The sequence below is a fragment of the Lytechinus pictus genome, chromosome 5 (genome assembly GCF_037042905.1).
Source record: "Lytechinus pictus isolate F3 Inbred chromosome 5, Lp3.0, whole genome shotgun sequence".
In the NCBI taxonomy this organism is placed as follows: domain Eukaryota; kingdom Metazoa; phylum Echinodermata; class Echinoidea; order Temnopleuroida; family Toxopneustidae; genus Lytechinus; species Lytechinus pictus.
The window spans coordinates 8,368,836-8,489,983 of NC_087249.1; the positions used below are offsets into that span (position 1 = coordinate 8,368,836).

The window sequence follows — 121,148 nt, forward strand, 5'->3', positions numbered from 1 at the left end:
GGGTTTTTCTTTATTTTTTTTCCTTTCTATTTTTTTTTTTGGGGGGGGGTTGCTTCCTTCAAAATTTACTTCAAAATCAATTATTTGATGTGATATCAGGTAGCCTATGACCTGAAAACACAATCTGATTGGTTGTTTGGGATATTCTCAATTTTCGACTCAAAATGCTTTACATCTCCTTGCTATTTTCCATAAATATTGGGCATTTGTCTAATTTCCTACAAAAGAACTCCGCCAGCCCCCCCCCCCCTCGGCTCCTGCCGGCTATTAGCTGAATAGAGGAGAATGCTTTCTGATTGATTTATTGTTGATTGATTAAATGATTTTCATTGAAACTATCTATCCTCACAGTCCAAGGACTGAATTGCAATGGTAACTATTAACATACAAGGTAAAAATCAATGATACAATAAATTAATGTTTGATTCAAGTAAAAAAAAATAAAAATTGGGGAGTGTTATGCCACCTGCTATGACAGGCAACGTGGGAATGATCTTATCTGTGTTTAAAAAAAAAAGAAACATTGAAAGGTGGTATGTAAATTCCAAATTAAGAAGGGAAATGAATATAGACATTTGTATTCGATTCCACCATGTGTATTTCACCAACAATCATTGTTTCCCACTCCAGAAAGGGCAGAAGAAAGGGAATCTACACACAGCTTGCACCACTGGCCAACAGATGGGGGAGGAGCTTGAGGGGCTCTTCCCCCCCCCCCCCCCCCAAAAAAAAAAAAAAAAAAAAAAAAAAATCACGACAAAGAAAAAAAAAGAGAAAAGAACGAGAGAAGGGTGAGTGAAATATGTTATTTTCTGAATATTATGTCAAGATCTATCACTTTTTGCTCGCTCGCTCGCTTCACTCTTCACATTGTTTTTTTTTGCAATATGCCATATCTAGCCACCTCAAAATGTTTGGCTTATTACGCAACTGGCATGCACCCCCACCAATATACGATGGCAATAAAATGACATGAGAATAAAAGAGGAATTACTGTCAGGTCTTCAGGAGTTCTGTTTTTCCTTTGCCTGATTTTCAATCTGGTTGAGCTCTCTTTGCTCGGTGATCATGTTGTTTTCCTCGGGTAAAAATAATAATTCCCCAAACGAGTAGTTCAGTAACCTTTAGTGAAGTCCTCAAGGATATACGGTATATGGTAGGCTCCATGCTTTCATCATACCCCTGTTTTCTTTCTGAGCAAATTAAAACCCAATCTTGTTCCATGCGCTTGGCGAAGAACCGCCATTCGACGCCCTCAGGTGGGCTACGCGACGCAAAATCAATTACAACGGTGCAATTAGATAGCCCGAATGTTGCAAGGATGTAAAATGGGATTAGGATGGAGATGCAGACGGTCTGTGAACTTTCGAAGTGGTATTATCCCCACACCCATCGCAGGGGCGGATCCAGTATTTTCAGGGGGGGGGGGCATTTTTGTACAGAACAAAAATGACAATGTCTTCAATATGAATCCATTTAATGGTGATTTAACACAAATTTGACGAGCAAAAAAAAAAAAAAGAACTGTGTATGCACGACATACTCCCTAAATATTTGTTAGGGCTCTCAAGGGGAGGGGGTACGCCGATTTGAGTGCACAAAATGATAGAGGGGAGGGATAGCTCTAGGGGCGGGACCCACTTTTTTCAAATATTCGGTGACAAGGAAAAAAATAAAAAGGGTTATCATTAAAAAGCTCTCCCCGATCTAACACATAAATAGCCCCTCCCCCCTTCTCTCTCTCTCTCCCCCTCTCTCCCCTCTCTCCCCCTCTCTCTCAGTGCCTGTGTGTGTCTCTCTCCCCTCTCTCTTTCTTTCTCTTTCTCTTTCCCCCTTTCAAATACACACCCTATTAATGCTCATGGTTTCTATGATTTTAGCGAGAGTACATATTCCGTTACGTAAGAGCATTGTTGCACAAGTCAAAGAAAGAAAGGTATCCCTTTACACATCTTCACGGAGAACGATTGCGTAAACAAATAATTTATAGCAACTATCACCAAGCCGTTTGGAAGGTTTATTGCCAATTCGTCTAATGCCAATTCTTCCAATTGCAACCTCGTCTACTATCATTTGGTCTACCATCAGTTCGTCCACTCACCACGTGGTCTACTTTCATTTAGTCTAATGCCATTCCTTCTAATAACCAGTTGGTCCAATAGCCATTTAGTCCATATAACATTTGGTCTAATTGGACTAAGTGTTAAATTGTGCAAAATGAATGACAATGAAATGGACATTAGACCATCTGGTTATGAGACGAAATGGTCATAGACGAAATGGTGATTAGACGAAGTGATGATTGCACCAAATGGTTAATGGACCAAATGGTTGGACGGAATGGCATTAGACTAAATGAAAGTAGACCATGTGGTGGGTGGACGAGTTGGCAGTATACGAATTGGCAATTTACCGTTTGGAATAGGGCGTCACTCAAATTAAATAACAACCCCACCCTCACCGTATAGGTTCAGTATTAGAAGAAAAGTTCCATGACATTAGCACCGGCGACAATTGCTCCGATGGAAAATCTGCAAACATAAAACCTAACCTCCAAAATTAAAACCCTAACCCTAATCTGAACTAAAAATTATATCAAAACCCTAACTCTACCCAATACCCTCTGAGCTAAAAACTTAAAAACCAAAACCGTCTGTTTCACTAGGCAGATCCAGGGGGGGGGGCACAGCCGGCCCGTCTCCCCCCTTGAGAGGCACAATCAAAACTTGTAATGTAAATATGTCGTTTTAACACAAGTGTGCCCCCCCCCCATTTTGAAAGCGAGGACCTTTTTTGGGGGGGGCTAGTCAAATGCCCCCCCCCCTGAAAATCCTGGATCCACCTCTGGTCTGCTTGAACGGTAAAATCATTCATCATTGCAAATTTTAATTGACATTCCCATTCTCTTATGAGGCTGATTTCAAAATCCAATATCGTATTCCGACAAAATACAGTTGATACCAAAAATATGATAGTGATCATAATGGACGGATGATCGATTTTTCGCATTTTACAAATGAAATCGATTTAGTAATATTCCTTATCTATAAATGTCTGACGTGAAATGAAATCAGGGCAACCCAGTTTTGAAATTAAACTGAAATTAAACTTCTAACGAGGAACTGCAATTGAAATGCTTCTGTTTGTATTCGCAGCTCTACACTGAGACTGGAGTTAGACCAGATTTTGTCCAGGTAGTTAACTTTCTGCTTTGACCGATGTTTAATTTAAACCCGACTTCAGAATGCGGGCCAGAGAGTGGAAATAAAAGCGTATTCTGTCAAAACATCTAGACTCATTCAAAAACTTTTGAATAAATACGTAGATCAAGAGATCAAGTAGGTGATAGGCTCCGCCCACTATTCATCCCTTCCTAATTTAAACCCGACTTCAGACTTCGGGCCAAAGAGTGCAAATGCAAATAAAAGCGTATTCTGTCAAAACATCTAGACTCATTCAAAAACTTTTGGATAAATACGTAGATCGATAAAGTAGGTAATAGACTCCGCCCCTTCCTCTCCCTTCCTAATCCCTCATCATTACCATAGCAACCAAGTCCAAGTTGGGTCTGCCATCGATCTACTCTAGATGTGGAAGCATCGGCCACACAGGCAAATCCTACTTCCATTGGTCCAATCGATATCATTCAAATATACATTGCTCTTTTATCCTCCATTCAAATATAGGAAAATGCTATACACAAGAATTCTTTATAACTATGTATGGACTTGTTAAAAAAAAATAATGAAATAATAATAACACTTTGATCTGTTTGGTGTGGGGGTGTTTGATGTAGCTGTGACTATATACATGAACTTGTACCATCACGTAAATTTCATATAAAATCAAAATCTTACAGAATCTTCTTTTTATTATCCAACCTGTTTTCCCAACAAACATACACAAAGTAAGTGCTTGATTTAAAATAATACAATTTTACCATGTACAGAGATGTATTAATGATGTTGGCGCAATCAATCTCAACTGCATTTGTTTTGTTTTGTTCTGTTTTTTGAGGGAAGGGGGATATGTTACTTTTTCAAGTTACCTTGGAAATAACAAATCATGAATAATCTTGCTCCTCTTGTTAGGAGTTGCAAATAAGACTTTAAACATCTGTGCACGTAATTTACGATGAGTCATTTAGGCCGGCCAATTAACTATCTGCGAAATACTTCGAAAGCCACGAATAAAATCACAAACTGATTAATTTGGGGTACAATATTATGAATATCGCCTAATAATAATGGCACCAATTATTTAAGACTTTGGTATTTAGGCCTATATCCCAGTATGGATATTTGACACTGGTGTAAAGATGGGGAGGGGGCTTTGGGTCAAGGATCCCCCATCAAAGTTTCACGATCGAGAAAGCAAGGAGAAAGTGAAAAATAAGGAATGGTATTAAGGTAAAAGGAAGGAATAATATATTAATTTCTAAAGATTATGCAAAAATATATCACAAAATCATAGTTTTAAAAGTAAAGATCTACCACAAAGTCATATTTCTTCACTCAATATTAAAATAAAATCCTTGCTCGCAGAATTATAACACATTGCCCAATACGTCAATCAGACCCCTTTACAAATTTTGATTCATAATTATGCCACTGATATTTGGCATTAATTTCATACCTTCGTGTATATACATGGCGTCTTTCGCTAGCCTTTTTTGAATTACCGTAGCCAAGATAAAGATTCTATTCAATGTTGATAATTGATATCTGAAATGAAGTTGTCGTTGTTGTTGTTGTTGGTAATTCCTAAAAACTTCTGTCATATAGACCTACATGTAATTCTTTTTGTTTTACATGGCGAAATATAGATACTGTGGATCACCACCATAATCACCATCATAATCAACATCACCACCATCACCACCATCACCACCACCACCATCATCATCATCATCATCATCGCCGTTATCATCATAATCAACATCACCATCATCATCGTCAACATCATCATCTTCGTCATCATCATTATCACCATCATCATCATCGTCATCATCATTTTAACCACCACCACCTGACGACGTAACGTCCCTACCACTGGATGGTTGGTTGATCCTTGGGGAATCACAGGTAGGGAATCTCAGCCAGTACATCGTCCGTGCGAAAAGATTAAGGAGTCTGTGGTTACCAACAACTTTGTGTCAATACGAGTACAATAGAAGCTTTAAGAAAGGTGTACATCTAGGCCTTCTTTTTGTGCTTCAAGGAGTTTTGCTGCTCAACATACAACCCATTCGAAGTTGGAGAAAAGATGTGTACCAAGCAGTACGTGTTCTACCGTTTTGAAGAATATGCTTCTGCTTGCTGAGGGTCATGGCATTGGTCTCTAATGTGCCATTATTGTGAATGATAAAACATATTTTGGTGGAGATTTGTAGCTGAAAACTTGGAATCTATTCGATGGGTACCAGAAATAATTCTATTCGTATCACCATCATTGGTTTGATGATCTTCTTGACTGTTATTTTCCTCCACACCACTTCTCATGACGTAACAGGTACGTGCGTTCAATAATACCCTCTTGAAAAATAATTTAAAAAAACAAATCACGGATTTGATCTCATTTAAAATAATTTACTATTATTACTTTAAGGATACGATTTTATCTGTGACTTTTTTAAAGGCTTAGAGACTATTAACCCTCATGAGTTCGTGTTCAGATTAAGTAAAGAATATAATCATGAGACATTTTCTTGTGAACTACGCGATGTATAATTTTATATCTATAGGTAAAATTTACGATAAAACCTTTTCTCAAATTTTCTAGAATTCGAATGTTATATTAATAGTCCAGTTAGGGTATATTAGTCACAAAAAATCAGTTTAGTTTGATTTAGTTCAAATTAAACCTGTTATCGTTTATGGTTAAGTTTTTTTTAATATCATCATAACTTTGAAAGTTTATATTTTTACGAGACTTGGGCAAACGGCTGATCACGCGTCATGATTTTGGTCGAGTTTCAGAAGAAGTTTAAATGAAAAAAACAAAATAATTCAAGTAAATAAATAAATTTTCAAATAAAATTTGACAGCATAATTCGAAAATTATGGCACAGATAATGAAAAGGTTAAGAGGAAGTCTGCTGATTAGCAAGAAGTCTGATCATCATATTACTCATATTCTGCCATTCTGGCGCAAGCCTCTTTTTGGACCCCCGACAAAAACGTCCCGTGTTCGCTCAAGCAAGAACAAAATTTATTTTTTAAAATTGAATTTCAAAGATAAGATTTCAGAGCATCTATTAACATCAAAATATAGATATCATGATTTGAAATAAATTTGATTATAGACTTTTCAAAACTGTCCCGTTTTTTTTTATACGCACTGTATATTTCATGAATATGGGAGAGGGATAGGTCTATTATATGTATTTGCTTGGTCTCATTGCGCGTATCGAATTTGCATGCAGAGACGACGCAGAATATACCAAAATCCATATTGCCCGAGTCGAGCGGGCAATATGAGTCTAGTTCATGGGCAATATATGTGGTATTTCTCTCTTGAAAGGCCAGTCAGTATTACAGAAATATATGTTTATTTTTTATTCCCTTATTTAGTTTGGCTTGAACTGTATCGAGGTTCACCAGGAGGTGGGCAGGATCAGATGACCATCAGCCAAGTTGAAAATGTGAGTATGCTTCTAGGTCCAAACAGTTCATTCAAAGAAGTCAAAAATATATGTATTCTTTTTAAATTATAGATGGATTGGTGAACGTGTGTTATAATTATGTTTGTATCAGACCCCCTAAATCAATGGTAAAAGAGTATTGGATGTTTGAACAATGAATTTTTACGTTTTAAGTATTTCTCATTTTAATTCATGTTCTATATGTTTATATGCTGTTATGTTATACGATTTTATGTTTCAACGTTGGTAGTTTTTATGCACGGACCTATCGAAAAGCTGCTTTTGCTGAATAGGGTCTTGTCGGGTTGAAAGAACGAAATGAAACGAAATTTATAGAAATGCAATTTGAGCTGATTATCCGAAAAACTTCGATGTGGGTTTAGCACTGGCGTAAATCCGTGTTGATGGGTGGGGGGGATGACTGAAATATTTTGGCATTTTTTTGCAATCATGTTTTTAGATATGCAAGGAATTGTCATTGATATGTCCACAGTGGCGTACCGTGGGTCACGGCATTGGGGGGGGGGGGGCACCAGCAAAATTTTTGAATGACTGAGTGAGTGACCTAATAGAGACATTTTAAGGACAATGTCATTAAACGGATATGTATCTCACTCATCAAATAATGCGAGCGCGAAGCGCGAGCTGAATTTTTTTATATTCACACCTAAAAAGGGACATTATAATCAAATTTGTGTAATCATGATGGGTACCTGTCTCGCTTAACAATGCGAGCACGAAGCGCGAGCTCAAAACTTAGATAATTCAGACCTGAATTGGGGCATTCTAAGTTTTCTTTGTAGGAATTAACCAGGACCATACGTATTTCATTAACCAAATGATGCGAGCGCGAAGCGCGAGCTGAAAATTTTTGATATTCAGATCAGAAGAAGGGACATTTTAAGGACTGATTTTAGGAATTCACGAAGAGCAGACATATCTCACCAATCCATGAAAAATGCGAACGTAATCACGGACAGGAAATGTTTCATATATACGAAGACCTTAACATGGGGCAATCACTTTTGAGTCATGAAAAAAAAGCATATGTCACTACATAAAACAATGATAACTCAAGTGCTAGGAAATATATTTGGTTTATATTGACTTGAAAACGGGATGTTTTGGTACAACAGGATTATATATCTCGTTAAACAGACAATGCGAGCACCAGGAACAATTGAGACGTAGGCCCTGGGCAAATTATGTTTTATAAAGTTATGATAAAAATGTTTCTTATGTAATGTAACTTAACATAATTATAATATAATATAACATTATAATGAATAATATTATCTTCTTTCCCACTACGTTTCTCTTCCTTTCTCCCTCTTTTCTCCTTTTCCCCCTTTCCCCGTTTTTTTTTTTTGGTCAGCCGATGGGGGGGGGGGATGTGCCCCCCATGTCCCCCGTAGTTACGCCACTGTATGTCCATATGGCAAATACTCCTCCAATATTATTATCTTTTTTACCCCATGATGGTTTAATGGTTTATTAGAGATTACATTAAATTTTTTTTGACATTCCATCTTAATCCCTTCCCAAAGACCCCAACATTGATGAATTGGAAGTATTTCGTTTGGAAATGGTGAACCGGCTCTTTATTTGCATTTTATGATTCAATAATATTATTTTATTTGTTAAGCGGTATTTTTGGAAGAATTTTCACCAATAAAACAATTATCTCTTGTGATTTTTTTTCATTTCTTTCGTAAAAAATGGGGGGGGGGGGATGTTTGTACAGGCCACCCCCCCCTCCTCGAAAAGTGGGGGGGATATATCCCCCCATCCCCCCCCCCCCCCCGGGATTTACGCCAGTGGGGTTTAGACGCTTGCTTCAGCATATTCAGCATGTTAATCTCGTGGCACTTTGCAGAAGTAGCCTCGATCAACAGTTTCAGACTGATTAATCCTTAGGCCTATTCTGAACTCGGGTTGGAAACTCTGGTCTAAAGTTGTGATTTTAACTATGGATAGCTAATTGTGACACATATCTTTAACAGTACGGGAATATACATGTAAGCTCATCTCTTACTCAAGGCGGTTTATAATAACTATCTGGGATTTACTGGGAATAATATCTGGATCTGTTTTCTTCCCCAATATGGCATGACGAAAGGGCACAGTGAACATAATTATGAAGCATAATTACAATGTTAACAAAACGTTGATATTTTCGGCTTCCCATAATCAGAGAACAGAGTCAGAACATTGCCAACGGTGAACATTCTCTACTCCCTCTGCAGCATCCCAACCAAAAGAGCCAAAATATTGACCTATTTATGATAATGTTCAACATTTGACAGGGAGTATCATATTACGTTGATGATGGGGGAGCCTCCAAGGAACTCTAACTTCGCCCCTCTTCCTAAACAACTCTGTGATCCTTCTGAGTTACAGATCGAAATCATATATAATTTTTGATTATTTTCTTTCCTTTTTGCAATTTGACGACGATCTGACGTGGTCCCAGGTTCAGCACAATCAAGAGCAGAGAAAAGAGCTTTTGAAGAAGGGTTGTGCTGCCTTGGGATACAGCCAACGCTTCGTCAACAAGAACCTTGATCGTGCTGCTCTGAGGAAGTTCTCTCGAGTCCACGTGATACCCGAGCTCAAAGTCATCTACTGCCCAATCCCCAAAGTGGCGTCGACATCCTGGCGACGACTTCTCCTGACTGCCGTCAACAAAGATTCATCTTCACCTCATAAAAAAAGCAAGCGAGTGTTTCCAAACCTGGCGTCCTTCCCTCCGATGGATGCAAGGAGGATCCTACGGACATATACATCGTTTCTTTTCGTTCGAAATCCATATGCCAGGATCCTGTCTGCGTACAAGGATAAAATTCTCACTGGTGGGAAATCGAAAGCGATGTTCCGATGGGAGGTCTCGAAGTGGTACAAACTTCACGACCCAAAGGAATTGGAACGCATGAATTCTTCGAAGCGCTTCACATTCAAGCAATTTGTCAACTACTATACAAAGTCAACAGTTAAAAATGCCCACTGGGAGGACATGATTGAGCTATGTCATCCTTGCATGATCAACTACGATTTCATTGGCCACCTTGAGACGCTCAAAGAGGACTCGGATTATCTGGTGAACCTACTGAACATAGGGATGTCCTTTCCAGAGGAGCACAGACAACATCAGACTAATAGCTCTCAAGGAGACACCCTTCAGACTTTCTATTCACAATTGGCTGGAGGGGAGTACAAAGATCTTTCATTCAGCAAGGGTCTTGCTAGAGATGCCCTTCTTTTTGGTTATGACACTCCTGACAGTATCAAACGCAGCTAACCAATTCTCAACAACAACGTGACATCGCTCTAGAGCATTTAATTACTTTGACAGATATTGCAGTTCTTGCATCTGATCATGCTGATTGGCCAAGTGCAACAGAACTCTTTATGACAATCATGACCATTATGACATCCTGTCTTTCATTTTGATCGCTTTAAAATATCATCCTATGATGAATATTCACTAGATCTGGGGCCTGTTGCAGAAAGTTGCGTTTAAACGTAAGTCAAAATATAAATCGTAACTCCCAAATGCGCGCTGTTGATTAGTTGAAAATCAAGATGCGCACGATTTTTAGAGTTGCGATTGATTGCAACTCTTTATGCAACGGGCCCCAGGGTCATCTGCGTAGTTCAAATTAAACCCAGTTGCTCTCATCTGTGGAAAGCCAACAGCATCGTCATCTAGGACGTTCACATTGTTCGTTAATAATTATGAGGAAGGCTATACATGCATAATCATGTTTGCCAGTTAAGACTTCCTCTTTTCGTTTGCAAAGGGACAGTGAGTACATGCACAAAGTTATGACTTCGAATGCTTTCCATAGTTTAGATCCATGGGATCTGACCAATGGCAACTCTTTGTGAAGCAGGGCTCTGGTTTTGATACTGGGTACTTCCAGGACCCTGTCTGACAACGAGTTGCGATGGAATTAAATCAGGTCTGGATTCAATTCAAACTCAAATTACGTTTACTAGGAACGGCAACTCCTCTCTCTTAATACTGTCTGTTCATTTTGATCAATCTCAATTTGAATTTGATTTGAATCTACCATAACACTTTGTACGACTAATTATTGTGAAGCGCTTTGAACAGTCGTAGATAGATAAAGCGCTATATAAATGCCATTTATTATTATTATTATCATGACGACATGGCCCAAATCACTTGCAGGAGTAGAAAAGACATAAAAGTAGCCCACATCCATGACATCAGTATGTTTCTTTCTATAGCATAGGCACAAATCAGTTGTATCTCGGCTGTTTAGCATGATATTTGCTACGGAGGTAATTGCTCCGATGGAAAATATGGTACGTTAAAACCTAACTTCCAAAACTATAATAAAACCCTAATCCTTATCTTTACGTTATTCTGAACGGAAAATAAATTACAATCCTAACTCTGAGATATCAAGACAGGAGTAAATGTCGTGTCACCCTTAACTCTTTGCACACTGAATTAATTTTGGGGATAATAATGACAATTGTTTCCATGTTATTTTCCTTAATTCAAGATTTCCATATTGCACCATTGATACTCACTATTATTGTTATAATATAGATGCTATTCAAGAACCTATACCTTTTATTAGCTTTTCTAATTTGAAGGTAGGGGAGAAAACTAAGTATTACGTTTGTTGAATTCAATTGTACGAATGTGCAAAATGGCAACATCAGCGCGCAGAGGGTAAAGCTCCCCTTTTGATAGGCTATTCGAAGAAGAAAACCCAATCACTGAGGAAGAGGAAGCTGCTCATTGATTTTGCCCGTGTTGGCATTGTTGTTCCTGAAAGAATTTTATAGCGAACTCAGTTTTTTTATGGAGAACAAAAGCTAGAGAGATGATGTTTTTACTGAGTCATTATAAGTGTACATTTTAAAGGGGAAATATGAAATTCATCTTTATACCAAAGGAGGCAATTGGGCAATAACTACACCATTTTAGTAATGTGTAATTCCGTGGGGATGAGGCTTATCCCGAAAGTCGTATAGTTTGATATTTTTCACTAATGCATTTTTTCTGCAATGTAATAATAGCGTATATGAACATCAACTTCGCAGACGCTTTTAGGAACGTTGAGAATCTATTGAAAATGCCCGTCAAATCACAACGGACAGATTAGAGGTCATTGTCGAAAGTTGGAGGACCGGGACAGCACATCGTCTTAAGATTCAGACCGAACGAAAAAATGCAAATATGTCGTTTGTCCACAGTCCAGGACGATACTGCTGTTTTGATTCACCGATTTTCGACAAAGGCTGCTTTGTTATGAAGGCTTATTATAATCACTCGGGTCGCGTTCGCGTTCGAAATCACTCGGGTCGCGTTCGTAATCACTCGGGTTTTTGATTTTTGGCGATTTTTTTTATTTCGATGCGATTTGATGTCTTCAATGGGACAAACACGCTGGGAAAATGAAATGAAATTGAAATTCTAGTTTCGTGTTAAGCCGGCAAGTGCCTTAAATAAAATGCACTCGCCTACTGCTGTTTTTATACGAGGACTCCGAGTCGGAACTTGCCATATCTGCCACATCGATATTACATCGTCATTCCCATGTGCGGACATGCATGCCTGCATGCAATGGCCCCAAGGCGGGACCCGGCCACGGTCGGACACGGCGTGCATCGGTAGCATGGAGCAAGGTAACGTGATCTACGCCGATATTTTATATCCGATTTTCCCTTCAAGGGGCATGATCGAAGATTGGCAGGTGATCGCCGATTGTGGTAAAATCGGGAGCCGATTTTAAAATCGGTTAATTAGAACAGGTACAATTACGATTTTAAAATTAATTTAAAATCGATTTCCAAAATCAATTTTAAGATCGATCTAAGATCAATTTTAAATCAGTTTTAGTATTAGTTTTTAAAAGCCCATTCACATTTTTACTGATGCTGACGAAAAGGTAGTTTGGTTGTCAGAGCATTATTTGTCCTGCGTCTAAATAACTATGTCCGATCGAGGGACCGTTTTAATTTCGGAAAGGTAGGAGAGACAGAGAGAGAGAAAGACTGATCCCCGTTCAGCTCAACGTATACGTTGTATGGAAGCAGGAGACCGTCAAAAACACGGATATACGTCGTGTCGTAATTCAATTTACTACACGACGTAAATAATTACGTAGTGTAGTAATTCGAATTACTACACGACGTAAATAATAACGTAGTGTAGTAATTCGAGTTACTACACGACGCAATTCTGAATTACTGCCCAACGATTTAATGTCATGACGTTAAATGAATTAGTGTCGCTACATCAAATAATTAAGGTCGTGTAGTAATTCAGATTACTACACGACGTAAATAATTACGTAGTGTAGTAATTCCAATTACTACACTACCTAAAGAATTACGTCGTGTAGTAAATAATTACTACACGACGTAATTCCGAATTACTGCTCAACGATTTAATGTCATGACGTTAAATCAACCAATGGGATCGTTCGTTATAAACCTATAAAGCAATGCCAGCGCGGGGGAACTTGAATGGCGGCCGATCGCGCTGGACTTATCGACCAATAGCGCCCGACCAATAAGGATTTTGAAGATAGTGAACTATAAACATAGAGATGTATACTAATTACTAGTCATAGAGACATCTCTATGTTACTAGTATACATCTCTATGACTATAAATCAATAGATTTTGTGTACCGTGTCTACAAAAGCACGAATTGAAATTGAAAGTAAGTTAAAAGATATCGGTATCAAGAGTAAACGATTATCTATTGAAGTTGGAACGAAAAAACTTAAAAACATCGATTAGCATTGGTAATGATTAATAATTATGTATTGGAAGATGTCTGACATTGTGTTTTATTGCAAGACTTAAGGGGAAGAAAATGATGTTTAATTTATGAGTTGTCAAGGTATGCATCAATTTGTAAAGACATCCGACTTCTATTTGTTATATGTATTTTATTTTGTATATGAATTGAAGTTGTAAAAAAAAAACTACTGAATACAACAAAAAAATAATAATGATAAGAATAAAAAAAAACTCATACTGATTGGTGGTTCCGGGAGCCGGATGAGGGGCGCGTACGGATGACAACAAAACAAAGACGGTGATTTTTCGGGTCTTTAAAAAAAAAATTATGCCCACAATTCAAAACCAGGATAAAAACACACAGACCATGACCCATAAGAGTAGTTAATGGTGTATGTGTTTGGGAGGGAGGGAAGGGGTGACGGACACAACTTTTGTTCTCTTCAGTGAGGATTTCTATTATTTTTTTTTGCTTTTTTGTTGTTGAAGAGGCTAGTTGTTTTTTGCAGGCGTAACCGTTATTCCAAATAATTATGGGCCACGGGGGGGGGGGGGGGTGGCAAACATGGTGTAAAAGACAAAATCTTTTAAAAATGCAAGAGAGCAAAAAAATGAAACTATATTATACAGGAACATCAGTCACTCAATTTTGTTGCATGCACAAGAGCGGAAAATGAAATGTGCCGTTTTTCGAAATGAAATATATTTTTTAAATTTGAGTGACTGATGTTCCTGTATAGTTTCATTTTTTTGCTCTCTTGCATTTTCAACAGATTTTGTCTTTTACACCATGTTTGCCACCCCCCTCCCCCCCCCCCCCCCATGGCCCATAATTATTTTGGACTAACGGTTACGCCTGCAAAAAACAACTAGCCTCCCCAACAAAAAAAAATTAATAGAAGTCCTCACTGAAGAGAACAAAAGTTGTGTCCGTCACCCCTTCCCTCCCTCCCAAACACATACACCATTAACTACTCCTATGGGTCATGGTCTGTGTGTTTTTATCCTGGTTTTGAATTGTGGGCATAATTTTTTTTGTTAAAGACCCGAAAAATCACCGTCTTTGTTTTGTTGTCATCCATACGCGCCCCTCATCCGGCTCCCGCAACCACCAATCAGTATGAGTTTTTTTATTCTTATCATTATTATTTTTTTGTTGTATTCAGTAGTTTTTTTTTACAACTTCAATTCATATACAAAATAAAATACATATAACAAATAGAAGTTGGATGTCTTTACAAATTGATGCATACCTTGACAACTCATAAATTAAACATCATTTTCTTCCCCTTAAGTCTTGCAATAAAACACAATGTCAGACATCTTCCAATACATAATTATTAATCATTACCAATGCTAATCGATGTTTATAAGTTTTTTCGTTCCAACTTCAATAGATAATCGTTTACTCTTGATACCGATATCTTTTAACTTACTTTCAATTTCAATTCGTGCTTTTGTAGACACGGTACACAAAATCTATTGATTTATAGTCATAGAGATGTATACTAGTAACATAGAGATGTCTCTATGACTAGTAATTAGTATACATCTCTATGTTTATAGTTCACTATCTTCAAAATCCTTATTGGTCGGGCGCTATTGGTCGATAAGTCCAGCGCGATCGGCCGGCATTCAAGTTCCCCCGCGCTGGCATTGCTTTATAGGTTTATAACGAACGATCCCATTGGTTGATTTAACGTAATGACATTGAATCGTTGAGCAGTAATTCGGAATTACGTCGTGTAGTAATTATTTACTACACGACGTAATTCTTTAGGTAGTGTAGTAATTCGAATTACTACACTACGTAATTATTTACGCCGTGTAGTAATTCGAATTACTACACGACCTTAATTATTTGATGTAGCGACACTAATTCATTTAACGTCATGACATTAAATCGTTGGGCAGTAATTCAGAATTGCGTCGTGTAGTAATTCGAATTACTACACTACGTAATTATTTACGTCGTGTAGTAATTCGAATTACTACACTACGTAATTATTTACGTCGTGTAGTAAATTGAATTACGACACGACGTATATCCGTGTTTTTGACGGTCTCCTGCTTCCATATACGTTTGGCACGCGAGCACAAAGAAGATCAATTAAGCACATCACCTAATGCAATGTTTCGAGAATTTAGGTAGGGAAATTTTTAAGTCTCCAGTTACTTAAAACATGATATGGCCATTTTATCTATAAAATAAGACAAATTTTATGAGAAATGGACAGTAATTAAGAGCAGAATTTTAAAACGCCTATCGGAAAGATCGTCCTCAAAGCTCATTACGTATTAGACAGCTGGCAGCCGTCTGTTTCGAGTTTTTTAACATTTTTATTTCTCCTCGTACACAGACGGCTCGCTATGGTGCAACCATCATTACGGGGTTAACAATGCAAAATCCCCCAGACGGCGCTCATCGATTTTTGTCTTTATTTCATAAAAATATATGAAAAGAACTGTATCAAATAAAGATTATTATTCCGTTTTGTCCTAAAATGCACCAAAAAAAGGGAAAATAAACTTAAAAGGGGAAACAACAGTAACTAATTGCTTCGGCTGTCGCGCAACTTCACTTCCCCGTTTTATTGGAACTTAATGCATAAACATATGGCCATTGAGTCCCTGTACAGATCGAGCTAGAACTTCCGTCTCTGTATTGGTGAGTGGAGCTAACGGAGTTCAGCGAAACAACGAACATTGCAGAGACCGAAGCTCTTGGTCTAATTACGTATATATGCATTAAACCACGGATGGCTGGCTATGCATACCGCTGAATTAAATACTTTTGGACGAGCTGCGGACTGACTGGCACTGTAACGTGGGATCTAACTCGGCTCGACTCACGTTACCTTGCTCCATGCTACCGATGCACGCCGTGTCCAACCGTGGCCGGGTTCCGCCTTGGGGCCATTGCATGCAGGCATGCATGTCCGCACATGGGAATGACGATGCAGGGGCCGCGGAAGCGGGGGGGGGGGCTGAGGGGGCTTCAGCCCCCCCACTTTTTTCCAAAACCGTGTACAAAAACGTAAAAATTACCATATGATTGTGATTTTTTGCATGGTCAGCCCCCCCCCCCCACTTTGAAAACCGTTCCGCGGCCCCTGCGATGTCATATCGATGTGGCAGATATGGCAAGTTCCGACTCGGAGTCCTCGTATAAAAATAGTAGAAGTCTGGATGTATTCTAGGATAGTTGAGCCACATGGCTGATTTGCTTGTTTGTTATGTTAAGCAGTAGGCGGGTGCATTTTATTTGAGGCACTTGTCAGCTTAACACGAAACTAGAATTTCAATTTCATTTCATTTTCCCAGCGTGTTTGTCCCATTGAAGACATCAAATCGCATCGAAATAAAAAAAAATCGCAAAAAATCCAAAACCCGAGTGATTACGAACGCGACCCGAGTGATTTCGAACGCGAACGCGACCCGAGTGATTATAATAAGCCGTTATGAAGGGCTTTTGACAAGAGATTATCAGCGTTATAGAAAACGTCTGCGAAGTGATTGCTAAAATGCCCCATTTAGTCAAGTGTTTGATTTTTATCCAGAGTTCTTTAGATGGTAGGCCTACAGATAGTGTGTTATCTGCCTGCATTGCAATTTATCATTACTTTCTGTTTGTAAATAAATGTAAATCTCAAGGAACTCAATCAGTACCTACTTTACTATCACACTTCTTCGTTGCCGTGAGGAATTAAATATCTTCTAATATTTTTTTTATTGTCAAGACCGTACGTGCAGTAGGGTCCCTGTCAAGACTAACGTTCTCGGTTCATGTTTTATTTTAGTGCAGTGCCTCAGACATGTCAAGTGCCTCTTGCATACTTATGTCCCAAGATAACCCTCTCTTTTAGTATTATCCACATTCTTTGTTTTATATTCAACTGATGATGGACTCTCTAGACGACAGTCGCCCTCATATGAGTGCTGACCCAACTTTGTGTGAGATTTTCAAGATAAGGTTGGGCGATTAATATGAAGAGAAAATTGAAATTTGGTATATACAATAGCATTGGCTTGGTGAATGTTTACCAAATCATATCTTATTTTTATTTGTTGCCTAACCTTCAATCACTATGTAACAATATAGAAAATGGATTGATGTTGTGTTTTTTTTACATTATGTGAAAGCCTTCGTTTTACGTTCATATATATATATATATATATATATATTTCTTTCAATATTTGATTGGTTTCCATTAATAAAAACTTCCAACGGTAAATATGCCATTATAGTCGCTACCACCATAGAAATCTTTATTGCTATTGGTTACTAAGAAATTATTTGTATGCAGTATATATCATTTCAAAAGTGCGATCTTTATTTTGCCCTCATTTTTGTTCAATTTTGCTCCCGCTTAAAACTTCTACATAACACAATAGTCTATTCAGGGATGCGTCGTAGGAAGAGAATATCATGTCCATGTTTGATATAATCCCATGCAATAAATTCGACGCAACGTTGTCGTTATTGAAGTAAATTTAAGCTGTTAAGATTGATCAGTAATATAACCAAGGCTACATGACATCGGAAATGCGGGAAAGACCCAGTGCATATATCACCTTGGTATTGGGCAGGTGCGCTGATGACGTTTCACGCACTTGACCATGAGCGAGCGAGTCATAATGGACGGACACGGCAACGAGTAGGCCCTATTCCATCTCTATAAACAGCCATCGATTTTCCATTTTTAATTAATCGATACAGCTTCAATTCAGACTATTAAGGTACCAACACAAAAGGCACGATCTATCAATTGCATACAACACGCTTGGTCAAGATCGCTATATTACAGTGAAAGGATGGACGAAATGGTTGCCATGGATACCCCAATAAATAAAGAGGTCAAGTGTGTGGCCTAATTATATAGGTTCAATTTAATGAGGAGTAATTGTTTTCGTCCATGTATGGGGGCAAATTATTAGGAATATTTTAATCACTGATTCTTCTATCCTAGATATTTAAATACCTCCCTATACGGGGTGGGCTGTCTCGGAAGAATAACGCGGGGAAATAATTACTTCATATTGTTATCATTACTATCATCTTTCGGCTTTTTTTTATTTCACTGTAATTTGTTCCAAAATATGATATTTCAAAATTTTATTTGCTATTTTCCCTTTTATCAAACGTTGAAGTTTAAATATAACACAATTTGAGGTAGGCCTATACATACTGATTGATCAGATCAGTGTGGTAGAGTCCATGATAACAGAATAACGCCACGAGCAGGTGATACAACATCCGGCAATTGAAATCCTATTTAACTTTGTGTGTATCCCAGGAAAGTGCATGTCTCTATTTTGGATTTACATTGGATATAAATTTTCAGATTTTACCAGGAAAATCTATTTTGATCGGGTGCCCAATCGAATGAATTACATGCCTTATATATAAATATATATATATATATATATATATATATACATATATATATATATATATATATATATATATATATATTATGTATATATATATATATATATATATATATATATATATATATATATATATATATATATATATATAATGTATATATATATATATATATATAATGTATATATATATATATATATTTTGTATATATATATATATATATATTATATATATATATATATATACATATATATATATATATATATATATATATATATATATGATAGATGGATGGATGGATATATGGTTGGATGGATGGATAGATAGATGAATAACAAATAGATAAATAAACAAATGAATAATGAAATAAAGAAATATTATAGATAATAAAAAAGAAAATCTAAAACAAAACTGTTAACAAATATATAGAATTTAACATTTTGTCGTCTTCTGATATGCATGAAATTAAAATGATTCCTTTTCTTGACAAATAATTCCCTTTTAACTGGTGAATGGAATTTCCTTTTTTGAGAGGTGATTTTCATTTACCATGCAATTTTGACTGGATTGGTGTACGGATAAAATTAAAAAGTGTAGACCAGTTCGTAGGCTCGTAGCCCCCCCCCAAAAAAAAATAAAAAATAAAAAAAATAAATAAATAAATAAAATTAAAAAAAATCTAAGATGTAATTTTAGAGAGCCTATGTAGGCTATGTGATAAGGCCCCCAAAATAATAATTGTCTGAATTTATGCATAATCAATTCCTAGGAACAAAGTAACGAATGTGCTTTCGAAACCTGTTATCAAGTAAGTACAAGTTATCTTCCAAACTTTCTTTCTGGATCCATTACAATAGCTCCCATCGTCACCCTCTCCCCACCTATCTCCCTCTCTCTTCTTTAGGTTCTGTATGATCTTTACTCTCAAACCTCTTCTTGAATATTTACCAGTCCTAAATTTTTCTCTCCATCATGAATTTAGATTTCAAACTTTATTCATTTATCCTTTCCCCCCAAAAAATTGGCCTAAATATTCACTCTACTTTTTTTCACATCCAGGCTATGTAGAATGCCCTTTTTTTCTCATGCACTTTCTGGTTCGTTATGGATTTTGCATTTTCAAGTTCAGTAATCCCTAATCTCTTCTCACCTCAAATATTTGTTGAACCTTACCTCACCTGCCTATAAATTGAGCTCAATCCCATCCATGGCTCTGTCATTCTTCATCATTATCCTCATCATGACCACAGTCATCATCATCCTCTTCCTCCTCATCATCATCAATCATCACCACCACCACAATCATTCTCTTCTTCCTCATCATAATCACCATCATCATCATCCTCCTCTTCCTCATCATCACCACCGTCATCATCCTCTTCCTCATCATAATCACCATCATCATCAGCACCATTATCATCATCACCATCATCATAATCATCATCATCACACCACCACCATCATCATCGTCATCAACATCATCATCATCACCGTCATTATCACCATCATCTATGCATCTTCTTTTTGACTCTCTTGTTTTCATTTCTCACTTCTCTTTCTTTCTTTATATCTTCCCCATCTCTCGACTCCTCTTCCTCCATTCTTCTCCCTTCCTCTGTACTGCTCTTCCTCTTATGCAACTAATTTCCTCTGTTTCTCACTTCCCACTCTCTCTCACTTCTTCCCCTTTTTCTGTTTTTTGTGCAAAGAAGATCACCAACTAAAGAGCCTTTCCCACATGGCCATGGGAAGCAGACGTGCTGAAGTACCCGCAAGATTTTCCTTGGGGTGTACTGCATGTATTATTCTCCATAGGCAGCACCCCCTGGAACTCTTGTACATGTAGATGTGGGAAATTGGAGAAATGAAAGCAAGATGATTTACATCTTGTAGTGAAACCCCCTTTTTTTTTTGCTTGTCAATTTTTGTTTTGTTTTTGCTCATCCAATTTCTCGGGAACAAAATGACCTGCATTTTGCAGTGAAACCCTTATTTTTTTTGCTTGTCAAATTTACATAAGCATCCCCTGTAAAAACAATGTTCCCATGGCTCTGCTTTCACAATTGGTTGTGACTATTTTGAGTGCAAAATATATTGACTGTAACAATCCTTGTCATAAACAGCCAAACAACCAATTGCAAGAGCCCATTTATACCTCTGATAAAGATTGAACTTCATTAATGTATGTGCAAATTAACAAACCTAATTTTTCAACAAAAAAATCACTTCAGCAAAAGAATGGAACAAACTTTCAATTATTAAAATTTGTGTTTTATAACTGCAATAATATTTTTTTATGTATTGTACCTCTTATGTCAAAAAAATTGTCAGGTAGTACACTTTAGTCAAACATGAAATATGTTATCAAATCAAAATATAATCAACAAAATCATTTTCATTTTTTGAAATTCACTCTTTTAAAATTAAAGGAGATGAAATACATTATTTTTTAAATGAAAGCATACCTAGAATGTTGCAAAGTGCATTGTTATTGAGATATTTATTGTGAATAAATTATTTAAAACAGGTAAATTTTCTTTGTGACAAAAGAATATATTTCTCATAAACCATGTAGTTCTAAAATTAGATTTATTTTTAGTTGTTTGATGATTCTCATATCCTAAAACTAGGTGATGTGGGGTTTTGGTGCTGGTGTTGGAAGCACGATTTAGATTGCCTTTCTCAACTCAAACACCCAATCTGAGCTTTAAAAAATGGTCAAAATCACATTCCGATACCTCCAGACCAAATGAGACTCATCCTAAAACCATTGCTTTTCATATTGGTGCTGTGCTGGTGTAAAATTGGCCAGACACTAACACCGAAAGGTCAACACCGAACTCTAAATCACCAATTGTCTGGTTAGACCCATAATGAGATACATTGACCCTTTACACCTTCATCCTGATGAAGAAAGAAATTATAGCTAAAAGCCATGGCACCAATAACTCACATAGTCATATAAAATACCATTTCCTTCCCAGCCATCAACACAATACATGAAATCCCATCATTTATTCTTGCTCAATGTTCGCTGTTTTTCGGCATGTTCGACGATCTTCTCTTCCACGCGCAGCCCCTTTCGTCTGCGAACGCCGATCATGTACTTCTTGGCCTGGTTCTCGTAGTCGGCTTTCTCTCCGAAGTGAAGGAGCTCTTCCTCGGTCGATGGCTCCCAGTATGGATCACTCGGTACCACCTGTCAGTGAGGTCACAGAAAGGTCAAAGGTTATATGTGAATTGTATGTAGGGTTCAGTCATTCAAGTACTTTATTTTAACCATGACATGGATGTCACAAACTCAACTTCAGAAAACACTTTTTTTTTCATTGAATTGAATTTTTTTTTTACAGATTTTTTTTTTTCCTTTTCACCATTCCTGCTATTTTGGCACAGCACAGCACTTTTACTACACACACAACTTTTTATTGCTTATTTCTGAGAACAGGTACAATGGTTTCTCTACTGTTCCCCCATCCTAGGACAGTGGACCGGAACATGGAAACAAATTTATGGTTTGATTTTTTAGGACAAAATTCAGGCTTTCCAGGTCCATTTGCTTTGTCTTCGGATAAACAACTATAAAAGCGCACCCACACACATACTCAAGGATTGAATGTGGTTTGACAAATGTTACATACATTCAGTAATAATCTCTGTTAAAAATACAAATGAATGAATAAGCTCATGACAGTGCATAATGATAACGTTTGAGTAGTTTTTCACTCTTTAGGAATGTGCTTCGTGTCCGAGCTTGAAGTGGTAATGCTAGGGGAAATAAGTTTTGGCTTCAAAAATGCTGCAAAATGTTTCATTTGTCTTTGTAAAGAAAAAAAATCAATTCACAAATGACATTGACAATTACGATTAGAAACTTGGGATTATGGGTGGAAATATCTCAATAAAATACAAATTCACAGGATTATAAATATGTCAAGGCTATTTTCTTCTATGAATCGTATTTTGGGTAAACAATGAAAATTCTTTTCCTTTTGTCCAATAATGACCCACATGGAGGTCATAACATAACCTACCTCCCAATGGCTGAAGAACAGTTGTGGACTTGCTAGACCACTAGTCTTTTTCCGAATGTCCTCTGCAAAGCCAAAGCTCTCTGCGACGGGAAGCACTGCCACAATCTCAAAGACATCAGAACCCTCTCTCATCTCCTCTTGCAGGATGCGACCATTTCGCTTGGACAACACACCGTACATCCGACCTGTCCAAAGAACAACATTTTGAGTCTTGAATAAACTTCTGACATCAAGCAGAGACAGAAAGTAGTATTATTCTTTCTTCTGAAAATGTCATGACAATTATTCAATTAATTTGATAATCATTATAAAACAACATGGAATTGTTAAGAGATACAGTGGTGCTAGAAAGTTAGTGAACCCCACCAGAAAATGTACTCCTTCATGCTGAGTGTTGAATGGAGACAACAACACAATGTTCGGCGAGACCAGAGAAAGAACCTTTATTGAATGTAAGATTTTTTATCACCTGACTTCGCAATTGAATATCGAAAACATGGCAGAACTTGAACACTTGAAATATGTTCATTTCTGGTTGGGTTCACAAACTTTTTAGCACCACTGTATAATTGCCATAGATTTGTTGCTGTAGATGGTGGTGAAGTGAGTTAAGTATAGGAATAATGTTAAAGTGTGTTTCACTGAATTATCTTTTCTTGATTTCACAGGAGACTACTGGTGATTGAATGAAGCAAAGTTATTAATTTCACAAAACATGAAATGACTTAGCATTAGAGGTAGACTGTGGGATGGTCGCGAAAATTGTGACTTTCCGTGGGGCAGCAAATGCAACCACGGTTCTTGGACATGATAATATGTAAAATATTATGTGTGAATACATGCAACATGTTGCCTTCGCTAAATTCTGCTCCTGAACTCAAAATTAAAATAATATGCGAAATCGTACCATTGATTCGACTGGAAATTCCGCCATTCACCCCTAGTGTTAAGGACTTTCGCGAACGCGCGTATGCGTGTACAATGCATGTAACCTCGTTCGCGTTTATTTTTTTTTTATTCGCTGTATATGCTATACGTTATATATAGAATCTACGATGTCGTCGTCTTCGTCGTGTTTTGACAGTGAAAATGACGTTTTACCACCAGCAAATATATGCTACATGCATGTCTTACCCAAGGAGAGAGGGTTAGAAATCTAGATCTCGACCTATACAAAAATCATCAAAGTTTGCACTGCTTCACTTTTGCAGAGAATGAAATGCAAGAGTGACAAAGAGAACAATTTTTGGCATGGACAAAGATCGCTGTCACAAAGATCATCATCTTCGAAATCATCCTCTGTATCTTTTTCACCTTCGATCGCTTGACTGCTGGTGATACAAACGATGTTTTACCTGGCTCTGGGCAAGATGTAACGTTGATCCAATCGAATCTTGCTGGCCGGGCTCCTGGGCCAGGCCGCGCTGCAAGTCAATCGCAAAATGCTCTGGCTGATCAGTCTCTGCTGCACGAATAAGCTATTTTCATTCCGAAGTCCCAGGTAGTCTACACCAGCGAATGCAGCAAAGGCTTAAATTTGTTCCAGCTCTTTACTTGAAAGAAATTTACTGGCCCTCTCTCCTTGGGTAAGACGTGCATGTAGCATATATTTGCTGGTGGTAAAACGTCATTTTCGCTGTCAAAACACGACGAAGACGACGACATCTTTTCCGCCATCGTAGATTATATTTATAACGTATAGCATATACGGTACAGCGAATAAAAAATAAATAAACGCAATCAAGGTTACATGCATTGTACACGCTTGCCGCGTTCGCGGAAGTCCTTAACACACGGGGTGAATGGCGGAATTTCCAGTCGAATCAATGGTACGATTTCGCATATTATTATTTTAATTTTGAGTTCAGGAGCAGAATTTAGCGATGGCAACATGTTGCATGTATTCACACATAATATTTTACATATTATCATGTCCAAGAACCGTGGTTGCATTTGCTGCCCCACGGAATTTAAAAACTAGAGACATTTTCCTTGCCCATCCCATAGTCTAAGGGGAAGTCCAATCTGACATCAAGTTGGTTTTCACAAAAGTAGAATAATCATGGAAGCATATTCATGATGAGGCAAAAATTATTTTTATTTTGTCATGCCCTGTGCAGCTCCCTTCATATTTCAAGAAATGTGAAATCCATAAAGTTCAATTTTTTTCCAGAAAATCAAAGAATCATTATGCCAATACAATCAATATATATAGTCAGACAAATGATATCATACATGCTTCTGTGAAAATATATATTCCACAAATACAAACAATTGAAATTTTGCACCCTAAGGAAATAGAATTACATAACATTTCAGAGAGAGCTGCTTGCATATGAACAAAAATCCATACAAACTAGCCAAAATTCTCATTTTTAATAATGATAATATGCAACTTTTAAAGAGCGCTTTGAAATACAATGTTTCTAAGCATTGCATATTATCACATCGGTTGAAGCATGGCTACCCTATCAAGGGAACAAGCATTCGCAGAATTTCTTTCTACCGGGCACCCATTTACTCCACATGTGTGGAGAGTGGCAAATGCAATTAACGCCTTGCCAAAGGACGCAGGTGATGTGGTGGGATTCAAACCCCGGACCTTGTAGTTCAAAGTCCGGAGACTTATCCTCAACACAACACAACACAACACCTTTCTGCTTCTATCAAGGGTGGGTTTGCCTTACCTAGCACCTCGGCTGTAGCTTGGATGTCACACTTGTACATGGCTGCCATCAGTCTCTGGGGCTGCGTCTGGAAGGCTACGCGACATCCTTCCTTGATGGTGGAGATCACCTGCCCCGAGAGAGGGCCATATACCACCTGTTGATGCGGCTGGTGGTAGGGGTGCAAACCCCGGGTGGGGCTATGTGGTAAGGGGGAGCCAAACGGGGGTGGAGAGCCTAGAGGTGGAGATGAGAGGATCGGCGATGAGAGAGGTGAGTGGATTGTCAAGGATCCGATCTTTGGACCTCGGGGGCTGTTCATATTTTCTGTAGAAATCCCTTGGGGTATGGATATAGTTCTAGGCTGGGAGGTCACTTTACTACTTATATTGCACTGCGTCATGTTGCCGTCATCAAAATGAGATTCTGTTATTCTGTCTTTCTCTGTGGTGTCACACTCCCTATGTTCTAAGGACACTACATCGACGTCAGATTTCTTAGGAGTCCGAAGATTTGTGTTGTCTGCGAGACCTTTGCTCATCAAGGTCTTGTCCATTTCCCATTTCTCCATAACAAAACACACTCCCATCATGGGTTCCTCACAGATCGGCCCCGCAAGGGTCGCCAGCTGGAAACCGCTCACAATGCTGTTATCGAACTCCCGCAGGACACCTTCCTCCTGAATGCCACCCTCTTCCAAGCAGTCCCACATGGACAACCTCCTGTAGTCTTCGATCTTGTTCACCAGAATGTTTGGACCGCATCGGCGTGGTCCAAACGCCCATATCCCATCCAGGCACCCCCTCCACTTCTTCCCAGCTGCATTGAAAGCTTCCTCCAGTTTTGATCTGAGATCCTGCAAACTAGCTATGACTGTGGGAGACAGACCTATGCTTCCTGCTTGATCATTCGCCTTCCCTGATAAAAATGATGAAACATAATGATCCAGTAACCTGATCAACTCCGTGCTCTCCTCTAGTAAACTTGTCACCGCTTCTGGAAGAGGGACCGCCCTGATACGAAAGGTGCATGCATCATTGGAGGTCTTGATCTCCACCAGACCATTCTTCAATATCCTGAGGTCGTCATCGTCGATGCCCATGGAACGCACCTCTCTATGTACCTGGTTTATGTCGTCTATGACCTCGTTCACCATGTCAATCTTGGGACGCGGGATGATGGTCTCACGGAATGGAATGATCGGAGGGGAAACATCAATCTCTACTTTGGCAAACCTAAAAAATAAGACAAGTATATAAAAAGATTCTCATTTCATTAACATTATCACGTCACGTCCACCCAATCAGCAAGTGTAATTAAATGAATAAAGAAAACTTAAACAAGCATAAATTTAATTTTCTTAATTGTTTAATTTCAACAATTGAAAGTTTCACCTCCAAAATGCACATTAGTCAATTAGCTCACACACATACTATTCTTTTGGTATTTTATTATGAAATACAGTTCTTGATTGATTCACAATAAGTTACAGAAATTCCAAATGTTCACAGAGGAATCAAACTATTAACAAGGGAAATAACAAATTATTTCATGTAATTTTACACAATAAAATACCAAAGAAAAATTACAAACCTCCTGTGATGTGCATATCACAGTTTTATGAAAACAGACCAAACTTTGAAAAAGTATAACTTTCTTAAACTTTATCTGATTTTTATGTAATAATATTCTGCATCATGTTTTTCTGATTTATCAAAATTTAAACTCCACTTGTTGAAGGAGTAGTCATGCATTAACTCATAGGTCCGTATTCTGCAGTCGGTTTAACTTAGACCATGGCCTAACTCTGTACTTAAAGTATGGTATGTCAAAATTTCATCAACATTGTATGTTTCTTATATTCACTGTTCTCTTTCATTGTGCAACAATGGCAAAGAAAACTCTATCAGTTATTATTCTCAGACAGGTTACTAAGGACCTGAGTGAGATTTGAGCTGATAAAGTGTACAGGTGTTGTGGCTCAGTGGATACGTTTCCAGACTTTGAACCACAAGGTTCGGGGTTCAAATCCAACCGCAGTACTCGCGTCCTTTGGCAAGGTGTGTATCTACATTTGCCACTCCCCACCAGGTGTAGTAGATGGGTACCCAGTAGGAAGGAATTCCTTGAATGCTCGAGCGCCCGATCAGGGTAGCCGTGCTTAAGCCGGGGTAATACTATGCAGCACCTTGAAACATTTGTATCAAGAGCTATATAAATGTTGCAAATTATTCTTACTATAAGAGTAAGATATGAGCTGATAAATCAAACCTGAACTATCAAAGATTTATCTCACCTTTAGTTATCCATAGTTAAACCACAACTTTAGACCAGAGTTTGACTTAAACCGGATTTCAGAATACGGACCAAAAGAGTTGTGTGTAAGTTTACCAACGGCGTTTTGAAACACCACCCTTGGGACCATTTCATCAACCTTTGTCATACCACAGATCTGACAACTTTCCTTGATTTTTATTGGCCGAGTAGTGCAGTTCCTATGGTAACCATCAGATAAAACATTTGACAAGTCCTTCATGAACCCTGTCTGCAGGTAACAGCCATACTTCCAACCAATCGCTTGATTAGGGTTCCCTTCAGCCATCTTATAAAAGACAATCAAGTTCAGAATCCTGAACCTACCTCTTTCTGAGGTCATCCAAGCATCTCTCTAGATGGACTTCACCGGCGGCCACTATAACATGTTCCCCAGTCTCCTGTACATACACCTCCACGCACGGATCAGCTTGGTTCAACAGCTTCATGCCTTTCATCAATGCCTGCATATCAGCTGAAGAAACAAATAAAACAAATACACAGTTTAATAGGTAAAATGAATATAGAATTAATCATTTACAAAAAACACCATTCATATGATGATAACATACTATGTTCATTGACCCTAAATGACCTTGATCGTATGACCAAACACTTGTGCAAGACGATCAGTGATACTTGATTACACCTCAGTCCAAATTTCATGAACTTAATCTATAAACTTTCAAAGTTATGATGGCAATTCAACATATACCCTTAACACGGCCAAAGTTAATTGACCTTGGTCATGTGACCTCAAACTCTGGCAGGATGTTCAGTAATACTTGATAACCATTATGTCCAAGTTTCATGAACTTCCTAATTTATGATGACATAGTGATCTACTGCGTAACTATGAGACATTCGAAGAGCATTACAGGGCTCGTCAGGATGAAATTACACAAGAGAGGGTGAAATATGAACCTCATAATTAATCTGTGGCTCAAGCAGAACAGCTTTTACAGAAAGAACCTGATCTCCAAGACAACTGGGATGAAATTACTCCAACTAATGAACATCTTGATACTGACAATAACGATGAATATGCCGGTCCGGTCAAACTCCAGCACAAGAACAGTATGACATCTCACAGGATCTCTGCTTGGCTGTTACTACAGATGACATGAACCTCCGTCATGAGCTGCCTGATGAACAGTACCGTGCTCACCTCCGATCTCTTAACCAGGAGCAGATACAGTGCCTGTACAGCATCATCCACCAATCAAAGACATCGACCCAGCCAGTCTATCACTTTCTCAGTGGAGGAGCAGGAGTTGGGAAAAGCTATGTCGTAGAAGCTCTATACTAAATGGCCATCAGATACTACAACAGGAGAGCTGGTGAAGACTTCACCTCATCAAGAGTACTGCTCATGGCTCCTACAGGCAAAGCAGCATACCATATCTCCATGGCAATACGATATGTTCCACATTGACAATTCCTGCAAACCAGAAGTTGGAATAAGATAAACTGAATTCCAGCACACTGAACACCTTGCAAAACCAAATTGGAGAAGTGAAACTGATCATCTTGGATGAAGTTTCCATGGTTGACTTCAGGGCGTTCAATTTCATAAACCAGAGACTCATGGACATCAAGAAATCTGGAGAGTACTTTGGAGGTGTCTCCCTAGTAGTGGTTAGGGATTTCTATCAGCTGAAGCCAGTCAAAGACTCGAAAATCTTTGTCAATCCAGACAAAGGTTACGACCCCCTTGCAACAACACTGTTCTAAGAACTGTTCTCCATGACAGAACTGAAGCAGATCATTAGGCAAAAGGAAAACAAGAAGTTTGCTAAATTGCTGAACAGACTGAGGGAGGGAAACCAGACCTCAGAAGACATTGCCACTTTGGAGTCCAGGAACATTAATCCAGGTGATGACCAGTGTCCACATCACGCCACTCATCACCAATGCCAGGGTGGACGCCCATAATAACAAGGTGTTCAGCAATGCTCAAACTACAAAGCTGAATGTAGAAGCTAAAGATCGTTTCATGGGAACCCACAGTCCAGAAGTCAAGGAGAAAATTCTCACATCATTCCCAAAGAATACTCAAAGTGCTCATCGGCTATTACATGTCATTATAAAAAATTTGCGTAAGCCTTTTCTAAGAACTGACAATAAATGTCAACAAGGGATTTGCTCACTAATAGAGGTACTTGTCAACTAATGATGGTTGCTACAACTGACAAGGGACCTAATCCAAAGGCTTCAGGCATTCTCTGGGTCCAATTCCTGGACAACAAAACTGGCGTTCAGACAAGAACAGAGAACAAACATCTTTATTCCCATAATATTCAACATAGACGCCAATATTGCCAGTCATGTGACCCTATTCTGCTTGATTCAAGGGTGAAGCGACGGTCCAGCTTTTCAGTTTCCACTCCAACCAGCAGCTGCTAAAACAGTTCACAGATCACAGGGTGACACTGTAGGTGAACTTGTGGTTGATCTATTGACAGAAAGAAAAGTCCACCATATTCATTATGTAGCTCTCAGTCGAGTGAAATATCTTGATGGCCTCCACATCCTCAATCTTCAGCCAGACAAGATCAGCATCGATCCACTGATTCGTATAGAGATGGAGCGTTTGCGAGCGAAGGCTCTGCCATGGTCAATCCAATTCCTCACCAACATCAAGGATAAATTCAAGACCGGGGCTTGAAAAGCTTTGTTGAAATGCACCATTTGTGCAATCTGAATTTGAGAAATATGTTTTTGCATGAGAAAAATAAAAACCTGTTGTGAAAGGCATTTGCAAGGTGATAAGTCAGGGGAATTAGAAAACTTCAAGGTATAGATCTAATAAGTTTAAAAACACTGGACACGCTCAACTTGGCCATAGCTATGGCACTCCAAATTAAAGGGGAAAAATGGAACATACATGAGATGACCAATGTGTCTGGTGTATTGCCATTCCAGATCATCAATGATCTTGCGTTTACACGAAGATCCTACTTAGAATTACCATAAAAAGCAGCATTTAAACCTATTTGTTCTATTCTTAAATATATTTTCTTACATAAATGTTTGGGTTCCACTGCTACTCTGACAATGGGTGGAGCTGCAAAGGTCATGTCTGTGAATGCCGGACAGGCAAGGCTGCTCGAAATGGTTGCTGACTTCAGCACTATCTCATCTAAGCCACCAATACCTAGGTAGGAATGAAAAAAGCAATCAATTTAAAGAGTATATCTATGAGGAATAATATTATGGAAGTTGAATTGAGATTATACATTGGACAGAAACTTTAAAAAAAACTTAAATACAAACCTACCAATAACTAAAATATTTGATATATTACTTTAAACAGTTCCTTGCCATAAAGTGACATAATCAATGTCAACATTTGCAGACAAGTATTTCAACCACTTTTATTTTTATTTTTTATTTATTTGGTCAGTCATACTTTCAGTCATGAAACATCACAATGTCCAGGCTATGTTCACCCTAGCAGCAAGTTGATTTGAATAATTACAGGAAATAAAATAAGCAAACCCTGAAAAAAAAACTTGGAGTACTAACACACTGTTTTCACATTCTTAATATTTTATTTCAAATCATCTTCAGGATTTTATAATCTTTTATTTCATACAATGATCTGGATATGATTTGAAATAAAAGATTAATAAAAAATTAATTTGACATGAACAGTTAAAAAAAACTGAACAGTTGAAAACACTGCATGAATCTACTAATGAATCTATTATTTTCTTCTTTATATAATATCAGATGATAGTGGACGTCAAACAGTGCATTTTTTTAATGTTAATGATAAAGTAATAGTTCTATGTTTCACTTAGCTTCCCACCCGGTAAAGGGTCTGCAATTGACATGATATATCAATGAGAGAGATAACAGTGTCACACATTCATTAAGTATTTTCCTTTTTGCATACAGGGTACCCTTCACAGCAATTGTTAACAAAAAATAACAGATATCAAATGTTCTAAAATTTGCACTTGTTGATGATAGGAAATACAGAATAAGGACAAGAACAGCTTACCTAATATGTTACCAGCAGGGACTTTCTCAAGGAGTTCTAATTCTCTACCCATCAGAAGATATAGACTGTCAACTGTAAACTCAGCTATGTATCGACTGCACTCCATGTTGGGTGACAAACTACCTCTATTTTCTGATATCTGAGACAAAAGCAATAATCATGTATTCAAATATTAAGTGGTGTCAAATTTTTGTTTTCACTAACAAAGGTCTTATTGGACAAACGGAAGATTTTTATTAAATGTAACTTTTTTAAAGCTTATTACGCATGACATGAATCAAAGATTACTTCGTTTTCAAAAACACATTTTCGATGTCAATTAAAATTGGATGGAATTGGAATTTCTTATAATGCAAATGTATATCGAGAATAGAACAGAACTGAGTCAATTTCTGATAATTTTGGCGACTTCTAGACTTAATGCTTACAAAGCATTATTTCAAAATCCCAGTGAGCGTGGTGCTTCTACAACCTATTCTCCAATCACTTTTGAAGAAATGTTGATCAAATAAAGAAGGCAAATAGATAAGACTTACCTCAGCCAAGGCCTTTTGAGGATCATGCCTAGGTCCAAGAACAAAGAGTTTCTGTCCTTTGTGAATGGTCCCACTGAAGACTCGCCCAAATGCAAGGAATGTCTCTCCAGACTTCTTTTCCTCCTCGGCTTCTGGTTCCACTGTCAAGTCTGTTGATTCTACCATATCTAATTAAAAAAAAACATTAAAAAAATGAATGAATGGCTAATTTGGAGTGATAATGATATTTGCCCTTTTTTGGGGTGGGGGTCTGATCTTCATGATGTAAGATAAATAGAAAAAATATAATTGTTTCTTGTGTTTGTCACAATGGCACCTTTTTCTTCTTTCATGATATCGAATTTGTTAATCTGCTAACAATTCAGTAATAATGTTTTTTTATACAAACAATAAAATGGAGGTAAAAAATTTGCACTGTCCAGGGATGCCCATATAATTTCTTAGTTTTAAAACAAAAGCAAAATTTTTTTTTTCTTGTCAAAATATAATCTACTGTAAAAATGTGAGGTCGAATCTACAAGGTTTTGTCACCAAAGCTTGGTGACATACGTATGTACTTGCCTGTAGCTGATGTTTCTTCCTGAGAAGTCAACATGTCTCTTTCTTTTCCTCCCCCACCACCACCTCCTCCTCCTTTGTCCTGCTCTGCTGCTGCTGCTGCAGCTCTTCTCTCAGCATGCCTCTTTCTTGCTTCCTCTCTCCTTTGTTGTATCTCAGCACAAGTCAACGGTCTGTAAATTCAAATCGGTGACACAACATTTTCTCCTGCAAAATTTGGTCCGGTCTTAATATCTCAGAGGGCATAGGGTTAGAGTTAAGATTGTAATGAGAGTTTTTGGTTCAGAATAATGTAAAAACAATGATTAGGGTTTTGGAGGTTAGATTTTAGGTTTGGCTTAACGTGCAGATTTTGTATCGGAGCAATTGTCGCCGGAGCAAATGTCATAGAACCGTCAAATCAATCATAATAAAAATAAGATCATCAGGCAACCTTCTTTTTTTAAAGTCCAATCATAACTTAATGAATGAGGTGAGAAATCTCAGCTTGCAGTAACTTTGTACACAAAATCACATTTTTGGGATGTTTTCAGTATGATAGGCATATATAAAATTAAATGAAATCTGATTATTGAAAAAATATTCTAAAATATTCACCAGACTTGAAAGTTAAAGTCAGTGATCAACACAACCAGACAATTTGCACAATGGAATGTTTAAATTTATGCATAGATTTACAAACTGGAGTATGAGGTGTCATTTTGCTAAATCATTTTCCACTGCACAAGATAACACTAGTACCTTGTATAATATTATTATACAAGGTACTAAAAAATGCCCCCCCCCCCCCCATTATTGTAATAAATAAGTTGAGTAGTAACAGGCACTCTTCTTTATATCAATCACAAAAACCTTTGCGGACAACTTTTGCCTCTATATTCCAGTCATTTCTTAGGCATGTGCAGCAGCTGACTGCTATTAAGTGAAGTAAGAATGTGACAACTGAATTTGCACTAAAATTCTCCTGTTAATAATGTCCAATACGTACCTTTGTCTGTTCTGTGGTAGCATACTCCGATCAACAGCTACCATTTTGGAGATGTAAACAATGACTGGGGCATCTGAATCAGAGGTAGACATCTGGAAAGCTGTAGGGAATATTAACAAAATATATATATGTTTACAGTGCGTCCCAGAAGAAAAGGTAAGTGGGATTGCAAGATATTTTTTTCTTCATATTCCATGCACATCATAAGATTCAGTTATTCTTCTTTATTTTGACACCTAACATAAGAAAAACATTTCCCACATTGATGAGCAAGAGGTATTTTAGATTTTAAAGGCAAAACCAGGTTGTGCAAGAAAATCAACAACAATGGTTAATGATACAATGACTGCGCTTATTCAAGGAATGACCGATTAACATTTCGTTTGTATTCTTTGTAAAGTTCCTTTCACCAATCTCTAAATAAGAGTAGATTCAGATTCACACAATAGTTCCAGCTCAAATCGTTTCGGATATGCCTCAGTATCTATTATCTGTATTCTGCCATCTATGAAAGTTTGCTTTTGGTCTCAAATTAAAGTAGAGATTGAAAATCTTCTTATACTCTAAGTGTCAAATTCGAAATCAAAACATATTTAATGATTGTGATTTCTATCTCTGAAAACTGGTTCTTTTTTGTCGGACGCACTGTATATGTATATTAATGAAAAAAAACTCCTGGACTGCTACATGGTGATCAGATGACGATGATTACACACAAAATAAAATTACATAAATATACACTCCTATGGATAATTTACAAACAAATATCTTGAAGGTCAATAATGAGAATTATTATCTATACATAGTGTTTTAACGATGCATCAAATTTGCATATTTTGGCCTGCATCAATTGCCTGTTCAATACGAGAGCATATTGAACAAAGTACCAAAATCCGACGAATATCCCATAGGCTACTGTCCAAAACTTACAATTAAATACAAGCCAGACCATATTGAACAGTCTAATGTGCATGGACGAAAAATACGACACGTACAACAATGAAACTTGATGATGTCATAATAAACTACATGTAAGTCGCATTTCTATGATCAAATTTGATCTTATGAAGGCCATATTAACCGATTGTGGTATTCAGTGACACGACTTGCTCCATCAAAAATTTCCCTCTTTCCTGGGGTGGGGGGTAAATACTAATATTGTATGGCTTTATTTCATGGAATACCAGAAACATTCCAATTGTTAGGGCCAATATTCCACTCAAAAGAATATTGACCCTAACCCTTGGAATAGTTCTGGTATTCCATTCTGAGCCATCTAATTTAATATTATTACATTTATATACCAAACCCTACCTTGTTTGAGTTGTTGAGATTCTGGATGAAGCGAGTCAAACCTTTGCCCACTGCTGCACATGAGTTTCTCTATTCTCTCTTCATTCACATTAGTGGGACTAGGCAGCTTACCACAAACCATGGCTTACAGTATCATCAAGGTCAAGGAGAATGTGACAAGTCATTAAGCATTAAATCATTCTGACAATGAAATATTTATAATATGATAATAATATGTCAATTTATATAGTGCAGTTACAATGCGCATATACTCAACTGCACTTTGATACTTGGTATTATATTATTACCCCGGCTGTAGCTGAGCCGCCATATTAATAGGCGCTAAAAGCCTTCAAAGAATAAATCCTACCGGGTACCCATACACCTCACCTGGGTCGAGTGCAGCACAATGTGGATAAATTTCTTGCGGAGGGAAATTACGCCATGGCTGGGATTGATGATTTCAAGACAGTAAACAAGATTTTCATTCTTTGTACATAAAGACTACTTTTTCATAATAATTTTCATATTTTTTTTTCTTATTCTGAACTGATTTTATCATTTTCTTATATATACATTGCATGTCTTATCCCTTTGGAGACTAAGCCTGTGTATATGCTGACTGGGGTCTATGGAAAACATGTGTTGCAGCAAAATCAGTCTCCAACGGATTAAGTACCCTATCAATCATCAAATAATAATGAATGTGAGACTTATTTCATAAAGGATACACAGAACAGCTTTCGACAGTGGCAGCCATTGCGTGCAGATCGCCTTTAGACAGATCCTGGTATCGTTGTGTCGAAGGTCACGGGGAGCAAGCTTCAATCCAAGAGATTTGACAATCTTTTCCATCTTCTCTTTATCTCTACAACAATATCACACATTATACAACTCCCAATAATGTTCTGTAATCTGATTGGTCCAAATCGGATCACATGATATTCAGCAAATTGCACTATTGCATCCAAAATGCACTATCCTGCACTCTTGACGTCATACCAAAAGTACAATCCTGCACTCTAACGTCAGAGTGCAGGATAGTGCCAGGTCTGGAATTATCTAAAATTTATAGCATATAGCATTTAGTAACATGGGGGAGGGGGTGGTTGTATAAAACAATGCACGCATTCTTGTGCATAGAGGATCTTAATAATAAACTGTGCTCGAATCGCTAAATGGATATACCGCACTCGGTCCTGCGGACCTTGGTACGGTATATCCATTGGCTTTTCTCGCACATCGTTCATTATTTGATCCTGCATGCACGCGCTTATGTGCATTATTTGTATAATGATGATAACCTCATTATGACATCCTCTTATTTGACAAACAAAAATTATCGCAAATAGATATAATTATCATACTATCAGAGCTGCCAACATTGGGATGATAGAATCCAGTAGATTTCGCGGAGGTATGATTTTGTGAGGGAGCGGCGGAACGTTGTCCCACGGATGGGAGTTTTGGGTAGCAAAACACATTAAGAAACAACATTTGATAGTAACCGACAGCTGTCTAAACCATCAAAAAAAATTCCGATAGATGAAATGCACATTAGAGAGAATTCATGAATTGTCATTGACTAAATATACACTTCAGGCAAAACAGTAGATTTTTAAATAATTCATAAAAGAATGCATTCAACATGAAAATACCTTTAATTGGCCAGAGGGGGAAGGGGCTGCAGTAGTGGTAAACATGGTAAATGAGCTTTATGTGGACTGTTTAAAGTCTCTGAGGGATTCCTGTGAAAACTGTCACACAGTCCCATTCTGCTTGAAAAGTATCTTTATACTTCGACAAGTATTTTGTCGTCTTGGTCTTGGATGACTCCATCTCCATGATCTCCATGGTCACTGGCGATGCGATTGTAGTGTGGATAAATCGGGACGGGGCTAGACAGCTGGCAGCCGTCTGTTTCGAGGAGTTTTTAAACATTTTTTTATTTTTTTTATTTCTCCTCGTACACAGACGGCTCGCTAGCGTGCAGCCACCATTAGGGGACTTGCAATGCAAAATCCCCCCGTCGGGGCTCTTCAATTTTTGTCTTTAATGAATAAAATTTTTGAAAATTAACGCGACCAAAATGCAAATTAATATTCCCTCTTGGCATTAATTGCCAAAAAACAGAGAAAAATCAAGTTAAAAGGAACAAAAACAGTGACTTACCTCGGCTGTCGCGCAAATTCACTTCCCCGTTTTATCCGCTCTTAAGTACATAAACATATGGCCAGTGAGTCCCCTGTACAGATCGCGCTAGAACTTCGGTCTCTGTATTTGGCGAGTGAAGCCAACGGAGTTCAGCTGAACGACCAACATAACAGAGACTGAAGCTTTTGGTCTAGGACGGGGCGTGCTTCGCACAGCTCAGCCAGCCACTGAGCCAGCGCCAGGCTAGCTCACTCACGAAAGAGAAAATGTTCGAATCCGATCAACCCAAGTGAAAGTAGGCGAAAAAATCTCCACTTTGCTTCTAATTTTTCAGAATTGTCAATAAAATTATTCCTGAAACTGGAAGTCGAGGTGTAAAAGTAATCCACTTGTTAATCCCATCATTGAACCACAGTTTCAGCTCGAATAAGGCGCAAGCAAGCTTACGAAAAATGCCTCGCAGTGCTCGTGAACTTTCCTTCTCGGAGCTTCCTGGCGCAGCGCGGCCGGCTGGAGCCCCGGCCGCCGGGGCGCATCGGGGGCCATGTGCATAGAGTACCGCTGAAGAGTTTTCATCATACATTGCAGAACCCGGAAATAAAATGGCTTGTTAGACTACTTTACCAGTCGTTCAGTAAAATTATCTTCATTTACATGGGAAATCAATGTACGATTATACAAAAACTGGTAGAAGTTACTGGGTAAAATGAAAATGTGATAAGGAGGTTCCACGTGGGTGTTAGGGAATTGAACATGCTAGACTCGTTAAACAGTCGTTTGTATGAATTTTACAATTTAACAGCTAAAAATCCTGATTATCCGGGAGATTTTGGCATGGGGTCGGGAGAACGGGAGATTGGATCGCAATCCAGTATTCTCCCGCAGGATCCGGGAGACTTGGAAGCTCTGTACTATTCAGGTGATATTTGAAGACCACTTGACAGGATTATCAGTCCATTTTTTAAGCTAAATATCATAGATAATAATAATAATAATACCAACATGCTTATATAGCGCTCATCACTGCCAAATGCATCCATGTGAGCTCAGTTGGATATTATTACTCTGGCTTTAGCCCCGCAGCATTTTACAGCACGGTGGCACTTCAAGGAATAAATTCCTGCCAGGTACCCATTTACCTCACCTGGGTTGAGCGCAGCACAATGTGGATAAATTTCTTGCCGAAGGAAATTACACTATGGCTGGGATTCTAGCCCATGACTCTGTTTCTAAGTCAGAAGACTGACCCACTGGGCCACAACGTTCCATGATTGAATGGGAGTGTCATGGTCTGGTGTTATTTTTTTTCAATCAAGCACTCATGGGTTCCAACCCTTGTCATGGAGTTATTTCTTTGATTTATTTTCAATTGGTCTAATGCCAATTTGTCCAATTACCAATTCATCTACTATCATTTGGTCTACCATCAGTTCGTCCACTATCCACATGGTCTAATTGCCATTTCGTCTAATAACAAGTTGGTCCAACAGCCAATTAGTCCATACATATTAGGTATAATTGTATTAAATGTTGATTGGGCAAAATGAATGAAAATGAAATGGATATTAGGCCAACTGGTAATGAGACAAAATGGTCATAGACGACCAAATGGTTATTGAACCAAATGATTGCTAGACAAAATGTTGATAGAAGGACTGGTATTGGACAAAATGAAGGTAGACCATGTGATGAGTGGACGAGTTGGCAATTACCATCTCTTTCATCAAGAAGATGATCCACATTGTGCTGCACTCAACCCAGGTGAGGTAAATGGGGACCTGGGCCTGGCAGGAATCTATTCCTTAAAATGTAAATAATGGTGCTGCATTATTGTTGAGTGCTTAGAGACTTCTGATAACATAAGTGGGTTTATTTATCATAAAGTGACAAGTTCACAAATGATGGTCATCTTTTTTAACTTTCTTTCAATTCTGTAAACTTATTTCAACATCATAAAACACAAACAAAAAACACCCCTAAAACAACACCCTGTATTTCTATTTTTACTTAAATGTATCAACATGTAACATACAAAAAAGTACAGGGACCATATTCTTCACAGGATACTTACTGTATTTCTTTGTATGATTTTGCATACTTACTTCCTGACAATGACTGTGTCATAAAGCGACCATATGTTCTCCAATACAAATTGCACAAATAGAGGCTTCTTGGCTTTAGCCTGGATGGGTGAATAAAGATAGAGGGATTGACAGACAGATGAGGATGGGAGGGAGGGATGGGTGGGTGGAGAGAATGAATGAGACAGAAAAAGGAGGTATGGACAAAAGGAAGAAGCAAAACAGAATCAAATTAACGATAAATGAAGTTGTAGTAAATGCTGCTTTCATGAGAAAGTCTGCACATTCAAGTTAAATTGTCACTATATCATCATAGATCTAGATCTGGTACCTCAACACAAAGCCAACTCCATGACATCATAAAATCTAAGCTGAAAAACAATCAACCTGAAGTGAAGATCGCCAACACAGATAAGCACATTTGGGACAAAGCGTTATCACTGCTTGGAAAATGACCAGACAGATAGCTGGAACCTCGTGATTATTTTGCTAATTTCTCAACAATTACATAATTTCTTGTAGAATCCTTTGGCACATATTTTTAATTCAAACATACAGACACTTGGGTGGTCAATCTATTGGATTCTGTAAAAACTCATCTTGAAATCTTTACACCACCTGGCAATTAGCTTAAAGGAACTTCGTCTATGATTCTAAAACCAAATTATCTTCCTAGCTACTCTTGTAATCTTTAAATTACATACCTATGCTTTTTAGACTAGTGGTATATGTCAAGATATTTAGCATAGAAAAATTCATGTCTCAGTAGTGCACAACCAAACTATTATTTCTGTACTAAATTTCTTCTGGTTGGCATAGCTCTCCAAGTGACGCAGACAAGGGGGATTGTGCAGACTTGGGGGAACTTGCCATACCAGAAAAAAGCAAACTGCTCATAAAACAATTATAAAATATTTTTTCATTTGGGAGATGATTTTTTTTTATTAGGGAAGCTTCCAAACTCTGAAGTGAATGATAATGTAAAGATATCTAGTAAAGACATTACACAAAGGCAGCCCATGTGAGCAATTGCATTATAAACAATGAAAAAAAAATCATGAATATATTTTTTCCCCCAAAACTAATAAAATAGATACCTGAGCTCCTTTCATGATCCTCTTTGACTTCGTGTGGAGGTAAAAATCTCCCCAGAGAGTCTTACGAAGAACGTCTGCCCTCACACCGAGTTTGCTGGCATACATTTCTGCAAAGTGGTTGATACTGGAGGAAAAGAAAGATATAGAACATTAAACTATACAGTTATCTCTCCCAAACATGCTTGATGTAAATGTATGCTATCAACCTCTGACACATTAAACATATGAAATCATATTTGCCAATTTATATAAGCTTGAGAATTTGGGATTTTAGTTCTTAAACTGTATCCTCATACTGTAAAACATCAATGAATGTACATACATTCATGTCCCTCCTACATGTACATCGGGGAGGGGGGGGGGTTTCACAACTTTCCAGTTGCATGCTGAATAAAAAGCATTACCACATTGGTCAAATCAAGAGCACACGCACTACTGCTTATTAATCAATAAGATTGCGCATTACATATATTACATGTGCGCGTCAGAACTAAAAATGATTTTCTTTAAGTCATACTTAACTTTGTGTGAAACACCTCCAAGTCTTTGGTCAAGGGATCAGAGGTTAGGGCTGATGACCGTTCTAACAATTTTTTTTTTCAGTAGTGCTTTAAACGCACAATAATTATGTCACTTTCTCGCCCAATATCCCCCCCTCCCTCTCTTGTATCACTGATAAATATAAATAGGTATTATGGGATGGATGAAGAGAAACACCAAATAATTTATTATGGGATATCAGGGTTGGGGTTTGGACCATTGTGCAGGGGGGGGGGGGGGAGAAAAGAAGATTCCGGGTCATGTGCTAGGTAGCAACCTCTAAAGCTAGGGTTACACTGGAACCAAATCAGCAGCGAATTCATCAAAATACACGTATTCAGGTGGTTTTGGGAGTATTCTGTTCTCCTTTCGCACATGCGATTAAATTTGGGAGGGATACAAGAATATTTGAATCCACCAAAACTATCTGAATCAGGCCGTATTTGGGCAGAATCAGTCTGAATTTATTCGGGAGAATTTGGTTTTGGTGTAACCTGGCCTTAAAGGACAAGTCCACCCCAACAAAAAGTTGATTTGAATAAATAGAGAAAAATGACCTTTAATAATGCAAATCATCTCCATACCTGAAACCCCATCCGTCCAATGCACTTGCAAAGACGACATTTCCTTGATCCGGTGAGAAATATATATGAGAGTCATCGGTGTCCTCCAAACCATCGCTCCAATCATACACCTGCTCTTCTACATCCTTACTCTCCCCAACACTCACTTTTTCTTTAGTCTGAATGGGGTCTTCACTTTTCTGAAACATGAGAGACAAATGACCATTATTAAAAGTAAAAGTAAAATGATGTAGTTGCACAGCAAACAATTATCTCATTATAAAGTCTCTAAAATAATGGTTGATTGTCACTCTATTATCAAAGGTCCAGATCTGGTACATTGACATAAACTTATCTTTGTGAAATCATGAAATCTTAGGTGAAAACTGACAAAACTTGTGATCACTAATACAGAAAAGCATTTATGTGAGACAGTGTATTAACATTGCTTGGAAAAACACCCAACAATTGATGGAATTCTTTAGTTTATTATGCTCATTTCTCAGCAATTACACATTTTCTCCAATAGCCATTTGGCACATATTTTTTACTTATACATACAAACACTTCGGTGGTCATTTCGTTGGATTCTGTTTGAACTCACTTTGAGATTGTTACCACAACTGCCACTTATCTTAAATTTCAATAAAAATTTAAATCACATTTCCTCTATTTTAAACATAATAAAGGCTATCATTTCTACAGAACTAAAAGCATAAACCCTTTGTTCTTTTCTATAGGATAATGAGATTCAATTACACTAATGAACAAAAATATTGTTCTTTAGCCACATGGGGTATATCCTGATAGCAGAGTGAGATAATATAGGAGTGCCTTGAGCATCTAACAAGGGTGGATACGTGCACTATATAAATCCTATATTATTATCACTATTATATCATATAAAAATATTTGTCTTGTACATTACAATCAATCTGATAATCACCACAACAATCATAAAACAACCAGACTATTATTGTGAAATGAAATTTGTCTATTGAAACAGGAAAATGTAAAATGTTATCATAATCATCAAATATGCCAAACAAATAGAATTTGCTCTAAATTGCATCTGGTTACTATAAACCGAGAAGCAGAGAGATTGTTGCAAGAAACTGATCTGCAATCTATTACAAATTTGTAGCTGACTGGCTGATATTGAATATTACTTTTACAGGACCACATTGCACAAAAGTTACTCTTATGGTAACTGTGCTATCCAATGGTAACTTTCAGGGATTCCTTGAGTTTGATTGACTGTTTAGCATTGTTGCCATGGTAGTTACCATTGGATGTCAAAGTTACCATAATAGTAACTTCTATGCAACAGGTCCCAGCAAATCAAGTCGACCTTTTGGTAACCAAAAACAGACCATCAAATCAACTTCAAATCCACAATTGAGTGAATCAATTTATGACCTAAATCTGACTTGCATAGAACTGCAGCACAGGTACAGAGGCATAATGCCTATAAATAAAACCATTACAGAAGCGGCATGGTCAAAGTGAACACCTACGCTTGAAGCTTTCTCCAGGACATGTGAAGCGTAGAGGTTTCCTACGACAGCATTGACTTGCTCCAGGACCTGCTGAAGATGAAGATGTGCTTCCATCGGTGTGTACTTGAGCTCACTGATCAACCGATCTATCTTGTTCAGCACCAGGCAAGGTTTGATGTGCTCCAGCCAGGCCTGCCTTAAGACGACATGAGTCTGAAGGGGTGATAATACCAAGGCATTGGTGAATTGTATCTCGACGATTGCAAAATTTACTAGAAATATTGTGGTCGCCGTTGCCACACAGCAGAATTGCACCAACAGCTTACTGTGAAATATCTGCCATAGCGACTCCCATAAAAATTGCTTATCATGTGACAGTTTTGTGATGGTAGGGTAGGGCTGGATATGGATCCCTAAGTCCTGTCTTCATACTTGGTGGGCGGGACAATAAAAACACAGCTTATAAAGAGAAAAATATATCCACCAATATGGTGGGTGTTAAAGGCCCTCAAAATGAACAACACTAACTAAACTTACAAAAATATACAAGATACAATTATAATATTTGTAATCATAATTAAAGTAGAATACATGTATACACAATCTCTGATTTCTTTGATTTACATTAAAAAAAACAACAAGCTATATATTATTATTAAGCATTCAATGAAAGATCAACAATAAATGATAATGTGGTCTGCAACTATATGCTAAGCTCATGAGGTTAAAATAAATAAACTGGAAAATCTCTAATCTTCAAAATCCTAAACAGGCGATCAGACACCTTTGTGTACGTATGGTAACTGCAGTCAAACCTGTGTTATCGGCCACATGATAGCAGTCACCTGCCTACAGTAACCACCAAATCTGATTCCCATGGAGGCAGATTGTGTGTATAAGAACCTGTCTATAGCAGCCACCTGTCTATTGTGACCACTAAAACTGACTCCCATGAAGGATTGTGCGTGTAAGAACCTGTCTATAGCAGCCACCTGTCTATTGTGACCACCAAATCTGATTCCCATGGAGGCAGATTGTGTGTATAAGAACATGTCTATAGCAGCCACCTGTCTATTGTGACCACTAAAACTGAATCCCATGAAGGCAGATTGTGTGTATAAGAACCTGTCTATAGCAGCCACCTGTCTATTGTGACCACCAAATCTGATTCCCATGGAGGCAGATTGTGCGTTTAAGAACCTGTCTATAGCAGCCACCTGTCTATTATGAACACTAAAACTGACTCCCATGGAGGCAGACTGTGTTTGTAAGAAGTTGTGTGTAGCAGCCACCTAATTTGTGTGCTTCCCATGGGTGGCCACTATAGACAGGTTTCACTGTAAATATAAACTCTACTTTTTAATTCTATGCAAAGCTGCAAATGAGTATACACAGGTCCAACTGGCCAAGAGGCTCCCAATTATCATTTACGAATCACCAATCTTTAAAAAAAAGAGACATAGAAAACGGACCTGTGGGCAGACGCCTTCTACGACATCGATGACTACTAGGGCTCCCTCGCACAGCCTGACAGCAGTAGAAACTTCACTGGAAAAATCCACATGCCCCGGGGAGTCGATCAGATTCACCAGATACTCCTCTTCTGTGGATGAAATAAGAAAATTCAACACTGACCTCATTGATAATGGAATAACAACAACAGCAATATGGATTTCTAAGACACTATGGCCCGTATTCTGAAGTCGAGTTTGAATTAAACCCAGGTTTAAAGTTGTGGTTTAAGCATGGATAGCCAATTGTTACATAATTATAAATCACTAACAGTAGAGATATATATATACATATTTCAGCTCATTTGGCCCTAAAATCATTCATAATTGTCTAGGAAGTATAAATAGATGATTGTATTCACCATCGATGAATCAGGAAAGAGCACAGTAAACATAAGAACAGGGTCGGAATTACACGGGGGCGACGGGCGAATTTGCCCCCATGACAGCCCAAATCGCCCCTAAAAATTCTCAAAACACAATGCTTTGGGGCGACTATTTATTTCAGAATCGCCCCAATAAAATACCATCGACAATGTAAAAAATACTTCACATAATTACGTTCTCTGGCGGCGGAACAAGTGCATCTTTTATATCGCCCTTGCCAGCTTTAAGTTGAACGGTCGATGCAATATCCGAACCTTCCGTAACACCGGAAGCTTCGCGATAGTAAATAAACGCGCAATGCAATATGGGATGCGGAGTACGCATAGTCTTTAGCACGGGGTTTTTAGAATTGTTGACGCACTTGCCGCATGGCTTATGTACATGTACACGTGCACGATTAGACTGCACAGCTGGTAACGAGACCACGTACATCGTACGGTATATTATGTGTACTAGGCATGCACAGAAGTATGCAATCAGCTGGTGATTGTGACAGCGCTGATTATCGACATCGTCGAGTCGGAGTGCGAGATGGATAAGTTTCTAATTCGAGTTCAACCTGGCTCTGCCAAACGGCCAGAGCCAGAAGCCTCTCCAAATCGAGATACTGTTGAGAAGGATAAGCCAAAAAAGAAACAGTACTGTACAGAGACAATCGACAATAAAGTCTTGGACTTGGGGCCTCGATTGGCTGGAATCTGAAGTGTGTGAAGCTGAAGACGACAGCGTACCTACGGGGGGGGGGGGGGGCAGGGGGCAGTCTGCCCCCCCTGACGAGTCACAACCCATGCACTTTTTTTGGGGGGGGTACAAAATCCTATATTTGTGGTTGAAGACTTTTTTTTTGCTTGTCACATTATTGGGCGGACGAATTTGCCCCCCTGTGAAAAATCCTAGGTACGCCACTGCTCTGGTGGGATCACTGTTGTTTATTGTAAGGCCTGTAGCCTACAGTAATTACAGATAAACATGTTCTGAGCCTCTAGGCATCACATTGAGTCTCGGAATGTCAAAAGGTAATTGCTGATATAATGCGATAAAAAAAGTAGCCCCATGAATTAGAAAATAGCCCCAAGATATTCAGTGGTAGCCCCAATGTAAAAAAAAAAGTAGCCCCTAAAAAAAAAAATTAATTCCTACCCTGCATAAGAAACATACAACTTTGGACACTTTTGGCTTCCCATAATATGAGCAGAGAGTTAGACCATGGTCTAAGATAAACCATAATAAGCAAGCTATTAAAAATTACAACAATATTGGCCATGATGTACAATTAGGTGGTGAAAAGACCTATCATGGTTTTATGAATATGGGCCCTTGACTCTATAGTCTGTAGACCCTTGGTTTTTGCAATTTCCCAAAGTGCATAATGCAGAGTCTGAAGTGGCGAGACTAGATTCACTATGTACGGTGGCTGGCTCTGACACAGAGAGAGAGAGAGAGACTTCGGAGTCTAGTCTTCACTCTAGACATGGTTTTAGTTAAACTGTCAAATATGAGTCTGTGCCTGCAGACTACCTTGACTCACTGACAGAGGCACATATGTGAGGAAAACAAATAGGCAAAACTAAAAGCAAAGTAATGTAATTTTCAAATATATGTAACAAGCAATCTTATTAACTAATACGCAGTAGTATGCATCCTCTTCACATGATTTGATCAATGCAGTGATACCTCTGCCACACACAACTTGGGATTTTAATGCGAATTTAAGCCACACTTTACAATTTTTAAAACACCCAAATGATCGAATGGCAAGAGCAAGAAGTGCTATTTATTGCCTGCCATTATGTAGTTACACTCAATCTTAATATTTTGTGAAACAGCCCTCCTGGATATAATGTTTGCAAGCATGGAACAAACCTGCAGGCAAAAGAATAACTTCATTTTCTGGGCCTTCTTTTCACAATCTACTGGCTAAACCTGCTACAACATTGGATAAGCTTTAACATTTCAGAGAATGTGGACTTTCCAGTGTTTTTTTTTTTCATTTTCCAGGGCTCTTTCAGCATTTTGGGGGGCGAAATCACCTCTAGCCCCGATGTAACTTTTTCCATCGTACCTGGAGTATTGCTATAGAGAAGGGAGATGGCGCTGGATTTCATGGTGATGCCTCGTAGCTGTTCATCTTCGCGGCTGTCCATGTACCTCAGCTTGCCGGCCATACGGGTGGATATGATCCCATTACTGGAGATGAGAGCATCTGCCAAGGTAGTTTTACCTGAACAGAAAAAAAAAATCGAATAGAGTATTCAAGCTTGATAATATTCTGTTTAAAGGTAAAAGAATGTTGTTGCAGCAAGCAATTTTTTTCATGAGAAAGTCTTTAAAATCAAGGTTGATTGTCACAGTATTATCATAGATCTAGATCTGGTATTTTAACGTAATCTTTACTTTGTGATATCATGAAATCTTAGCTGTTATTATACTAGTTATCACAACATTTCAAAACTTAACCTTGGACAAGATTTCAATGTTGACAATGTCGTCGGTAAAGCAGCACCTATAGTCTTACTCTGCAATGCAGAGCTGGGCATGTCAATGATACTGCATTTCTTTGAACATACAGCTTTAATATTCATGCGGCTTACCATGATCAACATGTGCTAAGATACAAATGTTTCTGATCTTGTCAACATCACTCTGCAATTGGGCAAGTTTCTGAATGGAGACAGATCTCATGATTCTTTGTCGCTATTAGCTGTAGAAGGAAAAAAAAAAGAAATGTTTGAGGTTAACATGAAGTCCATCCCAACAAGAAATTAATTTGAATTAGAGAACATTAAACAAGCAGTGTACAGAAAATTGATTATAAATGAAACATGAAAGTTATGACATTTTGAATCAACACTCGATATCACAAATCTGCTTCACACAGCATTTGGTCAGGCTTGGTGGCAACATACCAGTTAGGCCCTTACCCCCAAGTAAAAAAAAATAGAGTTTATTTGACATAACCAAAATGACCTGCATAAACCTTGCAGATTTAATTTTCATAATGATTTGAATAAAAGACAATTTGCTGACAAACCCAAGTTGGTAAATGGCACAACAATAGAACATCATCTCATGAGTAAAGGTGGCTTACGTCTAACTCACCATTGATCACCACTTTACTTGCTTATCATACAGAGTCTAGTTGGAAGATGATGTCATCAAGATGGTCACTTATGACTACCGTCAGTTTTTAGTGAAGTGGGAATGATCACCAACTTTCCTGAATAACGTAGGAGCGCGGAAGGAAAACCCGGCCTGAACACGGACTGCAAGGTTTAGCAAAAAATAAATTTCTGAGTCATGGACCCACCCGGAACTCAGACAACACTGCCACTGCAGCTTTTGCACCTGGCAATTTTTGTCTGAATTTTTTCCCAAGTATTGATCCTTAACCTGATTTTCAACCACATCGAGCATCAGGAACACCTTTATTTTGGCTTCAACCTTGATGCCATCGTTCAAATTCTCAGATGCCTACACTCATCTCCGCTGAATACTACACGGCTAGTTTTGATATGGGCTGAAGTTAAAAGTCCTGCCCACCCGTTTGCATAATTTTGGTTGCGTACTTCAGTCCATATTGGAATTTACAGCAAAAGCAGAAGCCACGAAACCTGACCATGCTGACTGAGAATTTAAATGTTTCCAATTCAATTCAGTAGGATACAAGGAATGAATCTGAGTATGAGAGTCTTTAATACTTTAGCATGATTTAGTGAACTGGTTTATTACCGGTGCACAAGTGCCCTATTGAGGTGGGTCAGGGGGGGGGGGAAATTATTGTCATCAAAGCTGTGTTAAAAACAATGTAAAATTTGGGAAAGAGCAATTGCAATGATAGTCTGTTAGCATGGTTAGACCTAACCCAATCATCTAACATGGGTACCTTCGAGGTTGGGGTAGCAAAAACACCCAAAAATTAAAGAAAAAAATGAAGTCATGCACCCACCTCAATTCTATGGATGAAGGCCTAACCGACAGCAGAATCCTGACATCGAGGCAGTAGCCAGTCCCTCAAAAAAGAGGGGCAAAGGCCGCGTTCGTTCACTCGCTTTCAAAATTGCAAACAAAACTGGCCAATTGATTTACCGATGGCGTATGTGCAAAGAAAACAGATTTTGAAGAAAAATAAATAGACTCAGCCAAATTCGCACATGCGCCCTTGGTATATCGATCGGCCACTTTTTTTTGCAATTTTTAAAGCGAGTGAACGAACGCGGCCTTTTCCCCCTTTTTTTAGGGTCTGGTGCTGGCTACTGCCTCCATGTCAGGTCTCAGTATTCTGCTGTCAGTTAGACCGTCATCCATAGAATTGAGGTGGGTGCATGATTTCTCTTTTTTTCTTTAATTTTGGGTGTTTCTGGTACCCCAACCTCGAAGGTACCAGTACCCATTTTAGAATGCTACCTGTGGCAGCCTACTGTTTGACATGGTTACCTTCTGGGCTCCAGCCTGCGAAGGCGCGGGCCTCTGGCTTAGCTTAGCTCTCTCTGGGTTAATTAGATTAACATTACTTAGGCCCACTTGCTCACTGCAACCTTCCTGCATGTGGGGAATCTACAGGTAGATGTAGGACTATGGTATGCCAATGCATTACACAGCACACATTTTAAAACATCATTTAAATATCACTTTTGGGAACAAAAACACTAATATTGATACAGTTGCAATTTATTTTTCATTGGTAACTTGGGAATAATTTTTTTATTCACCAAAGTGCTCAAAAACTTGAATTTTTTGCATATTTTTGTGTATGCCTCTATTGGTGGAAAGTAATATGGCAAGAAAATTGTCTTTTTCAATCTATATTTTTAATTTAGAGAAAATTAAAAGAATCAAATTTACTTAAAGGTCAAGTCCACCCCGGAAAAATGTTGATTTGAATAAATAGAAAAAAAAACTAGCATAACGCTGAAAATTTCATCAAAATCGGATGTAAAATTAGAAAGTTATGGTATTTTAAAATTTCGTTTATTTTTCACAAAACAGTGATATGCACAGCTTAGTGGCATGCAAATGTGAGAGTTGGTGGTGTCCCTCACTCACTATTTCCTTTGTTTCTTATTGTTTGAATTATACAATATTTCATTTTTCACAGATTTGACAATAAGGACCAACTTGACTGAACCATGTAGTATTAAATAATGCTAATTCCACATGTTCCTAAGGGAGGAATTAATTGTTGTTTCACTTGACACTGAGGAGAAAATCAGAATATTTCATATTTTGATATAATAAAATACAAAAGAAATAGTGAGTGGATGATGTCATCAGTCTCCTCATTTTGCATACCGACCAGGATGTGCATACAACTGTTTTGTGAAATTAAGCGAAACTTTAAAATGTCATAACTTTCTTATTTTACATTCGAGTTTGATGAAATTTACAGTGTTATGCTTGTTGGATTTTTCTCTGTTTATTCAAATCAACTTTTTGTTGGGGTGAACTTGTCCTTTAAGAAACATTGCCAACCTTATTTTGCCTCACATGGACTGATGGAGGAGTAACAGAGAACAAGGTTATATCATAACCAGACTTATGACGGTGTTGAGAAACGAGCCCCAAAGTTCTAACTCGATCTGTACAGGGACTCATTGGCCATATGTTTAAGTATTAAGTTCAGATAAACCAGGGAAGTGGAAGTTGCACGACAGCCGAAGTAAGTCACTGTTTTTTTTCCCGTTAAGTTAATTTTTTTCCTGTTTTGGTGCATTTCAGGCCAAAACGGAATAATAATTATTATTTGGTCCAGCTCTTTTTATAAATTTTTATGAAATAATGACAAAAATCGATAAGCCCCGTCAGCGTATTTTGCATTGTTAACCCCTTAATGGCGGCTGCACGATCACGAGCTGTCTGTGTACGAGTAGACCAAAAGCTTCGGTCTGTTATATTGCTGTTACGCTGAACTCCGTTAGCTCCACTCACCAATTACAGAGACCGTAGTTCTAACTCGATGTGTACAGGGACTCAATGGCCATATTGTTATGTGTAAAATGGGATAAACCAGGGAGTGGGAGTTGCGCAACAGCCGAAGTAAGTCACTTTTTTTCTTTCTTTTAAGTTTATTTTTCCCCGTTTTGGTGCATTTCAGGCCAAAACAGAATAATAACCTTCATTTTAGTCCATTTCTTTTTTGTATTTTTATGAAATAAAGACAAAAATCGATGAGCCCCGTCGGGGGAATTTTGAATTGTTAACCCCCTAATGGCGGCTGCACGATAGCGAGCCGTCTGTGTATGAGAAACAAAAAAATTTTAAAATGTTAAAAAAACTCCTCGAAACAGACGGCTGCCAGCTGTCTAGTGTACGACTACGAGAAATACAAAATGTTGATACTAGGGTGTCTGAAGCCACACTGAAAAGTGTCAGCATAAAACAGGCTGATTTAGGGGAAAATATGGCACATTTTTTCGGGAAATTCAGGCTGCTAGAAAAATGTGATCTGAATTGATTATTAACTTGTGTTTGGCATGTATGGAAAGAGAAAATTCAGGGGCTTCTTTTGACAGTAAGGACAAGTTTATATGATCATTTTAAATAAGGATTTAGAGATAAATTGCAAACCCTTATTTGTGTGTGTGTTGAGATTGCCATTTCCCCATGCGTTTTCTATGGGAAAATGAAATGTCTGTTTTGCACAATTTTTTTTCACTTTGTCGCAATTTTTCATTGTGATCTGGTTTCCAAATCTTTATAAAAATCATACCATCAGAAAGAGCATAAAAAATCCTATTGGACTCTTTATGGACAAGTTTTTAGCATTAATGATAAATTTATAACAGCTCTCGGAAGCTAAAAATTTGGAATTGTGTGTGTCCATTTCTTAACTACACAGTCTATGGGAGTATGGCAGAGAAATGCTGAAAATTGACCTAATTTAATTCTTCTATTTTGCAGCCAATAATTTGATTTTTTTTCCAAAAATGTTACATTTCTGTCAGTCTGAAGGTCATTTCTCTTCAAATTCACAAAGAAAATGTGATATTTTCTTGAAATAAGAAAAATATTTTTAATTAATAGTAGCCTAATACTCGAAAAAGAAGGCAGTATCTTTCAATTCAAAGAGCAAGAAAAATAATAAAAATATTGGCTATTATTAGTCTTGAGGACTCCATGATGATGTCTTTTAAAACAAATTTGACATATACTTCTCCATCATGGAGTCTTGAATCCCTTCCCATACATGCATAAGAGAATCTTGTAAACACAGATGGATTTCCCCAGGAAATCCATCTTTTTTATTAAAAATCACGAAAATTAGCAGGATTTTATTATTCTCTACACCTTCCTACGCCTAATGCATAAGAAGGTTTAAAAAAATATTGAATAAAAATACGTAAAAATAAAGGTTTCTTACCAGACCGATGTCGTGTAGATCCTTCGCTCCACATGTACACAGCGCAAATACAATGGCGACGACCCTTGAACCGCTTATGTATGACGTACATGTACGTAGGTAAACACAGAGAGAAATAGTGCACATGCGTAGCTTATTGTGCTAGTACAAGATTCCCGGCCGACGTCGTGCAGAGGTCAAACATTCTTATGATAATGACGAGTTTAGCGCTCCTAATCTTGTACGTGCACAATAAGCTATGCATGCGCACTATTTCTCTCTGTGTTTACCTACGTACATGTACGTCATACATAAGCGGTTCAAGGGTCGTCGCCATTGTATTTGCGCTGTGTACATGTGGAGCGAAGGATCTACACGACATCGGTCTGGTAAGAAACCTTTATTTTTACGTATTTTTATTCAATATTTTTTTAAACCTTCTTATGCATTAGGCGTAGGAAGGTGTAGAGAATAATAAAATCCTGCTAATTTTCGTGATTTTTAATAAAAAAGATGGATTTCCTGGGGAAATCCATCTGTGTTTACAAGATTCTCTTATGCATGTATGGGAAGGGATTCAAGACTCCATGATGGAGAAGTATATCATGTCAAATTTGTTTTAAAAGACATCATCATGGAGTCCTCAAGACTAGGTTATTATCATGATGTAAATATGATTTTTGAACAAAAGCCAAGCAACAACAACATCCATTCAATTTTAGCTCTGACGGCTCCTCAGCTCAGCTCAGCTTCGTCATGGGAAGCTAGGGCCTAGGGCTAGGCGGTAGATAGACAGGAATAACCGTCGTTTCTGGGGATTTATTCAACAATTTCTGACATTTTACTGTAATCCCCATTTACCGACGGTAGGGTGTACGTGTGGGCTCGCATGTGTTCTCATTCCCTAGACAGGAATAACCGTCGTTTCTGGGGATTTATTCAACAATTTCTGACATTTTACTATAATCCCCATTAACCGACGGTAGGGTATACGTGTGGGCTCGCATTTGTTCTCATTCCCACCCTTTTGTCAATTCACAGTCCAAAGTTTGATGTAATTTTACACATCGAATTTACAATCTAAGGATGTATAACCAACAAACTTTTAAAACTGGATATTTTGTTAACAAAATACTTTAAACGATATAGATGAAAAGGCATGAAAAATTATACTTTACCGATGTTTAATTGGGTTGAACACGATAAAAAAGGTCAATATGGCAGCCAAACTATGAAATATTTACAAACGAACGGAGAGGGCGTCAACAATCACGAATGTGATATCGATATTGCTTTCGATATTATACGATCTGCTCCTTATTTGAATTCATGAAAAGGATACGTACACTCTACCTCGGTAATCATATAACGCGAGCGCGTAGCGCTTGCTGGTTTTTAAAGATAAAATTATCATCACTATTATTTACTATTATTATATAATTATCATTATCGCTAAAATCATTGTGGTTTTTAAATATTATCGTTGTAAGTATTAATATTTGTAGTAGTAATATTTCATTATCATCGTTATTATGATTATTATTATTTCATTATTATCATCATCATCATCATTGTCATTATTTTCATTATATATATTATCACTATGGTTAAGAGATAAAAGAATAATATTTTTCAGATAAATGTTATAGTAAACTGGTCGGGTTGATAAAATTTCTTGTTTGAAATTGAATTCCCAATTGGTCATGACCAGTTCCAGTCATTCTCTGATGATGTCGAGTACCAGTGGCGTACCGTGGGTCACGGCATGGGGGGGGGGGGCACCAGCAAAAATTTTGAGTCATTTACTGGGCTGGCGAAGCGCGCTCAATTGCCAGGTACTGACGTAATAGAAGCATTTTAAGGACTGTTTCATTAAACAGATATGTATCTCACTGATTAAATAATGCGAGCGCGAAGCGCGAGCTGAGATTTTTGAAATTCAGACCTGAAGAGGGGCATTCTTAGGCTTGTTTGTAAAAATTCACTAAGGCCATACGTATTTCACTTACTAAATTATGCGAGCGCGAAGCGCGAGCTGAAAATTTCTGATAGAGTTTTCAGACCAGTAAAGGGAAAATTTTAAGGACTGTTTTCAGGAATTCATGAAGAGCAGACATATCTCACCAGTCCATTGATGCGAACGTAAGCACTAACTGGGAATATTCTATATTCAGACTTTAAAAAAGGGGCAGTTTCTTTTAAGTAGTCATGAGTGAGAAGCATGTCACTACATAAAACAATAACTCGAAGTGCAAGGAAATACATGTATATGGTGTATATTGACTTGAAAACGGAATTTTTTAGTACAACATGATTATATATTTCATCAAACAGAAATTACGAGCACCAGGAATGATGAACACAATGTCATAGGCCCTTAGCAAAATATGTTTCATAATTAGAGTTATGAAAAAAATATTTATGTAATATAATATATTATAATATAATATATATATATATATATATATATATATATATATAACTTAATATAATAGAATATGCACTAGTTTCTTCTTCCTCTACTACGCCTCTCCTTTTTTTCTCCTTCTTTTTCTACTTTTCCCCCTTCTTTTTTTTGGCCAGCCGATGGGGGGGGGGGGGGGGCACGTGCCCCCCATGCCCCCCCGTAGTTACGCCACTGTTGAGCACGTGTTTTACCTCACTTTCATACACTTTCTTTCCCTTCGTTTTTTTCAATCCGCGGCAGCTTTGTCGTGTTATTGACTTTTTTCTTGTTCCTTTTCTTCATATTCTGATTTTCAAATTCAACCTTTGTCTCTATATACCTTCATTTCGTATCTCTTTTTGTCGATTTCTCTCATTGTCCACCATTCTTGTCCATGCCACTGAGTCTCCTGCTAAAGACATGTTAAGGCCTATACTTTCTCGCATGTTCTAATTCTTTCTTTCTTTATTGTTGTCATTTTCCTTTGCTTTTTCACCTTTCCCATTCCTCCCACCCCGGCCTCTTTCCTCGTTTTCTTTTCTTCATTTTACCTTTTTCTCTTTTCGCCCTTTTCTCGGTGAAATCCGCCAGGGCCGGGGCAGCTCCCCCCCCCCCCCCCCCCCCCCGGCGCCTGTTACGCCAGGAAGACCAAATGAACAGCCGATAAGACCAATAGGGACTACCAGTAAGACCAATTGAGTTCACTCAGTTGGATACCAACCACTAAGCCAAAACATCAGTAACAGACTCCAGTATAATTAAGACCAGTTTAAAATCCCAGTTACTATAGGCCTATTCAATACCAATGACTGGAGCAGTATTATTTGTAACTAGAACAGTATTACCAGACCGATAAACCAATACTCCAATTTCCAGAGTTACTGGTCCAACTGGTCAAGTTGATTTTTTTTTCTTGTGGTTAATTTGATTTTCTATTTTTATCATTTGACAGATTATTGTCTTATCTCTTCATTTTGGGCTCGGTAAAATGTAGTTTAATGTGTCTATGGACAATCAAGTCTCGAAATGTGTGATTTAAAGAGAAACTTACCCGCCGTTTTTCTGGCTGTGTTTGTGTCGTCACATCTTTTTTTTGAAGGGGTGTCTGTGCTTGTGGGCTTGTCAGTCGTCTTCGTTTCTTTCGAAGAAATGGCGAAGCATAGCTGGTCACCTTCACCTTCCTCCCCAAGTAAACATTGATTCTACTAATTTTCTTTAATTTTGATTTATTATTTTTGATCGGGTGTCACTTTAATTCCTAATGATTCGACAGCGTCAGCAGTGGTGTAATCACGGTGATCCATTTTTGCATTCAAAGTTCTTCTTTTATTAGGATGATTAGTCAAATTACGGTCACAATTACAACACCAGTAGTCAGACATAATTACTAAAATGAATTAATGAATCAAATAAAATTACCACCAGCAATCAGCACACCTACATGGCAATATACTTTTTTTTAAAGATGTTTTATTGTTTTTCTCTCAAATCAAATTTCATACAATGCAGTTAACAAAGTAACAATTGTAAATAATAATTCAAATAAATTTCTTAAACTAGTATACATTATGCACATCATGAAATAATATTCTCAGACTGCATCGTACCACTACCAGATGAGTTTAACAAACAAATATCAGAGAAAAAACTTATAAAAGTATATGCGTTGCACCTGCCCCCCCCCCTTCCCTCCACAAACCCCCACACTTCACACCCTCAAACATTTTTCGTACACCCTTGCATATGATGCCGCGTTCCGTCTGAAATAAGAAAACACCATAATGAACGAACATAATCTCGTGAGCTCTGTCGCCTCTATACTCTTGTAAGGAAATGTTCCCATTTCCTTATATGGTTTGATAATTTACCCCTTGTTACTGCTAAAATTTTCTCTTCACGTTCATTTTCTAATATCTTCTCTCTAATTTCGTTGGGACTTGGTGGTCTTTTAGTCCTGCTGTAAACAAAGATCAGATATTTTATTAAAAGAATAATGTGATTAATTATTTGTTCCTTCCCTATATTAGCATGCTTAACACCAATTTGTATATCCACCCACCTGGCATTTTTTATTTCATACATATTGAATAAGTTACCGCAATCTATCCATAAGTCTCTCGTCTTTTCACATGAGAAAAACAGATGCTCGTAAGTTTCTTCAGTATTCCCACAAAATGAACATTCACTATCTGAGAAAATTTTGAATAAATGTAAATATTTCTTCGTGTATATTAACTCATAAAGCATTTTAAATTGAAACTCTCTAAGCCTACTGCTTAGAGTACATTTTCTGGGTCTTGAAAATATAGCACATATATCTTTTTCGGAGAAATTATATGTCTTATATTATCAAACGCATACGATTTTTCCAATTTAATACTTAAAAGTGCCTTGTATATTTTATTAGATGTCACGTTTGGTAAACTGTTAATCTTACCATTAAATATAAATTCTAGATTTAGACCAGTGTCTTCACAATTGTCTTTTTTCTTCAATAGGTGTTTCCATGTTGCTGGAATATTTTCAAAAACTTTATAAACTTTATCTATTTCATTTCCATCTAAACCCATTTTCAGAAAGTCTCTTTGCTTCCACCATATAAATAATTTTTTTTATTTTACTTAGAATCTATTTGTAATTAACATTTTCCTGAATTTCTACATCTAATGATAAAGTTATTCCTAATATTTTGATAGTTTCAACTAATTTACCAAATGGAACTTTAATATCTTTTGTAGAAAGAGGACCCAACGCTAATATAAATGTGTTTTCTTTATTCATTTTTAAGCCTGAAATCTTAGCAAAATCTCCAAATATTTTTCCGATTCTATCAATAGATTGGGAGTCCCTCACAAAAAGTGTCATATCATCCGCATAGAGCGCTTGTTTGACTTCTACATTACCAAAGCTGATTCCGTGGATGGATTTATCTTTACGAATGGTATTAGAAAGGACCTCGATACAAAGTATAAACAAATAAGGAGAGAGGGGATCCCCATGTCTCACACCTCTTTCAACACTAAAGTATCCTGTCGATATACCCCCATTAAATACGCAACTCAGGGCATTTTTGTATAATGTTTTGATCCAGCTGCAAAATGAGGACCCGAAGCCAAAATAACGTAAAACGTTTTGCAAAAAGATGTGCGAGACCGAATCAAACGCTTTTTCAAAATCTATTGCCATTAAGAAACCAGGTGCATTATTTTGTTGTGTGTAGTAAATCATATCGTCAATCAATCTTTTTTTTTTTTTTTTTTTTTTTTTTAAACAAGTGCACACCTAGTTACCAATAATGCATATAGCATTTACATTTATTTGAAAGCAGGATAAAAGAGCATTGAAGATTAAATGCTTTGCTGACGGGCATAGGTGCCGCGGCCGGGGATCGTACCCGGGACTTTTTCATGTATAGCCAGGCGCCTTAGACCACTCGGCCACGGCACCTCCTAAATCTAATTGATCTAATACGATACGATACACTACACGAAGATAAACGATACTAGTTATAATCGCGATAAATCGAGACATGAAAAAGTTAATAACGATAATGACATCATTCAAGATGGCAACTTGCAAGAAAAACCGTCAGGTCAGGTGAAAATGTCTTAGATGACAGATTTCTCAATCATCCAGAGGATTTTTTTCAATAACTCCGGCCCAAGGTATGCAATTACTTAAGTTATTTATATTACCCTGATAATGGAAACCATGAAAATGTCAATTTTGCCTAAAAAACAGTTTTAAATCGCGATCTATAAAACGCTAGTTCACTATACGTTGGCTGTAGGTAGGGGCCCCCCTCCTCTTCAGTCTATGTATGGTGAGTGGAGCCAACGCAGTTCAGCGGAACAACCAAAATACAGAGACTGAAGCTTTTGGTCTACTCATTCCCTCCCTTTTGTCAATTCACAGTCCAAAGTTTGATGTAATTTTACACATCGAATTTACAATCTAAGGATGTATAAACAACAAACTTTTAAAACTTGATATTTCAATGTTTAAATACTTTAAACGATATAGATGAAAAAGGCATGAAAAATATACTTTACCGATGTTTAATTGGGTTGAACACGATAAAAATGGTCAAAATGGCAGCCAAACTATAAAATATTTACAAACGAACGTCAACAATCACGAATGTGATATCGATATTGCTTTCGGTATTATACGATCTGCTCCATATGCGAACGAAACCGAAGATAAACGATACTAGTTATACTAGTACTAGTACTAGTTATAATCGCGATATATCGATTCGAGACATTAAGTTAATAACGATAATGACGTCATTCAAGATGGCAACTTGCAAGAAAAACCGTCAGGTCAGGTGAAAATGTCTTAGATGACAGATTTCTCAATCATCCAGAGGATTTTTTTCAATAACTCCGGCCCAAGGTATGCAATTACTTAAGTTATTTATATTTCCCTGATAATGGAAACCATGGCATGAAACTTTCAATTTTGCTTAAAGTTAAAAAACAGTTTTAAATCGCGATCTATAAAACGCTAGTTCACTATACGTTGGCTGTAGGTACGGGGCCCCATCCCCTTCAGTCTATGTATGGTGAGTGGAGCCAACGTAGTTCAGCGGAACAACCAAAATACAGAGACTGAAGCTTTTGGTCTAGGCGGTAGAGTGCGGCTTCGCGCTCGCCCAGCCCCAGCTCCTACCGATTCCCGGCCCGGCGCCGTCCGGCCACTCTCTCCCATAGCACTGTGTGCTGCGCCTACGGTTTGCATGCACGTCTTGGATTTGCAACTACTTGGTCCGTTTGTTGGAATAAAAGTACAGTACCTGTATACAAAACTAATCAAATCATAATGTATTCTCACCTATTTCAGTTCAGTTTGCAGTACTAGGTAGGAAAATTATAACGTCATTACAAGAGAAATACCAGAAAATTGGAGTTAAAAACAGAATTCAGCTCATACATTAAGTCATTATGATTACCCAATGTGGTGAAATATGTGGTGCCTATGAGGAGACAAACAAAAAGGGAAAAAATTCATTGAGAGTCCACAGGCGATGGAATTGGAAAATACCCATAAGACATGTCTTACACTCTAATGAAAAAGACACACTACTTAACAATGATTTTGAGCTGTTTCTGATGAAAATAACCCCCTAACCCTGTTACCCCCTATAAAATAAAAAAATGCTTGAAATATGACTCCCTAGTTAAAGGGGAAGTTCACCCTGAAAAAAAAGTTTGTTGTAAAAATAGCAGAAAGAAAAAACGATAAAAAATATTGGTGAAGGTTTGAGAACAAAGTTTTGGATTTGTGACGGTATAAACGAGCAGCTGCCCAATACGTTATGTAATATAAACTGCATAAATTTAAATTTTTGATGGTTCGTGATGATTTATTTTTGTTTTCTTTTCAGGAACGGGTGTGAAATGATTTGTCTATTGATATAATGAAGGTACAGCTAGTAAAAGCCATTTTCAATTTTCTGAGTAAATGACATTTCATTGATTTGTTACCATATGATATGTATTGAAGCTGCTCGCATATGACGTCACAAATCAAATAATTAAAATTCTAATAACTTTTTTATTCTTTGATGAATTTTTCTCAAACTTTCGGCAATTTTTTAAATCATTTTGTCTGCTATTTTTACAATAAACTTTTTGTCAGGGTGAAATCCCCCTTTAACATGTAATGAAACTACATAGCCACAGGCCTATATAACAATTCAGGATACATTTTGCAACTGACATCTTTATTGAACTGAGACATATGAAAAAAAGCATATTAACAACCACAAAAGGCAAATAGGTATTATTTTTTTATTATATTTAGCATCATTATATGGAAAATTCATCCGCTTGATGCGTTAATGAATCGTGTTGAAAAGTACCCCCATAACAAGTAACGCGTAGATGCGTGGTTGTGTTTCATTCAGACCATCCGAAAGACGTGAAAAGGCTCAAACTCGAACCTCTGCATCAACTTGAATTTGAAACTTCCTAAATTCAACGCAGAGTTGAATGCGTGTATTACGTGTCTGCATTAATGTATAAAAATCAGAAGCGGATCTAGAGGGGGGGTTGGGGGGGTTGCAACCCCCCCAAAAAAAAAAATCCGGGGACCATTTTTTAAAAATCTTATCTTTTTTTTAAACTTGTAATTTTATTTTATTCTATTTCTATGTATTTATTTCATTTATTATTATTATTATTATTATTATTATTATTGAAAACGCCATTTTCACACACGTATTTTCAAAATTTTTCCCTACTGTGGGAGGGGGGACACCCCCCTCCCACACCCTCCCCCCTCGCTCGCTCCGCTCGCTTGGACTCGGTCGCTACGCTCCCTCGCATACCACCCCAACCCCCCCCCTTTATAAAAAGCTGGATCCGCCCCTGAAAATAATATAGGATTTGTATAGCGCACGTATCCACCTTGCTAGGTGCTCAAGGCGCTTCTATATTTCCCCGGCTAAACTAGTCTACCGATTCTGGTGCGCACAGCTTTTTGAGGAATTACTTCCTGCCAGTACCCAGTTACCTCACCTGGGTCGAGTGCAGCACAGTGTGGATAGATTTCTTGCTGAAGGAAAACACGCCATGGCTAGGATTCGAACCCACGACCCTCGAGCTGTTTGAAAGGCAAGAGTCAGAATCACTAGACCACGACGCGCCCACGACAATGTATATAAGAGCGCCCCCCTCCCTCCCTCCCGATCACACCTTGTGAAAAATCTACGACCCCTTTCCAGGCCTTTCCTCGCCTTTCTCTACTTTATGACCCCCTCTCTTAGTCTCCCACCCCCACTCCCCCTCTCTCTCTCTCTCTTTAATCTTTAATTTATTGATTTATTCTAAGAGTACATTCCTCAAAACTCACGATATTAAGTCAGCTCATCGTTCAGAATGAGGAACGTATATTGATGTTATTGTAATTTTTGTAAATATGACTTATATTGATTTTATTCAGGGCCGTAGTCTTTCGTGAGGGGCGTCCTTTTTCAAGCCTTTGTGCTTATGACTGTCCTCTCCCATGCAATGATTGTTTATTGTTATTTACCGTGTAATATTGTCAATATATTTTATGTTGTATGATTATTTTTTGCATGGAAATAAAGAATCAATCAATTAATAAATAAATTGTTTCCCTTAAAGGGGGGGGGGGGGTGAACCGTGTGTGATCTGTCATTGACTGTGTGTTATAAATACATAGTCTTAAAATATACGTTTTCAGATATCTAGCTACTAATACTACAGAGAATAAATTGACCTATAATTGTATTTGTATAGAGAAACTAAAATATTTTGAGAGGAAAAGTAATTGTTTTGCTACATGGTAACATTATTATTGCGGTATAAATTATTGAGTAGTTAATAAGCATGTTGTCATTCAAGAAGAGGGTCTATATTACTAGACTAAAGAAGCATTATGGGTCAGAAAACTGGCCAGGTATGAGTAGTTGAGGACTCGAGATGGCGCTATTGGTTCGTAGCTGCTTTAAAGGGATGCTCCAGGCTGAAAATAATATGATTTGAACAAATAAAGCAAAGTCAGACAAACAACACTGAAATAACAAAGTTATGGCATTTTAAAGATGTGCATTATTCCGAGGAACAGTTCTAGGCATGTCTTCATGAATATTCAATGAGCAAACTGATGATGTCATATCCCCCCTGTTTCTTTTGTATTTTGTTATAGTTAGGTTTGTTCAAATTTTTACCTTCAAGAAAAAAAACTTGGAATGACTACTAAAAAATGAAACAATTATGATTTCATGTAATAACATAAGAAAAGGGAAAGTGGGGATGCGACATCATCAGCCCACCGATCATGACGATGTGTATATAAGTGTTTTCATAATTTATTGCTAAATTTTAAAATTCAATAAGTTCCCTATTTGTTATCCGATTTTGACAAAAATTTTCAGCATTTTGCTTTGTGAAATTTTATTCTATTTATTTAGATATAAAGAGATTGGGTATCTTTAATTTAATACGGCTGATTTTACGCTCGTATGCTTCAAACATAAATACATCATCAATAAATCAAATATAATCCCCAAGTACTTGTTTTGTTGTTGTTTGAACATCTGGCTCTCAGTTTCCCTTTAAAAAAATCCGGGTATCCGTTTGTTTCTTTATACCTTACTTTCAAGAAAATAGACAAAGTAGAGTATACATCTAGATTCATGTATTAAAATCACAATCAAATGATTTATTTCCATTCAGAGAAAGTGACTCTCTCTTTCTCTTTCCATGTCTCCTTCATTCTCTCTACCTCTCATTCCCCTCTCTCTCCCTCTCTCTTCTTCATCTATCCCATCCTACATCTCCTTCTCTCTCTCTCTCCATTTTTATTTTTCCTTCGTCCCCGTTAACCCTTGTGGTGCCAGGTTAAACTGGCAAAGGTAAAAATGGCAGCGGTCAAAATGGCAGAGGTAATAATGGCAGAGGTAAAAAATGGCAGAGGTAATAATGGCAGAGGTCAAATTGGCAGATGTAAAAATGGCAAAGGTAAAAATGGTAGATATCGCAGAGGTAAAAATGGCAGAGGTAAATATAGTGCACCATTTTCAACACTGACAATCATACATTCAAACATAGTGATCGTAAACGTGGAATGGGAGGGGTATCGCTTTTTATATTCAAAATGATTTACATATCAAAATAATACATGATATTCTACTTGAAGGTATATAATTTTTATTCATAGAAATTATTGATGATAGCATTAACAAATACATTAGTCGGTGTAGTCTATAGACCACTAATGACACCACTCACATATTTTTCGATAAATTGGAATCCTGTCTTGAAACAATATCACACGAAAACAAGGATTTTTTATCTCATGGGTGTGTGTGTGTGTATTTGAGTTTTGTCAGACGTGTATCAATCAGATATGATTATTTACGTCTGGACCGACCTTTAACGTCACCATCCGAAAGACGTAACCAGAGCTCGAACCTCTGCATCAATTTGTAAATTCCCCCACATAGCTTGGATTACAGGCGCACGCCACAATGCCCAGTTAGGGTGATTTTAACATAGATATATCACTGCCTTACTCTCCTCTGGGCCAAAAGTTAATTAATTTGTTTTCATCATTTTCCTTTCAACCTCTCATAAATAAATCAACGTGGATAACAAGTACACCACACACAATAATAGACAATATATTTTGCAATGCAATAATAACAACAGCAACGGAATAATTTACTACGACATTTCTGACCATCTACCAATCTTTTAGATATGCCGAGATATCAAACATTTACATAAACATCAAAATAAAGTATAAAAGTCACACGGCGAAAACAAACTAAACATAACATAGAGTGTCTTAAAACTGACTTGAGTGCAGGGAAGATGCTTTTAGAGAAGATAATGTTAACAGATCATATGATATATTTCAAAATAAACTTCAATAATATGACAAAGAATATACCTCTGACTAGAATCAAGCCAAGTAAAAAGAAGAATAAACAACCATGAATCACCCAAGGTATAATTAGAACAATATTCACTCGTAATCGATTATATAAGATATCGCTTAAAAATCTCCCACTCAAGAGCATGAAAACAAATCCAAAATAATATCGTAATAGATTAACATCAATAATCCGTTTAGCTCGTAAATCGTATTTTTCTAACAAAATAGAAAACAACAAAGATGATAACAAAGCATTGTGGAACACAGTTAATGAAATGTTAGGTAAAAAACACATGATCTTAATAATGTTGGTTTTCTTCTACACGGGCATAAAACGCAAAATCCTTCTAAAATTGCTAATGCATTCAATTTTTTTTTCACCAATGTTGGCCCTAACATTGCATTTAAATAGTAACTAATGCCAACGACTTTACACAATATTTATATAACCCGGGATATAACAATACCGAACATTCCTTATTTTTTAATTCCTCCAATATTGATTAAATTTTTCGATTTATGAAATAGTTCGATCATTTAAACCTACTAAATCTAGTGGTCATGACGGTATCAGTGTACATTTAAACAAATAATTCATTATGTGGTTTTTCCCCTTTCACATATTTTCAATTGATCTGTCACAAATGGAATTTTCCCGGATCAACTTAAAATTGCAAAAAATAATTCCCATATACAAAAAAATACCCTTGCCAAATTGCGAACTGCCGCCCTATTTCATTTTTACCAAGCATATCCAAAACACCTGAAAAACAATTTACAAGCGACTATATTCTTTTATGGACACAAATAAACTATAAATTCCCAATCAATACGGTTTTAGGACAAATCACTCAACTGACTTTGTAATTATACAATTGAATGAATGAAGTACATTTATTTCTAACGATAAAAGCATCAATACATTTTAAGGACTGTACTTGAATAGAACAATGGAGGTAGCAACTCAGAAAGTACAGCTTGTGATGAGTGCACCGTGACATAAACAATAGATACATAGTACATGAACAAAAAACTTATCTAAACAGAGTACAATATAAAACAAGGGGAAAAACAAATGGGGGAGGGGGGACAGGGCAACTTTAAATAAATTACTAGCATATCATTTGAAGCAGAAAATAAATCGTCAAACCAATCATCCCACAACTAAACTATAAAGCAAATAACAGAATTTAGGACCAGATGTAAGTTTTTTCTTAAAGTTATTCAAAGTTGAAAAAAAAAACAGATTCACTTAAAAAAAAGAGCACACTGTCGGGGTTTTCATTGATCTGTCGAAAGCATTCGATACCATCGATCATCATCATGTGGAAGCACCGTGGTGTAGCGGTTCTGACTCTCGCCTTGTAATCAGAGGGTCGTGTGTTCGAATCCCACCATGGCCTAGCGTCCTTTGGCAAGGCGTCAATCCACAATTTGCCACTCTCCACCCAGGTGTTAAATGGGTACCCGGTAGGATGCAAAAGCCTATGTAGTATGCCTAGCAATTGAGTCTTGGAACTCTTGTTGGAATGCTCCCCAGGGAGTGGAGAAGGTGCATACATTGTATGCGGGCATGCAAGGATCCGATGACCGGGGTAATAATATATCTGTAAAGCGCTTAGAGACGTCGTTCCGATGTGTTAAGCGCTATATAAATGCGGAATATTATTATTATTATCATATACCATTGTATAAATTAATATGTTTTTTTAATATAAATAAAAAGATTTGGAATCAGAGGTATTGTTTTATCATGGTTTAATAATTATTTATCCAACATACGTCAATCATCCCAAGTTCGTACCGTTAAGTGTGGAGTACCACAGGGCTACATATTCGGCCCTTTGTTATTCTTAATTCATATGAATGATATAATCAATGCTTCACCCTTACTTATATATGTTCTCTTCGCAGATGATACCAATATATTCTTTCCACACAATAAGTTTGACATGCAGTAATGAATTAAATAAATTGTCCATGTGGTTTAAATCAAATAAACTCTCCTTAAACATTAACAAAACAAATTTCATGTACTTTAAAGACATCAATTCTAAACATTTATTCTGTGGTTCCATTAATATTGATAACATCAATCTTGCTAAAAAACAAGAAACAAAATTCTTAGGTGTATTAATTGACTCTAATTTAACTTGGAATGGCCACATTCGTTATGTTAGCACGCTAGTTGCCAGAGGTATTGGCATACTATTTAAACTGAAATATTGTCTTTCTAAAAAGATCACTATTTATACTGTACAATTCTTTTATTTTGTCACATATATCATATTGCAATATATTGTGGGGTAATAGCAACAAACGAAAATAGACTCAATTCTACGACTCCAAAAGAAAGCACTCCGCTTTTTTTTTTAGCACATACTGATCCTATTTTTTGAAACCTTAAAGCATTAATATACAGGCGTCCATTCCTCCGTTTAGTCACTTGCGCCTATATACAAATACCCATTTGGTATGCATCTTCTTTGTGAAAACTGGCCCATATTGCTGTTGTCTGTCAGAAAATCGCTAAGAAATAATGGGATTTGATTTTTTTAAAGAAAACTATTCTATATTTTTTATAGGATAGTTTTGTTTTTTCATGGGGGGGGGGGTGTCCAAATATCCTGAAGAAAGGGACTTCAATTTTTTCTCAATTTTTGGCACAAAATAACAGACCTTAATACAGTATTTTTATGAACTTTGTATCATTAGACCCAATTCGTTTTCAATTCCTGAGCTCCATATATTATATATAAAAAAAGCTAGACAGAATCATTTTTTCTCAGAAATACTGCAGAACACTTTCAACATGAGGACCGTCATTAGAAGGCAGGCTACCAGGCTCATCCCTCCTAGTGTCCAATAAACAACCTTCACGCTTCCTGAAGCATCTTGAACGTAACCTACCACATTAGATAGAAACAAAAAAAGGAAGAGAAAAAAAAAACGTCAAGACTCTTCAAATCCATAGAGAAGATATCCAAGTTAGACAAAATCACATGCACAAAATATTATGTTTTTTATGACAAAGAGAAAACGAAACCGTTCATCTCTACTTGACTCTCTCTCCCATGAGACGAAAACATTACTTTTTTCCATCGGTATATAAAAAAAAATTGTTGTACTATACCTGCACCTAAACCAGAAAGAAGAAGTCCAAGACCAATTGATAAGTCGGTGAGCGTTGACCCATCAGCAAAATATTCTTGGTTGACAACGACATCGATGACGCCTTCGCATGTAACAATGACACCATTGACCCCGATACCAACGACGAACGACATCACCAGGAGGTAAACGAAAGATGGTGACAGCGTCATAATGAAAACTCCAACGGTCAGCCAGCAACACGAGACGAAGAATAGGAAGACGCAGTACTGGGGTCTATATCTCAGCACGACAGTCAGGAAAGCACTGGAAACACCGCAGCCGATGGTGGAAGCGAAAGGGAGGATGTTCGCAGTTCGGTGCTCGAGCCCCTGCGAGATGCCATAAGTCACTTCAAAAAGATCACATCCTCCGATAACAAAGAAGAGTATTCCAACACTCGGAATAAGAGTGCAAGAAACGATTGGATTCAAAACTAGAAAGTCAAAGTGGATGATGTCCTTGATCAATCTGATGAAATATGACTCGTTGACTTCCGTCAGATCCGACGCACTCTGTAAGGAAATGTTCAGATGGTCTTCACTAATATCCCCATTTAAGGACTTTCTTGCTGACTTACAGTTCTCGATGATGTTGTGATTGTGATAGAGGTGATGCTTTTCAATAGTGCAGGTTTCATTGGGCACACAAACTCCCACATCACTATCATTATCCCCCTCAGTACTCATAATTTCGCAGATGGTGCAGTCATTACTCTTAAATTCACTAGGTATGCAGTTTCCCTCTGACATACTGTTCTGCCCATCTGGGCGACTGTTCATAGAGTCCTCTCTGGATTTTGGAGTTCTTCTTTCTGGAAAGGCTTTCTGTTGTTTGGATAATAACGGGGTTGTGTCCTTGGGGAATCCATCTTTTCCAGTAGTGGTATTAGGCCTATCTTCGCGACCACTGGTATCAGTCAGCACAGACGACTTCCGCTGATCTTTGGGCACTATGAGTGCATACCCAGCAGGTAACATGTTCAGGTATATCCCGCCCAGGATTAGGAGGGCTCCACCCACACCATATGCCATCAGACTCAGTGATATCATGAGAGGGATAAGCAGGCTACCAAGGATTCCGCCAAAGAAGGTGGAGATGCTGATGAAAGTAAAGTTTGTTGGGAAGTATCGATGCAACAGTGTTGGGGCTTGGCGATGCAAGACCGATGCGCAGATTGCTGCAGATGGAAGAAAGGGAATTAGAATGCCAAAATTGACATAAATATTGAAAGTATGACATGTGATAGGGAGAAAGATATTGAGAGGATTGAAAATACTGGAATGGGTTTGGAAGAAAATAATAGTAAAGAAGGAGACATGAGAGAGTGGTAGAGAGGTAGGGTAGATAATAAACATGATAAACAAGTCCTAGTCAGTGTTGTCACATTCGAGACCTTGATTTTTTTTTCTGGGGGAGGGGTAGTTGGGTGGGAGTAAGCAATCTGATAGTGATTCTTTTTCTCCTTTCCTTCTTTATTTCTTTTTTCTAACTTTTCTTTTCTATCTTCCTTCCTTTCCCTTTTTTCCTCATGTATTTTTGGGTGACGTATAGAAGAGTGTGGTAAAAATGGTTATTGGTTCATATCTTTCAAAGGGACAGGATTCTAGGGATAGAATTTGTATCCTTATCCCCGAGATCATCTCCCTAGTTAACTAGCATTAAAGCAAATGAAATATTCCGCTTCATAATCAAGGAGTATACTGGGTTACATTCCTGTAAACATGGCTCTGGGAAGCGAGGGTGCTGATGCACCCACGTCATTTACCAGGGGGTGCTGCGTGTGTTTTTCAATAGGCATTCCCTGGAAATCTGGTAGGTATGCTAAATAGCAGAAATGACCTACACCTTTTAGTGAAAACTTTTTTCTCTCCTTTTTTGCTTGCCAAATTTAAACCAACACCTTCTGTTAAAAATATGTCCTTAGGGCCCTGCTTATAAATCGGTAATTCTCATTCAACCTGTTAGAAGTACACTGTTATAATATTTCTCCTTTAAAAAAATTAAAAGGTCCTTCTTTTTTAACTATCATGTTTTGTTAATTGCGGACAATTTCCTGTAGCATCTTACTTTTAATAAATATTAATTGCCTGTAAAATCTTCTGTTGGTTACACTCTAAGAATAATGAGTAAAATTTTACCCAATTATGGGTAGAAAGGGAACATGCATGTTTGTAAGTATCTTTTTTACCCCCTATTGGGCAAAATGCATGTTTTAAGGCTAAATTTCACAATAAAATACGTAAAATTTACAAAATATTTTGTATCTTTTTTACCCAACCAACATACATTTTCCCACTTTACTCAATATTGGGTAAATTTTTTTTTTAGAGTGTAACAATATAGCCTTCCTTTAATTTTCTATATCTTTATCCTTCAAGTTCACCTTCAATGATTCACCCACAGGTTGCTCTTCATAGAGAATTATGTAGTATGCAATGCAGAGAAACAAATGGGAAATACAGATATATGACCGTAATCGGATAACCCATATTTCTTTATCATTCTTATTTATTCGTCACTCGTATATCAATATCGTTTTCTTGCACAGGTGTTATTAATGAAGATAATGATGCGCTGTGGTCTGAAGCTCCGTAGCTCTGTATATTCATGACGGTGACGATTTGCATATTAAGTTTTTAATAGGAACTGGTGGGTGTTTCATAAAGCTGTTCGTAAGATACGAAGACTTTACTCACGACTGGTGATCCTTTCTTGTGCTATCTGATATCCCTATGTAATTGAGTTATGACCCAAGTACAGGTTCCAGTCGTGCGTAAAGTCGTTCGTAACCTTACGAACAGCTTTATGAAACACCCACCAGGGGATAAGAGCGTATCAGTGGCTTACAGATGAGGGTGCTTGGGGTGCTTGCCCCCCCCAAAAAAAAAAAAAAAAAAAAAAAAAAAATCACGACCAAGGAAAAATAGAAAAAAGGAAAAAGAGAAGGATGAAATATTTTTTTTTTAATAACATGTCAAAATATATGAAAAATTGATTTTTTCAATCAAAATATCGAAATTTTTGCTCGCTCGCTCATAAATTTTGCCCGATACGCCATATCTGGCCCCACCAAAATTCTTTGGCTCATTACGCCTCTAAAGCATATTATAGGACATTCGGTAATTTTGAATTAGATTAAGAAAGTAACAAATTTAGTTGCAGTAAAAATTAGTAAATATGTGAACATTTTCATCTTATTCTCAATAAGCTTCCAATATTCATTGTCATGCAACTTCACAAGATTACCAAATTGGTACTGGAAAAAAATAGACAATAAGTTCCAAGAAAATCTTCAGACCGTCACGCCACTCTTAGGAATGTGCACTCTTATAAGAACACAAATTCAATCTTTGAGATTTCAACTCCGAAACAAATAGACATTCCAGTTTGAGTGAAGAAGAGTAAAATATTCAAAATTGTCACTCACCAGCCTAACACGTATTATATTCGGCCCGGGGGGGGGGGGCACTTCCATTGACGAGTGGATACCATGCGCGACCATGGGGTCTCGAAAAGCACCCTAAACAAGTATTTTCCATATTCTGAAAATGCACCCCTTTACACTTATTGGTGTGTGAAACCCTACCCTTAACAAGTATTGGAAACAAAACGATATCCTTGGCAAGTATTCCCTGAATTGAACCCCTGAACATGTACAACGATATTTTAATTGTTATATGTCACGGACGTTGGTTTTACCTTTACCTACAAATGCATTGGGTTTAGTACGGCCCCACCTCCCACACCGCGCGCAAATCGCCACGTAGTGTTGACTGTTGGGGCAAAAAGTACATCCTTTGTAAAACATTTTAGCCTTTATCCTTTATACCCTCGCAAATTTGACCCTAAACACATAGCTATCCTAGCGAAATAGATACCCTTTTTCATTATTTAACGTGCCCTATCTTGAAAAAGACATCCCTTTTACGTGGTTTTTTTTTTTTGGTCGCGCATGGTATCCACTCGTCAATGTAAGTGCCCCCCGGGATATTCGGGCATGAAAAGAGAAGTGATAAAAGTATATATAAAGAAGATAGGAAATTCATTTTAAAAAATCACTCAGTTTGGACTCATTATTCTTTTTGTCATTGTTGCCGTTGTTGAGAATGGATCTGAGACAGGGAGTAGAGGGAGAGAGGGAGGGGAAGCGAGGACAGAGGATTCATATAATTATGTTAATTAAACATGTAGATCTATTTACCTCAGTGGCGTAACGAGCCAAATAAATTGAGGGGGCTAGATTTGGCGTATCGCGTAAAATTTAAAACAAGTTGAAAACGAGTGAAGCGAGCGAGCAAAAATATCGTCATTTTTACTACAATAAATCAAATTTTGTGATAGATTTTGACATAATATTCGGAAAAAATAAAATCATATTTTACCCTTATCACTTTCACTTTCTTTCCTTTTCTATTTTTTTTTTTTTTTGTATGTCAAGAACGCCAGTGCTTTATTTACCTGATGAAGTTGAAAGGGCCCCAAACACGAAGATGTTTTGGGTAAATGCAGTACCTATCATTGTCAGTCCAGTAAGCAAACCACAAATTGTAGTCAGAGCCCTTTGGTTTGCACACCGAGTCAGCAGAACCTTAGCAAGAGGTGCTGTAAAACAAAAATCCACAAAAATATTTCATAATTAGCACATTGTTCGACATGCAATAATTCAATTCTTTTAAAACAATCAAATATACCATCTGTTATAAATCAAACAGTCTCATCTTTGGAGATCGAGGAAGGGGGGAATTGGCTACATCGGTAGAATCTCTTCTCGGGCACCATTTTCTCCCAATCCCCCCCCCCCCCATTCTCTCCCTCCCTCCTTCTTTCCCCCTCCCTCGCTCTGTACACCGTGTTGTACAAATAAAGAGTAAGGGGTGCGATCGCCCATTATCTCTTGCCTTATAAAATTTATATCTCTAAATATCTATGTTTCTTGAAATTACGTCAAACCATGGACTCTACAGAGAAAATTTTTACTGGTCAAGTGACACAATGTGAGTTACAATTTTTTCCCTAGGTGACCCTCTTTATGATGAATATGAGTCATATTACTCAAAAAATGAGTCAAATTACATTTAATTTATCTTGAAGTGTCCCATAACACATTTTTATTTGAAATGACACAGAAAATTTGTGATGTACACAGCGGGGGCCTCGGTACGGGGGGGGGGGGGCACTTTTTTCCAAAACAATGTGCAAAAACGTAAAAATTGCCATCTAATTGTGACTTTTTGCATGGTCAGCTCCTCCACCTTTGGCTCACCCCCCCCCCTCCCCTTCAAAACCGTTTCGCGGCCCCTGCCCATTGTGATTTTTGTAAGTGTGTCGTGTCTTACAGTCATATGACACAGTGGCTGTTTGATACGTCACGGGACTCACTTATTATATAAATGTGTGTCATTAATGACTTAAATTAATGTGTCATTTGACCCTAACTTAGTTTACAGGGGTGGGGGGTCACCTGCGGACTAGCTCATAAGTCATTTGACCTACAAAAGTTTTGTGTGGACAACAGGTTGATTAGGAATTGTTTCTCATCAACACCTGATTAATATGTGCATGTTGGTGAGAACATTTATATTGCACTCCAATACACTAACAATGTAATTGCGAATCATTACATAAATTATGTCGCATTCTACTCGCTGCTTGGAGTGTGATTACAGAAAAAGTATCATTATTTAAATTAAACCCAAATAAGGGGCAGCAAAAGCAATTTTATGACAATAACAAAGTGCTATATGAAATTAATTATTACTTACAGTGACGATGCATGGTAGGCATTCGTCGGACTTATCCTCACTTTTAAAATGCCATTCTCTAATGTTGCATATATATATATATAAATATATATATATATTATATATATATATATATACACACACACACCTGTTAATAAATTCCTTGCATTTAGTTTAAAAGAGCCAATGTTGTTTCTCTTTTACTTCACTTCGGCTGATAATATTGACAATTTCATATTTTACGCTATCACTGCAAAAACATAAATTTCACGATAACTTTCAGCAAGTTTTCTTTTGCACATGTATATTTCTGCAACATACTAGTACTGAAGGTGCTTTTTAGTGGCGAGCTTGCGACGGCCGTGATGCAATCAAAGCAATGATCATCTTTCTTAGGGTCCATTGGTAACCGGCCGACATTCATACGCTTACCTGTTAAATACCACAGGGACACATGCAATGAAAGCAGAAGTCCTGTCATAGCGCTAGAAGATTGAAGATGTTCTTTCAAGGCCGGCATCAACATACCCAGAGAAATCTCAGCCCCTTCTTCAATCACTTTAAGACAAAAGCGAGACGTGTAAACAACGTATCGCAAAGTTTTATCGTTAGAAATCATCATTTTGGCGGAAAATCAGTTCGCCCTGGAGAAAGTGGATCGTTTGATAAATATGTGTGAGTGAGATGAAAAATCCGAAATGGGAATTGCTTGATTGTAATTTCATACCTCGGATAGTATTTCTTGATGGCACTCGATAATTCCTGCGTTCCCTGATTATGATTGATATGTCTACATATTATTTATGTGTATGTTGCATTATGTTACACTAATTATCTACAATAAAACTTGTAATTATCGTTTAGATGAAATTTCAAAATGACCTTGCTATTTGATGATGTGAATGATTCTCATGTTGTGAAACTGTTTACAACCATCTGTGATGGACATGCACCATTAGTAGAAAAATTAAAAGGAAAAAAAAAAAGATTCATAAACAAAAACATGGCTTACAAAGGAAATCAAGAAGTCAATAAAAACTAAGCACAAGATGTATGCAAATGTAGTAAAGTCGAGATTTAGCTCCGAGATACATGCAAAATACAAAAAGTATAGAAATGTGTTGATTTCTCGATTACGAACTGCAAGGAAACTTTACTGTGGTGAGCTCTTAAAAGGTGATTCTTCTAAATCCTGGGATACAATTAACGATGTCGTCGGTTCAAAAGGGCAAACGAATAGGTAAAGGGTTGAAAAGTTGATATGTAGCCCAATAAGGATAATCTTCAACAAATGTATGAAACACCAAAGCAAATTGTTGAAGTCTTCAATGGCTTCTTTGTAAACGTGGAAAATATTTTTATTCACATTTTCTCCAATCGGCCGCCAAAATCAAATTTTTCAATTTTTCATATTTTTAGTATTTTAGGGTTTGTACTATCTTTAACTCTTGCAAAAAAGATAAGGTATTTCATGACGTCTGAATAAAACATGCGAGCGCGAAATGAGAGCTCATTTTTTTATAATTAGACCTGAAAATTGAATATTCTGGGCAGTTTTGTATTTATGAACAAGATGCGTATCTAAAGCCCCTTTCACAATTGACCAACGACCATTTGCGACCTTTTGGTCGTGCGACTGGCTGCAACAGGCATCAATTGCTAGTCATCTCATAAGATCGCACAGAGGCTTTCACAGTTGCAACAACTGTCGTACAACAAAAACAACCAGTAGAACCCGTTGCACGAGTAAGTCGCTTATGCTCCTATTGTGCTCGTGCGATCACATGCGAGTGTTGCACGACTGATTGCATAGTCGTGAGAGTCGACTTTAAACAATGCGATTGCTCGTACGTTTGAATGAAACCAGTGCGAGTGTTCGTGTGATTGATGTGAGGTATAGACCAATTCGAACTCATAGCAATGTAATAGCAGCCATAGCTTTAATTTCGTGGAGTTTATATTACACTTTTTCTAATATATTCTGCCCTCTCTTTTATTTATTCTTAACTCCTATTTTATAACACCGAGGAACAGACGCATACATGCGAATGCAACGGTAGTGCAATGTTGTAAGCCGTATTGTGATCGGTCTTATGGCCTATATATTATCGCACCCAGTCGCAAGATTGGTCTCTGTATTACCTTATGTTTATATCCATTGTTGCCTGAAAAGGAATCAAACAAAGAGCAACCCAAAGGTCATCTCGAAAACCTAACAGACCTTTCCAGCTGACAAGAGCCTTACATTCTTCAACTTTAAAGTTTAAAAAAGAGCAATATATATTCAGAAAATATTGATTGTGATTGGCCTTCATTAAGGAATTTTCAGAACCCAAATCAGGAATTCAGTTTGTTTGCTTTTTTCAAGAAAGGACAGTTTAAGGAGTTTACTATGATTGGGTAAATCGCATCTGGGCCGTGATGTCTTCTAAGATCATTTTCGGGTTTGATAAATGAAAGTCAGAGGAGTGAAGTGTAGGACATGAATAAATGTCGCTATTGAAAGTAAAAATGTTTTAAAAGGATGTAGTATTAGCATTGGTGTACATAAAAATGGCAGTTTGGAAAGTAAGAATATGGTTTATTTTCAATGTTTAAAGTTCAGAAAAATATATAAAAAAATGAAAATCCATATTTCATTGTTCGAAATAGACATCAGAAATGAAATACAACTGTACTCCGAAAATTGGTTTTTTTCTCCCAATTGATCGTGAGCCCTGCAGCGCCAGATCGACGATGCTCTTTCCCTTTAATCGTTGAACGCCAAACAGGTTAGCAGCAAATCCCATCTTTTAACGTCTTTTGGTCTGACGCGGCCGGGGTTTGAACCCCGATCTCCCGTTTGTGAGACGGACGCTCTACCAACTGAGCCAACACACCGTTGGATCAGTATGAGCTCAATATTGCGGGTGAGAGCATATACGGAGTGTTTTATTTTAGAGCACAAAATTGAATCTATTTTCATTTTAATGCTTTTGTCCCACAATATATTGCAATATGAAATGTGTGATCAAATAATAGAATTATACAACATGAATAGTGATCTTTGGGAAGGACAATCTTTCAGTTTATATGATATACTAATACCTCGGGCAACTAGTGTCCTAAAATTTTGAATATGACTGTTCCAAGTTAATTTATAGTCGATTAATACCCCTAAAAATTGTATCTTGTTTTTCAACGAGACGTATGTCATTAATGTTAATTTGATTTTAATCACATAGACAATTTATTAAATTCGTGATGGAGTTTTGTTACAAGCATGTCTAAGTTTTTGTGTGAATAAGATACATTAGTATCATCTGCGAAGAAAAACATATTAAAAGTAAAGTTGATGCATTTATTACATCACTCATATAATTAAAAAAAATAACAAAGGGCCTAAGATGGAGCCCTGTGGTACTCCACACTTAACAGTATAAACTTGGGGCGATTGACGTCTGTTGGATAAATAATCATTTAACCATGATAAAAACAATACCTCTGAATCCTCCGAGTCGTTAGTTTACACATTAGAATATGGTGATCCATAGTATCGAATGCCTTTGATAGAAAAAAAAACAATGGTGTGCTTTTTTGGGGAAAGAGAATATATTATTTAGTCGTGTAACAGTAAGATTGCATTGTTTATACGACGCCCCGGCTAATATGTCCGCGTGCACAAATGGACTACTCAGAATATATGCTGCACACGGTGATTGTCATTCGACACCATATCATTTCCAATACAATGAGATTTTGAACTCACTAGGTATGGATTCATGGTCGAAAACTTCTGAGTTGCGCTGTGACTTACTGAGATTCATACTTTATTATGATAATCCTCAATGCAAGTCGACTCATGATATTGTGATATGAAAGAAGCTTTGTTTGTTTAACAAGCTCCAACGAGCATCAGTGACAAAAACTGATAATTTCTTACTGGTTGCTAAACCAACCAAACAAAAAAGAATTGTAGCATATTCTTTGAACTCTATTACACATTGCGTCCCACAAAAAGAAAACCAGTATTCCGAGATTGATTTCACAATATTGTTACATAGGCCTATGTTTTTATCATAAATTTCTAATTTCTATGTATTGATGTAATTTGGTCTCACTTTTATGATACATTTTACGTCTATAATGATTTGTATAATTCAATGATATGATATTTATAGAGATTCTTTACCGATAGTTATTCGGTTATTATTTTATTATTATTATTGCTGTTGTTATTATTATCATTATTATTATTATCATTATTACTTTATATGAATATATTTTCGTTTCGGAGATGAATGATAGAAACTTGACAAAGAATACAAAATGTATGCTAATGAGCCAACAATCGAATAAGCAAGGTCCGGTCGTCGTATCGTTAACCAATCTTGTCAAATTTTTCTGCGCAACCTGATTTTGACATTAAAAGTTTCAAACTCGTCTTGCCTATTGTTGCGTGAGGTGTTCGTCTCATATCATTTATCAAAATATGAAGGAATAACCGAATTGTGTGATGGTGTCAACTAAATATATTCACCTGCCTTTAACTAAAAAAAAAAACCAAGGGAATGACGGTTTCCCTTTTTTCTGGGGCGCACTGTACATTAAAAGTTAGATATTGGTGTCGGCCTACATCAAGTACGCTTCCTGTAGTTATTCATTTTAGAAAACGAGTAAGATAAGCAATTATTTCAAAATGGATTGGAACCTAAAAATGTGGGGAAAAGTTATATTTGCATCAAGATTTTGTCTTAAAATCATGGAAGAAGGAATGGTCATCTCTTTTGGCATTCTGCTGCCGGAATTAACCGAATATCTTGAATCGTCAAGCGCAGTGACTGGACTTTTGATATCACTTTATATATCTACATGGTATCTCGGAGGTAAGGATAGTTCATAAAAAGGCATTCGATTATTGTTATCGATATTTTCTATAATACTTGTAGGTATATATATTTTACAATTGAAATAAAAAAGATAGAGAATAATTTACCTGCTCTATACGTATATGCCAAAAACCGTGAGTTACTTTAAGGTGAGAGGTAAAAAAATGCAACGGTAAACATGTAAGATGAGGTAGAATTTGAAAGGGGTAAAGATCGCTTCTCTCTTTCAGTCTAAAAATGGCAAAGGTAAAATAAGGGTAAAATTTTGGCTTTAACTTATTTGCTTTACTCTTTTATTGCCAATGTACTCGATCCCTCCTGGTGGCGGTCCACTCGATTGTCATAGGTTTTGCAATTAATATGGTTCGCTCTTCAGTAATAATCTTGGGTATTTTCTAATTCTTTTCACGGACGGACATTCTTAACCATGTTAACACTAGGTTTCAAACAACTAAAGGCTAAAAGGTTTTTGATAAAGAGGTACATGTATTCACTCGTAAAGTTCGATATTTTTTCTTTTCTTTCTCTAATCGGGTCTGAAGAAGCTAATTAAGATTGGAAATTCGTTATACAAATTCTATGTACTTTGTTAATATCAAATTTCTCGAACAGACGTGATAGATAAAGGCATAAATAACTTATGTTGAATTTCGATGAAAAGACCTTCTTTTAAATCTTATCGTTTCCGTGAATCCTGCTCTTAAATGATCACGCGTCTATCAATCTATCTTTAAATTGAAGGTTGTTAAAGGTCAAATCAACCCTTGGAAAATGTTGATTTGACTAAATAGAGAAAAATCAAACAAACAGAACGCTGAAAATTTCATCAAGATCGGATGTAAAATGAAAAAGTTATGGCATTTTGAAGTTTCGCTAATTTTTCACAAAACAGTGATATGCACAACTCAGTGACATGCAAATGGGTCAGTCGATGATGTCCATCACTCTCTTTTTTTTTTGGTTTTTTATTGTTTGAATTATACATTATTTCATTTTTTTTACATATTCGACAATAAGGACCAACTTGACTGAACCATATAGTATTCCACAATGCTAATTCCACATGTTCAGGGAGGAACTAATCGTTGTTTCCCTTGATAATGAGGAGAAAATTAGAATAGTTCATATATCATATAATAAAATACAAAAGAAATAGTGAGTGGATGATGTCATCGGTCTCCTCATTTGCATACCAACCAGGATGTGCATACGACTGTTTTGTGAAATTAAGCGAAACTTTAAAATGTCATAACTTTCTTATTTTACATTCGATTTTGATGAAATTTTCAGCATAATGCTTGTCCGATTTTTCTCTATTGATTCCAATCAACATTTTTCTGAGGTGGGCTTGATCGATCGGATCAATCGCCTTCATTTGTCAAACGGTGCCGACATGTTTCTATGCCTTCTACATAATGATTTCACCTTTTATGCTTTTCCAGCTCCTCTATCACAGTTGCTCTTGGACCATTGCAACCGACCAAGATTGTTGACTACGCTGTGTGGGTTAGTGGCTGGTATCACCTTCATGGGCACAGCGTTCACGGACAATGTCGTTCTTTTCGGGTTCCTCTTGTTATTGTCCGGTAACACAATTAATTTCAAATTTTATTTTATCGCTCTTTATTTCTAAACCTTTATCGGGCGCGTATCCAGTAGGCCAAGAGCATTAGGTGTAACATGGAAATTTTTGTTAACAAGCTGATTTTTTCAGGATAGGTCCAGAAATATGTCTAGAATAACATAGTAAAAGTCCTCAATATATCCTCCCTGAGGGTTTTCCGTAATCCAAGATGGCGTCCAAAATGGCCGCCATTCACAGAAAATTGACATAACCCACTCGTCATCCACCCTAGACATCCAATTTTGGGGCATATTTCATGGTTTAAAGGCGTAAAAAGAGTTAGAGTGAACATAAGCAGACCAGTATACCTACAATTCCAAGATGGCGTCTAAAATGGCCGCTAAAGCCTGAAAATCCACAATTTATCGATTACTAATGTTAGTATCTTTAATTTTGTTTTTATTCAGTGGTGTTAAGGGTCAAGTAGTACATTTGGACAAGTTACAAGGACAGTCAGTGGTCAAGTATGTCCAAAAAATCCAAGATTGCTTCCAAAAATGGGGTCTTAAATTGTTGCTATTACTTACAAATGGACATAGTTCATTATTTTTATTTCTGCCTGGGATATATGATTTTGGTGTCAAAACGATTGTCTAAAGGGTCAAATAATATATTATGAAAGTTCAAAGGACAGTCAGTGGTCCTGCATGTCCAAAAATCCAAAATGGCTTTCAAAAATGGAGTCTAAATTGACTGTTGTTACTGAAAATGGACATACTTCATTAAAAATCTACCTGAGAGATTTGATTGTGGTGTCTATACTGTGGTTTAAAGGGTCAAATAATACATTAGGAAAAGTTAAAAGGACAGTCAGTGGTCAAGTATGTCCAAGAATCGAAGACGGCTTCTAAAAATGGAGTTTAAAATGGCTGTTTCTACATACTAATGGACATTGTTCATTTAATATCTGCCTGGCAGATATGATTTTGGTGTGAAAACCATGATTTATAGAGCCAAATAATATATTGCCACAAGTTACAAGGACAGCCAATGGTCCAGTATGTCCAAAAATCCAAGATGGCTTCCAAATATAAAATCTTAATTGACTGCTGTGACTGAAAAAAAAAAGACAAATTATTAAAAATCCACCTGAGAGATATAATTGTGGTGTCTATACTATGTTTTCAAGGGTCAAATAATATTTTTTGACTGTTAACAATGATATGCAGTTGTCCATTTTGCCTAAAAATCCCAGATGGCTTCCAAAATGGCGTCTTAATAACTCCCATCACTTGAAAATAGTGTTAATTCATACAATATCCACCTGTGATGAATAATTGCGGTATCAACGCTTAAATGCATTGGGGAAAACTGATCCTATGACTTATGGTTTCAGGAGCAGGTAACAGCAGGCATTTTAAAATAATTTTACCCTCATGGATTTTTGGCTCGGTGTAAAAATGGCAGAGGTAAAAATGGCAGAAGTAAAAATGGCAGAGGTAAAAATGGCAGAGGTAAAAATGGCAGAGGTAATAATGGCAGAGGTAGTAATGGCAGAGGTAAAAATGGCAGAGGTAATAATGGCAGAGGTAAAAATGGCAGAGGTAATAATGGCAGAGGTAAAATGGCAGGGGTTATAATGGGAGAGGTAAAAATGACAGCTCTAGGTAAAATATGGCCAGTCTTAAAACCCCATGCAATGAATTGTCAAAAAGCCCCCGCATGTACATACATTAAATAAGTGCATGTCACGGTTAGGCATTTCATCATCATTATGTCTTCATCGGCCTAACAATGCTATTTACGAATTCGTTGCAGGTGTACCGTGAACGCTTTTTAAAAAGAAATCAAACGACAGATATTTTTTCATTCAATTTATCAAGAGCAAAATGAAACTGCACTATTCTCATTCATCATTTTATAACATTCCTTTTTGTCTGGCTGGTGTTTTTTTATATCTAAAGTTTTGCCAGGTTTACCGATGCAAAAAGGAGGAAGAGTAGACATAAGAGAGGTGGAGAGACAGAGAGGGTTAGGGGGCGGGGAAAAACATATAGAACATAGCGGGGAAAGCTTAGACGTTGAAATTGTCAAGAATGATTGTGGTTAAATATTATGTCAGAGGTAAAAATGGCAGAGGTAAAAATGGCAGAGGTAATAATGGCAGAGGTAATAATGGCAGAGGTAATAATGGCAGAGGTAATAATGGCAGAGGTAATAATGGCAGAGGTAATAATGGCAGAGGTAAAATGGCAGGGGTTATAATGGGAGAGGTAAAAATGACAGCTCTAGGTAAAATATGGCCAGTCTTAAACCCCCATGCAATGAATTGTCAAAAAGCCCCCGCATGTACATACATTAAATAAGTGCATGTCACGGTTAGGCATTTCATCATCATTATGTCTCCATCGGCCTAACAATGCTATTTACGAATTCGTTGCAGGTGTACCGTGAACGCTTTTTAAAAAGAAATCAAACGACAGATATTTTTTCATTCAATTTATCAAGAGCAAAATGAAACTGCACTATTCTCATTCATCATTTTATAACATTCCTTTTTGTCTGGCTGGTTTTTTTTATATCTAAAGTTTTGCCAGGTTTACCGATGCAAAAAGGAGGAATAGTAGACCTAAGAGAGGTGGAGAGACAGAGAGGGTTAGGGGGCGGGGAAAGCTTAGACGTTGAAATTGTCAAGAATGATTGTGGTTAAATATTATGTCCTTATTTGTAATGTCGTCTGTACTATTCACTTTAAATAATTGAATGACAATAAGCATGCGTTCCCAGGCTTGGCACTGAATATAATATGAAACTGATATTATTAAAATCAATAATAATCTTGCTTTGACTGGTAAACCAATTTGGGGTCGATCGAGGGGGACCGTCTGGTTCAGATTCTTTGCATAAAAGAAGACCCTGAAACTTTACTACTGCATCCAATATGATATAAACGCCTTGATGGTCATAACCCTTGGAAGCGGAAGTACTGTTGGGTATTTTGTACAACATAAGCAGTACCCTCTTGGTAATTAGCTTGGTATGCTAAAATGTAGAGATTTGATACAAATCTCTGTTATTTTTCAAACAGAAGAAAAAACATTGTTTATTATTTAATTGTTTTTATGTTTGTTGTAATTCTTTTTGACCTAAAAGAACTTCATTTAGTTGAAATATTTTTTTGTTTCATTTTCCCCCTTAACCAAATCCCCTTTTATTTTGGAGTGAAAACTTTTTTTCTCGGCTTCTTAACAAACCAGCACCCCATTTTCACTAACTTTTCAAAAGTAAGTGGTGCTCACTCAAGCGGAAATATTTTTCGACAGTTATATCGTCATTTGCTTAAATGGATCTGTACCAATGTAAAAATGTGGAAAAATCTTCAGGATTTTACATGCAGGGGCTTTTTGACAATTCATTGCATGGGGGTTTTAAATAAGACTGGCCATATTTTACCTAAAGCTGTCATTTTTACCTCTCCCATTATAACCCCTGCGATTTTACCTCTGCCATTATTACCTCTGCCATTATTACCTCTGCCATTTTACCTCTGCCATTTTTACCTCTGCCATTTTTACCTCTGCCATTTTTACCTCTGCAAGTTTTACCTCTGCCATTTTACCACTGCCATTATTACCTCTGCCATTTTTACCTCTGCCATTTTTACCTCTGCCATTTTAACCTCTGCCATTTTTACCTCTGCCATTATTACTTCTGCCATTTTTACTTCTGCCTTTTTTACCTCTGCCATTTTCACCTCTGCTATTTTTACCTTTGCCATTTTTACCTGGCACCGGATTTTTGCACATAATGAAAAGCTGAACATCCTTGTTACTTGTCCTATTTTTGCCAATTCACTTCTCACAGGTGGATATGAAGTATGACCGTTTTTAAGTGATGAGAGTTACACGCCATTTTGGAAGCCCTCTTGGATTTTAATGCAAAATGGACAATTGCATATCATTGTGAATGGTCCCAAAATATTATTTGACACCTGAAACTATAGACACCAAAATACTAGTAATATCTCTCACGCGGATGTAAAATATAATAATATCTCTTTGTAAGTAAGAGCAGCCACTTTAGACTCCATTTTTGGCAGCCATCTTTGATTTGTGGACATACTGGACCACTGAGTGTCCTTTTATCTTCTCGTAATGTATTATTTGACCCTTTAAACCATGGTTTAGACACCAAAATCATATCTCTCGGGTGGATTCTTAATGAAGTATGTCAATTTTTCAGTAGCAGCAGTCAATTTAGACTCCGTTTTTGGAAGCCATCTTGGATTTTAGGACATACTGGACCACTGGCGGCCCTTTTTACATGTCCTGGTGTATTATTTGACCCTTTAAACCATAGTTTAGACAGCACAATCGTATCTCTCGGGTGGATTTTTAATGAAGTATGTAAATTTTTCAGTAACAGTAATCAATTTAGACTCCATTTTTTGGATGCCATCTTGGATTTTTTTGACAAACCTGCATGACCTCTGCATGTAATTTTAACCTGTCCTTATGTATTATCTGACCCTTTAAACCATGGTTGAGACACCAAAATATTATCTACCAGGCAGATAATAGATGAAATATATCAATTTTAGACTCCATTTTACAAGCCGTCTTTGATTTTTATGTCAATTTTTCAGGAACAGCAGTCAATTTAGACTTCATTTTTGGACGTCGTCTTGGATTTTTGGACATACTGGTCCACTGAGTGTCTTTTAGACCTGTCCTAATGTATTATTTGACCCTTCAAACCATGGTTAGACACCACAATCGTATATCCAGCTGGCAGATATTAAATTAACTATGTCCATTTGTAAGTAATAGAAGCCATTTTAGACCCTATTTTTGGAAGCAATCTTGGATTTTTGGACATACTTGACAACTGACTGTCCTTGTCACTTGTCCAAATGTACTACTTGACCATTAAAACCATTGAATAGAAACATAATTAAAGATACTAAGCAATAAATGAATTGTGGATTTTTAGGCTTTGGCGGCCATTTTAGACGGCCGATTTTAGCGGCCGATTCTGCATCGGCTTTTGGTCCTGAACCAAAAGCCGATCAAGTGTAAACACGGTAATAGTGACTCAATTATGCTTGTGCATGGGCCCATACATTGCTTTGTCATAGTTGGTGCTCGATACGCTATTGTGCCCTCATACATACACAAACCCTGACACACACACGCACACAGTGCCGTAAATGGCGAAGCGCGATTTGATTTTTTTTTTCAGATTGAAAATTCTAAGCACTTATAAGCATTGTAATGATAGACAGATTTAGTCCGGGAGCAAAACCTCATAGGAGCCCTATTTAAGGAGTTCGTACAACCCACACCACAGACAAGGTTTTACACCATAGGGGGGGGGGGTATTATGGACCCTCTAGATTACTGCTAGGTATAGTCTCAAATTGTGGTATCACTTCTAATTACAGTCGAATTTAAAAGCGATGTAAAATAGCAAAAAAATGAAAAAATCAATAACCTTTAAGGGTGAGGTGAAATGTAAGTTGACATATCTCCGCTTGTATATGCCATAAATACGTCATTCATGTATCATAATGTTGTTGGGCGATTCCATGCTAGAAAAATCAGCCATTTTCACAACATTTTTCAAGCTGCTGTCCAAACGAACGAAGAACTTCAATTTTCTTTGTGGTAATATTAAAGTACTACTGGGTAGACATGCAAAAAACTGACAACCAACAAAAACATGTTGTCCATAGGTGATTTAGAGCTTAAAATGTTGCGTGTCGTACGGGACATTTCTGCGTCCCGTACGACACACAACATATTCATCTATAATGCACCCATAATCAATTTTTTGTGTGTGTTGGTTATTAGTTTTTCACATGACTACCCACTATAGCTTTATCATTGACAAAAAAAATAATGATTTATTGCTCAAGCATTTGGCTAGGTAACTAGAAATTGCTGTCAAAATGTCCCGTACGACACGTATGGAATGGCCCTGCTGGGTGACAGCTCTAACGTTACAGTAACATTTAAAAGTGAAATTTAGATATCGAACCTTCAAAATAAGAATACACTCATGGCCAATATCCACTTCCATCTCAAGTAGATAAGAAAAAATTGATACGATAAAGTTATTTTGTGTTGTTAAACATGAGGCGCTCTATATAACTACGGTGGGACTAAATATGCGTTTCTCATAACAAAATGAAGATTTTAACCCCAACATTTCAGATATGTTTTAACTACCATATATGGGCTACTTTTCACATTCTTGTAGTGCCTTTAGTTTGAGATCAAACGCTACGTGAATCAATTAGCATTTCTTGTTCACTGGGAATATAATATGATCCCAACCATAATCCATTTTCTTTCTTCAAACCCATTTTTTTTCTTCTAAATTTCTTTAAATTGTAAATTATTTTATATGGTTCATTGGCCGAAAGGCCACCCCCTGGGGGCTGCCAAAGTCACCCCATCCTTTTCCGAGAGAGGTGCTGGCAACCTTCTCGCTCAGGGGGGCTGCCAAAGTCACCCAGCCATTTTCAGTATTTTGTCTATTTATGTAAAAATCTGCCATTTTGGGGGCCCCATTGAGGCAAAAAGAACATTTCTGCTATGTAGTAAAGCCACGTTTTTGTCATGAAATCACTTGGGGACAAAATAGTAGGCTTTTCTCTATCAACTGCAAGTGCTTGGACATCGAAGCCTTTATCACACAGAGGGGCTGCCGAAGTTACACACCCATTTTCCGTATTTTGCCCACCGGCGTAACAGGGGTCGGTGGCCAGGGGGGGGGGGGCAAGAGCAAAAATTTTCCCGGTCATATCATGGCATGAACAGGCGTAATGGTGTAATGAAGCGACGATTTTTAGACGGCCTGATATTGCGTGTCGGGCAGAATTTATCTTTTAAAAAAAAGTTGCGAGCGAGCGAAGCAAGCGAGCAAAAATTTTGACATTTTTAGTACAAAAATCAAATTTTGTGATAGATTTTGACATGATATCCAAAGAATAATATATTTCATTCTTCTCTCTTTCCATTCCTTTTTGTGGTCTGTACCCCCACTGTGAACAGGATTCTTTGCGGCAGTAGCGTGAAGAGTACAAAAAACAAGGTGCACAGTATGGCGCATGTGCTAAAAAGCTGCTTAATATAAGTCCCGAGCGAGCGAAGCGACCGAGAAAAAAAAATCACCATTTCATGAGAATCTAACTTTGAGATATTTTTTGACATTATATTCAGTGAATAAAATCATATCCTTCACTCTTCCTTTGCTTTTCTTTCCTCCATTTTTTGCTCTTGGTTGTAAAACTTTTGGGGCCATGGCCCAACCCTTCCATACTCATATACGGGAGTGCAATGCGGTTGGGGTCTTGATATCAAAGCCATTTAAACCTCGCAGATCAAATCGCGGGTATGTACAGAATATAGCTTTAACACAACAAATTTATTCAACCCAGTTGCGTAATCAACCAAATATTTTGAGGGGGCAAAACAAAGCAATGTGGGAAAATTTGTAACAAGTCGTCAGCGAGCAAAGCGAGCTGCAAAAAAGTGCCTATTGAAATTAAATTCTAATTATGTGATATATTTTTCCATTATATTCAGCAAATAACACATGTCATCGTTTCCATTAATTTCATTATACGTTGTCTCCTATAATTATCTCCTCTTGGGTGTGGTACCAAGACCCCCGCGCCTATATGCCAGTGATTGAACGTAAAGTTTAATGTAGGAAGGGTCCCTACAGGGGGGGGGCGTAATAGAGCCATTTTAATGTTATAGATGAAGAGCCCCTACTGCGTGGGGTCTGGGGCAAAGCCCCGGTAGCTTATTTGCATAAAATTTAGCAAGCTTATAGCACAATGTTGTATACTGTCCATCTTTCTTCCCGCTCTTTACTTTCAATCCTCGGCAGCCCGGTCGTGTTATTAAGTTTTTTTCTTGTCCCATTTCTTTGTTTTCCAATTTATCTTTTGACTAATTCCATTCTACCTTCGCTTCCCGCTATTGTTTGCCACTTTGTCATCTTTTGATTTATTTCCCATTATGCTACTGCATTACATAGGCCTATTTCGGAATGATTTGTTCTTTCTCAAATGTTCTTATTTCGTTCCCTTTCCCCGCTTAATTCCTTCCTTTTTCATTAAAAGAAAATATATTTTCTTCGTTTTCTTTTCACTTTTCCCTTTCCTTTTCCCCTTTCCTTCCTCTTTCCCTTTCTTTCTCCCTCCTTTTCTCTTTTTCCCGTTTTTTTATTTTCCCGGTGAAATCCGCCAGGGGGGACAGCTTGCCCCACCTGCCCCCCCCCCCGCCTGTTACGCCACTGATTTTGCCTATTTATGGGAAAATCTGCCATTTTGGAGCCCCAATGCAGGCAAAAAGCTGTTTCCGCTGTAAACCAACCCACTTAAATCGTCTTAAAATTATTGAGAGACAAAAGAGTACTTATTTCTCTATCATTTGCATATAAAGAAAGTGCTAGGAAATCAAAGCCTACCCCCCTCAGGGGCCTGCCGAAGTTACCCACCCCTTTTCCGTATTTTGCCTATTTATGGAAACATTTTGGAGCCCCTGTTGAGGCCAAAAAGCTATTTCTGTTGTAAAGCAAGCCACCTAAATCGTCTTAAGACTACTTGGAGATGAAAGAGTAAATTGTAAATTATTTTATATGGTTCATTGGCCGAAAGGCCACCCCCTGGGGGCTGCCAAAGTCACCCCATCCTTTTCCGAGACTACTTGGAGATGAAAGAGTAGTCTTCTTTATATCAGCTACTATAAGGAAGTGCTAGGAAATTGGAGCCTACTCCCTCAGGGGGCTGCCGAAATTACTCACCCCTTTTCCGTATTTTGCCTTTATATTTATGGGAAAATCTGCCATTTTGGAGCCCCTACTGAGGCAAAAAGCTGTTTCCGCTATAAAGCAAACCACCTAAATCGTCTTAAAACTACTTGGAGATAAAAGAGTAGTTATTTCTCTTTTAGCTACATTTAAAAAAGTGCTAGGAAATCGAGGTCGTTCCCCTCTGGGGCCTGCCAAAGTTACCCACCCCTTTTTCGTATTTTGCCTATTAATGGGAAAATCTGCTATTTTTTGCCAGTGAGGCAAAAAGCTGCTTCCGCTGTTTCCGATACAGCAAAAATGTCATTTTGCTCCAATGAGGATGCCAAAAGACGATATTTCCAAATACATGTCAAGTACAAAAAAGGGTGAGGTAACTTTTAACAGAGTCCTGTAAAAATGAGCTAAAATATGTCAGGATAAAATTTTGAGCAATTATCTCCTAAATAATATGCAGGAGATCAATAAATATAAAAAGCTGCTTCACTAAAATATGCGTTAAATCTACTCCTAGGTCATTTGCATCATAAGTTCATGCCCTTCTTTATTCTACTTAATTGCTTGCTCGCCTCTCTATGCTCTTTTCTACTCCTCTCTTCTCTTCCTTTCCCTTCTCTTAGCCCTTTCTCTTTTAATTGTTGTTTACTCATGGTTCTAAATGTTATTACGCATTCTTCCATGTATTATTTATCTACTGTATTTTACATTCATTGTTTTCTCTACTATATTAATGATATTATTGATGTGTATATTATACATAATGGATTAAATGTCAATTGGAATAAAATAGATGTTTAATTGAATGGAAATGAAGTTAAATAATACAACAAAAAACTGCGACATTGCTTCAATTTTGTTCATTTCAAATGAATGGGAATACTGTGTATAGTAACATTCATCTGAGAATTGAACTTGATCATTAGAATTTGCAATGTAAACTTTGTTTGAAAATTATCAAGAGATAGAGATTCTCACTTCGAAATGTTTGTCGTATCACTGGGCCTATCATCCAGTATCATTTTGATACTTGATATTTAGGTGGCGGAGATCATCTTACTTATGGGAAGGGGGGATTTGATATAAACAAATACTATGAGGGGGGCAAAACGACTTGAAATTATTTACATTTTATGATGTTCAGTAATGAATACTGCTGTAAAAAATGGGAGGGGGGATTGGGGCCGTTGACCCCTAAACAAATTTCAAGATAAAAAAATGAAGTTAGAAGAAAGAAAAGGAAAGGAAAATGAGGATATATTATATTTTCTGGATAATATGTCAATGTCATAATATGTCAACAAACATATTGGTGTATTAAAAACGTATTTTTTGGCTCAATCGCTTCGGTCGCGCACAGTTACTTAGACATTTTGCACCATACTTCATGTCTGGCCCCATCAATTTGATTTTTGAGAGCGGGGTCCTACGCCAGTGGTAATGATTTTGGTTTGGATCAGATTATAACGCCAGTAAAAAGTAATCCTAATTGATTTAAGCAGCGTTGGATCCCAAACTAACGGCACTACAAAATTGTAAATAGTAGACCGCAAGCTAGTTAGAACATAATCTGAAAATGTTTAAAAATCTTCATTTTGCTATGAATAACGTATATTTAATCCAAGTATAGTTAAATACAGCGCCACATATTTAAACACAAAAATCAAATTATCGTCTCAATTTTTTAATATCTACTTGAGATGGAAATGGACACTGGCCATCAGTGTATTCCTATTTTGAAGGTCACCCAGCAACAGTTTGATACATGAATGACGTATTTATGACATATACAAACGGAGATATGGCAAGTTACATTTCACCCTTCCCTTAAAAGTTATTGATTTTTTTTCATTTTTGCTATTTACATTGATGTTTAAATTCAACGGTATTAAATAAAAAGTGATACCACAATTTGAGACTACTACCTACCTAGCAGTGATCTAAAGGGTCAATACTAACTTCCTATGGTATTAAACCTTTTCTGTGGTGTGGGTTGTACGAACTCATTCCCGACCTTTCGTTGGAGAACGCGAACGCTTATTTGCGACGGTAGTTGATTTTGGAAGAGACTTTGGGCCCGTCGTAATGGTCGTAAAACTCTAATGCAAATTGTGTGACATGAGATTTTTTTTCGTTTCGCATCTGGAACAGAAACATTCAATTTGCGTTTCGGGTGCAAAATTCTGTTTGCTACTATGGTAAAAGCGATTTATCCGATCTAGGACGACTTTCCAAAGCCACATTTGGTTCCTCCCAGAGCTAGAGAGGCCGCCCGGGGGGCCACTTCCATTGAATAGTGGATACCAGGCGCGACCACGCGTAAAAAGGGAAAGAGTGGGCAAGTACGTTACGTATAGGCCTATGTAACGTAATAAGGGTGTCAAAAACGATGTTTAAAATACTGAAAAGGAGGATATGTTTTCAATACTTGTAGGGTTTCACAAGCTAAATATTTGTTAAGAGATGCATTTTCATAATCTGGAAAAGCCTTGCTTCCCTTGTTTAGGGTGCTTTTCGAAACCGCATGGTCGTGCCTGGTATTCACTCATCAGTAGGTGGTTTCAGACCGCCTCGAAGTTCGCCAGTTCCAGGTATTCTCTGATCGGGAAATTTACCCCGATCAGAAAATACCAGGTATTTTGGCGGTCTGAAAGCAAACTACGCGTAATATCCCCGAAAGAAAATACCCGATAAATAGTAGGTACTTGGCGAAATTACGAGAACTTTCGCGGGGATTTTTCCAAGGTCGTGGGTATTTTGGCGGTCTGAAAGCAAATTACGGGAACTTTTAGCCCAGCGTGTCGTTGGGTGCGGCGCCGTGCATGGGTTGCTGCTGGGCTAGTGATTTTGAATTTCGCGCCTTGCTGCTTATCAGACCATACTGCGCATGCTCGTAACTTCAGGAACTTATCCCGAAGGGTATGTTTCAGGGCGGTGTGAATGCAGGAATAATTAATGGGTATTTTTCAGCCTAAAAAAGTTCTCGTAATTTAACGGGGATTCTTGTGATCGAGGCGGTTTGAAACCACCTAATGGAAGTGGTCCCCCGGGAATTCGAATCTAATCCCCATTTCTGGGGAAAGTAAACATAATACCCATTACATTGTGTGCTAGAGGCATATCGTTTGTGTAGGAGTAAACAAAAGAAAAAAACCCGCAATTTCGGCTGGTACGTGTTCAGACCAAGGTAACTCCTTGTTCAGACGTATACATGCTGTGTACATAATCAACGCATGCGAAATGCTTTCTGCTGGAGAGATGATTTGACCCATGGAATCAATTGCCAGAGATCCACCAATAATCCACATTAAATGCAATATCGATTCGATGGACTGTAATGATCTATATAATTTCTAAGCCTTAATTCAGTAACTTTTTCCTCACTCAATATGTACTCGATTTGTTTGAAAAACCTCTTTCTTATCCATCTCATAATCTATTGTAGGTCCTGCATTTCGAATATCTCCAGCCATCAGTCGTAATGTACATGCATGTATGGTGCGGGTGTCGCGGGAAAGAATATTGCGCACGAAAAGCAGATCTGTAGGGCCTGTAATCCCCCTGTAACACAAAGCTTAGCATTGATTGTAGAGCAGTTTTCTACGTTTGATTCTATTGACTATAATGTACAATCAATCTTAAAAATCAAGTGTATGATTAAGCGTTAACTTTTGTGTTAAGAGACCCTAATATTAGCGTCCGTGAGGTTTGCGAAAGGTCCCAATTTTCACAGGTCCTTGCTCACGGACTAGAATCACAAACTTTTCGATAAGTAAATGTCAATATCAAATCGCGTCTTGCTTGTTTATAATTCATCTGTGTACTGAAAGTAATATTAATGATGACCATCATTTGATCATCGAATGATTCGGGCTGCTTGATTTTAGTTCAGCAGGATTAGTTCACAACCTTCACAACCGATAAGTGGAATTATTAGAAGATCGATCTTAGCACTGCCGCCGCGCAACACCTAACCACCCTGAGTGATGCTTGCATGGGAGCCGGCTGTGGGCGCGCGCAGTCTATTCAGGAACCGGCTAGCCGATGACGAGTCAATTTTACTTAATTTAGAGCTAAGCCTTCTTGATTGTGTCCAGATCATGGAGATGGGTCAATTAGGACTTGATTCCCAACAATTTTCGTTCAAACTTTAATATGGAAGGGATATAAAACAAATATACCGAGCGTTTATTTCGAAAGTCTAGTGGAAATATTTTATCCGCGGTTGGTCCGGCAATGTTAATAGTAATTGCCAAACCAACCTCGGATGAAAAAATATTTCCACTATTATACTTTCTCAAACCCAGTATATTTGTAAATACTATATACACACAATATATTTCTGTCACACATATCGCTTAAATATTATTATAAGTGAATGTTGATGGTAAAGATGTATATAGGAAAATTGAACTTTTGAATGATTCTAAATTCTCAAGCGAATTATGTACAGGACTATGACCATTTCCTTTTTTATCCCGTAAACTTTGTCATAATGATTTTTAAATAATTCTCATTGAAGGGGTTCTAACTCAATTAAAAACTTGTTTTTAGAGGAAAAAGAAAAATCAGACAAATTGATAGGTGAAAGTTTGAACAATGTCGGACAAAATGATGAATTAAAATGGCTAAAATGTCAATGCTTTTTCAAAATTTTTACTTCAAATTTTATTTTTCTTTCATGAGGAGACATAAAACAATATACTACCTGGGCTAAATTTAGATTAATGCCCTAGGGGAATGTGTACTTAGAAAAAAAAAATCCCTGATAATTATGTAAATGGCATATGGGAAATTTGTCATTGCCCTTTGTAATCAACTTACCCAGTTGCCAATTTGAAATCTACATTGACTTAGGGATCTCAATTTTAAAATAGCCATAATTTTTCTATTGTTTGTTCGATTTCTTTCTAACCTTCTACATTCTGTTTTATTGTTTTTTTCTCCTTGATTACCCTATTAATTCTTAGTATATTAAAGGAGAAATATATATTTTAAAGAACATGAAGAATGTTGATAAAATTAAATATGTCACTTCAATAACAATACCGTTAAATATCGTTCAGTTGCAATTCTGTATATCGAAATGACTGTATCGATTCAATGTATCTTTATTCCTTTGGTAGGTCTCTGCTCATCTGTTTTGAATCGACAAGCCGCCCTGCTGCTGCATCAACATTTTCCCGATAACTTTACTTTCATCAGCATTTTAACTTTTTTTGGAACAATCCTCGGCGGTACGTTATTTCCCCAAATGGTCTTTCTCAGTTTGATGGCATATGGTGTAAGGGGCTCTCTGCTCATTCTTGGGGGGTTGCTGATGAATTTGTTACCGATCGGATATGCTCTCAAAGTCAGTACAAAGCAAGAAGAAATTACCGACGATGACAGCAATGATGAATCTTTACCATTAATCTCTAGACCTAAAGAAACTGTAGAGAATATCAATGCTAGTGGTAGCAATGGAAATGCCACGAACGCCCTTGGTGAAATACGGGCACCAAAAGTGGACAGTTCAAAGAAATCACCAGATAAAGAAGGATACTTCCTAAATAGCTCCCAAAGACATACTCCATCGGATCATCTGGAAAGGAAGAACAGTGACAGATTAAGAGAGGCCGAAAATCAACCAAGCCAAGTGTGCTGTGATGACACTGATGAAACAAGGAAAGAAACTAAAGATAAGAATGGTAGGATTTGGAAGATGCTCAGTCGATTAAAAGAAGTCATGCACATGGATTTCTTCAATGAACACCCCCTCTTGTCCTGCACACTCATTCCTAGCGTTGGAATCTTTAATTGCGTGATACTAGGGTGGGATCTTTTCGAGGTTACCTACGGGATCTCACGAGGTATAGACCGTAGAACAGTTAAATTCATTCCCATCGCTTCCTTTGCAGGATGTGCATTCTCGCACATTTTGCTCATCTTTATCTTCCAACGCAAACCTCAGTACAACATCCTCGTTTTCTTCTCGTCCTGCTGTTTAGCAACCTTGGGGTTCTTTCTGATGAACCTTTCCTCTTTGCTATGGTACATTCTGATGGTGTCATTCGTGATGGGTGTTGGAACGAATGGTGTTATAAATACAAGTGAGGGCGTCATTGCCTTCGTTGTCGAAAATAGAAGCTTTGCCCACGGATCGTCACTAATAGACCTCTTCACTGGATTGGGATTGATCACGGCTGGCTTAGTTGCAGGTTTGTCCAGATATAACAAGATTTATCCCCCACATAGATCATATTAATCCCACGGATGAATCCTAAACAATAAATGGTTCGTGATTCGTATTAATTAGTTAGGCACCGATTCGGCATAATGATTGTTGAAAACCTGTGTAGAACTGTAAACTTATTTCGTAATTCCTTGTACTCACAAAGAATAAAATCCGTAAAACAAGTTAGCTTGTGAGAAAGCAGAAAAAAGTATTGTATGTATTGACCTCATCGACAGGCCTCCCCCTCGTTCCCAGAAGGGAATTACTCCTGCAGTTGCATAAATACTCACTTCATCGTTTATTGTCTCAAATCACCATTAAAAAAATCTACTTCATGGATATTATAGTGTATCATTTTCTTTTTCTTCATAAATGACAGGTTACATTAAGGATGTTTCTGGTAGCATGGTGACTCTCTATTGGTCTCTTGGAGGAATGAACCTGGTTGCCAGTCTCTTAACGCTGGTAATGGTGTGCAAGGTGTCGAGAGCTCTTGCATGCTGTCAACAATAACCGATGACTACACTGTAAAACATTGGGTAAAATTTTAACCAGCACGAGGGTCCAACCAATATGGGGCAGTATTTTACCCAATGCGGGAAGCATATTGTCCAGTAACGTTAAAAAATAAAGCAGCAATTACTTTAGCATTGGCAAAATTTTCATCACACTGGATGAATAAAAAGAAATTCCAATGTTGGTTGGACACATAATTAACCTCATGAAGCAATTTTACCCAATATTTTTTAGAGTGTAACCAACTACTGATCTATAGAGACAGAAATTTATATTAGTACAGTTCAATCATTACATATTCGACTCAACGGTTTAGGACCAAGACCAGAGCTAGATTTTGATATGAAAACTATAATTAGCAACATACTCTCTAAAAAGAGTTTACCTAATATTGGGTAAATGGGAACATTTATGTTTGCTGGGTTAAATGAGAGTAAATACTTTGCAAACTTTACGCAATGTTGCGTTGAATTTTACCCCTTAAACTTGCATTTTGCCCAATATTGGGGCAAACATTACACAGCAAACACATTATTAAAACAATGGTCATATCACATGTTCAGGGAGAAATAGAAGATTGTTTCACATGAAGAAATTAGAAAATTAGAATATCTCATATTTCATTTAATAAAATAGAAAATATATTTTGAGTGGGTGACGTCATAAGTCCTCTTTTTGGCATACAGACCAGGATGTGCATACAGTGCCTTATAAACTGTAAATCACCCCTTCACTTTGATTATGATGGCATCAATGATTAGAGGTGAAGCGGACCGTGGGCCCGTTTCATAATGAGTTACAAACGTTGTAACTACCATGGTTACCTTGATTTTGATTGGCTGCTGAGCCATGTTGCCATGGTAGTTGCCATAATGGCAAAGTTACAACAGTTATAACTCTTTATGAAACAGGCCCTTGAACTAGTACTAGTTTTTGTCTCACCTGCATAGCAGAGTGAGACTATAGGCGCCGCTTTTCCGACGGCGGCGGCGGCGTCAACACCAAATCTTAACCTGAGGTTAAGTTTTTGAAATGACAGCATAACTTAGAAAGTATATGGACCTAGTTCATGAAACTTGGCCATAAGGTTAATCAAGTATTACTGAACATCCTGCCTGAGTTTCATGTCACATGACCAAGGTCAAAGGTCATTTAGGGTCAATGAACTTAGACCATGTTGGGGGAATCAACATCAAAATCTTAACCTAAGGTTAAGTTTTTGAAATGTCATCATAAATTAGAAAATATATGGACCTAGTTCATGAAACTTATACATAAGGTTAATCAAGTATCACTGAACATCCTGCATGAGTTTCACGACACATGACCAAGGTCAAAGGTCATTTAGGGTCAATGAACTTTGGCCGAATTGGGGGTATCTGTTGAATTACCATCATAACTTTGAAAGTTTATGGATCTGATTCATGAAACTTGGACATAATAGTAATCAAGTATTACTGAACATCCTGTGCAAGTTTCAGGTCACATGATCAAGGTCAAAGGTTATTTAGGGTCAATGAACTTTGGCCAAATTGGGGTATTTGTTGAATTACAGCCATAAATTTGAAAGTGTGTTGGTCTAGTTCATAAAACTTGGACATAAGAGTAATCAAGTATCACTGAACATCCTGTGCGAGTTTCAGGTCACATGATCAAGGTCAAAGGTCATGTAAGGTCAAAGAACTTTGGCCACGTTGGGGGTATTTGTTGAATTGCCATCATATCTCTATAAGTGTATTGGTCTAATTCATAAAACGTGGAAATGCGAGTAACCAAGTATCACTGAACATCTTGTGCGAGTTATAGTAGTTTTCAAAATCAGCACTGCTGCTATATTGAATCGCGTGATGCAGGTGAGACGGCCAGAGGCATTCCACTTGTTTATTTGTTATATACACCATTCACAGTTCTAGTTCCCCTATACCTTGTGAGTAAAAAAAAAAAAAAAAAAAAAAACCCTGACACCTCACAAATTCCCAATTTAAGGAAAGAGTATGTCATGAATACATAACTGTTATATTGCCTGAAAGAGTATGTTCTCCCAAATGAGTTAATTTCATTGAAAAGGGATTCGCAAATATGTTTGCTAACTCATGTAGGATTATGTCATCCTTGGCATCTGGATTTTTAAACTTTTTTTAGAGTGTAAAAAAACATGAAGATCATGAATATCTAAGCATAATGATCACATGTATAATAAAAATATAACTTCCAATGAAAAATCACGCCTCAGGAAATATTTAAAAAATAATTTTGATTTCAATATATAGAGAAAAAAATATTATTTGGCTGTTACATAGGATAGCAAGAGCGCCACCATTCACAGGGATGTCGTTAAATCCAATTGAACATCCAAACCTGGGATTGTTTCTGAAACATGTGTATTGATCACATTATGAATGATTTATTCAAATCTAAAATAAACGGCATGTTTCTTTAGCTATCCAAGAACTTCAGATTGATGACGTTTCCTTCAATGAACGGGCTCATTAAATTCGACTTTCAAGTCTATTATCAAGCCAAAATATTTCAAGTGCTATTCTGAGCTGCTGATAATTCCTTAATGAACAACTATTACGCTAAAACGAAGTGATTGATAAAGGCAGAAGAGTACTTGGTATTTATTGCTGCAAACATCAGTCTTTATGATTATGTTTGCTGGAAAACAAGTGTGCTGGACTTTTTATTTGAGAGGGAAACGATCTGACATGAGAGGTTTCCTTTCCAGGTCAAAATCCTTGAATTGTTGAAGTATGGAGGGAATCCTGATATCCCGAATTACTGTTTGAAAGATTGCTAATTCATAATGATCATTGATGTTTTGAAAACACGGTATGTCTTTTAAGCAATATTGCTGGAAAAAGATTAAGCAACATTAGATATTGCAAAGTGTAATATAACATAGATAACTGTGTCTCCGGGAGATCGAGCGGAAATCATGTTATTCATTTCGTTCAATTAAACAAACTAGTCATGACTACTCACAGACAGTAGAGTAATCATTGATTTTTGTGTCATTTTGATTTTTTCTCTCGTCATATCTCATCAGTAAGCTAAAGTAGATGCATTTGTATAGAAACTCACACATAGAACATAAATACGTTCTGATGGTGGTATACAGGTAGCTAGTACGCTCAATAAAAGAAAGATTCGTGTTTTTTGTTACACAAAATGCGGAAGACATATGACCCACAATTCAAGGAATCTACGCTCCCTTTAAGCTTTCAGATCGTCTTTTTACCTTCAACATTAAAACAAACGGTCAAAGAAATGGACACGTCTTCAAAAGGGGAATATATTCTAATGTCAAAGTGTCCTCAACTAAAATGCTTGTTTTCGTTCGACAAGGAGCACGTGCGCGTTCGTGCGTGCTTCTGTGCGCCGCGTGTTAATTGATATGCAGGAAGTCCTCTTGGCGGCTGACATTTGCAAGTAACTTTCACTTTGCTTGACGTTAGCTAGGGATTCAACATGCCCTCTCAGTCCTTGTAATTTATAATTCTTTTTTTTTTCTTTTAATCAACTATCTTTTGCCAAAAGTGGACTTTTCATTTTAGAGACGATCAGGAATTCTAAACGGGTGTGCTATTCTGTATATCTTGCCAAGCAAAAAAAAAAGATTCCTGGATTACCACGACTTTTGGAGATTCCTACTGGATCATGATTTTGACTAATTATTGACTTGTGATAAACCATGCAACAAACGAGTCGACGGAATTGAACCCTCAACACTGGATCCTCTAATTGGAGTATAATAATCAAACATCCACTGGCTCTTCTCAACGATGGCATCCTGCTGGAATCTTTGTTTCGTGACTGTGATTTTAATGGTGACCCAGTGGAAACTTAGCCTTGGTGGAATTTTCAGACATGGTCCATCAGATACTGTTCTTGTCCAGGGAAAGACAGCGGTCTTAAGGTGTGCTGTCAAAACCCAGGGGAGCGAGGTGGTCTACTGGTTCCACGTTGATTCTGGACAATATATCAGCTACGATGAAAACATATATTCTTTCGTTATGGAGGATCGTTACTCCATCATTGGAAACCACAAGAAAGGTGAATATTACTTGACGATACGAAATGCTCGGAAATCAGACAAGGGGGAATACCGATGTGTGTATGGGAATCAGTTCGCATCAGCACGCATGGTGGTTTTGGTGCCACCGAATGATGGATCTCCTGCTTGTGAGGCTCTTCCTGCAGCCGATTCTACCAGCATAGGTAATGTTGCCCAGCTTTCCTGCACGTCTCAAGGTGGTGATCCTCCAGCTGAACTGTCCTGGTACCGACAAGACAAGTTGATAGCCGGACCCGCAGTGCACGCGAACTCCATCCAGAGACTAGTAAAGAAAGAGGACAACGGTGTCATTTTCACCTGCTCTGCGACAACACCAGCTCTGACCTATCCGCGAACCTGCAGCGTGATGATCCTCAAGAATCCACCAATGGTCACAGTAACACCACCTGAAGTCAACATCAAACATGGACAAACCGCTCAGTTCAGCTGCCAAGGTATCGCCGAAACCAATGTAACCGGTTACCGATGGTTCGTCAATTATGTTGTTGTTGGGAGCAAGGTGTCTTCTCCCCGTTATACACTCGACCCAACTAATACCACACTGACAATTCACAATGTACAAGCCTGGGAAAATGGTGTTATCGTGTCCTGTGAAGCTAACATCCAGTCCGGGTTGAAGGGTAGGGGAAGCGCCAATCTTGGTGTAAAACTGCCGCCAAATTTCAGAACCGAATCACCTCCCACATCTGATAGTGGAAACAACGGTAACGGGACGGGGTTATCCCCGAAAGGTCTTCATCCTCAACCCTTCATAACCACCAACATTGCTGCCATAGCCGGTGCCTCTGCAGGAGCTCTTGTGCTGCTCATAGTTGTTTCAACTCTTGCTGCGTGTTGTGCCAAAGGAAAGAGTCATAAATACCCTGCAGGTAAAAACATGCCTGGATCATTGAGGTATAAAACTTCCCAACAGGTACTCATTGAAGAGGATTTCCCCATCTATGCTAAACCTATGAAGGTAAAACGTAACTGCGAGGTGACGGACTCAAGTCGACCAAACAGCATCTCCACAGCTTCCACGGCAGAGTCGGCTCTGACAGGCGTCGGCTCGGATGCCGGTCACGGTGTCGCCATCCCGCTCTGTCTACGACCGCCATCTTTGAAACGACTTGGAAGAAAAATAACTTCAAATTACGAGAAAATTGGTTTCGACGGACCGCTACCTCTCACCCGGCCCGAACCAATGGGCAGTGAAGACAAAGACTCGGTCCCTGTCGAGAACCCATTAAGGCAGACTGAATTATGCAGGAGCCAAAATAACGCAACAAACGGCGAATTAAGAAATGGAACATCGAAACCCGGTGAATTAGTTTATGCCGATTTGGACCTGGCAGAAAATAATAATGATTCATCAACAAAACAAACTCAGCCAAATAGCAAGGCATCGGACGCTGTAGCCTACGCGAAATTACGATTATAAACCAACCACACCTTAGTTTCTTTTTTATACGAATGTAATTTAACAATTTTAAAGATGTTATATGTAAATTTGGATGTTTTGTAATGTCATTTTTAATTTTATACCACTTTTATTGACTTCCATTCAGATGGGTTTAATGATCACTTCACTGCTTGCAGACTTGTTTGTTAGATGACATTGAATTCGGTCAAATTCGTTCTTCATTATAGCCCTATTTTGTCAAAAAGAATATGCCTACTAAAACTAGCAATAATGAACTAACCGTGTATTTCTAGAAATTAAACAAACTATATTTCAAAGAAACGCAAGTAGATCTGTGTTGATTTAATAATTAAAACTATTAAACGGTTTACTCCATTCTGAATTCCTGCTGATATGAAGAAATAAAAGTAAGATTAAATAAGCAACTCCATGGTCATTTGATCAAACTTGGTGCAAACAATGAATTTATCAGGCACGGTCTTGTTTTTATTTGTTTATTTTTTCTTTGGTTTGTTTCTTATTTCTTTTTTTAAGAAACAAGGCAACTTTAGAATACTGCTCACTTTTTTATCGGATATGGACGGAACTGTTTGCTTTTTCATTTGACGTTTCCCCATGAAACCAGTACCGCTTTAAATTGACAGACTTCATATATCATGACGAGATGAATAAAAGGTGTAATATTCGAACAGCTTAGTCAAGAAAGTTCCATTCGCTCAATCAGCTCTGTGATGATTACAGTTGACATTTGAATTAAGATTATGAGACATATAAGGTAAACAAAGTCTAGCTCCATGGTGATCACGAATATTGAATTAATACAAAAATTAGCGGGGCTCACTGGTGATTTAAGTCATTTGGATAGCATCTTAAGTATACTAAACATCCTAGGGACTTGAATAATTAATATAATAAAAGTTCATTTTACACATGGTGTTTCGGTATTTTGAAATACATAGTCACATAATAGAGTCTATATATTTTTATGCGGATGTAAACAATTATAAGGCAAATCACTTGGAATAAGGTCTGAAATAGTGGTTAAGTGTCGGAGCTAATAGTAGGCATGGTGGAATAATGTGAATGCAGATTGAAAATGTCTAAATAATACCAAAAATTGAACCTGTCTTTAACATTGAATTCTTTCCTTTAAGCTATGAGCTTCGTGTACATTTATTTCATTTTTTGTTGACATTTCAAGACATGGGTATTTTCTTAAAGAAATCACATTGAATGAGAGACACGATCCTACACAGAAGGAATCACTATCATTTTTAAAGTGTTACATGTATATGTTATTTGAATGAGGTAATTATGATTGTCTTTTCTGAATTGGGGGGTTACCGCATCGCTATTGGCATCATGTCTTCCAGGATTTTACCAATCATGAATGAACCATAAGGTGGGATTTGGAGTTTACAATTTCGTAGGCTACATTTTGAGTCTGTATTATTTTTTTTGGTAATTGAAGTTAAGACTGCTTTATCAAGCGAAGTGATGGGCATGTGAACGTTTAGGGCCTGAAATAGATATAGTGTATGTTCGGTTCCAATTGATTTTGAAAGCATAATGTTTTTTTTTTCTTTTAGGTGTAAAACATTTACCTTGTACCTGCGATACATCTACTTTTAATTCACAATACATTTTTCCTTAAACGAACGATGAATAGCACTTGCAATTTCCTATCTCCTCGATTCGTAGCTCCTGACTTAGACGTTTACATTAATAGACTAATCTTATACACACGATACATATGCCGTACATTTACGTTATATCAGCGATAAATTACCATTACATTAACCCTATACCCTCGAAATATTACCAATACATTTACCTGATACACACGATACAGATTACCCTTACATTTACCTTGTACTCTCGAAGTTTACCGTAACATTTCCTTCATACACACGATAGAATATCCGACTTTTTCCTTTTTCACACGATATTAAACACACGATATAATTACCTTTCTTTACCTTATGCCCTCGATAGCTTCCCCTTTCATTTACATTATTAAACAGATGAAACCCTTATATCTGTTTTGGTTCTCGAGATTACATTACGTAATGCTTGCGATATTATACCCTTACTTATTTACGAATGTGTCCGAGACGTAGACGAACGAAGCAATTGATAATCATTTTTTTTCTAAATATATGAACCACAGAGCTCGAAGTCTCATCGTTGACATTCATTTATGTCCATGATGTGGCTTTTACATGAAATAATTAAATCTTTTAAAATATAACAATTTGTTTAAGTATGCTACGGACCTCTTAGCTATACCTCTTTAACTTTTTAAGTTATCTTAGCTGGAAAAGATGATCCCTATATATCTGAGGAATATTACAAAAAGAAGAAGATATAGATGAATACAGAAATGGGTAAATAGCATGGTATATAGATATACCAATATATAGAGAGACAGATAAATGAATTCATTTATATATAAAAAATCACGAAAAATCGAATTGATGGATGACTGAATATTCAAGTGTTCTTCAACATACTACTAAGTCAATAAATTTCATGAAATCGTTCCAATAAAACGTTTGTTCCCTTTTTGATATACTCGTTCCTAATTACTTCCATGGAATTTGCTTACTTTTGTTCTAGAAAGGAATGTGTAAAGTTTGGATTAAGTTCATTCATATGTACTCCAATAAGAACAGATGAATTATGAGTAACATATGTACTACTTCTGTCATAAGATTTCTCACAGTATTTTTAATCACCAACATTATTATTTCAATGTCAAGTTTGGGGTTTTAATTATATTTGATGTGATTTCACTCATGATCTAAAATAAGTCATTTGGGTTGTATCCAAATGTATCGAAATGTTTGAAAATAATGAAAAGTATAACCACTTAATATGAAACATGAATTGTATCTAAAGTGCATAATTGTAAATTGAGAAATTCATGGCTGCATTTGGGATCACTTTCTGGAATTAAAGGGGAGGATTCATGATCATATCGCACACAATTCATCATCCAAGCCTTCTAATGAGGCACATGAAAGTACTGTGCCTGATCCCTGCCACAGCACCTGTGCCCTTGGGCAAGGCATTTATGTACAATGCTCTTTTGTCATTCATTAAAATAATTGAAAATGTTCTATGGTATCTAAATGTGAATGAGTTTGAAAGATAAAAATTGTGGCAAAATTTCGAAACCACGACGCTAGAATAAGATGGACGGTCATGAGCGCGGTGAGCATTGAGTTCATAGTGACGTCATGTATCTCCCATTCTTATTTCGTAAACAAGCGGCAAATCCGCTTGGCTACTAAAAATTGTTGACTCTGTTTCATGTGTATTGTGCCGAAGTAAAGATAAACCAATAAACAAACTGTACTAGACACAGCGGCCCGTATACTGAACTCGGGTTTAAATCAAAGCCTGGTTTAAAGTTGTGTTTTAACTGCGGAGAGCCCACTGGGGTACAAATCCCTAACAGTACACATCCAATTCATTAACTCATGACACCCAAATTGTTTGAGAATGATAACTGCAGTATTTTGAAGTATTTTTATTTTCCATTATGAAAGCAAAAGGAAACAAAATAGTAAACATTAGAAATATACAATATAAACATAATTTTTGAAGAAAAAAAATTGGCTCCCCATAATTTTAGCACAGAGTGGTCTAAGTTAAACCTGACTTCAGAATACGTGCCAGCGAATCTGAACAATTATTGGTTCAAACTGATTTGTAAAGAAGATAAACTCTTATAATTCTGACAATTGTATGTAAATAATCCGTTGAAAATGTTTTCAATGCCTACTTTTTTTTAGGCAAATTGTATTCCACTTTAGTGTCGAAATAAAAGATGTGAATATTTTGTAGAAAATGGAATATCAGCAAGTGTTGTTTTATTCGAATTATCTATGTCCGTGATGTCAACCTTAGCCCTTAGTAAATCCTTGTAAGTCTATTTCTCTGGTAACATTCGGGGGAAAACCGATGATTTTTACTATTGATTTTTCACAAATAAAATTAAATTCAAATTTTATAGAAATATAGAACAGTTTGCTGGGTTGTCGAATGCATGATATTGCCATTTGCCTTTATCCTCAACTGAAGGTCTTGTAGGGTCCAGCGATACCAAAAATCTATGTGTGCGTCATGCCTCATTTTACCGTCTTATTTCCTGTGCTAATTGATAAGCATATTTTGAAGTATTTCCCATTGCCATTATGCAGCAGTTTCTCTGTTCACGATTCCCTGTCTGCATCGATTTGGTCCGTGACGTCGTAGTAGCGTATTTTAGCATCCACTTCGCATACGCTTTCTGCAACGTTGAGAATCTATTGAAAACGCCCGTCAAATCTCAATGGACAGATAATATGTCATTGTCGAAAGTTGGTGGACCGGGACAGAACATCGTCTTAAGATTCGAGCAGGACGAGAAATTGCAAATATGTCGCTTGTCCAGAGTACAGAACGACACTGCAGTTTTATTCACCGATTTTCGATAAAAGCCGCCTTTTTATATGAAGGGCTTTTGACAAATGAATCTCTGCGTTATAGAAAGTGTATGTGAAGTGGTTGCTTCAATGCCCTATCAACCCGACAGGCAAATGATGCCTTTAAATTAACCAGTATGCTAAAAACAAGATGTGGTATTACATAAATAATGGTAATATAGGGTATTTATGTAGCGCACATCCACCATCTAACTGCTCCAGAAGCTCCTGTTTTAATACCCCGACCAAGCCATACCGATTCAGGTGCTCACAGCTTTTTGAGGAATTGCTTCAAGTTCGTACCCATTCAACTCACCTGGGTTGAGTGCAGTACATTGCGGATCCATTTATTGCTGAAGGAAATTACGCTAATTCTAAGATTTGAACCCACGACCCTCTGTTTCAAAGTCCGGAGACTAATCCACTACAGGCCGCAATATATACAATAATGTTTTTCGATACACCATTCATTTATGATGTTGCTCCAATGGTTTGCTTTAGTCATGGGATTGTCATGAAACATACTCCTCCCGACACTTTCTGACTTAGAAAATGTCTCCTCAACCTTTTGATCAAAATCAAGTTATGGTAAACCTTGGACGGTTATCTCGTTAGGTGGTAGAGCAACATGAGTATGGGAAGCAATCAATTTTTGTCGGGCAAGCCTCTACCGTTTTGAAGAAACCACGTAGGTTAGCCCCCATGAGTGTTTCCCTATGATATGCAACACTCAGCTAAAAATTATCATGAATCATACTCCTTCAGGTAAACATTATACTCTTAAAGCTACCATTTCGATTTAGAAGGGAGTATTGTTTGATCATCTTTTCTTCTTACAGGGCTACCTCACCTGCACGTTCGAAGGGGGAATAGGTTTCAAACAAATTTATCAAGAAATCCTTCTTCAATTTGCCCATTTTCTGCTCTATCCGTGGTTTCATCTTGTGAATCACGTTCGAAGGGGGAATAGGTTTCAAACAAATTTATCAAGAAATCCTTCTGCAATTTGCCCATTTTCTGCTCTAGATGGTAGTAATTGTCCATTGTGAAAATTGATAGTTGGAATAAATTATGATATCAAAATAATTCACAAGATTTTATCATGTTTCCATAAATTTCATACAGATGATGAAAGGAGGTGAAATGTAATATCCCATTCGGTGCCCCATGGCTTTTTAAATTATCTTTTTAGTCTAAAAACGTCCCCTTTTATATACAAAAAAAGTTCTTTATGTCAAGAAGTGAAGTCATAGTCTTCTCCTTCATCTTTTACTTCTCCTTCTTTTTTTTTCTTCTTCTTCTTTTTCTCCTCCTCCTTCTTCTTCTTCTTCTTCTCCTCCTCCTCCTCCTTCTTCTTCTTCTCCTTCTCCTTCTTCTTCTTCCTCCTCTTCCTCCTCTTTTTTTCTTCTTTATCTTTTTCTTCTTCTCCTTCTTCTTCTTCCCCTTCTTCTTCTTTATCTTCATCTTCTTCTTCCTTCCTTCCTTTTTCATGACTGTCTTGTCTGTAATATGAGACACAACAATGAAGTCCGCTGCCATGCATGCATGCCATCGAGAAACAAATATCCCGGACACGACAATTACGGTACAACGTCAAGCCCTATCCTTTGAACCTTATGAAAATTAAATAATATTTAAGAAATTAAAAGTCTGCTCAAAATAGGCACAGTGTTGGTATAACCGTGCGAGGATTAGTGGTATGTAGGGCATGTAATAATGGGGCGTTGTCAAGTCCCAGCTAGGGGGTTGGGTGGGGGACGTCTCGATTTAAAGTCATCGTAAATGACCACATAGTGTTCCATAATATTGCAATAATTTGACTAAGGTTCACGGTTTTTTTTTATATACCATGTGACGGACGTATTTGATATTTTTTATTCGGAGAACGTTACAGATTGTCCTTATTCCCGTAGATTAATATTATAATTTTGACACAGCGGCAACCTTAATTTGCATGAAACTGTACATCCAATTAGCAGCTTTGTTTCCTCAGGCAAAAAGCGCCTAATAAATCCAGCTATTATTATTATTATTATTGTCATTATACATTTCGGACTTCATCGTGATTTCCGCTTCATTGTATTCGTGGTAATTGCATGTGATCATCTGAATAATGTCAGAGACCGTTCCAATGGAATCGCACACTCTTGAAATGTTGGGCAACATACTGTCCACACAACAATTGGTTTAAAAAATATCCAACTCTGGGTAGATTGTTGTGTGGACAGTATGTTCCGGAGTATGTTGGCCAACACTTTTAAGAGTGTACGGACAGCTTTAATCCAGGAACCCACTCCCTCACAGCGGAGAATGTGTACATATCTTTCTTTCTTTTAACCTCATCATGTTCTTCATTTGATGTTATCCGTTGTCGGTGGATGTGGTCATCTGGATAACGTCATGGAACGCTGTTCTATGGGGTTGCACGGACAGTGTTAATCCAGGAAACGGTTCATTCCTTCTTGATGTCCGTTGGGCCTCAACGAACTCCCTGCTTGACCAGTCATTAATGACTGACCAAGGCTTTACGGCATCCTCTATCCGAAAGCCTCATTTGAGGTCAATCTTTAATCATTGATGTGAACATATTTCTAAATATAGCGGCGGGATTCTCAGCACATTTAATCCACTTCATTAAATGCAAAATTGAACATTTGATGACCCAAGATGACCCAAACGATGAAAATGGTATTTCCCTTTTTACAAAAGTATTTTTATAAAATATAGAATATTTAAGTACTGTTTCACATGAACCTGGCCACGGCGGATTATCTATTGTTACTGGGAGTGCAGTGACAATGCTCAGCACCCCCAGTAACACTAGACTAATCCTCCGTGGATAGGTCCCTGCTGTTCTATGGCAAACTTAATTTACTTCAAAACATCCAAACCTGAAGCATACACGTAATCATTTCGAATTCTCTAAATTCTAAATACATTTTATTGCTCTTCAACTCGATAAGGCTTAAATCGTAGAATAGAATAAAATAAGAAAAGTCTCTTAAAAGAACATCCAAAAGATTGGTGGATTCGATATGTTCTCTTTGCATTTATCATAATGTTTAGGCTACGCTATTGATGTGGTTAATGATATGATCTTTAATGTCGCATCATTATTGTCTCGATCATTGCTGCTGTTATAATCATAATGACAATAATTAAAAAGAAATCTCAATTAGCATTATCAATTGTAGCTAGTATTGCTATTATTATTCAGCTTCACAATTCAATGATAACCCTATCATCATGTGTAGGTTTGTTTAATGACAACCATCTTTATTGTGTGGGTGTGATATGTGCGTGAAAGTAGATGTGCAATACTAAATTCCTAATTTATCATACTGATCATTTCACATCGAGGACCTATTTAGATTTCCAATGATTAGATAATGCGATTGTTTAATGAGCTCGGCAAAGCATCCCCTCATAATTATCTTCGAAACCCTTTTTTAACACTTTTCTTTAATTTTGCATAATAGTCTCGCAATTTCTCTTATCGCTGCAAGTTCTTTAAAATAAGTCACATTTAAAAGTAAGATACTTTAACGTTTCTCATCGACACGAGCATCATAGCAGAAGATTCTTTCAATACATACTCATGTTCGAATTCACGCACATTAATGTTTCAAACGAGGAGAAAAAACCCCATAATACCCAATTAGTCGCTTCCTTGCTTACGTTTCTTCCGAAACATAATCGGTACAAAAAGATGCTGAAAGATAACAGAAAAAAGAGATCTAGTGATGCAAAGATCTCTTAATTGAATTACCCAATGGAGTATTGTTCAGCCGGGATTTGGCTCATTATGGCCTGATCCATGCAGGATTTGGGCTAACATTTTCTGATTTTTTCCTCCGATATTTAAACATTTTCTGGTCTGATTGAGAACATTGCACGTGCTTCACGGATCACACTTAAGAAGACTTATGATTGAGTGGTTGAAAGAAGGATCGCACTCAGTTGCTTTAAACGAAAAGCTGCCATGACGGTATAAGATAACGTTGCATAAAATGCATAGATGGTTAAGCTAGCACTAACTTGAATTCCTTTATAGGATAATGAAAATTAATTAAAGGCTTTCATGTTTGTATTCGAACCAGCAAATGTTCAAATACTCATAATTAAAAAAAAGGGGGCGGGGGTTAACGATAATTTATTGTTTATCTCCGAAACGACAAAGATAATATTATGTAAACATGTTCAACAGGTTATGACGTGATGTGTGCAAAGATGTCACTCTTTTATTTTTTTAAAGTAAATTAGAATGTAAATCATTAGCTTGCATCGAATAAGGTATCAGGGTCTACAATAATAATAATAGTAATAAAAAGTTGCAATATATTAATACTTTTATAACAAACTTTAGCCAAAATCCAGATGGATTGGTAAGCTTATCACATTATTGTTTTAATCACAATTCAATCACGTCTAATTCTGTTAGAAAGTTATATATTTAATAAGATAGGAAGAGCGCTAAAACTACCCTCCAAACGTGTTTCAATAAGCAAGACAAACGAAATAACTAGTCCATCGTTGCTACTATAAGACCAAGAACGGTTTTAAGACATCCATTGCAGTTTCTTGACATCATTACTTGTCATTGTCATCATTACCTGTAGGCCTACTTATTCAGGACACATAAGGCCTGCATCCATTTTGTTTGTGTACTATCATCATGAATAACAGCGAGTTTTCGCAACACTACGCAGACGCCTTCTGGCACGCAGAGAATCTATTGTTAGAAGACCTTCATGACAAAGCAGTCTTTGTCGAAATTCAGTGAATCAAAATAGCAGTTAGTCGTCCTGGACTCTGGACTAACGATCTATTTTCAATTTGTCGTAGTTCGATCTGCTGTCCCGGTCCACAAACTTTTGACAAAGACCTCTCAGCTGTCAAGTGTGATATGACTTGTATTTTCAATAGATTTACCACGTTGCAGAATTACGATAACTCCCTATTGTTTGTCTACCGACTGACCCTTAGGCTCGTATTCTGAAGTCAAGTTTAATTTAAACTCTGTTTTAAAGTTGTGGTTTAAATGTGGATAGGAAATATTGGCATAAATCTCAAACATCATTATTTAAATGTATCAGCTCATTTTTCTCTCAAATCATTCTTAATAGTTTCAGAAAGATAAATAAGATAGCTTTCTTCACCATTCACGAGTTAGGAAAGAGCACATAAGAAACATACAATGTAAGGAAAATTTTGAAATTTTTGGCTTTCCATAATTTTAGCACAGAGTTAGACCATGGTCTAAGTTAAACCTGACTTCAGAATGCGGGCCTTAGTGACTTAAATCTGTGTTGGCCCGATATGAGTCACAATTTTGCTATTAGAAAGTTTCCTCATGCCTCTTTGTTATTCACAGTGCATATATCTGCAATATCGCATGAAATCTTTTAATCGGTTATTGTTGTCCGTTCTATCACATAGGCGTGGTGTTGGTAATACTCTAACAATCCATTAAAATCAGCTGCTTAACCGCTAAAACCCCTTGTATTAATCCAAACCACACGGGCAAAATGTAATCTGATCTGATGACTATCACTGACTATAAAACACTGTCTTATTTTTATTCGGAATTGCAATACGGCAAGCTAGCTTTGTCTTCCACCCTTATGAAAAATAAAGTGATTTTCTTAGGTCATACTCACAGTCGGATACTGTACACATGTTTTAAACCAGTTGTTTACAAAGGTAAACAAAAAGTTTAAACAATCTATTACAAGTCAACAACTTGTTAGAGTGAAGGGCTTAAACAACGTGCTATATTTTTACTGTGTATAATAAAACATCCTAGAAAGTTTAAACAAGTTGTTTAAAAAGGTAGATTATAAATAAATTAAACAATATATTACAAGTTTCAACAACTTGTTGTTAGAGTGACGGGCTTAAACAAAGTGCTATTTTTTTTTACTGTGGATAATAAAATACCATAGCAGTTTTAGAGACGGGTCAATAAAAGTCTTGAAATCTTTACAAGTATAATATTTGACAAATAAACAATTAAAAAAAATCTTGATGTATATTTATGGAACGGAATGACCGCTTCAAATATCATTTTTTTAAATATGAACTGCAAATGATGCGAAACAATAAAACAAAAAACAGGGTCAATTACAGTCTTGAAATCTTTAAAGTATAATATTCGACAAATTAACAATTAAAGAAAAATCCTGATGTATATTTATTCAACGGGAAGACCACTTCAAATAATATTTTTTTAAATATGAATCGCAAATGATGGGAAACAATTGAAACAAAACTGCACAATAATTTGACGCTGTGTCCTTATCCTAATAATATGTATTTTGATTTGAACGAGACATGATCATGATAGTTACAGTGACAGTTTATGAATAAATATTTTTCCAAAAAAATTTATGACGTATCTTATAGTTCTCTATTTGGACAAAGCGCAAAACAGCACTGTTATTTATTTATTTATTGATGATGTGATAATTCTATGACATAATTTTGTGATATTATACACCTAGAATTCTTAATTATCTCCTCCTAAAAAGGTTGGGCTCTCCCGTTTCAAGTTCAGAGAGACAGACGGGATGGAGGGAAACCTCTAATTGGTCCGGAAGACGCCCTAATTTCCCAGTAGGGATAGAGTTTGTCCCCTTATCCGTCAAGGTGCAAGAAATTACGGATTCCTCCTGAAAGAGAATGCGGAGATACAGGTGTTATTTAAGAAGGATTTGAGTTCTACTAAAGGTAAAGAGAGTCGATGTTTCCCATTGTCTGAAATAACATTTAGATTTATTTATTATTATCGCTGTGCGTCCCTTCCCGGGTCCCTCCCCCCCCCCCCCCCGTGTTTCCAATTAGACGACACATTCTTGACTGAATGTTTATACAGCATGTGTTTGTAGTCACATAAAGTCAACAGTGGTCAACTTTTGGTCACTGTGTATACACATTGGTCTTTTTGGGGCTAAATCATCTTGGAAATTTTCCTTCCAAATCTAGTAGATGGAGTCCCTTGCACAGAATCCATCTCCAGGTAGTTATAATCCTCAATTTCTCAATTAGAGTTGTAAATGTGCAATGTAATCGTTTGACACGAAAATAACTTTGCATATCTTTAATCAGGGTGGAAGTAAAAGTCGGAAAGACACGGGTGTTTTGACGCTAAGGGTTCATGTCATCGACACTTGTCTATTCAACAGCCCATCGGTGATTTACTATTGTCTGGAGGGCAAAAGTATTTCTATATCATAGGAAGATATCCACCAGCATATGCACCATTATGAACTTGTCACATACACATTTAAAACAAAATCAGCTGGTGACATACCTATACATGACAGGTGATGAAAATCAAACGATATTTCTGATAGTGCTGATTCACCGACTGATTGACGTAAATGAAGTCCAAACATTCACCAATCCGGTGGCCTGTCTTCATTAGAAAACGACAAAATGAAAGAACATCTTCACGCTGTTAAAATAATATTTTCAATGCTATGTCTGTCATAAATACGAATGGGTTTTAAGTCTACCTTTAACCCACTCCACCTACCACTGATTGTGTATGTTTGAAACATAATTTGTCCATTATCATCTAAAACGACCTTACCAAGACTATTACTATAGTAATTCATAGCAGTGGCGCTGGACCCTGAATTTACTTAGTCTTTTATGCTTTTCGGGAAATACATGAACTGACTGTACTCTTGAACTATTTGTCGTGATTAGGTGGTATCCACGCTCCTACTTGAGATTGACTATGTAAGGTCTTCGTGTTTGAAAACATTTTGTTCTCCATGTTAAGGCCTTCTCCATGATTGAGTGGTTGAAATATAATCAAAGTGGGTATACAATTATCAATTATCACTTTGAAACAGACATGACATGGATATTCTTACAATGCAAAGTTTCACCAGGGACTTCGGCTATTTTTATCCTAGGTGAACTATGTGAGTCATGGAACTTTGTGAGGGTACTGTTTTTAAAGTCACTTTAAGATCTGGTCTAGGTCAACTATCAGAGTTTTGACCTCAAGTAATCGTGTCTGGCAACACCTCGGTATTCGAAGGCGAACATTTTTCAAATGACATTTTCTAACTTGAAATGAATTTTTTTATGGTTCTGGTTCTTCGGGTTTTTTCTTCTGAAATTCATATCATTCAGATTCCATCTCAAGATTCATCAAATATGTATAAACAAATTCGAACAATAATCACCACAAAACTTTGAAATATCTCAGAAATAATTTTTGTCGCGATATACATATATATATAGGCCCTGACATTTGGTTATCACTCCTTCTGTAACGGTAACTTCCGTTGGAACTAGACAGGAGAGCTTTCTGCTGCATAACACCTAGTTGATATACCCAATTATATCGGAAAGACCTTACGTCTACTAAATCAATAACAGTAGATGAACTTAAAAACGACAGAAATTACTTTCGGGTCTTTTTTATGGGGACAATGGTCGAACGTGGTATACCGTTCATGTATATAGATCTATTCACATTAAAAAGGTGAATAATCAACAATATTGAATTATATATTTACAGCAAACAAGGCGAAACTTATCAAAGGCTTCGTCTCCTTAGATCCTCACATCCGCCTTCCGGGGAGGGTGGGGGTTACGATCTACCATTTAATTTTTCCTTTCCCATTTACTTTTCGATAGTTCACGATAAACAACAAATTTTGAGCAAGGACAGAGTTCAAATCTGTGGAAAGCATTTTTCTAAGAGGGATTTCTGGTTATACTGACAGCAGACTTATCAACCGTACGTGATGGATGAAGGGGATCAGATCAACTGAGATTCAAGATTTTAAGCAAGATATTTTTGGCTCTTGCGTTGATGGAACGTTTATCCACTCTTGCTTGAGCCAAGAAAAAGAAAACAATACTTGCCCGATAATTGAGTTAAGTCCTGATTACACGATGAGAAATCGTAATTATCTTGTTCACAATAGACATGATAGAGCAGTGTAGTACTTGAGAATGAGCGCTTACATGATTAATATATAATAATGGCATTCCAAAGTCTGAAATGCATCAATGTGTTAATATGGAAGGCCTTCTCAGGAATACCCTTGAAACTGACAGATAAATAAGGGAATAAACGCTTTCATAAATACATCTATGGAAATAAATGCAATGATTGTTGCCTGAAATTTATACATCAATTTCCTATGTGGCTTTTAAAAGTTATTCATAATTTGGGAATATCTTTACAGGGCCCCGTCTTACAAAGAGTTACGATTGATCCCATCAATCGTAACTCTATGGAAATCCATCCATACCATTATTTTTTCTACATACAATTTTCAAAATGTCCTTTGCAAACAAAGGCGAACACACTATATTGTAAAGAAAACAATGAATTTATGTAATTTACGTCATATCTAGAAAACATTTTGAACAAACGTGCATTTAAGACGTTGACGTTGCTGGAGGTCCATAGTTGTGATTAATCGGATCAATCGCAACTCTTTGTAAGGCGGGGCCCAGGAGTGTTTATACCCAAATGAATGCGCGAAAACAATAAATGATTTAGTAAATAACTACAGTGTCTAACTTTGATTAAAAACCGAAGTCGAAACCATGAGCTCACAGTTAATATGTAAAAAAAAAATTGACATTTGGAATAGATACTTTTATTAAGGATAAATTATCTACATAAAAAAAATACGCTATTGTGGGTAGAGCTCCAAACTGCCATCCTCAATTTTTACAATATTGAAAGTTAAGTTGCAAGAGTAAAAAAGTTTTATAAACCAGATTTTCTTGTGTTGAAATGAACATATGGTATACTGTTCGTTGAACATATATAGTTTTGTAGCAGGTGTCCGTATAATTATTCTTCTGCCATAAGGCTTTGAATTTGGTTTGATTTATCATAAGGCAAATATTTTATCCGGGGCAGCGATCCTAGGGGGGGCGGGGCAAAGTTTTGAAGCACTGAAAAAGTGCCTTTTTTTACGCAAAAAAAAAGCCCCTCACAAACGTGTACTGTGCCCCTTTCACCTGAGGAGGCACCCGTTTCAGGTGTTACCAAGTGCCCTTTCTCGTATAAGTGCCATTTTTAAGAGCAAAAATGCCCCCTCTCGAACGTGTTCTGTGCCCCTTTCACCTGAAAAGGACACATTTTACGTGTTAACGAGTGTCCTTTTGAAACAAGAAAACAATATTCTCATTTACGTACAAAACTTGTAAGGATAATCCTACGTGCCTTAAGCTTCATGATTGTGAGTGGGGTAGATAAGTAGAGTACAGACGGGGGCTATTGCCCCCTCCCTAAATTTTTCACGACCCCAAAAAAAGAGAAAATGAAATAAAGAAGGGTGAAATATGATATCATTTTCTGATTATTAGTTGCCAAAATCTATCGAAATTGGATTTTCGTTTATAAAAATGTCAAAATTTTTGCTCGCACGCTTGCAGCTTCTAATAAATTTACGTGATACGACATTTCTAGCCCCCTCAAAATTTTTGCCCCATTACGCCACTGTAGATAAGTCATTTTTTCCATGTGTCTCCCCCCTACTTTCAACTTTGCTCCACCGCCCCTGATTTTATCAGATTTTTAAATGTTTTTTTTTATGTAGCCTGTAAAAAAGATCATATAAAATGTTCCCAAAATATTCTCCACCAGCTTAGTAATCGCATCTCTCCTTCTCTCTCTCCCACACACACACACACACTCTCTCTCTCTATTACAACGGTTTCTTGTAGTTATAGAGGCCTGTTAAATCTCATGCATTTTCTCTAGCTTTGGTGATAAGGCGGTCGATGCTCCAATAGATCAGCAGGTATAATCCTACGAGCAGAGCTTGCTTTGTGGATTGATGCTACAAATTTTGCAAATCATGCCGAACAAGGAATGTTTCATCCTGATTAAATTTTTGGGAGATTACATTTTTTGAGAAATTTGCGGGAATATTTAAGTACCTGCGGGAAGACGGGATCACTCAGAGTGCATAAAGCTGATGACGTCAATCTTTGAAAATCCAGCTGAGTATTTTTGGATTTTTGTTATTTCGTTTATTTACGGATAAGCCGATGTTTTAATCCAATTCAAACAAATATTCAAAAGATCTGGGGATATGTGGTGTAAGGGGTGTATAATCTAGGTATCGTTTTGTAGTAGTTTATTAGTTTAAGGGTATATTATAAACATTCTTTCCCACACACTCACCTAACATTTTATCCTGCGCACAATTCGATTCGAACATCTATTATCTCCCACACACTGACCTAACATTTTATCCTGCGCATTCACCCACAATTCGATTCGCACATCTTCTCACACGCACACCACTCACGTACAAGAAGATTCGCACATTCATTCTCTCACGCACACTCACCTGCCAGACGACTAGCACATCTATTCTCTCCCACACACCTACAATGCTATATTCCCTCACGCAACTCACCTACCCATCTGCTCATCTATTCTCTCCCACACACTCGCCTACAATTCGATTCGCGCGTACGTCTATTCTCGTACGCACACTTACCTACGTACCATACGGCTTGCACATTTATTTTGTCCCACACACTCACCTACCATACGGCTCACACATGTACTCTGTCATGCACACTCACCTTACATCCACCTTCTCTCTCACAAACTCACCTACAATATAAATCGCATGTTATATGTTATTATCTCACGCACATACATTTTCTCCCACACACTCACCAATATTACTCTCCACACATCTATTTTCTCCCTCACACTCACCCGGGGGGGGGGGGGCAGTCCAATATATTGCTGAACGCATGCGTGACAAAAAAAAAGGGTTTAAAGTTGTTTTTGTTTAGTTTTAGACGCGGGCCGCGTGCACTCATTAAGCGTATCAAAACAACCGATTTTCAAGAAAAAGGGTGGTTTTGAAAGACTGGTCAATGGTCAGTCGCGGGGTCAAACGTATTTAGAACATGTTTTTTTGTCCAAACTTTTTTAAAGACTAGCCAAACGTGTTTAGTTTTTTTTCAAGCTTTTTCCTCCAGGTTATATTCTGGCAACAACTTTTTAGGGGCCAAATTGTGTAAATAATGCCCGCGAAAAACTTGTTTAGGGGGTTATTTTGCACACAGAGAAAAAACTAGTTATTTGGAAATAATTTGGTCACGCATGTCATGCATGTGTACAGCAATACATTTGACTACCCCCCCCCCTGGACACTGCACCTACATTACTCTTCAATTATTCATTCTCTCACGCACACTCACCTTCCTTAGGTCTTGCACATTTCTTCTCTCCCACACACTCACGTACAAATCGACTCCCACATTTGTTCTCTCCCACACACTCACCAACATTTCGACTCCCATATTTATTCTCTCCCACACATTCACCTACAATTTGACCCGCACATTTATTCTCTCCCACACACTCACCTACAATTCGACTCACCTATTTATTCTCTCCCACACACTCACCTAAAATCGACTCCCACATTTATTCTCTCCCACGCACTCACCTACAATTCGACTAGCACATTTATTCTCTCCCACACACTCACCTACAATTCGACTCGCACATTTATTCTCTCCCACACACCCACCTACAATTCGACTCCCACATTCATTCTCTCCCACACGCTCACCTTAATTCGACTCGCACATTTATTCTCTCCCACACACTCACCTGCATTTCGACTCGCACATTTATTTTCTCCCACACAGAACATCCTATTCGCACATTTATTCTCTCCCACACACTTAGCTACAATCCGACTCGCCACTTATTCTCTCCCACAATCCGACTCGGACATTTATTCTCTCCCACACACTCACCTTCATATACTCTTCGCACATTTATTCTACATTTCGACTCCCACACACACTCATCTACAATCCGACTCCACCGTTATCCTCTCCCACACACTCACCTACAATTCGACTCGTATATCTATTCTCTCCCATACTCTCACCTAAACACAACTCGCACATCTATTCTCTCACACTAACTCACCTGCATTAATTACTATTCGCACGGTTATTCTCTCACGCACACTCACCTTCCTATTACGACTTGCACATGCTTTCTCTCTCACACACTTACCTACAAAATTGCATACACATTCTCTCCCACACACTAACCAACCATTCAAATCGCACATCTATTCTCTCCCACACACTCACCTACCATAACGACTCGCTCATTTATACTCTTCCACCCACTCACCTACAATCCGACTCCCACGTGCGTCTATTTTCTCCCCTCACTCACCTACAATTTGTACGCACACCGTTTTTCTGTTCCTGTATTATAGAGAATGAGAGTCGAAAGATACAGCGAAATTGTAACGTTTGTGTACTTTTAAATCATTTCTTTATTTTTCCAAGTATTAAGGTATATGCATCAATGCAAACTTGGCTCATTTACGTCCCTGTTTTCAGTTTGTTTCAGCTTAATTTGCAAAAACGAATTTTAGCCTTGAAGTCAGAAGAAAAAAACCAGACCGACGATTAAACTAATCTATAATGTCTCTGAATTCAGAAGCAAATTGTAGCGTCTCCGATCGGTTGCAACTCATATCCCACCAGTTCAAGTGAAAAGGAAAGTAAAAAATACAAATCCGTCTGAAACATCTTAAAATCCTGTGGTATTTCGCACTTCAGGTTACAAAGAAACCAAAAAAGAGCACGTACAATTACAAGCAAAAAAGTTTGGTCGAATTACAGGCGGAACCGAGTGAAATAATGACAGACACTCGAGTGTTGCAGCATGTAAAAGGTCCATGGTTGCAGTAAGACGATAAAGCGAAGAATTTATGACAAGATGAGATAAGGTTAGGCTTCGTGATAGATGAGACCACGCACATGTAAGGGTTAAGTCATGAAAGACCAAAATGGGATGTAATTTTAAATGAATTTTTCGTCCTGCTTTACTTCCTGGTAGATCATATCTATCATGATTGGATCAATGTCAACTTCTTCTTGAATATGAAAAAGTCATGTGGCTATCTTTGACTGGTTGCAGGTGCACGATAGATTTGGCCTTGATGCATTTCTACTACTAGTAAAGAAACAAATATGAGTTCAGATGAATAATTCACAAACTATTCATCATCTTTATTCCTTTGTTTTTATTGCCAGGTCCGATAGTCTGTATTCCCGTTTGTTCCAAGCTGCATGGGGTCTGGTTTACCTCATAGTATTAAAACTAAAGCTCCTTTGCCCAGGGTATTAGTTCAGCCATCCAGTCGATCTTTCAGTGGTCCCTGTGCCACTGAATGGTTTCTCATTATCTTTCTTTCCCCAATAGGTCGAACGCCTGAAAAGCAGGCTGAAAATCCTATTTTTTTAGTCTTTAGTATGACTCAGCCAGGGATTTAACCATGGACCATGATCTAACCCACGAATTCTCATCCATGAGGCAGGCGCCCTATCAAAAAGTCACTATTTATGATGATGGAATATATAAAAAATAATGTCGATCAGTTATCAAATACTGTCTGGGATAATTTTAAGTTGTTTCCCTATGTAGCATGAGTGAAGAGCACATACAAGAAGTCTGAAAAATCACGATATATTTCGCCTCCAAACATTTTGGCACAGCTCTGGATCATGATTTTTTTTTTATAAATTAAACGAAAGTTCAGAATGTATGCCCTTGGCCTTAATTGGGACTCGGATGAAACAATAATCTCCGAGGTTGGTTCTGTTTAATATTCAAAACATAACCAAATTCCTAACCCCAAATACTTTGTTTGGAATAATATAAATAGGGGTCATGCCTTTTAAGGGTGTGCAAAGACCTTTTGTTGACAATTTTCAAAGAAAATATCTTTTTTTCTAATGACTAGATGGAAACACACATGTCCCATTCGAATCCCAGCCTTTTATCTTGAGAAATCAAGCCCTATGCAAAAACAAAGGGAACGCTCTTCTATGGTATAATATGGCGGCTTTCTTGAAATTTCTTCAAGCTATTATGTATATGTATTCACCATATTACAGTAACTACTTTTATGGGAACTAGTCTATATGGGAACAAATATATAAGGAATACTACATATGAAACTGTGATATTTCATTACTGGAAACAATCTTTATTTAGAGTTAGAAAAATAGATACAGAAAAGAGTCATTTCATAAAACACTACATATTATCTCTATAGAACAAAACAACCAGACATAGAAACCACATATCAGCAGGAAAGAGCAAATCCTTTAAATATTTAATCATGATTACCTATTTCGAATTCATCATTTACTGTATTGCATAACATATTTTGCTCATAAAATCGATTTCACTAGTTGTCATACTCAATCTTCCCTCTTTGTTACAGTAAATAATTTACTAATCTTTCATTGCAAAATCAACCTATAACACAGTGCCAACAAAATAATCAGCAAAGCATAGAAATGTATAGACCAAACATATATATATATAAATATATCTTCTGGAAATCACGGATGCTAGCTGAAGCACGCTCACATATCTTCAAATGAACACTATAGTACACATCAAGTCCATGGCCAAACTCCATTCATGAAGTTCAATCATGTCAACGTTAATTCTTAGAGAAAGTTTCTGTGTCATACTCCAATGTCACTTGTCAAAGAAAATCTTTGAGCTTTTAATCAAGTAATGGAGGGGAAGGATTCAAGATTTGGGGGTTGGACCAGGACTGTCTGAGCATGGACTAAACATGTTTTATCTCTATACTACAAATTTCATGACAGCTACACTCATGAAATATTAACATAGGTTCTTGAGTCATTTTCTAATTTAAGCACCAACAGCTAGTCCAGTTAAACCTCCATCTACGTTTGTTTTCATTTTTTTATGTCATGATGTCCCCAAAATATTTTCTTAATTCATTATCAAACTCATAAATAGCAACTACTTTCATATTTGTGAGAAACATAGCTTTGGATATATTTTGATTTATAATCCTCACATAAAAAGGGTGAGGTCAAAATATTGGGATGAAGTGTTTCTCTTCTACTTTCACAAATAATATACATTTGTTGCATTTGTCAAAATGTAGTGCGTAGAGCTGAAGAGTAATATCATATGACAGTATATAACACAGTGTCTGCAAATGAGTAGAGATTTACCCAATACTG

The 121,148-nt window shown here is 37.3% G+C and overlaps 5 protein-coding genes and 1 non-coding gene across 6 annotated transcripts; 3 read left to right on the forward strand and 3 right to left on the reverse strand.

The window, feature by feature from the left end:
* The first annotated feature begins 5,237 nt into the window (after positions 1–5,237).
* Positions 5,238–13,610, forward strand: LOC129260545 (carbohydrate sulfotransferase 12-like). The gene is made up of 3 exons (XM_064099754.1): positions 5,238–5,511; positions 6,573–6,643; positions 9,117–13,610. Exons 1-3 carry the CDS (start codon positions 5,415–5,417, stop codon positions 9,939–9,941), a joined length of 993 nt encoding a protein of 330 aa, XP_063955824.1. The 5' UTR covers positions 5,238–5,414; the 3' UTR covers positions 9,942–13,610.
* Positions 13,611–20,824: 7,214 nt separating this feature from the next.
* LOC129262475 (elongation factor-like GTPase 1) lies at positions 20,825–48,318 on the reverse strand. Its single transcript, XM_064099756.1, has 19 exons — positions 48,153–48,318; positions 47,645–47,754; positions 47,116–47,274; positions 44,628–44,758; positions 43,174–43,368; positions 41,678–41,856; positions 40,554–40,677; positions 39,478–39,557; positions 35,953–36,089; positions 35,243–35,365; positions 33,929–34,028; positions 32,944–33,113; positions 32,383–32,549; positions 31,847–31,985; positions 30,863–30,994; positions 28,165–28,312; positions 25,546–26,759; positions 22,859–23,043; positions 20,825–22,023 (listed from the first exon to the last, which is right to left on the reverse strand). Exons 2-19 carry the CDS (start codon positions 47,733–47,735, stop codon positions 21,835–21,837), a joined length of 3,663 nt encoding a protein of 1,220 aa, XP_063955826.1. The 5' UTR covers positions 47,736–47,754; positions 48,153–48,318; the 3' UTR covers positions 20,825–21,834.
* An 18,703-nt stretch (positions 48,319–67,021) lies between these two features.
* LOC129261842 (uncharacterized) lies at positions 67,022–73,621 on the reverse strand. Its single transcript, XM_054899876.2, has 4 exons — positions 73,573–73,621; positions 71,858–72,001; positions 67,380–68,576; positions 67,022–67,152 (listed from the first exon to the last, which is right to left on the reverse strand). The coding sequence occupies exons 1-4, from the start codon at positions 73,619–73,621 to the stop codon at positions 67,022–67,024; spliced, it is 1,521 nt and encodes a 506-aa protein (XP_054755851.2).
* A 2,327-nt stretch (positions 73,622–75,948) lies between these two features.
* Positions 75,949–76,020, reverse strand: TRNAV-CAC (transfer RNA valine (anticodon CAC)). Its single transcript has one exon. It is a non-coding gene; the product is annotated as a tRNA-Val (tRNA).
* A 17,555-nt stretch (positions 76,021–93,575) lies between these two features.
* LOC135154231 (uncharacterized) lies at positions 93,576–95,837 on the forward strand. Its single transcript, XM_064099757.1, has 2 exons — positions 93,576–94,595; positions 94,992–95,837. Exons 1-2 carry the CDS (start codon positions 93,650–93,652, stop codon positions 95,123–95,125), a joined length of 1,080 nt encoding a protein of 359 aa, XP_063955827.1. The 5' UTR covers positions 93,576–93,649; the 3' UTR covers positions 95,126–95,837.
* Positions 95,838–98,569: 2,732 nt separating this feature from the next.
* Positions 98,570–104,454, forward strand: LOC129262474 (probable oxidoreductase PXDNL). Its single transcript, XM_054900597.2, has one exon. The coding sequence runs from the start codon at positions 98,914–98,916 to the stop codon at positions 100,624–100,626; it is 1,713 nt and encodes a 570-aa protein (XP_054756572.2). The 5' UTR covers positions 98,570–98,913; the 3' UTR covers positions 100,627–104,454.
* The last annotated feature ends 16,694 nt before the right edge of the window (positions 104,455–121,148 follow it).

Coding starts and splice junctions, on each gene's coding strand:
- LOC129260545 (XM_064099754.1), top strand. CDS start 5,415: ATGGGTACCAGAAATAATTCTATTCGTATCACCATCATTGGTTTGATG. Junction 5,512..6,572: donor CACTTCTCATGACGTAACAG/GTACGTGCGTTC, acceptor TCCCTTATTTAG/TTTGGCTTGAACTGTATCGA. Junction 6,644..9,116: donor CCATCAGCCAAGTTGAAAAT/GTGAGTATGCTT, acceptor ACGTGGTCCCAG/GTTCAGCACAATCAAGAGCA.
- LOC129262475 (XM_064099756.1), bottom strand. CDS start 47,735: ATGAGATCTGTCTCCATTCAGAAACTTGCCCAATTGCAGAGTGATGTT. Junction 34,029..35,242: donor ATCTCAACAACTCAAACAAG/GTAGGGTTTGGT, acceptor TATTCCCTACAG/CTTTCCAGATGTCTACCTCT. Junction 32,550..32,943: donor GGAAGAAACATCAGCTACAG/GCAAGTACATAC, acceptor TTTTTTAATTAG/ATATGGTAGAATCAACAGAC.
- LOC129261842 (XM_054899876.2), bottom strand. CDS start 73,621: ATGACAGGACTTCTGCTTTCATTGCATGTGTCCCTGTGGTATTTAACA. Junction 68,577..71,857: donor GGCCCTTTCAACTTCATCAG/GTAAATAAAGCA, acceptor TTCCATCTGCAG/CAATCTGCGCATCGGTCTTG. Junction 67,153..67,379: donor TCTTTCTGGTTTAGGTGCAG/GTATAGTACAAC, acceptor CTAATGTGGTAG/GTTACGTTCAAGATGCTTCA.
- LOC135154231 (XM_064099757.1), top strand. CDS start 93,650: ATGGTCTTTCTCAGTTTGATGGCATATGGTGTAAGGGGCTCTCTGCTC. Junction 94,596..94,991: donor CACGGCTGGCTTAGTTGCAG/GTTTGTCCAGAT, acceptor CATAAATGACAG/GTTACATTAAGGATGTTTCT.
- LOC129262474 (XM_054900597.2), top strand. CDS start 98,914: ATGGCATCCTGCTGGAATCTTTGTTTCGTGACTGTGATTTTAATGGTG.